General features: G+C 50.3%; 1 protein-coding gene and 1 long non-coding RNA gene across 2 annotated transcripts; one reads left to right on the forward strand and one right to left on the reverse strand.

Moving 5' to 3' along the window:
• Window positions 1-4,284: 4,284 nt before the first annotated feature.
• On the forward strand, window positions 4,285-110,420 carry Kcnb1 (potassium voltage-gated channel subfamily B member 1). The gene is made up of 2 exons (XM_004858074.3): window positions 4,285-5,175; window positions 99,965-110,420. The coding sequence occupies exons 1-2, from the start codon at window positions 4,609-4,611 to the stop codon at window positions 101,972-101,974; spliced, it is 2,577 nt and encodes an 858-aa protein (XP_004858131.1). The 5' UTR covers window positions 4,285-4,608; the 3' UTR covers window positions 101,975-110,420.
• Window positions 56,073-67,946, reverse strand: LOC147822190 (uncharacterized). The gene is made up of 3 exons (XR_015446042.1): window positions 67,837-67,946; window positions 57,550-63,747; window positions 56,073-57,032 (listed from the first exon to the last, which is right to left on the reverse strand). It is a non-coding gene; the product is annotated as an uncharacterized LOC147822190 (long non-coding RNA).
• Window positions 110,421-142,604: the final 32,184 nt, after the last annotated feature.

The following is a 142,604-nucleotide window of genomic DNA, read 5'->3' on the forward strand; positions in this document are numbered from 1 at the left end:
AAGTAAAAAGATAAAAAGATAAAATTAATTAATAAGGGAGCACTACTGAAACAAAACTGTCAAAGCACAAACCACACAGCCAAAACAAATTGTTCTGGACACACTCAAAGAGTTTTGCTTTAACAAAGGACACCAAGAACAAAGTTAATAGACAGGTGATAGAATGGAAGAAGACTTTTGCAATATATGAAGTCAACAGGATCTTAAAATCTAGATTATACATAGAAGTCCTGCAAGCCATCTAAAAATAAAAACAGGAGCCCCGATAGAAAAGTGGACCATGACATGCACAGGCAATTTATAGACTTGTTTTGTGCAAGAGGAGCCTAGGAAGACAAACTCAGCCTCAGTAGTAATCAGAGGAGCGCAGAGTAAATCCACTGAGCTGTCGCTGTGTGCCTGTTAGATATCAGAACCTAGACTTCTGCACCTTGAGCTGCAGGGACTCCCAAGCAGTGGGGTGAGATGTAGCCCAGGCAGACCTGTGAAAGAGGCCTGGGTGCCTTAGTTACATCCATCCTTACCCACCCAATGTCCCATCAAGCCCAAGCCTGCAGGAATATCGCCCACCCTAGTCCGGGAGTCACTGTGTGGGAAGTTGCTGTTGGGTGCATTCGCCTCATTATGGTGGGGGAGCTGGAGGCCATCTGAGTGACACGGGGCGGTGGGGGGGGCGGAATGTGAAGAGGGGACACACATCCTTACAGACAATGGTGCAGCTGCCAGGAGCTGCAGACTGGTGTTCTCATGGTGACACAGATGGAACTTAGAGAAAAAGAAGAAACACCATGAGATCTATAACACAAGCCATGTATGTGGGTTGGAACATGCACAGAAAATATGAGACACACCGAGCTCAGACAAGCGTTTGCACAGCCCATTGGTTTGGGAGTTGGACAGAGAGGTTTCTATCCTGTTGTAGGGGACATTTTCCAGCACGACACTGTCACCACTCCCCCTTTCTGAGCCTCGGTGTCCATATCTGTAATCCTGACAGCTGGGAACCTCTGGGGCTCTTTGTAGTAGGTGCTCTGTAAACTTGGCTGGGCAGAGTGGAGAAGGAAGGCACCTCTGGCTATCATTTTAGATATACCAGGATGACTGTGTTCTGCAGTGATGCCTGGAAGTTTCACCATTATAGAGTCATTCTTTCCTCTAGTCAGGAATGCTTTATTGCTTTCTGCAACCTCCTGTGGACAAACCCAGATCTCTAGGAAGAAGTCGCCTTCAGCCATCTAGCTCAGTGGAGGGATCAGCTGGGAGCCACGTCGGACACAGGGAATGCCATCATGAAGCGGGAGGGAAACTGACCCTGCCCTGTCTGTCACCTGCCAGGTACAAACCATCGGACGCTGCTGACTGCATGACCTGGGAAAAAAGACTCTGAGTCCAGCCACTTCTCTGGCCTCCTCCCTCCCAGCACTACCCTCTGCCTTGCTCCCATCTACTTTACTCAGGGTGAAAGCCAAGTCAGAGTCCACATGAGCTGGCCTGGTCCCCATTACAGCACCTGGTTCCTCTGTCCGAGCCACTCTGGTTGTCTTGCTGCTCCCTAAACTCAGCCCATGCCGCTCCTCCCCGGTCATCCACACCACTGTTCCCTCTCCCTTGTGGTCCTTTTCAATCTTTCCTTTTCTCCTCCCCGACCCCCTGGGGGGGTGATCAGCCGGTCTCTCTCCACCACACCATACTGCTCCTTTCCTTTATCACACTCAATGTAGTTTGAGATTCTCTCTGAAAAATTTGCTTTTAGTTGCTTGTTTTCCTCCACTGGTCTACAAACAGAGAGGAGAACAGGGTCAAATCAGAGCCTCGGGTCAGGAGTTTAGGAGTCAGCCTGAAGCGAGGGGAAGTCCTGGGAAGGTTTGAAGCGATTCAGCGATTCAGCGTATGAATAGTTGTGATAGTTGTGGTGGCGGGGACCATGCAGGAACTGTAGGAGGCAAAGGTGGGAGCAGAGAGAACAGGGAGGAGGTGGTAGGGAGGGAAGTGATGGTGGGGGACCACAGCACGGCAGCGACGGGACATGGGCAGGTTAGAAAGGTGCAATAAGCTGGCTATATGAACCGTGATGGAAACAAAGCACTTCATTTTAGAAATGAAGAAAGGAGCCAGAGAGGGGAAACAGGGTGGCGGCTTACGGAGGCCTTGCCCACCTCCCAGAGGAAGCCTCGGGGGTATTAATTGCAGCGGTTATTGGATGGCTTCTCTCCCCCACCCTGCACAGGGAGGAAATCAGCGCGTTCAGGAGCCTGGTACTTGGGAGCTCTCAAGACCCAGCTGTCCAACTTGACATGAATGAGCCGGTGAATCACCAGGCCGTGAACTGCTTCCTCTTCCTCCGCATCCTCCTCGTCCTCCTCCTCCCCTCACCTTTCTGCGTCTCCTCCTAGCGGTTCTCACCAACAGCCACCAATTGCATATTGATTTTTACTGTCCTTTTCCCTCCTAGATCCCTAGGGTCTAGAATTCCTTTCTAGACTTAGATTTGAGAGTCTAGAATGCGGAGCTCAAGAACACCCGGGCCACTCAAATCCCCCTCGGCTCTCCAGTCCTCCCAATCCCCCCCGCGCCCCGGCCATAGCCCTGTCTGACACATCCTTTCACTTCTGCTGACTGTCCCTGTCTCCAGGCAGCTGCACGAGGGCCGGATGTGTTTGATCCGCAGCTGTATCTCAGGCGCCTGTCGTAGCGCCTTACACACACAGCAGTCGCTCGCTCACGCACGGAGCGGCGGGCCGGGCGGCGGGCTGCGGAGGCAGCGGCGCAGGCGGGAGGCGGGTTGGTGGGTGCCGCTGCCCGCTCTGCCCGCCCTGCCCGCCCGAGCCGCCCCCCCCGCCCCCCCGCCCGAGCCGCCCCCCCCCCCGCTCCCGGCGGGCCCGCCGGGGCAGGGAGGAGTTAAGCGGCTCGCGCGCTTCCGACCGGCAGGTGGCGCCGTCCCGCCTCGGTGCCGACTCCCAGCGCTCCGAAGTGCGGGACAGAATCGCAGGAGCGCGGAGCCGAAGCTCAGCCCCGACTTGTTGATCTCGCCCAGGCAGCCGCCGCCGAGCAGGAGGAGGAAGAGGAGGAGGCGCCCCGCCCGCGGTCCTGCCCCTCGCGCCCCCGCGCCCCCCGCTCGGAGAGCGCGCCCCGGCCCCGCGGCGCCTGCAGCCCGGCGCGTCGCCCGCCCGGCCGGTGTAGGCCCGGCCCAGCCCGGCCCCGGGAGCGCCGCTGCCCGCGGGCGGGGGCGCCCGGGCGGGCGGCCGCAGCGATGCGCGGTCCCCAGCCCCAGGAGGTGGCCGCCCCGGGGGTGAGTGTGGGCGCGCAGCCCGGGGCGCGGGGGCGGGCGGGGGTCGCCGCCCGCTCGGCCTGTCGGTCTGCCCGAGCTCCGCGGCTCCGAGCTGGGGGCAGGGACTGTGGCCCGCGGAGGCGCGCGGTGCTCATTAGGGGGCGAGGGGCGGGGGCGCGCGCCCCCATCCTGTGGGCTCAGGGGACCCTCGAAATCGCCAGTGCGCGGCAGAAGGAGGGCACGTTTTGAAAGGCCAGAAAATTCAGCTCGTTTCCCCGCCTCCCACCTCCCCCACCCCTTCCCTTCCAAACCCGGGGAAGGCGCAGAACCCGGAGTTATAAAAAGCCAGCGCTGGAGAGGAGCGAGGGGGGCGGGGGAGGACGGCCCCCGAGGACCGGGGTCTCCGCGCCCCTCCGGCGGCAGGATAGGGGCGCGGGGGAGGGAGGGAGGGAGGGAGGGGCGGGACCCGGGACCCGGGACCCGGGACCCGGGACCCGCGCCCGGCTCGGCTCTGCGCCTTCGTGGCTCGGCCGGCGCCGCCGCCGCCGCGGCAGGGGCTCCGGAGGTTTGGGGAGAGGGGGTCGCCCCAGGTCAGAGGGACTGCCTTGGGCACCCCGTCCGTGGTGGCCGGTGACAGGTGGGCATCTGAAGTCCCAGAACCCCACCCGGCTTTTAAGATCTAGGAAAAGCACACCCACTGCCATCCCCCTGCCCCTCCACCCTGATTATCTCGAGTGGGGGTGGTGGTGGAAGATGAGAACTCATTTTAAAAAGAAAGAAAAAGTTTTTCTCGCCGCTGCCCTCTCTCCCCGTGGCGGGGCCAGCTTCGGGACAGCGGGGAGACCCACAGAGTAGGGAGTTTCAGCACTCGAAGAGGCGGACAGCGCCCGGGCAGCTGGGTCGCGCCTGGGCCGCAGAAGCCCGGGTGGGGCTGCCCGGGCCGGGCTCCTCGGGGCCTCTCCCCTCCCCAGGCGGCCCCCTCCCTCCCCCCGCTGGGTGGGGCCGGCTTCAGCACCGGTGGGAGGACAGCGCCTGTCCGTCCCGGCCCCTTGAGCCCGCTTAAGCGCGCGCGCGGAAGGTCAAGGCGGCGGGGACCCGGGTAGGGAGCCGAGGAGGGGCCGTGCCCAGCTCCCGGCCTGCTGACCCGCGTCTGCTTTCGCTTTCTGCCTCGCAGCCTTCGGGATGGAGGTGAGAAGGGGGCCGTGACGCACGTCCGCGCGAACCCCTGCACCCCAGCGGCCCACGGCGCTCCCTGCCCCCCTCCCCGGGCGGCAGCCGGCCTCGCCATCGAGTGAGAGCGGCCTGGGGGGGCAGGGGGGGCGAGGGCGGCCGGACCAGCGATGCCGGCGGGCATGACGAAGCATGGCTCCCGCTCCACCAGCTCGCTGCCGCCCGAGCCCATGGAGATCGTCCGCAGCAAGGCGTGCTCAAGGCGCGTGCGCCTCAACGTTGGGGGCCTGGCGCACGAGGTGCTGTGGCGCACCCTGGACCGCCTGCCCCGCACGCGGCTGGGCAAGCTCCGCGACTGCAACACGCACGACTCCCTGCTGGAAGTGTGCGATGACTACAGCCTCGACGACAATGAGTACTTCTTCGACCGCCACCCGGGCGCCTTCACCTCCATCCTCAACTTCTACCGCACGGGGCGGCTGCACATGATGGAGGAGATGTGCGCGCTCAGCTTTAGCCAAGAGCTCGACTACTGGGGCATCGACGAGATCTACCTGGAGTCCTGCTGCCAGGCCCGTTACCACCAGAAGAAGGAGCAGATGAACGAGGAGCTCAAGCGCGAGGCCGAGACGCTGCGGGAGCGCGAGGGTGAGGAGTTCGACAACACGTGCTGCGCGGAGAAGAGGAAGAAGCTCTGGGACCTGCTGGAGAAGCCCAATTCCTCCGTGGCCGCCAAGGTGAGTGGGGGCCGGCGCTGTGGGGTGCAGGGCTGAGCCTGCGTCCCCAGATCGAGGGCTGCTGCTGGGGATCTCGGGATCCATAACCTTAGACTTCCCACCGGCCATCCGTCACCCCTCCTCTGATTCGATACTGTGTACCCCAACTTGGTTGGAGAAAACGATTTACAGATCCTCATGAAAAGCTACCGCCCTGGCAAGAGAGAACCCAGAAATAGAGCATGGCTGGGATGGGGTGAAGTTGGGTCTGGCTCCCTGGGAAGCCCCAGGCCCAGGCTAGAGTGGGTGGCTTTCAACTTTGGTTCTGATCCCTGTGCTTATAACCCCACTTTGCCCCAGGAAAGAATAAGATCGGCCTAGACATGCCTGGAGGCCACTGAGATGCTGTCAGGTAGTTTTTAAAGAAATAAGAAAAAACGAAGGGAAGAGATACAGAGGGTGGCATGAAAGGGTCCAACACGTGGCATGGGCTGTGAATGCCTGCGAGGAGGGGGTCACCTGGCTATTTATTTACCTATTTGATGAGTTTCTCCCAAGAGTGGTTTGATGCAGCTTCTAAAGGAGCTTTGGCTATTGAAGGAGGATGTACATCTTAAAACCGGAGAGAATAATGACGCAATTTGACAAGTAAGGGAGCAGAGACAGGACCAAGTGTGACCCCCAGCCAGGGTGGGTGCCAGGGGGAAGCAGAGGCCTCTCAATGGGAGCTTGGTGGCTCAGTCGACCCCTCACTGCTGTCCAGCTGGAAGGGGACTCTGGCATCCTCTCCCCGGCTTTGGCTGCTCAGAGAGAAGCCCCCAGAGTAGAGGCACAGGAGGGGCAGCTGGTGGAGGTGGAAGGAGGCCACATACTTTTCTGGCCTGTGGATGCTAAGGAGGACATGGAGGTCCTGGGCCCAGTCTCCTCCCGGGAGGCTGTGGGCTGCCCCGGGCCATAATCCTGCCCGATTTCCTGTCCAGAGAGGCCCCACCTTAAGACTGAGTTGCTCACCCTTAACCAGCTTAGGATCAACAGACTTACTTCGCTATTTCCAGGTCTGAGACGGGTTCCCCCACTGCCCATCCCGTTTAGGCTCAAACTGCCTCTTCCTCCTTCCTGTCCTGTCCCTGAGGAGGAGATCACAGGGCAGGACGTGGGGGCTCTGCCTTCTCTGCCAAGAAGCAGAGGGCTGTGTGTGAGTTGGAGCTGGCGGCAAGACGAAGGTGCTCGGGTGTGCAGGAGGTGCTCTGTGGGTATAAACAGCCTCTCCTCTCCCACGGGTTAATCCGCCCACAGGCCAGAGCTTTGGAGCTTCCTGACCTCTCTGTGATCCCAGGCTGGGCTGTCAGTTTGCATTCCTGGCAGATGGACCATCTAGGATTTTTCTGCAGCTGGAGCTGAAACAGGCAGGCAGGCGGGCCCATTGGAAATCCTGACTGCCATTGAACAAATACCTAACAAATAGTGCTGCTCAGAGAGGTGAAGCACCTATCCCAGGTCACACAGCAGGCAGACAGGAGTGGCCATAATTCAAACCCAAGTGTGATTGTGAACACTCTGTTCCTTCCGTAATGATTAAGTGCCACAGCTTCCTCCTGTCTCCCTGCTTCCACTTTTGCCCCTTACAATCCATTCCCCACACAGCAGCCAAAGTGAGCTTTTCAAAATGTAAATTGGATCACATTATTCATCTGCTTAAAATCCTCTGGAGATTTCCTATCACACTCAGAATAAAATCCAGACTCCATTGTGGCATATGAGGCCTACAGGATCTGGTGCCTAGACTCTTGAGCTCATCTCTTCTGCTCTCCGGCTCACTGGGTTCTGCCCTACTGGCCTCCTTGCCATCTCCAGAAGGCCAGGATATACTCTACCCCAGGACCTTTGCACTTGCTGCTCCTGCTGCCTGCCATGCTCTTCCCAATTGTTCTGCTGCCAGCCCTTTATCCTCATTCCCCATTCAAGCAGCTCTGTATCCCCCACTCTGTTGCATCCCACAATGTCCTTCCCACGTAGGCCTGAAGCCCCATTTCATATTGTATTTGCCTTGTGTTTCTTTGCATCACACCCACAAGAATATGAACTCCTTAAATTGTATTCACTGGTCTGTGCCCCCCCCCCCATCTGGGTACCTGACACAGAGGAGCTCTGATAACCACATGGGGAAGGAGTGAATGAGGGAATGAGCGAAGAAAGCCGTCAGCCAGCTGTCACTTTTTCCTCACCGTCGGCAGGTACCTCAGCCCCCCAAGCTCAGCCTTCTTTCAGGCGTCTGCTCTCGGCCATCCCAGTTCCCCAGCCCAGACACCTTGCTGGGCAGAACAGCAGGCCCCATGGGAATTTCTCCAAGCCCACGGATGAGAGAGCACGAGTAGAGCACGACAGGGGCTGGTGAGGTACAAACATGGCCATGTCCCATTTGCCTAAGAACAAGGAGAGATCAGGGTTCAGGCTCAGCTCCTCCATCTCCCTGGTCCCAGGCAATTTCTTCACCTCTCCAAGCCCAGCCTCACACTGAGACATGGAGACCAAGGCCCTGTCTTGCCAGGTAGTCATGAAATCGCGTTTTTCATGAAGTGGTTTGGAGCCTTACACATAGTCAGTGGGCATTGCTGTCCTCCAGGATGAAGGGCAGAGTCCTTTCCGGGTGGGGTGGGCTGAGCTGCAGCAAGCCCTTCTCTCCTGTGGAGGCTGAGCGACGCTGTTAATAATTGATGGGCCGTGCTGGCAGCTCAGAGACAAACCACAGCACAGGCCCTGGGCTTCTCCACCAGGGAGCGAAAATCAAAATCCATTAGGCAGAAGACAGCAAGAGTGATTCTTCTTTGGAAGATGGGGTGGGCCCTGTTGGGCTGATGGTGTCTCAGTTCTGGGGACACTGCAGGCTTCTGCTTTCTGGGAAAACCCAACAGGCATTTCTCAGTAGGAGTGGACAGATCTGGCTTGCCAGGCCTTCCTCAGGATTAAAGCCCAGAGATAATTCTCATTTCCAGAGTAGCTGCTGTTTATTGTGCCAAGCACTGATTAGTGGTATTTCATAGGTGCTATCTCATTGAAATCCTTCCAACAATCCAATTAGGTAGTGAGCCTGGTAGGCCTGCTTTGGGCTGTAAGTAACAGAATAGAAAACTCAAAGCAGCTTCAAAAAGGTAGAAGATGCGTCATCTCACATATCCTGAAGTTCCAAGATAGCTGGTTTCCAGTTGAGTTTAAAGCTCAGTGATGCCATCAGGATTTCAGATTCTTCCCATCTCTCTACTCCTCCAACCTCTGCAAGTGACTTGGTCCTCACGCTTGATGCCTCATATCACAACATGGATGCCCCGTTCCAGCCCTGTGATGTCCACCCTACACCTGAAGAGAAGCATTCTTTCTATGGTCTATTTTTTTTTTTCCTTCAGGGAAAAACTTTCCCAGGAACATCTTAGCAGACTTTTTGACAGTCCCATTGCCCAGGATCAGGTCATACACATGCCCTAGCCATGGGGAAAACTGGGGAAGCAAGTATCTAGCATTTTCAGATGAGAGAGGGAATGGATTTTCCGAGTGACACTAAGGCTTGTACATGGAAGAGGAAATGGAAGCCCTGAGGGGTGACATCCCTTGCCTGAGCTCACACAGCTAAATTATCAGTAACTATTTGCCAAAGGGGTGAAAGTGGCAGAGCCGGGCCGGGGATTTAGCTCAGTGGTTTCGCCGCCTGTTGCGCAAGTGCAAGGACCTGAGTTGGATCCCCGGTACCAAAAAAAAAAAAGAAAAAAGAAAGAAAGTGACAGAGCCAAGGTTTGGACCCTGGTTCACCTAGTTCCCAGCCTGAGTTTCTGAGTCCCGGAGACCCAGGCAGGTCCCTCGAGCTGTGACCTCCAGCAGCTGACCTACCGAATGGTGGTAATAGCTGTGGCCAGCTCTCAGGGCTGTATGGATGGTTTGGTGAGATTTAGATGTGAGTGCAATTTGCAGATACGGGGTGCTTCATAATTTTATTATTATGTACTCTATCCCAGAATAGGAGTGGTATTTGGTCGGGGACCTTGGTCGGGGACCCTGGTCGAGATCTTGCCCACCACATATTTGACTGATATTCAGCTCTAGGGTACGACTCATATGGGTTCATCCCTCTCCTCGTTGTTTCCCAGGAACATGATTTGGGCACAGTCCTGTCCTCTTCTGAGTCTTGGCTCCCCATCTAGAAGTGGGAGTTAGGTCGGAGGCCCCGGTGCAGGTAACCTGGATAACCCTGCCCTGGCGCCGGGCATGCTGGGAGCACCTGGTGAGTGACCACAGTGATTGTGTCATCGCCATCACAGTGCTGACTGCAGGGTCACCACCTATGGTTCTTTGGGATTTCTGTGCGTCATCGAGGCCTTTCTTTTTTCTTTTTTTTTTTTGGTACCAGGGATTGAACTCGGGTCCTTGTGCTTGCAAGGCAGGCGGTGGAACCACTGAGCTAAATCCCAGCCCAAGGCTTTTCGTTTGTGTGTTATCACCAAGCAAAATAGGGGACCAATTCGGAAGCCCTGGGCCCCTCTGTGCTCTCAGGGGTCTGGCTGAGCATCTGCCCGGCCCCAGGGCAGGCATCTCAGGTCCCCGTCTTAGGTCAGGGACAAAGTGCCAGGGATTGAGTCTTGGCTGTGAACCAGGAAAACCAAGACCTGGGTTGGAGGCCCAGCCCTGCCTTCTCCAAGCTGTGGACTTTGGAAAAGCCACGCCAGAGCTTTCATTTCCGGTCTTTGAAGAGAGTGTGAATCAAACCTGCCTCACAGGATTGTTCAAAGGATTAATATGATAGTGCATGAAAAACACTGAAGCATGGTAAATCCATTGTCTCTATTTGACATAGGGAAATGGGGAAGCACAGGGTGCTTCTGTGACTGCCTGAGGCACGCGGTGGTCAGGGAAAGGTCACAGCCATTTGCGGCCTTTCTGCCCCACCACCGCCATCCCGTCTGGGCCGGGGATCTTTCTGCCCCTCCAGGATGCCTGGCCAGCCTCATGTATTGGCAACCGTCTCTCGGGGGTTTTGAAAAGCTGTGATGGGATGGCAAAGTGAAAATGCTTAGGAAGGAAAAGCGCTGGCCAAATAAGCAGTTTGGCCAAAGCTTAATTAACTGGGGGAACAAACATGCATTAGGCACCAACTCTATACCCAGCACTTTGTGTACTTCTCGTACTGGATAGTGTCATGGAAGGGAGCTTGATTTTAGAGCCAGATCACCCAGGCCCAGGGACTGGCTCCTCGCTTCACCAACCAGGTGAGGTGGGGCAAACGGTGCCCTGCTTCCTCCAGGTGACGACAGCCTGCAGGGCAGTAGCAGCACCTGCCACCTGCCTCACTGACTCACACCAGAATTAAATGCATTGATGTGTGTAAAGTCCTTAGACCAGGGCCTGGCATATAGAAAGCCTTCCATGACTATTAGGTCTTTGGTTTTAGTTAGAATTTATTTAACATTCCTGATGGATAAATAAGTTCCTTTTCAAAAAATTATTCTTCTTATAAAATGTGCATGCTTGTTGCAAGCCCCGTGGCTTTGTCAGGCCGCTGGGGTCCAGTAAGGGCAGGAAGCCAGCACTGTTGGGGACAGCCTGGGACGAGTGTCACAGATCTGGGCCTCCACGCTGGTGCCCAGGGTTCCCGGCTGCTCTGGCAGGGAGGCCTCCAACCTCTGCTCCCTCCGGGATCATCTTCAAAGTGGGAATTCTTGGGCTGGCTGGGTGCGGTCAAGCTCATCTCCAGCTCTTGGATAAAATAGAAACAATAGCGGTGACAGCAGAGACAGCTCTACTCAGGGCTCGCCACACGCCAAGCACTGAAGGCAGTTGGACCTGAGTCCCACACTCACTCTGTTAGAGAAGGCTCGGGGTTCTCGTCTTACAGCTGTGCAAACCGAGGAGAAGAGGTTAGGAGGCAGGACCCGGTCAGACAGTGAATGTCGGTGACCTTCAGCAAGTGAGAAGCAAGCTCTAGGGATGCATCCCTGTGCTCCCTTTCCATGCTGGGAAATGCTGAGATTTGGGACATTTGTCCAGCGTCTCCCACTGACTTGGGAGTGTTCCCAGGTCCTGATCTGGAAGGACCTTGTCCCCAGAGGTCACTGGATATCACTATTGGAGACAGAGGTTTGGCACTGAGCATTATTTAATCAATGATCTAAATAATAGTACGATGGAATACTCATGATTTTGGTGCCTCTAATAGGAGTAGGTGTGATACGTGGAGGGGGGGGGGACTGGAGGAGCACCCCAGCTGCCATACTGGGGTTACAGGGGGGGTGTGGGGAGAGCCAGAATTCACTTGTTAATGTGCAGGACGCCAATTCTTAAATTTTTCAACTGGTGGTGTAGATAACAAAGAAGACACAGTATTGTCGTGTGAGGCACGATCTTAAGAGCTGGGGTAAAACTCCCTGGAACCCATGGCTGTGTGAGGCCCAAGGCACGTCACCTCTGTGGGAGTGGGCAGCGGGGACACCACAGAATGGCACTCCTCATGCTGCCTGCACATTGGGGGTCCCTTGGGCCTTGAAATCAGCCACACCCCAGGCCTGTGAGTGAAACACATCCCTAGGTGATTTTTTAAAAAACTGGTAAAATACACGTAATGTGAGTTCGCCATCTTAACTCTAAGTGTAGACTTCCACTGTGCTGAGTACATTCACACTGCGTGTGGGCAGTCTCCAGGCCTTCTCTTCTTGCTAGACTGAAACTCTGTACCCATTGAACAAGTCCTGTCAGCCCCTCAGCCCCTAACATGCCCCCTCCTACTTTCTGTCTCTATGAACTTGACTACTTCAGGAAGCTCATGTAAGTGGACTCATGTATTATTTGTCTGTGATTGGCTTCTTTTACGTAGCACGATGTCCTTAAGGTTTATCAATGCTGTAGTGTGTGTCAGAACTTGTTACTTTTTTTTTGGTACCAGGGATCGAACTCGGGAGCTTGAGCTTTCCAGACAGGCAGGCACCACTGAGCTAAATCCCCAGCCCAAGAACTTGTTACTTTTTAAGACTGGCTAATATTCCATTGTATGTCTGTGCTACATTTTGTTTACATCAATGCACTCTTGCTTGCTTTGATGGCTGTTGTGAGGGGCGCTGCCGTGGGGGAGGGTTTGTGGGGACTCCAGCGTTAATCTTTTGAGGGCCTGCTGTGCTGCTTTCCATAGCAGCTGTACCATTTTCCATTCCTACCAGCCCTGCACAAGAGTTCCACATCCTTGGCAATATTTGCTATTTTCTGTTTTGTTTTGTTTTAGTAATAGCCATCCAAAAGGATGTGAGGTCTCTTTTCATTGTGGTTTTGATTTGCATATAATAGTGATGTTGAACATCTTTTCATGTGCCATTTGCGTACTGTACCTTCTTTGGAGAAATGTCTACTCAAGTCATTGTTAATGTTCTTTATAGTCAGAATATTATTTCTTTATCAGATATATGATATACAAATATTCTCTCTCTGGTTTTTTGTTTTTGTTTTCCGGTACCAAGAATTGAACTCAGAACCTTGCTCTTGCCAGGCAGATGCAGTGCCACTGAGCTACGTCCCCAGCCCCTGTTTTTGTTTTTTTGATACATGGTTTTGCTGTATAATCCAGACTAGCCTTGGATTTACTGCATAGCTCACAGTGGTCTCAAATTTGAGATCCTCCTGCCTCAGCCTCCTGAGTGCTGGGATTACAGGTGTGCACCACCGCACCCAGTTTATTCTCTTATTTGTAGGTCGTTTTTTCACTCTGTGGATTGTGGCCTTTGATGTGCAGCTGTTTTAAGTTTAGATGATGTCCAGTTTGTTTTATTTTTTCCTTTTGTTTCCTGTGTTTTTGGTGACGTTGCCAAGAAATCATTGCCAGATTCCGTGTTGCACACCTTTCCCCACAGGGTTCCTCCTATGAGTTCTAGAGTTTTCCTTCTGATGTTTGGCCTCTGCATGTGGGTTAGGGCACCTGGTTCATTCTTGCATATGGCTGTCCTGTTTTCCCATACCAGCTGTGACCCCATGCTAGTCCCAGGCATAGGAATGCAGTGAAAGCCAGCCTCGGAGGGCAGCTGGGTGTGGCACGGATGGAGCTGGCCAGTGCCGGAGCGAGGGGATGCAGCTGAGGGGATGGAATGTGGGGTGAGCAGCACGCAGACTGTGGCCATTCCCACCCTCAGCCTGGGCCCTCAAGATCCTCCTCCCTCCATGGCTTCCTCCACTCCCGGCAGCTCATCCTCCCCGGTCAGAACCCTCATGGCCCCATCTCATTGGGTAGAAAAGCCGAAGTCATCAACCCCACCTGCAGGCCCACAACCTGGCATCTCCCCTCTCTCCCCGCAGCCTCCCTCCTCCTTCCTGCCCAGTCTGCCCTCCTTCACGCCTTCCCTCCTCTGCAGGCCTTGCTGTTCCTCACCTGCACCTTCCACCGCAGGGCCTTTCCTCCCTAGCCATGCTGTGCAGGACTCAGCCCTAATGCCATCTCAGGGAGGCCGTGCTCGGGGTCCACGCCACCTGGGTGGGTGCCCGTGGCGCTGTCCCTTCCCCTCAGTGGCTGCATGTCTCTCTACCCCTGACCCAGCACAAGATTACTTAACTGTTCCGTTTCTTTCTTGTTTGTGCCCTCCCCTTGGATAGAAGTTTCACAGGGCAGGGTTTTGTCCAGTTCATTCCCAGCTGCATCTTGAGTGACTAGAACAGTGCCAGCCAAAACCTCCATGCCTCCCCCTGCCCCAGGACCAAGTTCAAACTCAGCCTGGGCTTCGGGCTCAGCCGCCCCACTACCTTTCTCTCTTCCACATCCTCTTGGCTACCACCACACCCACTTGTCTGCATCCCCTACATTTTCCACTCCGTTCTCCCCAGTCCTGCACCCTACTTTGGCCTTGCACCCCTTTCTGCTTCTTCTCTGCCTGTGGCCCCTCTCTCTCAACCTCGAGGCCTGGTTCTCCAGCACTTCCTCTGCGGTCCCTTCTTGTACCGCCCCCGCCATCCCACACCCCTCCGGGTGCTCTGGAAACCTGGCATTCCTGTTTTCCTGGAACAGAACTCTGGGAAGATTGGCTTGTGGGCTGTTCTGTGGATGCCTGGCCTGGACCACAGATGGACAGGAAGGCTTAAAAGACAGGCTCTGCAGCCTGACTGCCTGGGTTCAAATCCCAGCTCACCCCCCCGCCCCCACTTTGGTGGTACCCTGGGATTGAATCCAGGGCCTTTGCATTGATCTCCATCTGCAGCCCTTTTTACTTTTTATCCCGGAAAAGAGTCTTGCTAAGTTTCCCAGGCTGGGCTCAGAACTTGAGATCTTCCTGCTTCGGCCACCCAGAGTGGCAGAGTTAACCGAGGCTGTCCCCACACTGGGCCTGGCTCAGCCACGTTTAAACTGTGTGGCCTTTGGGAAATGACTTACTTTCTCTGGGCTTCAATTTCGTGATCCATAATTTAGGGAGCCTCACAGCAACCAGGGTTGTTGTGCCAGTTCTTCATGAAGCACTCAGAGCAAGCCTGGCACTCAGCAAAAGTCCGCAATAACTGTTATTGCTGGTGCAATTAAATGCTGGCAGACGTTCACTGCGTGAATAGAGGAGGAAATGTGTGTGATCTTGTGATGAGTGATTGGAAGGGTCTCTTACAAAGCAAGGGTCTCCCAGGTATAATCTTTCCTTCCTTGTCTCTAGCAACCGGTTCCCTGTGCCCATACTTCCTGGGCAGGGAGAAGTCGCTTTCCCCCTCACTCACAGTTAAATTAGAGGGCTGAAGTGTTCCCCACACCTTCAGTGCCCCACTTTTGCCCTGCATTGAGACTGGTCTCTACCGTCACTGCGCACTGCAGCCTGGCAGGCAGACGCTGTCTGAGAGCATGACGTTGCATTTGTCAGTTCCACACCGTCACTTGCATCTTCCAGGTAACGGACCTGGAGCCAAACAGCTTCTAAAAATACACCGCCATAGTCCACTCATTGCTACGTAGGGCCCAGCCCTGAGGTGTTCCAAGGCTGGTGTGATCCTTGAGGCCCTCGACCTTGGGCAGCCCTGGCCCTCAGAGCCTTTGTGGACTGTGTTGGACCAAAGAGGCGGCCTGGTGGTGCCCTGCAGAGCACATGAGGAGCAGAAGTCAAGGTGAGGTGATATCGAGCTCCCTCCTCTTTGCTTGTCACCTGTCTGGAATCCCCACTGTCACTTTGAGTGGATCGGTTTACTCTTCTCCCTGTGGTTAGGTTTGCACATCCTGTATTATTCCTGAAATAGTGACTGTAATTTGATTCAGCCCTCTCCCTATCGTCAGGAAAATCCTTTCCGTTTCCAACGTGGCTCCCTTTCTGGCTTCTCTGCCACTTCTGACTTAATGTGGGTATCCATACTGCTTTGAGAACCTGTTCCAGTGACACCATTGTTTGTGTGACAGTCACATAGTGCATGTTACTATCTCCCACACACCGAACTGGATGCTCGAGAAGCACTTGGATAGCGAGGCTTGGTGGCAAACACCTGTAATTCTGACAGGAGGATTGTGAGTTCAAGGCCAGCCTGTACTATGTAACAAGACCCTTTTTCAAAAAAAAAAGCAAAACTCATAGTACTTGTGTATTTATTAGTTGGGATTGGTCTGGTTACAGGTTACAGAAATGCAGCTCAAATGCACTTAAGGAAGAAGGTGATTGGAAAGTCCTGAGTTAGGTAAGGGTTCAGGCATGGTTGGATCCAGGGGCTTAAATAAGTCACCAGGGCACGGTCTCCTGTGTTTCTAAGCTCTGTTCTTCTTTGTTGGCTTCCCAGCACCAACGGGCCTGGAAAGATGACCTCCAGGCTTCCTTTCTGGGAAAAGGGCAAGGTTCTTTCTGTTGTCCCAGCAAATCCCGGGGCTGTTTTTCATTGATCACTCCCTGAGCCGGTCACTTGGCCAGATCCCACAGCTGGGATGGGACCTAGAAGGGGAGAGGTGATTTTCCAGAGGAAAACAGAGGCTCAGCGACCGAGAGCAGGGAGAACAAGTGTGAGTTGGTAAAAGTGGTCCACAGCCATCACAGAGTTTATAAGCTCTTGGAGGGAGACAGGCATTAAACAAATAAAAATGAAATAGAAGAATAATCACACAAAGTGTAATAGGAAGGCAGTGTTGTGATGGAGAATGACAAGGTGTGGTCAGAGGCCTGGCCTTCCCTGGGAGCCCGAGCCTGACCTCTGACCTCCAAGCTGCAGACAGGAGCTCTCCTTCGTGGTCTCTGCTCCTCCTCTCCTCTGTTTTGTGAGCTTCTGCTTGCATTCTGTTTTCTCCTCAACTCGGGCCACCTCCCTGAGTAAAACAGGATGTGCTCAAAGTCCAGGACCGTCTTGTCACCCATTTCCGTGTTCTCAAGCACGGTGAGTGAGTGGGCTGCCCAATCTGTAAGTGAAGTTCGGTGGGCCCACAGCCAAGCCCGCTCATGCACCTGCAGTGCACATCCGCTTTCAGAGGAGTGGCCACAAAGCCAGGTGTATTATCTACCCAACTGGACACTTTGCCAAACTGTGTTCTCCAGTCACCTCGGGGCCTGCTACAGAGGAGGAGCTCGGTGGGTGTTTGTGGGAGGGAGGAGAGAGCGCAGCAGCCAGCTGTGTGACCTTGTGCGAACCACTTCACCTCTCTGGGCCTCTGGCTCCATATCTTGCAGTGCCAGCTGGTCCCTTCCGATCCTTCAGATCTCAGCTCACATACCACCTCTTTGGAGAGGCCCTCCCTGACCTTGAATGACCGGTTTGGGCAAAGTAGTGTTGAGGCTTTCCTGTAATAAAATGCCCCTCTGCTATGCATGCATGTACCTTTCCCTCTTCCCTGACGCTGTCTTGCCTCTCATGCCATCACCCTAGTGGGCTGCTTGGGAGGAGGTCTGGCTTCGGGTTCACAGTCCCCAAGCTGCCACAGTGAGACCCTGTGGGAAGACCTTTGTTTCTCTGGGCCTCAGTTTCCCCAGGTGGGAAGTGGGTGTTGTAACTTTACCAAGCTGCCTGTGCTGGAGGACTGGCATCGTGCCAGGCTGAGCATGGAAGGTTCTTCGTTCCTGTGGAGTTTTTCTCCTTCCCCCTTCCTTTCCCAAGTCAGTACAGGAACCTCGATGATCCCTGAGGGTAGGGAACAATTCCCCACGGTGCCAAGGCGTGGTGGGCCTGGAGCGAATGCACCCCCTCACCCCATCTGCATGATGCTCTCTGACTTTCTGACGGGCGCGTGGCACAGCCTCTGTATTCCCTAAAGTTCCCTCTGTGCAGATGCTACCCAAGAAAAGCCCTTGGTCCCGAACCTGGTCCCTCCAGGTTCCTGCCCCAAGTCCTTCCTGTTTGGTCATTTGGGATCCCTGCTGGCACCTTGGCTAGGAGAATTGGCCAATCCAAGGGGCAGGTTTCCCAGACAGACTCCATCAGTGCCGGGTAGGCTGTGTGGAGGCTGAGTGGCCCCCTGTTATTGAGTGACTCATTAGCAGGGCCAGCTACAGAATTCGTGGGGAGCGGTGTACGATCAGAATAGGGTTCTTGTTCAGAACTTTGTAAAGATGATGCCAGCAGTGTGCAAAACCAAGGGCAGAACCCTTCTGGACATTGGGCCCTGCGCAGCTGTGCAGGCCACCCACTCTGAAGCCAGCCCTGGACAGAAGGTCCTAGAGAGTCTGTCACAGGAAAGTCATCTCCTCCAACTCTGCCTGGTGACCTGGAGGCCAGAGCCAGGCCCAGAGGCAGAGTGAACAGTGAAACAGGTGGGTGGAAGAGCTGCAGGGCCAGGCCAGGGAGGACCCCACTGCAGCCTGAGCACGGGGAGGGGCATCAGTGGTAAACGGGAGCGCACAAGCTGCTCATGTCAGGGGAGGGGAGCTGCCCTTCACCTCCAGGCTGGGCCTGAGCCAGCCAGACACTTATGTTTTTGTGTGAGATATCCCAATTTCCCAATGTTGGGAAGTCATTTTTAACTCTTAGAAACACTTGGGTGGGCCAGCCGGAGCCTGTCTGGGTACCACATGCAGTCTTTGGCACTGGTTTTAGACCCCAGTAGCATAGGGACTTTGTTTCTTTCTTTTTTTTTTTTTTTGGTACCAGGGATCAAACTCAGGACCTTATGCTTTCACAGCAGGTGGCAAAACCACTGAGCTAAATCCCTGGCCCTGCATAGGGACTTTGGATGGCTAGAAATGAGAAGGAGACCATTTCCTGGAAGGGGAGCAGAGAGTATGGGTGACAGAAGCAGCAGGTCCCCTGTATTAAGGCTTTCCAGGGAAACACAGCCAGTAAGATATATATGGAGAGATTTATTGTGAGGAGCTACGGAGGCTGAGAAGGCCTAATCTGAAGGCCCATGAAAGCTGGTGGTGTAATTCAGTCTGCATCCTAAGATGGAACCCAGAGGAGTCTTTGGTGTAAATCCCAATCCAAGGGCAGAAAAGCCATGTCCCAGCTCAAGTAAGCAGATGGGAAGGGAAAGAGACAAATTCCTTCTTCTTTCACTTTTTTCCCCTTTTTCATTGCTAGTGATTGAACCTAGGGCCCTCACACTGAGCATCATCCCCAGCCCTTATTTTGTTTTGTTTTTTATTTTGAGACAGGGTCTCATTGAGGCTGAGTTCCCCAGGCTGAGCTCGAACTCATGATCCTCCAGCTTGAGCCTCCCAGAGTGCTGGAACTGCAGGCACATGTTACTGTGCCAAGCTCCTTCCTCTACTTTTTGTTCTGTTCAGGCCCTCAGTGGATTGGAAGACATCCACCCACTTGGGGCAGGGCTGTCTGCTTTACTGAGTCCACATGGGAACCTCGCCCACAAATGCCCCCACAGACACACCAGGAGTGTTGGCTCTGACCGCCTGTGGCACCGTCAAATTAACCATCATACCCCTCCGCTTTCTCCTGACATGGAGCACAGCCCAGGGTGACAAGTACTTGTGCAATGTGTGACTGCCCCACAAGGCAGCTCGAGCCTTCGGGATGCCAACACACATCAGGCAAGTCCACAGGTAGCTCCTGAATGGATTAGCTCAGAGTTCCACCGCTGGTCCCTGCCCAACTCCAACCTGAGCAAGAAGAGGGAGCTGCTGTGGGGGCCAGAAGAAGCACTAGATGTGGAGTCAGCAAATCAGACTGTGTCTGAGCTTTGGAGTCCTCATGTATAAAATGGGAATAATAACCACCCTGGGGTGGTCCAGAGGATCAAGCATGTGAAATGCCAAGCAAAATGCCTGATGTGCACAAATATAAGCCAGGATTAATTGTGTTGTTCTTCCGTCATTGTCGTCGTTCTCCTCCTCCTCCTCCTCCTCCTCCTCCTCCTCCTCCTCCTCCTCCTCCTCCTCCTCCTGATGGAGGAATGTCAGCTCTACTATCTCCAGCTGGAAAGCTTGGATCTTCAGAGATGCTCAGGAGAGATTAGGGTGCCTAGGATTCTGTTTTTCAGGATTGGAATCCTGGTATTCATGGTTAGAATTCTGAAACTCCAGACCATGGCCGTGATGTTCCGCATTTAAATGTGGCCATTTGTGGTCACAATTCTGGGGTTCAAGGTTAAGATTGCCATCTTCAGACAGAATCCTCAAATCTGTAATGGGACCCAAGGAATGTGTGACCAAGGTGTCATTATTCAGGACAGAAACGGTAGCAGGCAAGGTCAGAATGCTGATGTTCCAGGTTGGAACTCAGGTTCAGAGTAGGAATTTGGAGGTCCAAGGTCAGAATGTTTTGGTGTTGCTCATGCTCAGAATTCCGCCAGGCAGATTCAGAGCACTGGCTGGGCATTGGAGCTCTTGTTCTCTGCTCCTTCAATTGTGAGTCTTGTCCTTTCCTCGTGTGATCAGACTGCCTCCCGCCCCCTCTTGGCAGCAGTTCTGAAGCAGTTGCAAACTGTGGAAGGTCCTCAAGCTTCCATCCAGCCACCAGGGCTGTTATTGCTGCCTCTTTGCCTTACTATTTCTGATTCCCAACCACGAGGGCCATGCCAACAGAGGTGACGGGGTCCTCCGTAAGATGGGGAAGTGTGGCTCCCTGCCCCAGCCTCTCCACAGATCCTTAAGCCTCCATATTGATCCTACTGTCCACTTGCTGGGCTCCCTGGAATGGGCCACGGAAGCAGCCCCGCTCCTGCTTGGGGCCCCGGATGATCACACTTCCCTATCATCCAGAGAAGGGAAAGCAGTGTGGGGCCAGGGTCAGACAGTGCCAAGGGCTTGCGGCTACCCCACCTTGGGGTTGTGTGGCTGTGAGAGGCTCACAGGGCAGTGGAAGTTTTCTGGTCACTGCGGTTACAACAGATGCACTATCAGTGCCAACTGGAGGGGAGTGCCATTGATTGTGGGCTGAAACTCATCTCTAAACTCTATTTACAATGGTTCAAATAATAGAAACTCGACGGAAAATGGGTTGGCAGGAACAGCCAGCAGGGGCAGTCCCCTGGTACAGGGTCTGAACCTGCCCGTCCCTGCCCTTCAGTCCACTTACTTCCTCTTCACATTGCCACTCTTTACCTTCCTGTTTTTCTCATAGCCCTTCCATCACCTGGCACATGATATCTTGTCTGTATCATCCCACTGTGTCACCAGCTCCACGACAGAGGGATGTGGTCAGGTGTGCCCCGCGTACAGTAGGGACAAAGTAAATGTTGGTTGAAAGAATGGATTAGTGACTGGTTCCCCTTCAGAGATGGCCTCAGCCATTCGGCACCAAGCCCACCTCCCGTCCTCCTCTCTGCACTGATGTTTCGGGTGGGGGGAGGGGGAGGAGGCAGTACGGAGAGGTAGTAACGGCTCCTTCTCTTCCAGTCCCCCCTTTCTTCCTCCTTGTGGTGCTGGGGATGGAACCCAAATCCTGGCGCATGCTAGGCAAGTGCTCTACCACTGAGCCACACCCAGCCTACTGCATGGTTCCTTCTTCCTCTCAGGATAACTTCAAGACCTTCTATGGCCACAAAGGCCCTAGCAGAGCTACCACCTCACCTTTATTTACACACACACTGCATCACTCTCTCTTGTCCTCTCAGCCACCCTGGGCATCCCGTCTGTGTCAGTCAGCTTTTTGCTGCTGAGACAAAATACTTGACATATACAAATTAAAGGAGAAAGGGTTATTTTGGCTCACAGTTTCAAAGGTTTCCGTCCATGGTTGGGTGGCTCCAAGGCAGAAGCATCATGGCAGAAGGGCATGACAGAGTGAAGCTGCTCACCTCAGCCAGGGAGCTGGGGCCAGGGGAGGCCTGAGAGGAGCCATCCCCTTCAAAGGCACGCCCCTGCTAACCTACCTCCTCCAGTTGGGCCTACCACCTAACAGCCTGAGTTATGAGCTCATCAGTGAGGCTGCTGTCCCTAGGCTCCACTCATCTCTCTAGGCCCCACCTCTGAATTTTGCTGTATTGGGAATCAAGCCCTCAGTGGATGGGTCTTTGTGGGACATTTCATATTCACACTACAATTTTTTCTCAGATCCTTGGCTACTGTGCTAGGGTGCACCTCAGGGCCTTTGGAAATGCTGACCTGTCTGACGAGAACATCTTGCAGCTTCCACCTTGGCCCCTTTGACCTCTCTAACTCCTCCTTTGGGGCTCTGCCTAACCACCTCTTCCCTGACTTCCCAACTTGATGCCATTTCCCTCCATGATGGGCCCTGGCGTTTCTCCCAGAATTCTATCACTCGATCCCATTGGTCACCACGTGAGCATTCCTAGGTCTATCACTGTGGGATAATCTTCCCTGACCTGGAGGGTCCTTCTGAAGGGAGGAGGAGGAGGAGGCCTCTGTAACTCAAACTCCCAGTTATAAGCAACCCAATCGGATGGATGGTTTATATTCTTGAAACTGCAGAATTCTTAAGGACGGTGGTATAAGGGAGGGGAAGGTGGCAGTTTTCCATTTGATTGGACAGTGATCAAAGTGGCATGAAAAACACCCTGAGGCCAGGCTCTCCACCTCTCTGACTCCATCTCCCACCACCATCTCCTGGCCCCCTGGGCCCAGCCACATTGGTCTCATTCTTACTAAATACCTTCCTGCCCTGGGCTTGTGGACATGCTGGGGTTTTGGGGGACGTTTTTTTGGTATCAGGGATTGAATTTAGGACCTTGTGCTTGCAAGGCAGGCACTGGCACCACTGAGCTACATCCCTAGCCCCTGCACATGCTGTTCTGTCTTCCTGGAGTACTTTTCATCTCCTCTTCGCCCAGATATTTGCCTCCTCATCCTGAAATTTCCAGGTCAAATGCCACCTTCTCCGGCAGCCTTCCTCAGTCTCTGAAGAGGTCAGCCCCCGTTTATGGGTCTTCCAAGCTCTGTGTGCCTCTCTCAGAGGGCTGTTGTTTCCCTTGTCATTTCACATCCATTCGAGGGACCCCCTGATTCCCACCTGGCTCCTGGTCTGGCCTGTGAGTGTTCAGTAGGAATTGGTCTGCTGTGGCTGCCTGTCTTTCCTGCTCCGCGCACTCTGCCAGCTCCATGGCAATCGTCCCTTGAAGACGGTCGAATGGATGGACGGATGCATTCAAAGTGTAGTCAGCGTTGAAAGTGAACGTCACACTCCTGTGAGTGGCAGGTATGGGAGTTGATCCAAAATGCCCAGCTGAGACCCCATCCTGAAGGTTCTTAGTGTCCTCTGAAAGGACCAGGGCATTAGATTCTTTTTTGTGTGTGTGTGGTACCGGGGATCGAACTTGGGTCCTTGCGCTTGCACAGTAGGCGGCGAAACCACTGAGCTAAATCCCCGGCCCAGCATTAGATTCTTTATGTGCAACCAAATATCTTCTCCAGACTCAGACCGAGTTGAGTGGTAAGTACAGACCCTCCTAGTAGCTTTGTAAAGGTCCCACTTGGGTGATATTTGGTGGGGTGCTGTTGAATTTGACTTAAGCAAATCCCACCGATGAGGACTCTAAATGGGAGGTTTTAGTGTATGTGGCCTGTGACGGGACATTTTCCCCTCTGAGACCTTTCCTCAAACTGCACCCTCCTGCATGAAGGCCAGCAGATGGAGGCCATGTTTCTCAGCTCTTTAGCCAAAGCCAAGTTGTCAGCATGGTCAGGTCATGTGATCGCTTCTCTGCTATCCCTGTGGCCAGGGGAGGCCAAGAGGAGAGGACCAGCTGGAGTCACAGTCCACCTGGAGGTCCAGGAAGTAACTAATACAGAACTTGTTTAATGGTCACTCATCTTAATGAAGTCAGGCTGTTTTACAAGGGAAGTTGATATCATGAAGAATTGGTACCATTTGCCATAAGTCATGGTACGAAATTCCAGCCAGAAGCCGGAGCCTGACACCTACTGTCTTTGGGTTGCCAGAGGCACCCATGTGTGTTAGAGAAGTGTTAAAGTCCCGTGAGTCTCACACTGGGTCTTTTCCCTGGAGGGAGTCGGAAGGTTTGAAGAGAATTGGAAAGGACGACACCTTCCTGCTCTGTGAGTCAATGTGAAGAGGATGTCTTGTCCCTAGACAATTAACCCAGTCCTGGCTGCACACGAGAATCACCTGGGGCTCCCTGGAAAATCCCGATGCTCATTGAGTCAGAATCTTGGGGGTTTGGGGGGAGGCGGGTTTGGTATTTTTTTATTTTATTTTATTTTATTTTTAAAAATATATATAGTTATTGGTACATTTTAGGTATAAAATACATTTACATTTTCGTTAGGTGTTTGTACCAGAACATGATGTATCTTAGTTCTTATTTTTTCTCCCATTACCTGTGCACCCTTCACCCCCTCCACCCTTCCCTATTTACACAGAGTTTGATTCCATTTCTTTTTCTTTTTCATAATTTTTCTTTTCCCTTCTTCCCTTTCCCCTTCCCCTCCCACCATCCCCAAACCATTGGACCTTTTCTTATTTCAAATTATCAATTATTCATTTTAATCATTTTCATCCTTATTTACACTTTCAATTTCTCACACTAGAGAAACTATTCTGTATTTACACACGTGTGTCCTATTTATTTCCCTCAAGAGTATGGCCTCAGCATGCATCCATTTAGCTATAAATTTCTCTAGTTTCTCATTCTTTATGGCTGAGTAGTACTCCATTTTATAAAAAAGCCACATCTTCTTTATCCAATTTCCAGTCGATGGGTACTTGGGCTGTTTCCCAGATTTAGCTATTACAAACTGTGCCGCTATAAACATGGGTGCACATATATCACTGTGGTATGATTCTTTTAATTCTTTGGGGAAGATTCCCAGTAGGGGAATAGCTGGGTCAAATGGGACCTGTAGTCCTAGTTCTTTGAGGTATCTCCATATGGATTTCCACAGTGGTTGCACCAGTCTGCACTCCCACCAACAATGGAGAAGGGTTCCTTTCTCTCCACACCCCCACCAGCATTTGTTATTGGTTGATTTCTTGATAGCAGCCATTCTTTGTGAGGTGAGATGGAATCTCAGTGTTGTTTTCATCTGCATCTCTCGAATGACCAGTGATGTTGAACATTTTTTCATATGCTTATTTGCTGTTTTCACTTCTTTGTCTGAGAAATGTCTGTTCACTTCAGATGCCCATTTTTGAATTGGGTCTTTGAATTTGGGAGGTCTGATTTTTTTCAGTTCTTTATATATTCTTGATAGTAGACCTTTGAGGTACAGCTGCTAAATATTTCTTCCCACATTGTAGGTTGTCTCTTAGCTCTGTTGGTGGTTTCTCTTGCAGTGCAGAAGCTTTTTAATAAGGTGAGATCCCAGTTGTTGATTCTTTGTGCTAGCTCTCGGGCTACTGAAGATTTGTTCATAAAGTCTTTTCCTATGCCAATGTCATTGAGAGTTCTACCTAATTTATCTTCAAGCAAGTTTAGTGTTTCTGACTTAATATTTAGATCTTTAATCCACTTTGATCTTAGTTTAGTGCGCAGTGATAGGTATGGGTCTAGTTTTAATCTTTGGCAGGTTGAAATCCAGTTTTTCCAACACCATTTATTAAAAAGGCTATCTTTCCTCCAATGAGGGTGGTTGACTCCTTTGTCAAAGATGAGGTGGCTGAGTATGTCTGGAGTTGTTTCTGCATCTTCTAATCTATTCCACTGATCTTTGGGGTTTTTTTTTTTTTTGCCAGTACCATGCTGTTTTTATCACAGTAGCTTTGTAGTAGAGTTTCAAGTTGGGGATTGTGATACCCCCAGCCATGTCTCTGTTGTCTAGAATTGCTTTTGTTATTCTAGGTTTCTTCTGCTTCCAAATGAATTTTTGGATTGTTTTCTCTAGTTCTGTGAAATACATTGTTGGAATTTCATTCAGCATTGCATTGAATCTATATAGTAGTTTTGGAAGTATGGCCATTTTCACTATATTGGTTCTTCCTACCCAGGAACAAGGGAAATCTTTCCATTTTCTTATATCCTCTTTGATCTCCTTTTTCAGAGAGCTGTAGTTTTCAGTGTAGAGGTCTTTTGCTTCCTTTGTTAGGTTGATTCCTAGATATTTCATTTTTTTAGATGCTATTGTAAAAGGAATTATTTCCTGAATTTCTCTCTCAATGGGTCTGCTATTTGTGTATAAGAAGGCCATTGTTTTTTGAGTGTTGACCTTGTATCCAGCTACTCTACTGAATCTGTCAATTAGGTCTAGAAGACTTTTGACTGAGTTCTTTGGATCTTCTATGTAAAGTATCATATCATCAGCAAATAATGACAGTTTCACTTCTTCCTTTCCTATCTTTATTCCTTTTATTTCTTTCTCTTTTCTAATTGCTATGGCTAATGTTTCCAGAACAATATTGAACAGAAGTGGTGATAGTGGGCATTCTTGTCTTGTTCCTGATTTTAGCACGAAAGTTTTCAGTTTTTGACCATTTAGTATGATGTTGGCTGTTGGTTTTTCATAGATAGCCTTAATCAGGTTGAGATAAAGACCTTCTATTCCAATTTTCTGTAGCATTTTTATCACGAATGGGTGTTGGATTTTGTCAAATGCTTTTTCTGCATCTATTGAGATGAACTTGTGGTTTTTGTCCTTGACCCTGTTAATATAGTGTATTACATTTATTGATTTACAGATATTGAACCATCCTTGCATCCCTGGGATAAATCCGACTTGGTCAGGGTGTATGATCTTCTTGATGACACTCTATATTCTGTTTGCCAATATCTTGTTGAGGATTTTTGCATCTATGGTCATTAGGGAGATTGGTCTGTAGTTCTCTTTTTGGGTTGGGTCTTTCCCTGGTTTTGGGATCAAAGTAACACTTGCTTACAGGAATGAATTTGGAAGCCTTGCTTCCTTTTCAATTTCCTTGATGAGTTTAAAGAGTAATGGTAGTAGTTCTTCTTTAAATGTCTTGTAGAATTCAGCAGTGAAACCATCAGGACCTGGGCTTTTCTTTGTTGGTAAGTTTTTTATTACATTTTCAATTTCACTCTTTGTTATTGGGGTATTTAGAATTTCTATATCTTCATTTAATTTTGGCAATTCATATGTATCTAGGAATCTGTCCATTTCTTCTGTGTTTTCCATTTTATTAGAGTACAGGTTCTCAAAGTAGGTATTGATGATTCTCTGGATTTCTGCTGGATTTGTTGTGGCTTCAACTTTTTCATTCTTAATTGCATGAATTTGAGCCTTTGCGTTCCTTTTTTTGATAAAGTTGGCTAAAGGTTTATAGATTTTATTTATTCTTTCAAAAAACCAACTCTTTGACTCATTGATTTTTTGTATTGTGCTCTTAGTCTCCATTGCATTGGTTTCTGCTCAGATCTTTGTAATTTCCTTTCTTGTACGAGCTTTGGGTTTATTATGCTCTTCTTTTTCTAGGAGCTTGAGGTTCTGCATTAGGTTATTTAACTGAGTTCTCTCTGCTGTCCTAATATGGGCATTCACTGCTATGAATTTCCCACGTAGAACTGCTTTGATTATATTCCACAGATTCCTGTATGTTGTACTGGCATTATCATTTACTTGTAGAAACTCTCTAATTTCTTTTTTAATTTCCTCTGTGACCCATTAGTTGTTCAGGAGGGTTTTTTTCAATTTCCATGTGTTTGTGGGAGTTTTGCAGGTTCTTATGTTATTGATCCCCAATTGTATTGCACTATGGTCTGATAATATACAGGGGATAACTTCGATTCTTTTACAATTACTTAGCTATGTCCTATGAGCTAGCATGTGATCTATTTTGGAGAATGACCCGTGGGCAGCTGAAAAGAATGTGTATTCTGATTTTGTGGTGTCGAACACTCTGTAAACATCTATTAAGTCCATTTATTCAATATCTTGGTGCAGTTCTAGAATTTCATTGTTAATTTTTTTCTAGTTGATCTGTCTATTTGTGATAGAGGGGTGTTGAGGTCCCCCACTACAATTGTATTAGTGCTTATTTGGTTTTTCATGTCCGTTAATATTTGTTTTGTATAGTTGGTGGCATTTGTATTTGGTACATATATATTTAGGATTGTCATCTCTTCCTCTTGGATTGTTCCCTTCACAAGGATGTAGTGACCATCTTTGTCTCTTTTAATTAGTTTTGGTTTGAAATCTACTTTGTCTGCCAATAAGATTGCTACGCCTGCTTTTTTCTGGGTTCCTGTCACGTGGAGAACTGTTTTCTATCCTTTTACTTTCAGTCTATGGATTTCCTTTTGAGTTAGGTGTGTTTCTTGTATACAGCATGTTGCTGGGTTTTGCTTCTTAATCCATTCTGTCAGTCTATTTCTTTTGATTGGTGAATTGAGGCCATTAACATTGATAGTTATAACTGAGAGATATTGACTCATCCTTGTCATGATGTTTTATTGTTGTTGGCTCTTTTATTTCTTATTTTCCCCCCTTTCGCTTTAGTGTCTTACCTTGCATGGTGCCTTCTCTCTGCTGGGCCTCATGGAGTTGTGACCTTCAATGTCTTTTTCTAGGATATAGTTTAAAATTGTTTGGAGAGCTGGTTTGGTGTTCACGAAATTTCTCAGGTGTTCTTTGTCGTGAAAGTATCTAATTTCCCCATCGATTTTGAAAGATAATTTTGCCGGATACAACAGTCTAGGTTGGAAATTATTTTCTTTTGGGGCTTGAAATACTTCACTCCAAGCTCTCCTTGATTTGAGGGTTTGTGTTGAGAAATCTGCCATGATTCTGATGGGCTTTCCTTTGAAGGTGATTTGTTTCTTTTCTCTAACTGCCTATAGAATTTTGTTCTTCTGTTGGGTTTCTGAGATCTTGACTATTATATGTCTAGGTGTAAATTTTTTTTTGGTCATGGCTAGTTGGAGTTCTATATGCCTCACTTATCTGTACGTCCAATTCTCTACCTCTGTCTGGGAAGTTTTCTACTATTACTTCTGTGAACAATTTTTTTTATGTCAGTTGTACTTTCTCCTGTTTTTTCGTGGACTTCTATGAGTCTTATGTTATTCTTCTTTGCATCATCTAGCAGCTGTTGGATTGATTTCTCATGGTCCTTTACTATGTTTAAGAAATCTCTGTTTTCATGGTCCTTAACCACAATCCTGTCTTCTGTATCTGATATTCTGTCTTCAGATTCTCTTAGTCTGCTCTGCATGCTTTCAATGGAGTTTTTAATCTCCTGAATATCTGTTTGAATCTGTTTCATGGATTCCATTTCTTTCTTATATTGGGCGATCATGTTTTCCATTTCTTTCTTATGCTGGGCATTCATGGCTTCCAGCATGTTTATGATCTCATCTATTTTCTTATCTGTTTCTGCTCTAGAGCTTCTAATCATGTCTTTCACCCTGCTCACCATGCCTGTCTTTATCTGGGAGATTATTTCTGTTTTGAATTTTTCTAGAGCCTCATGCATCTGCTTTGTTACTTCCTGTGCTATCAGTTCAAGGTGTCCAAGTGGTTGCTTATCAGACTTTTCCCCCTCATTTCCCCCAGAATTTCCTTTTTGTGGCTTGGAAGCCTGCATTTGTGCCTTGCTTAAGTGTCTTCTCATTTTTGTTTTTGGTTCTGTCCTCGGTTTAATTCCTGGGTTGATATTTCAGAATTGCTTAATGTAGGTATCTTTGTTGCTTGTGTTTAAAACCCTTGTGGAATGACTGCTTTTCAGAGGTGTCTTCCAGATATAGCTTGTGTTTGGGTTTTGAGACTCTAATGACTCTGAGGCTATTTTATTTTCCTTTTACCAAGAAGGAAAACTAATTAGATCAATCACAACATGTTAGCCCAAATGACATAGTCAGCAATACCATAGCATCAAGCACAGCTTAGAAAATGACAGTTTGTGGTAGTTATTAATCTATCACTTTTAACTATGTGAGTTAAATTAAAACCGAGGACCAACCCAACATAAGTTTATAATGAATAAACTCTTCAATATAGGATCTTTCCCTTTTGGGGTGGGGAGTTACAAGGAGTTGAGGAGGGAGGGACAGGTAGAAAGAACAGGTAAGATTAGCAGTGAGTCCAGAAGACACAGAAAGATCACACAAACTCTAAGAAGTTGTTAAAGGCAAGAGAAAAAGGCAGAATGAAAGAACAAAGATGTGAATAGAATCACCTAACAGCAACAGGGAGGCTAGATACTGAGTTTACTTTCCTTTAAACCTAATGATAATCAAGAGAAGGAAAAAGAGAAGAAAAGAAAAATAAGGGAGAAATCCAAATTCGGTGCAGAAAGGAACAAATGGGGAGATGAGGAGCAATGTGGGACAGCGAGAGAATGAGTGTGTGAGAGAGAGAAAAGATAAAAGAAAGAAAAGTAAAACTTTGAAGAGTAGAAATAAAGTAAAAATTGATAATTAAAAATAAGAGAAAAAAATTTTTTTTTCTTTTTTGCAAATAGCAATAGAAATTATGGGCCTCCTTCAGGGTGTGTCTCTGCTGTCACAGTAGGCAACGTAGGAATCCTTGTGCATATACGAATCAGTGAGTCTCAGCAAGCCAGCAGCTTGTCTGATGTGCCTTTATTGTAGAGATTCTCTTTAGTTTTCCACTGAGCTTCAGTTTTCATTGAGGAGCCTGAGAAGCCCTCTTTCTGTTACTAACTTCTGCTCTATCTTGTGGCGCTCAGGACAAGGGTCTTCATAATCTCCTGTGCCTCTGTAGTGTGGGAACAGGTAGCAGAAAAGCCAGAAGGCCAGAGGCGTAAGGAGGGCCAGGCGGCACTGGACCTTGGAGGCGCCCACGCAGCTCAGCGACTGTGGCATGGGCGGAGCCGGGGACGGCCGCAGAGCTTCAAGCTGCTTGTCTCACCTAGCTGGTCCAGCTTAGAGCCGAGTTTGGTATTTTTCAGAGCTCCTGAAGGTGACTCCATTGTGCAGCGGAAGTTGAGAAGTGCAGCTTTCGGTGCATCTGACACCGGAGGTGCGTGTCCCACACCGGCACACACAGGGGCCCATGAAGTCCACTGGGCTGCAGGAAGGGCCTTGTAGGGGGCTGGGTGCCCTGGTTGGTCAGCAATGTCACAGAGAGCAGGTGTCTGTTTCTCCAAGGAATTAACTGAGCAGGTTCTGGGGAGAGTCATTTAACAGTCTCGAATGGGAAGGAAGCACGGGTCTGTGTCCAAAGCCCAGAAAGATTAGAATCCTGGGATGAAATTCAACTCTTACCCCAGTCCTGCCTTCCTCATCTGGATCTAACTGCTTGTTACCTGAGGCAGCTGTTGACTCCCCATCTGTCCAGCAGCCACTTCAGCAGCTTGGCAGCTGTGTGGCCTCAGGCAAGTCACTTGGCTTCTCTGGTCTTCAGGCACGTTGCTGGGTTGTATGATCTTTAAGGCGATCTCCACTCTGGGGACCAACGAGTTTTCATTCAGGGAGGCAGCCACAGGCTCCTTAATATACCACCCCAGTCCTAGGTCAGGGCTGCTCAAACCTCAGGCAGCTCGGGTGCCCAGGTCCCTCCCCAGGACCACAGGGACAAGTCTCTGGGAGCAGGCCTGGATCTACGTTCCTCACAAGGACCAGGTCCATTCTGACACCTGGGGTTCACCAAAAAGCTGGTCCAGAGATCCAGCTGCAGGGCCCTCACCCCTCCAAGCAACTGCCATTGCACAGGGGTGGAAACTGAGGCCCCGGAGCAAGGCCTTCACCCCAGACTCTGCAGTGAGTCCTGGCGAAGCTCCGATGAGGCGCCAGTGAACTCAGCCGTGCTCCTCCATCTACCTGTGCGACACTCCAGTTCAGGGTGCCCAAAGCCCAGCCCCGGTCCCCCTGGAACCTGCGATTTCCTATGTCAGTACCTCCTGCCTGGAGCAGAGGCCAAAACCTGGGTGCCTCCTCCCTCCTGCCACTCTGGGCCCGATTTCCGGGGCTATCCAGGCTGTGACCTCTTTCTCTACTCGGTTAACACTTCCAACCAGGAGTCACCAGCCTTTTCTTAACAGGCCAGAGAGTAAACAGTTCAGGCCTGGGGGCAGGCCAAGAGGCAGAATCAAGGCTATTGCATCCCTACTTACATAAGTGCTTAAATTGGACCCTTCAAAACTGTAAAATCAGGGCAGGGGATTTAGCTCAGTGGTTCCACCACCTGCCCCACAAGCTCAAAGACCTGAGTTCAATTCCTGATACCAAAAACCAAAAAAAAAGTAACATCTGTTCTGGGCTTTGAATTTTTGCAAACAGGAGGAAGGCTGCCTTGGCCTGAGAGCCCTGGTTGGCTGAACCCTGCTCCAGGCCAGAAATTCTCAGTTGGGGGTTATTTGCCCCCAGAGCAGAGCTAGTGGGCCTGGAGACAGCTGGAGTTATTGCCCAGCGGTGAAGAGTCCTGGCCTTTAGTGGGTAGAGGCAGGGAGGCACCACAGTGTCCAGCAGCACAGGGGCAGCTGCATCCCTGAGAATGTCCTGGCCTCTGTGTCCATAGTGCTGAGGTTGAGAAATGACTTTAGACTAGGCCACCGTCATCTGTCACCTGCACTGTCAGTCACTTTCCACTGGGCACTGCTTTCACACTCACCTGCTCCATGTCGGACATTCTCCTCACAGCAGCGGGGGTCCTAGGAGAGCGCACATCATGTGCCCCTTGCTCATGGCCCTCCCCTGGCTCCCATCCACTCAGTGTGAAAGCAGACTCTTATGTTGCCCACAAAGCCCCGCAGGATGGGCCTCCCAGCCCTGGCCCCCTCTGTATCACCCCCCACCTAACACGGGAACCCCCCCAGGGCCTTGGCACAGGCTGTTCTTGCCATTATCTGTGTAGCTTCCTCTCTCACCTCCAAGTTTTCATCAGGTGTCTCCTTTTTGGACAGTGACACTTTCCCCGACCATCTGTTTTCAAATGGAAACATCCATTTTATCCTCCTTCCTGTTCTCTACCCACTGCCCACGCAGGTTACGACGCCTCCCACATTCACTCCTGGCCCAAGGATCAAGGTTTCTGATTTGTTTTACTGAAGTACCCTAGCTTGGCATTGATCCCTAGCACAGTCGGTGCTGAGTCCTCATTTGCTAACAAAGAAGGTCAGTGCACCTCACCAAGCTCCTGTGTCCCTAGGTGTAGGGATTAGGCCCCAGCTCACCCAGCCTAAATGCTGAACTAATTAGTCGTTTGCTCGCTGCAGAGTGCTGTGCCTGGGGCAGAGGTGGGAGACCAGGGTGAAGCCAAAGTGTGGCCTTCCCTTGGCACTGCCCAGGGCTCAGAGTGCAGTGCCTTTTGCAGGTGGTGTGGGGGCTGCAGGCCAGGGCCTGGCCTCCCCCAAGGACCCTCTGGCTGTGTCTAGTCCCTGTCTGTCACACCACCTTCTGCTGAGATGCAATCCCATCATCCTCCGGGCCTGGCTCCCATGAGGCCTGGCCAGGCCGCCTTGTCTTTCTTCACCTTGTAACTTTATCCACCCAGCCTGGTCCGTGAGCTGGGCCTCATCCTGTCCCCCAGCAGGCTTGTCAGCTCTGAGAGCCTGAAAGCGGTGATCCTGAGGTTCTACCCTCAGGGTCTTGCAGATTTTCGAGTCCTGTGGATCTGACAGGCTCAATGTGCACAGAGCTGTGAGGAGTGCCATTTGCCTCTGGACGTGGATTCGCTGGGCTGCAGTGGGGGCCAGTGGAACCTCCACCTCAGCTCGGTTCAACCTTCCCCTTCTCATGAGGGTGGCCCCACGCCTAGGAGGTCGTGAGGAATTCGTGGCACCAGAGGGCAGCCAGTGTGGAGGCGACACACAACTGCCCCTCGCAGCCACCTTCTCACAACTGCCTCTCACGGCTGCCCGCTCACAAGTGCTCATGACCAGTGGGAGCTGCCAGGGGGTTGTAGCCCTCCGAAGCCGTCCTCTCCCGAGCCAGTGTTCGGAAGCTCAGCCCCCATTCCAGGTGGGGTCCACTCTGCTCCGCTGCCCACCCAGACCTCCCCAGGGATCCTGTGCCACCCATCCTGCTTGCCTCTGCCTGTCTCCTACAGGCCCTTCCTCAGTGAGTTGCCCGCATCTGAGCCCCTCCCTGCCCAATCCACCCTGACAGTCCTGTGTGTTTGAAACTGATAATCTGTGTCCAGTGCTGAGGCTGGACGCGGGTAAGTCTGGGCTGGGACAGGCTGCTGCCCCCTCCACCCTGCCCCGCCATCTCCACCTCCCTCCATCCTCAGGGTGGGTGCTGGACTGGTCTGCACGACACCGATCCTGGGCCTCTCCCCGTTGTCCCTGCTCAGCTGAAAGACTTTGCTTCTTCTGCTGACGTGGCGGGGACACTGGCCAGATAGGGCTGCAGTCCAAGGGCTCTTAAAGGCTGGCCGGGCCTCCCTGCCAGCCTTGTCTGCCGGGAACCTCCCTCCCCAGCCCCAGCAAGAAAGCTCTGGCAAGTCGGGCCTTGTTTCCCTTTGGCCAGCATTTTCAGAGGTTTAGCTTGGCAGCCTTCTGCGCCGACCTTGCGTAGCTTAATGAAGTTGGGGGAGGCTCCAGGCCACCTCCCACTAACATGGCACTGAGAATGTCTCATGGGCTGCTGAATCTTTTGGCCTGCTCAGGTCAGGAAGTAGAGAAGGTGAGTCAGGCAGGGAAGGAAATGAGAGTCAGTGGTGGCAAATGCTGTGACCTTGGACAAGGCAGACAGGTGAAAGATCCCCCGGTGGTAAAGGGCGGGCATTGGGCTGGGTGAGTCCTCCACGCTCCTTGCTGTGCCTTTCATTGGAAAGGCATTTACTGAGTACCAAGGGCATGCCAGGCACTCTTCTAGGTTCTGGGGACAGGACAATCACAAGAGACAAAGTTGCGGTCTCTGGAATAGAATGCCCCTAGTGAGGGGATGGAAAGAGGGTGGGGTTAGGAATCAGACATCTGGATTGTTGCCATAGGTATAGGGTAGAGTGTGATGTTCTGATACACGCCGACGTGTAATAATCACATTGCAGCAACGAGCATATCCATCACCGCAAAACTCATCACTTCTCTGATGAAAACATTCAAAATCCTCCCTTCTTGCAGTTTTGAAATATATAAAACACTGTTGTTAACTATAGTCACCCTGCTGTGCGATAGAACCAGAAGTTCTTCCCCTGACTGTATCTGCATCTGTGGACCAGGTTCTCCCATCACAGTCCCCCCACCCCACCCCCAGTCTCTGGAAACTGTTCTGTTCTCTACTTCCATGAGAACAACTTTTTTATATTCCACATATGAATGAGGTTATTCAGTATTTTTCTTTCTGTGCCTGGCTTATTTCATTTAATATGTCTTCCAGGTACATCCCCTTTGTTACATGTGACAGGAGTCCCTTCCTTTTTATGGCCGTGTAATATTCCATCCATTCATGTATCTACACCACATTTTCTTTATTCCTTTGCCGATGGGCACATAGGTTGATTCCTTGTCCTAGCTATTATGAATAGTGTTGCAGTAAACATGCACACACAAAGTCTCTTGGTCATATTGATTTCATTTCCTGTGGGTATATACCCAGCAGTGGGCTTGCTGGATATGTTAGATCTATTTCTCATTTTTTGAGGACCCTCCATGCTCTTTCCCATAAAGGCTGTGCTAATTTACATTCCCCCAACAGTGTGCAAGGATCCCTTTTCTGCACACCCTTGCCTGCACTGGTCATCCTTTGTCTATTTAATAATCAATGTTGTAACCAGAGTGAGGTGCTTGCTGACTTTACTGAGCTTTAGTCTCTTCATCTGTAAAATGGGGTTATCCTGAGGTTGTAGATATAAATGCTCTTGGAGGTAGCCGCTTCTAACACTTATGAAATCAAGCACCTACCCATAAGCCACACTGGGTTCAAATCCTAGCTCTGCTACTTTCTTTGTGACCTTGGACACATAGCTAGACTTCTGTGCCTTGGATCCTTACCCAGAACAGGGTGTTAACTGTACCTGGATTGCACGGCTGCTGGGAGGATCCATACAGCTCTTAAAACAGCACCTACCTCATGGTAAGTGCGTGGTGTGAGGGGCTTCTGAGAAGGCCGTTGGTTCATCAGGTTTTGCAGAAAGTGGAGACTTAAGCACTTGCCTGAGGTCACCCAGTGAGAGGAGCCAAGCGAGGGTGAAGGAGCCTCCAGTGCCGGGGCTCCCCAACCTCTCTTAGCCACCTGGCCCTGGATGGCCAAGCTGAGGAACTTACAGCTCAGAAAAGCCCTGTGTGCCCCGTGCAGGTGTGGCTGGATGTGCTGTGCACGCATGTGAGATGCAGCGAGTCCTGTCGAGGACATACTGTGCACCTCCACACCCAAGGGGTTCAAGGAGAGGCCAGATCCCACGATAGTGGCAGGAATCAGAACAGTGGTGGCCTTTGGAGATAGTGCCTGGGGGAAGACCTGAGGGGACTTTCTGAGTGATAGACATGCTCTGTACCTTAATTGGGATGGTGGTTACACAGGTGTATTCATTTATTAAAAGGCATTGCACTTAATGCACTTGAAACTCCTGCATTTTGTTATGTGTAAATCATACCGCTGTAAATAAAAAAGCATGGGGGAAATCATCCATATGAGATCTCACTTATTGAGGGCTAATGAGGCATGTGGGAGGTACTGCTCCAGGTGCCTTCCAGATCCCTGTCATTTAATCCCCGCAGCAACCCCATGCAGTGCACCAGTATGCCTGTGCATATTATCTGGGGCTGCTCCAAGCAGGCTTAGAGAGCACGTGCTGTCATGTACTCAGATTCGATCTTGCGCCTGGGAACTGAGGCAGGCAGATGTCAGGGAGTACACATGTCCACAGACACTGGACAGATGTGCACCAGCACCTCTGGGCTCTGCCAGGGAGCACTAATCACCCGCCCCGCCCGCACTGTGCTGGCTGGCAGTTAGATGCTAACAGCATGCATGTGAGGGCCCTGGTTTATGTAGACCGATCAAGCACTGTTATCAGGAAATAATGGCAGGGGACCAGCAGCCAGCTGCTGCCTGTGCCAGGGAGGGCTGGGGATCCCTGGGCACCGGGCAGTTAGCATCTCTAAAGGGTGTCTTGGCTGAATGGCAGCTACTGTGCAGACGTGGCCCCGTCAGCCAAGCACAGCAGATGCAAAGAGGGGAATGACAGGCCTCCCCAAGGATTTGTACATCAGTGCTGCTGTTGGCTCCAGGCTTTGCCCTATGAGGAGCCCACACTTTCAAGAGAGGTTGCTCTCCCTGAGGGCCTGAACTGAGTCGGCCTGCCCCCACCAGCCCTGCTTCTGGCGTCTCTGTCCCCTCTGAGGATGGTTGCCTCGTGAGCTGGGGATGACATGGAGATTCAGGCTCACACAGCCAGTCATCCACAAGTCAGGCACTGGGCTTGGGTTTCCTGACCCACAGGCTTTGTGTATACCCCAACTCACACGCAGCTTTCATGGTTTATTTCACCAAGGGTAGATACTATTGTCTTCCTGGTATTTTTCCCTTCAGTGACTCTTTTTTAATGTAAATGTTTATTTTATAAGGAATCTACCATTATGAAAGCCAGTGTCTGATACTCATGAACTGAAGGAGGGTGACCAACCAACCCATTTGCAGGGGACTCAGGCAGTTCTTGATGTGGAACATCCATTTACAATTAGGATGATCTTGAAAGACCAGGTTGAGATGGCCACCTTGAAGACAAGTTTAAAGCTGAATAATAGCTGTCTGAAGTGGCTGGCAAGGGCTCTGAAACTGCAGCCTGTTCTTCACTTGGATTATAAGATGCGATCAAAAACTACGATGTGTGTTTAAACAACAACAAAACACCACAGTAAAAGACACTGCCGTTAATCGCCCTGACATGCTCCCCCACACTTAGAACACACCTAGCTCATTCTTGCTGCTTCCTGAATCAGTTCTGAATGACCTCTTTTGTAAGTGTCTTTTGTTGCTCCATTGTGGCTGCTTCAGTGGCCTGAGTTGATTCAAAATGTTTACTTTTCATGGCCATTTTGACATTGGGGAAGAGCCAGAATTTTCATGGTGCCGGATCCCGTGAATAAGATGCATGAGGACACAGCATAATGTTTTTATTTGATAGAAATTGCTGTAAATATTTTGAATTGATAAAGGACATCAAGGTACCCATGAAAGTGCAACAAAAGACACTTATGAAAGAGGACTTCTAGAATTGCTGCAGAAAGTGGCAAGAAAGATGGGATAAGTGTGTTTGACACAAGGAGCAGTATTTTGAGGGGGATGAATGTCAGTGTATCTTTTACTATGATGCACATTTTGAATTCCAACATTGACTGTATATTTTGACCACAGTACATAAACACAAAGCTCGGTTAAGGTTGGAGCATCCCTCCCGGGTTCACTCTGATTGACTTGATCTGGGTCACGTGCCCAAACCAAGCCAATTGTTATTTTTTTTTCTCCTTAAGTTCTTTTATTGGTACATTTTAGGTATACACTTCGTTTACATTTATCATTGGGTGCTTGGACCCGTACATGATGTATCTCGGTTTTTATTTTTTTTCCCCATTACCTGTGCACCCTTCACCCCCTCCACCCTTCCCTATTTACATAGACTTCATTTCTGTTTTTTTTCTTTTCTCATAATTTTCCCTTTCCCTTCTTTCCTTTCCTCTTACCCTCCCACCACCCCTACCCCTTTGGATCTTTTCCTATTTCAAAGTATCAGTTATTCGTTATTAATCCTTTTAGTCCTTATTTACACTTTCAGTTTCTCACACTAGAGAAACTATTCGGTATTTACACATGTGTGTCCTATTTATTTCACTGAAGAGTATGGCCTCAATGTGCATCCATTTAGCTATAAATGTCTCTAGCTTCTCGTTCTTTATGGCTGAGTAGTACTCCATTTTATTAAAAAAAACCACATCTTCTTTATCCAGTGAGCCAATCATTATTGCCAGGGGGCTGCACAATCCTGATTGCTCAGGCCTGGAGATGGCCTCATCCGTGCCTCACCTGAGAATGGAGAAGGCGCCGTTTCCCACAAGGTTGTGAGGTCTGTTGCCAGGAGGAGGCCCCTCGGGCACGACAGGGCAGCAGACAACTCCTTCACCTTCTGGCGCCATTTCGTCTCGCCCAGGCAGGCAGGGCTCCCATGCCTCCTGCTCTCTGGGTCCCTTTCTCTTCTCCCCTCAGTTTCCCCACCCATGCAATGCTGGGTTGCGCTGAATGCTCTCTAAGCATCTCCTAGGCTTTGACATTTTGGGTGTGGTCTTCCCTGGGACGATGGTTACTGGAGTTTGATGTTGGTGGTGACTGGTTTTCTCCCTCTCACTTGCCCAGAGATGGATGTCATATAGCATGATGGAAAGGGTGTAAGACATTTCCAGGTTGAAATTCCAGTGCTGATACTTTCTGATTTTGGACAAGTCGTCTCACTTCTCTGAGCCACAATTTTCTCATCTCTGAATGGGAAGAAAAGCATTACCTATTTACAAGGGTCATGACGAGGATTAGAACTGGGGAAGTCTTTGGTAATGGAGGTAGGGCTGTTGGGGTGTATTGGGAGTGCACAAGACAGAGAGGCCAGCCAGGCTGCCATACTTCTGGGGTGGTGTAATTGAAAAGTCCAGGCGGAGTTTGGTCCAGAGCTGGGGGTAGGGTTGGGGAGATGTCATCACAGCATTAATGACTTACTGTGCTTTGTCCTCCACGACTAGCTCCCCGGGTGGAACCCCAAAGGCTGCAGCACGTCCAGGGTTCACACTTGCACACCATCCAGAAGCAGGGGTGCTATCTGCATCCCAGCCAGACTCTCAGAGGGGAGACGTCGCCTAGCTTAGTCACATGCCCACTCTGAGCAGCTTTGTGGCTGGGGTGTGCCATGTGTGGATCGCTTGTGCCCGGGGCAGGGGTGAGGTCACCTTCCTCAGAGCCCCCAGGAGCCCAGGAGAGCAGGGAGGTTGGGAGGGAGGTAACCAGATGTTTAAGATCACTGGGACTTGCACTGTCGCTCTCAGACATCTCTCCTCTTCGGAACTGTCATTTTATACCAGGGACACTGAAGCTCAGAGACAGAGTCTGATTTCAGGGCGTGTCACCCAGAAAATCAAGACTGAGAGCTGTGTTTGGCTAGGTTGCTGTATGGCCCCAGTGAGGAGGGTGATGCTTTGAGAAGGAAGAAAGGAAAAGGGGAAGCACTAAAATGCGTTGCACACTACTGCACACTGGATTCTGTTTTGCCTGTGCATTGTCTAATCCCACAGCCACCCTGGGAAGCAGGTTGTGTTGTTGTTCCCGTTTTTACAGATACAAATGTGGGGCCAAGAGAGTTGAGGCGACCTGTCCAGGGTCACATGCTAGGAAGGAGCACATCAGGAGTGTAAGACTGGATTCTTGTCAGGACACTGGCACGGAGTATGCAGCTACTGTGCGCTTAGGTGATTCCTGGCCCTATCTCCTACTTGTGTGGTCTGTGGATCTGCCCGTGGCATGGGGAGTGGATTCTCGGAGAAGTTCCACATTCAAGAACCGCCTGACTCCCCTGCAAACAGCAGCAGGGATGGTTGGTCACCCTCCTTCAGTTCATGAGTATCAGACACTGGCTTTCATAATGGTAGGTTCCTTATAAAATTAACATTTACGTTAAAAAAGAGTCACTGAAGGGAAAAATACCAGGAAGACAATAGTACCTACCCTTGGTGAAACAAATCATGAAAGCTGCATGTGAGCTGGGGTATGTGCAAGGCCTGCAGGTCAGAAACCCAAGCCCAGTGCCTGACTTGGTGGGTGACGGGCTGTGCGAGCCTGGACAAAGTGTTGACCCTCTCTGAATCTCCATGTTGTCCCCAGCTCACGAGGCAACCATCCTCAGAGGGGACGGAGACGCCAGAAGCAGGGCTGGTGGGGGCAGGCAGACCATCAGAAATGGTCTGTTTTTAAGGTTGTCTCTGCTGGCAGAGCCTCTGAATTTTTTTCCCTTGTTCTTTCTTTGGTAACCTACCCCTTCTCCTTTACCTTGAACTTTTTCTGGCCTGGCAGCCCCACACTGGGGGCCTTGAATCTTTCAGCCTCCTAGAACTGGATGAGGAGGTTTTGCTGCAGATGCCAGGGCTTTGTCTCTCTGGGCCCAGGGCTCTGTCCCAGCCCCAGCTGCCCCTTCTTAGGTCCCTCCCCAGCACTGGTTTTGTGCCAATGTTCGGGCTGCTGCAGGCCTGGCCAGGCTCGAAAAAGGAATTATTTCTGTCTCCTGCATAGTTCTTAGCCTAATTCCCAAAATGGGAAATAGGCCTGGGCGGACCTCCCAGCCCCCACTCCGGTAGAGGGAGGAAGGCAGACGTCTGCACAGCTGGGAGGAAGGAGGGGCCCAGAAAATGATGCCGCCCCCAAGACGGGCGGGCACCCACACTTGCGGGCACACAGTCACCCCACGGCCTCTTCTCTGGCCCTGCAGCCTGCACAGGGAGGGTGGGCACTGCAGGAGAAGGGGGTGACTCCTGGGTGGGGGTGCTGGTGAGGATAAAGAGGTTGGGCGCCTGTGTGGACACCACCCCTGGCTGAGAAGGGAAGAAGAGACTGCTCCTGCCTGGGGCCAGGCAGCTGCCACCCTAACTGCTTTCTCTGTCAAGGCAGCATCTCCTCCTCTTCTTCCAGGAAGTATTCCCTGACTGCTTAGGGACGGAGTCGGGGTCTAGAAAGTGGTGTTGAGAACCCCAGGTTTTCTCTGAGCTCAGCTCCATGTGTCTCATTTCCTAACACCCCTCTCGGCCTCCAGTTCCCAGTTCTGTCCTGCCTGGGCCAGGGGGCAGATAGGGCCTGACTGACACTGGCTGTGTGGCTCGTCCACCACAAGGCTCAGTGTCTGACTGACTGGGTAGCTGTCTGTCTCCACGTCTGAGTACTGGCCATCTGCCCAGTGGACGCATAACACATTGCCTTTCTGCCCATCTCCTGTTCAAATGCCTTTCTTGGTGTCTGTCTGACGGGCTGTCTCTCTGTGTGTCTGACTAAATGGATGAGTGATGTTTGCCTGTCTCCCTGTCTGTCTGTCTGGCTGACAGTCTGTCGATCTTTTTGTCTTTGGCGTGTTTGGCTGCTTGTAATTAGATTAGTGGTGAAGCCTATTTTTCACTCTCCCCCTGACTGACTCTCACTGTCTCTATAGCTGACTGACAAGATGACTGACTGCCTGTTTGCCTGTGAGCGTCTCTCATATCTCCTTGGACTAACTGACCAACCTTCTGTCTGTCTGCCTCGTTGTCTGACCATGTGCCTGATCAAATGCTGGGTGACCTTCAACCATTTGCCTGCTCTGTGTCTGAATGACAAGATGGCTGACAGGCTGGCCGGTTGCGTTCCACCTGTCTGGCTGACTAACTCAATAGATATTAGGCCTTTGACTCCCTGAACTGGGACACAGGCTGTCAGGGGGTCGGTAGGGCCTGGGTGATATGCACCTGAAGCAACCACCTAGCCTCTCCTCCCCAGAGTCCCCTGGTCCAGAGCAGCTCGCCTTTCTCTTTAGGGCAGGGAGTGTGCTGGGTGGAACCTTCACCTGCTGTTCTCTGTGGTTTCACACATTTGCCCCTCATGAGGGTTGGGGGAAGCTGTGTGTTCCCTGTCTTATCCCCCACCTCTGTCTTCTGGGGCCCTAAAGAGAAACATCAGTCCTCAGGGAGGCCACAGGATGGTCTCTGCATGTGGCAGGCCCTGCTCAGCTATCCATCCTTGGAAGTGCCGTGGAGAACTGTTTCAAAATTTCCACAGGACACTGGGGCAAATTCCCAGGTCAGGGGCAGGTCTGGGGGCAGCCAGCTGTTGCCAGAGGACAGGCCCCCTTTGTCATCAGCAGCAGCCTCCACAGCCCCTCCAAGGGAGCCAGCTGAGGGATAGTGAGTAATGCTTTCTGGAGCGGGGGAGGTACAGTCCTCGCCTGCCGGCGGCACTTCCTCCTGGTAATAGAATTCTGCCCAGCTGCTTCATGCCTCCTCTGACCTCCCTTCCTTAAAGACACAACTTTGCAGATGAATCTTATTTCAGGAGAAATATGTGCAACCAGCAGAGAAGAAGCGATGGGCAGAAAGATAGGAGGTGTTTAGAAGCCTCTGGGTGGAAAGGGGCCTCCCAAGAGCTCAGCTCTGTCCAAGCCATGCCCTCCCCGTCTTTCTTAGGGTGCCCAGCCTCTCCACTGGCCCCGAAGGGTGGCAGACTGGCATGCCCTGCACAGGCCAGCGGAGTGACTGAGCCAGGCTCTGGGGTGAGGCGGGCAGGGGACATCTGGGGGCTCTCTGCAGCCTACAGTGGACAGCAGCACTCAGAGATGGCAGAGCAGCATCTGAGGCCAAGGGGAAGCCCAGTGTGTGCTCGGGGTCAGGACTCAGTTAGTCACCAGTCACAGGCCATTATTGACCAAGGTCACAGCTCCCTCTAAGACCCAGGTTATGGTTGATTCTTTGGCCAGGATCAGGGATCAATCAGTGATGCTGATCTGGATTCAGGGTGTGCCCAGGATCACGGCTCAGTCTAAGCTTAGAGTCAGGGCTCACCTAGGCCCAGGGTCAGGGGCTGGAGTGCATCCAGGGTCAGGGCCTATTGTTGACGAGGATCAAGGGTCAGTGACCCAAGACTGTGACTTGGTTTGCAACCAGCATCAGGCATCAGTGTGTGACCAGGGTCAGGGCTTAGCCTAAGACCAAGGCTGAGGAATCTGTGGCCAGGGTCAAGTTCAAAGAAACCAGGGAGAAGACTCAGTTTGTGTAGGCAGACCAGACTCGAGGCTGGAGGTAGACCAGACTGAGGGGCCACTGCATACCTGGCTGGCTCCTGCTCACCTGCTCCCCTTCGCTCTGAGGACGTGGACAAAGCCAGAGCCCCGGTGAGCCCTGGAAGAGTGAAGATGTGCATGCTCTGCTGGAGGTGGGGCCAGAGGGCCATGGGGCGGATGGAGGCCGAGGGCTGTCCCTGATGAGGGAGAAGAGGAGGAGGAGAAGACAGTCATAAAAGGCGGTGGTCACAGTGTGGGATGGACGCAGAGTACCTGGGTGGGAATTCAGGCTCTGCTACTTACTTGCTGTGTGACCTGGGACAAGTTACTCATCTTCTCTGTGCCTCGACTTTCTTATCTATGGAGCAGGAATGAAAATGGTAGAGACTAAAGAAGTGAGTAAGTGTAAATGCTTGCAGTGAGCCTGGCCCAGTCCACTTCAGCTGTTCTTGTGCATTCCAGAGAGGTCACACCTTGTGAACAGCCCACGCTGGCAGTCAGATGAGGGAGAGAAGGCTGGAGCCTCACTCCTGGCCCCAGGCCAATCCCCAGACCTGCAGGCTGCCCCTCTGTTAGGCTCTGGGCATCTAATGATGCTTGTAGTTACCTCTCCATTGTCCATGTGTCCCTTTTATCTTTCTCCATCACCACTGTGTCCTCAGCACCCTGGAATGTAATAGGTGCTCAATAAACAGTTAACAACACAGGATAGTAATAATAAAGCTTTCACTGGTTTCCCTCTTATTTTTTGATCAGGCCTTTGGAAGACTGATGCTTATGATAAATGTGCATGCACAGTAAGACTGATTCAAGCAGCACCGAAGGGGAGACAAAGGGAAGCTAGACACCTCTCCCACATCTGCAGGCTCAGGAGAAATCATCTTTTTGCTCATCTTTGCAGAACCTTCGTGTATTTGTATATCCATATTCATGTCCCAGCAGCTCCATGGAAATAGGTATTTTTGTTTGTTTGATCCATTGCTTTGTTCCCACTGCTTGGACAGTGCCTAGAAAGTCATAGCCACTATGTAGGGCTTATGTCCTGCATACTGTTCTGTGCCTTGTCAACTATTAATGAGTCGATAACTCTTAGAGATCCTTCCATGTCATTTTAATGGCTACATCATCTTCCATGCCGTGGATGGACCACAGTAACTAACTTAACTCTCCATCAAGGTAGTTTCCAGTTGTGTTTTCCTTCAACCCTGCTGATAATACCTTACTTAAGCTTCACATCTCAATTCTGCCAGGGTCATCTCTCTTCACGGCTGAGGAGGCTGCACCTTAGAGAGGGTAAGGCACTTGCCCAAGGTCACACAGCCAGCCTCCCTTCCCACTCTCCCACCCAAGCCTTTCCTTAGCTGTCAGCTGGTGCCCCTTGCTGAGTTATCCTATTGCCAGTCTCAGGGAAGGCTGCCCTGTGATATTTCTGTTACCCGCCCCGGTCAGGGCCCTCTGGCAGGGTTCTAGACATTGGTCAGAGTCTTCAGCAGCCTGAGCCAGGTTCGGGAGCATCTCCAGAGGGACCCAGAATCCATTTCTCCAGAGCTGTGTTGAAACACTGATTCTCGGCTGGGACCTTGGCAACCTTGGAGACACTTAGTTGTCACCCCCAAGCAGTGTCTAGCTGGTGGAGGCCAGGGAAGCTGCTGAGCATCCTGCAGTATGCAGGACAGTCCATCCCTGAGCACAGGGCCCTGGCTGTCTAGAGCACTGGGTCTGGGACACTGCATAAGGGGCACAGATACTGGCCCTGGGCTTTCTGTGGCCAACTAGTAGCTGAGTGACCTTGGGCAAGTTGTTTAACCTCTCTGTGTTTCTGTTTCCATATCTGGGAAATGGGGAAGGAATCATGCCTTTCTGCTCTACGGAGCCCCTTGGAAAGTGCTCAGTAGGGGAAGCTGTGCTGGAGTCTTTGCCTGGGAGACGAGCTCTGCAGAGAAAGCAGAACCGTGGCCGTCCAGGCTCCCATAGCTGCCTTCCCCAGGGAGTGTGACCTCGGTCCACAGATAAAAATAGAACCCCCACACACGGTGGCCTCTGATTGGTCAGAAATGGAGGAAAATTCTCTCAGGAGATTGTTTCCATTCTGGGGTCTGAAAAGCAGCTTCCAGGAGCCCCTCAGATATGGGGATTTCCAAGAAGTTGAGCATTGAAGGATCTTAGAGACCAGCAACTCCAAGCCCTTTGTTTAACAGATGGGGAAACTGAGGCCCTGCGATGAGGCAAGGGGCAGGACTCACTCACCCGGCAAGTCAGGGGCAGATCTGAGCAGGGAAACAGCCTGGGACCGAGCCAGGCCTTTCTCGGGCTCAGCCCAGCATCGGCTTACGCTCACTCTTCCCCCCTTGCTGAGGGCGCTGGAAGGCAGCCCGCTAGGCAGGCAGTGCCCAGGCTGTGTTCACAGGCATAGCTCCGACAGCAGACAGCCAGGCCCTGGTTCACACCCCCGTTCCCCTGGCAGTAACTCAGGCAGGCCGCGTCCAGTGCCCTGATTCCCAGAGTGTCAGTGAAGCGGACAGGTGCATCATGGTCAGAGAGAAGGTGTGGGTTTGTCCACACATTGCTGCAGGATGCAGGTCACCCAGATCCTTTGTGAAGAAACTTGACAACATCTAAGAACACATAGAAGGCATCTGTCCTTCGCTCAGCAAACCTCCTTCTGTAGATACAGACAAGGCCTCTGATGCATGGTTGAGTTTTCAGTAGCTCTGTGTGAGCTGCTTTCCAGCAACCTCCAAGATACATCATTAAGTGAACGTGTAAGATCCTGAGGGTGGGTGTGGGAGATGCCACCATTTCTGTGGGAAATAAAGAATATGGATAAATATAAATGCATAGATACTCATACACATCTGTTAAGGAGGCACGCAGCTGCAAGGACCAGGGAGCCAAACAAATGGCTCAAATGATCACAAGTCCAGAGCTGGGCAGCCCAGCACCAACACGGCTGGTCAGGAGCTTGGGCAGCATCCCTCTTCCTGCTCTCCCATTCTGAGTATATGCCTTTGATCCTCATGGTCTCAAGATGACTGCTTCACCTCCAGGTACCAAGTCCACAGTCCATGAAGGAAGGAATAAAAAAGAGGACAAAGGGTAAAAGGAAAATACAAAGACAAAGATCTTCTCTTTGGAGCACTTTGACTCTTCAGGAGAGCAGAAAGGAATGCCCTCCCCAGGACTTCCAGATGCATCTTGTTGGACAGAACCAAGTCACATGGCCATTCTTAGCTGCAAGAGAGTCTGAGAACATGAATGTTTTTATCTGGGCACTTTGCCACCTGCACAAAACTGAGGGTGGATGTTAGGCTGCCCCCTAGCTGAGTCTGCCATTCATAGCCCATTGCTGGGAGGGTCCACAAGACACTTGAAGCCATGGTTATCCCTTGGCTAGGGTGGTGGAAGCAGGAAAGGAATCCCTGTTTTAACTGTGTGCCCTTTTGTGCTTTTTGATTTTTCAAATTATATGGATATATTACAAATAACACAACTTACAAAAATACGCAATTTTTAAAGGAGCAATGCATGCAAAGTGCTCGGAACCTAACAGGCACTCATAAAGCAGGTTTTCCTTCCTTTGTCACATGAGGATTGAGCTTTCCTCTGCCATCTGAGTCCCATCACCTCAAGCACGTTTCTTGGTCTTTCCATGTTTCCTTTTCTCCTGAGGGTGATGGGGCGCAGTAAGGCATGTCTCTCAGCAGCTGCCGGCAGAGTTTCTCCCAAGCCCCCTGGGTTGATAAACAGATGGCTTCTCAAGGGCTCTTGAAATGAGAGCTCTTGAAACAAGTGGGGTGGGTGGGTGGGGCCAATGCTTTCCAGGAAGGGAATGAGCTCCATTGGAGGTCCCTGACCGCTAAGGACGCTGTGGCAGCCTCTCGATAAGAGCCAGCCCTGTTCCAGGGCTTCTGCAAACATCAGTTCATGAGCCCCAGGGAGGCCCTGAAAGATCGTCCACCAGCGTCATCCCCATTTTGCAGATGAAGAAAGCACAGCCAGAACCACTCATCGGGTGGGGCTGAGTTTCTCACGGCAGTTGGTGGTGGAGGCCAGATGGGCCAGGACGGCTAGGCGCAGACAGAGACGGCGAGGACCCTGAGTCTGTGGATCCATGGGGCTTTGCTGGGTTCTGGCGAAGGGCTGTGGATCTGGCATTGATCCTGTAGATTGTGAGGGTTCGAAGGTTGGGGGTGGAAAGTGCCCAGTTTCGGCTGGCATCTGGGTCAGTGGCATAAAGACCCTGCACACCTCAGGGCTGTGGGAAGTTGCAGTGAGATGGTGGACGGGTTGTTCAGCACACAGCAGCGTCTGACCACATCTCTCACCAATGCCTCCCCCCCCAGATCGGGCCCTCCTCGTCTCTCGCCTGGCCTATTTCCGTAACCTCGTCCTTGGTCTCCAGGCTGCCATCCTGCCCACCTCCACCCTCTAGGCATTCTCCACTTGCAGCCGCGGGGATCCTGTGAAAACCTAAGGCAGAGCATATTCCTCCTCTGCTCAGAGCCCTCCCACGGCTCTCACTTCACTCAGAAGAAAGCCACAGTTCTCACCAGGTCCTGCCTGGCTCTCTGTGGTCCAGTCCCATCAGTTCCCAGACCTTCTGTCACACTCCCTCTGGCTCCTTTGATTTCAGCTCCCCGGCTTACTGCTCCTGCCCCAGGGCCTTTGCACTTGCTCTTTTTCCTACTGTTCCTCCAGGTATCTATGGCTCTCTCTCTCCTCCGGTCTCTCTTCAAATGTCATGTCCTTAGAGTGACCTTCCTGGGCCACAAGGCCTCTGTCAGGACATCAAAAGCAGCTCCATCCCTATCCATTACTCTTCCCTGCCTGCTTTATTTTTCTTGTCACCACAAATCAAATTACACTTTCATTTGTTCCTTTGTATCTTCCTTATTAGTTTCTTTAGACAACAGAGATTTTGTGTTGCTCAGCCATCTCAGAGCAGTTGCTCTATAAATAGATTTTATTTATATTTTTATGTAAAATATACATTTATAGAAGGGCTTTGTGGAGTTTTTTTGAGGTGTATACTCAGCCATTTAAAGTGTGCAATTTAGTGGTTTTTAGTAAATATGCAATTGTCACCATATTTGATTTTTTTTGTTTTGTTTTATTTTGTTTTGGTACTGGGGATCGAACTCAGGTCCTTTTGCCTGCAAGGCAGGTGGCGGAACCACTCAGCTAAATCCCCGGTCCACCACCATATTTGATTAAAGAACATTTCCACCACCCCTGAAAGAGACTCATTCCCCCAACAGTCATCCCATCACAGCGACCCCCTCATAGTCCCTGGCAACACTGACCTCCCTTCTGTCTTTATGAACTCGCCTGTCTGGACACTTGTGTAAATAGAATCAAATGATATGTGGTCTTTGGTGTCTGGCTTTTTTCACTGTTGTTCTCGAGGTGCATCCGTGCTGTAGCATGTCAGTGCTTGTCTCCTTTTATGGTTAAATAATATTCCACAGTGCAGACACATCGCATTTTGTTATCCATCTGTCCAATGGGGAGGTGGGTTATTTTCGCTTTTGCTTCTTGTGAATAATGCAGCTTTGTGTACAAAGCTGTGTGTGCACCTATATTTTCATTCCTCTCGGTGGACACCTGGGAGTGGAGCTGCTGGTCACGTGGTAACTCTGTGTTTGACCTCTACAGCAGTGGCGGCGAACCTGTGGCACCTGTACTGCAGCGGGCTGTGTCTATCATTGGCAGCTCTAAAAGGTTCGCCATCACTGCTTTAGAGGAACTGCCGGCCTGTGCTCCAGAGTGACCTCACCGACTTCCACCGTCCTCGGCCTCCTGGCCAGCACTTGCTACTGTCTGCTGCTCGGGTTCTGGCCATCCCAGTGGTGTGAAGCAGTGTTCCTGTGATGTTTCCCTGACGGCTTGTTGTGACTCTTTCTGGAAAGGGTGAGTTGAGTGGTGTGCTGTAGGCCAAGGGTGCTGGGGTCTTCATAGCTGAGCCCCCTCAGCCGGCTCCAGGCCAGGATAAGGCTCCAGATACTCTGCAAGGCTAGGAAGCTCCTGGGCAGCCAGATGGCCAGGCCAGCTCTTTCAGCTGACTCAGGCTGCTGATGGGTGCCGACTCCGCGTGCCTTCAGCCCAGCCCAGGCTGCTGACCCCAGCTCTAGAGGCCACCGCCTCCTGCCCCTGCTTGCCAGCCTTGCATTGCCTCCGCAGGTCAGGTGTCCCCTCCTTCTGTGCACTCCTTGGCCTTTGTAGGGGCTGCTGTTCTCTCCCTTGCACACTCAGGGCTCAGAGAGGTGACTCACTGGCCCCAGGATGCAGCGGCACGAGACCCGGGTGCTCCTCCTGCATATACTGTGGAGAGCCCTGGGTAACTCTGGGGTCATCATGACTGAATCAAGGCTGCCCGCTTGGAGCTCGCCCTCCATGGCAAAAGAAACAGAGTCTTAGGAAGCCAGCCGAGCGGTGATAATAGTCACAGCCCTAGACACTTCTATAGTGTTTCCTGAGTATCATGTGCCACTTGAAGCACTTTATGAGCATCAGCAGGTGGGGCAATCTAAGAAGGCTGCTCTCTCTCAGAAAGGTGAATCACACATTGTTTGATCTTTGGATTTAAACCAGAAAAATAAGAAGCCATGTAAGTAGTGGCAGGGATTGTGTCCCAGAAGTGAGAGCAGCAAGTGCAAAGGTCCTGGGGTAGAACCCCATTGGTAGCATCTAGGAAGTGTGAAGTGTCTGCACTGATGGGGTGGGGGCAGGGCAAATGCCCTCTCCCGGTTGGCATAGGCAGTGTAGAGCCTAGATTCTAACACAGGTCTTGGGTCTCCAGCCCAGCGTGTAATCTCAGGGCCTACATGCTCTCTTCTGTTCCCTCTGGCCCAGTCTCAGGGACCCTTTAGGGTCTGTGGGCTTCTTGCTCAGAAGCTGAGCCAGGGATCCCCCCAGCCCCCTTTCCCTGCTCTGATCCAACACCAGCTGCACTGAGTCCCAATTCTGCCCACTTCCTGTTGTGTGGCCCTGGGCAAATGATTTTACTACTCTGTGCCTCAATTTCCTTGTCTGCAGTAGAGCTAATAATAGGATTCACCTCAGAAGCTGTTGTGGCCCAAGACAGATACAGTGCTTAGAACAGCATTAGTGCTTAATCCATTTTCTTTTGCCTCCTGGCCAATGATTTTTTGAAATATGCCAAGTTACAGCATAACTTGGAGGGAGGGATCATTGTGTCTGAGGAAAACTGGAGGAGGGAGAGGCCTAGAGCAGAGCCTACCCTGGGGATGATGCCACCTTCCATCTGCCTGCCAACAGCAGGCCTGGTCACCGGGTGTGACCTATGCAGTTTCACCAGTCCCCACACTCGGGGAGGCCCGAGTTCTGTCTGAGTTGCTTCTGTCACTGTCTTGAAATCTGTGATGACTTAACAAGGGGCCCGCACTCTTACTGTGACCGAGATCTGCAAACTGTGTGTCCAGTCCGGGCTGGCAAGGAGTGAGGAGGTCCCACTTGGTAGAGCCGGTCACAATGGCTGCTTCCTTCCTGTTGGAATTTAGAGGCATTGTTTGATCTATGCAGCTTAATCAAGCTCCTCTTAAGTTTTCCCAGAGGGTCAAGAAGAATGTTTACCCCTTTGAGGAACAGGAGCGTCGGAGGTAGGGAGATAAGAGGTTCAGAATGGTTTATTTAGCTGGGGAGGCAGGGGACACATCATCCAGGACTCTGCCCAAGGAGATTTTCACGTAAACCACAGCTCTGTCTCCCAGGATCCCAGAGCCTCCTGGAAAGGAAAGGAAGTAACTAATTGAACACTACTGTGGTGGAAGCGTTCCCTGATGTTATTTCACTTAGTCCTGATTGGGGAGCGATCGCCATTATTATTAGCTGTTTTGCAGAGAAATGTAGCTTTTGTCAGGCAGTGCTAATTACTAATGGTGCCCTAGTTGGCAGGGGGAAGGGAGAAAATAAAAAAGGAGATGTGGGCCAGAAACAGGGCAGTGGATGGATTGTGTGGGCCTTGGGCCCTGTTGTCTTCCTCCATTAAAAATATTAAACATGATATTTTATGGCTGCATTATATAAAGATGAATACAGCAATATTACATATTAAAACATTTTTGTGAGCCTAAAAGTTCTAATATAGAGAAAAAATTAAAGCCAGGTGTGGTGGCACATGCCTGTAGTCCCCAGTCCTCCGGGAGGCTGAAGCAGAAGGATCACAAGTTCAAGCCCAGCCTGAACAACTTAACAATTTAGCAACTTAACAACCACCTCAAAATTTAACAATGTGAAAAAGAAAGGAGCTGGGCATGTAGTTCTGTGCAAAGGTCTTGGGTTCAGTCTCCACTACTGCAAAAAAGAAAGAAGGAAGGAAGGAAAGGAAGAAAAGGAAGGAAGAAGGAAAGGGGAAAAAAAGAAAAATTAAAACACCAGGGCTGGGCATGGTGGTGCATGCCTGTAAAGCCAGCACTCCAGAAGCTGAGGCAAGAGCATCACTACAAGTTCAAGGCCCGCCTGGGCTACCTAGTGAATTTAAGGCCAACCTGAACCAAATAATGAGACCCTGTCTCAAAAAAAAACAAAATCAGGAAGCCGCCCCTGCAAGTGTTATGAGCTCCCAGACCTTGTGTCTACTGTAAGGAATGGAGAAGTTTCCCTGGCAGGAGGAGGGAGGGACCGAGGAGAGGAAAAATAGCAGGGCAGGGCAGTGTCCCGCACCGCACCGAAGGCATCAGGAGAGGCTTGGTGGCATACACCTGTAATCCCATCACGTGGGAAGGCAAGGGGAGAAAGACTATGGGTTCAAACCCATCACAGGCAACTTAGCAAGACCCTGTCTCAAGACAATCAAATAGAGAAATGAGGCATCAAGGTCTGCCATTAGACATGCCCCAGAAAGCAGCTCCAACCCCACCCCTCCTGTGCCCTTAACCCGAGGGCTCCAACTCCTGGTGCCACCTCCCCGAGACGCCCTCTCCCTGCCCGCCCAGCCCCACCCCTCCACTCCTCCCTGTGCCTGAGGACCTTGGCAGCTTCCCTGTCCCCAGATGACCTCCCCGGCTAAAGCGAGTCACTGTCAGATCTGCTCTTGGGCCTCACCCCCGCCCTCTCCCCGCTCCCTCTCCCCCAACCTCCTGGATCCACTGCCCCGCTTCCCACACTGGGCCTGTCCTTTCTGATTGATGCCATTCCTCCTTGGCAGGCCACACCTGGCGTGCAGCCAGCGGCCCTGTTACCTTTTGCTGCCATTAACGTGGCTATTTACTCCAAGGAAAATGACCTTAATTTACAAGGCATTATAACTAATACTAGATGATTGCAGTCATTAATATTTATGGGTTGACACTCCCAGGAGGGGATGGGGTGCTAATTGGCATTCCTCTCTGTGCCTCTTTTCTCAATGAGGCTTCTGATCTCTGTTGCCGGTCCTGGTTTCAGCCGCTTAGTTTCAAAGGGAAATGTCGCACCAGGTCTTCCCTCATTTCTGGCTGATTTCATTCTTTTCTTTCCTTCAGAGTCTGAAAGCAGCCTGGAAAGACACTGGATGCATTGGGGGCTGCAGGGTTTGGGAAAAGGCTGGGGTCCTAGCTGAGGGGAGTCAGGAGGTGCGGAGTCACAGGAGGGTTTGTCTGGGTTTCTGCCTGAGGAAGAAAGGGAAGGAAGGCATCAGGAGATGTGTATGTTTGCCCAAAAAATGAGAGCCCTGTCTCAGACACCCACGCCTTCCTCCGTCTCTAGTCAAAAATGTTCTGGTCTTTTTATGTAAGATAGAATCTACATCAACCCCTCCCAACACCCCAGCTCTGGGTTGGTTGAATAAATGGGGGTGTTTGGGGCATCTGTATTCAGGCCCAAATTGGAGAAGACAGATCACACTCCCCCTTCTCGCTCCTAGGGTTTGGGGGTGCCAGCAGCTGATGTCGCCCAGGCTGAGAAAAAACGACGTACTTGTCATCTCCTCTCCAGTGCAGGTGGAAGATGTGTTACAAACGCCGCCCGGTGTGTTGCCATGGCAACCAAGGTGCTTCCTTCCCGGAGAAGAGAGGGGCCCTGCCTACCATCCCTGTCCCCGAGGAGCCTCGGCCACGCCTGCCTGGGTTGCGATCTCAGCTGTCTCTTGGGGCCAGGCAGAGTGAGGGATGGGGCCAGGAAGGCCCTAGAGTAAATGGGTCCTTGTGACCGGACGAAAGCGGCAGCCACTGCCCAGCGCCAGTAAACGCCATGCAGAGAAGGGGGCACAGAGTTGCCAAACCTGTTTATCTGAGAGAAGTGGGAACCGTGGATGATGGGCACGATTGTGCAGATTATTTTGATTGTTGGCAAAGAATGCAAATAATACTTTTTTAAAGAAGGGAATGAGCCAAACAAAACATGTCCGTGGGCCAGCCATCCGGGTCTGTCCTGTGGACGTTGCGGAGTCTGTGGAGAGTGTGTCACTCACAGAGCGGCAGCCCACCTCTGCATCCTCCTGGGGTCTAGAGGTAAGTGGCTCCAGGAAGACATCTCTGAAAGGAGATGCAAGTGGAAAGGGCTCACTTTCCCAACAGACCTGGATTCAGGAACTAGAAGCTGTGTTCAGCTGGATCCCGCATCTCCTTGTCAGTGTTGATAGAGTTCGGAAAGGGGCAGGGGGATTCTATCCTGCATCTGCCCGTACCTTGTTGAGTGGCCAAGGACTCATCTCTCCTCCTTTCTGTGCCTCAGTCTCCCTGTTCATTCAACGGTAGGACTGAGCCAGGTATTTTTCTGGGGGCTTTCTCTTGTCTGCCACCCTCCTGTGCTTATTCCAGAATCATTATCCCCAACATGCACTCCGTGTGACTCCTCAGAATTTTCAGAGTCAGGGTTTCACTGCCAAGAGAGAGTTTCCTTTCCCATTCCAGTCACTTCTTTAACAATAATGTGTTGAGCAACTTCGGTGATGGGCAGTGAGTGGGAAAGGGGATAAAGAAGCAAACAGGACAGGCGAAGTCCTTGCCCTGGAGGGCTCACCTCCACTGGAAGAGCAGGAGAGATAAGGGGGGTTGTCCACACTTCTGCTCCTCCACGTGGCCAGGGGGTAGGCGTGACTCGTGACCAGCACAGGTGCCGAGCATGTCCCCAGCCTTCCACCTGGCACCTCATGACACAGGATTTGCTCATGATCAGTCAAGGCAGTTTCTCAACCTTGGTGCTCTTGACATCTGTGTAGTTCTGTGCTACAGAGGGCTGCTGTGTGCATTGTAGGATGTGAAGCACTATCCCAGCCTCTTCCCACTGCAGGCAAAGCACCTTCCCCACACTAACATGCAATTATAACCACCCAAGAACGTTTCCAGATGTCCTCTGGAGGGAAAAATCACCCCCGCTTGATGTCTGCTGGTCTGAGACAATCATGGCGGCTCCATTTCTTTGGCCAGGGAAGACGTAGGCAAAGACACGTGATGCCACCATCAAGTCTGTGGGGAGTTTCTGGAGAGGTTTCCTGCCTCTTAGAAGATGGTAGTAGGAGGAGGGGATCTTTTTTTTTCCTTCCCTTGAATGTGGCCATGTTTTCACACGATGGCAGAGGCAGCCATCTTGGGTCCATGAGGTGAGCCAGCTTGGGAACAGAGCCAGGTGTCTACGGATGACAGAGTGGGTGCTAGAGAGCTGGGAGACAGGACTTTCTGTTATGTGAGATAATAAATTCCCTGATTGTCTGAGCCTCTTTTAGTCAGCATTTTCTACTTCTTGAACCAAGAACCTTCCTAATTGATAAGTCATAAATCATACTTAAGATTTTTATCTTAAATGTCAAGTTCCTCAGAGAGCTCTGCCCTCCTCCACAATGGGAATTATCTCCCTCTTATTATTCTGAACTTTTCTGATATACTCCATGTCTTCTAAGGCCCATTTTCATCTCCTAGACTGTGAGTTCCATGACGACAAAGACTTTGTTTTATCTTTTCTTCTGTGGTGGTTAATTCACATTGGCACTGAGTAGGCTTTCAACACATATTTGTTGCATTAACAAATGAAGGAAATAAATGGGGAAATGAATGAATGGATGGAAGATTGAGTGATATAGTTGAATGGAGGGATGTAAAGATGAAGGATAATGGGTGGGTGGATAGGTAATGAATGAATAGGTGGATGGATGGGTGATGGGGGGTGGATGGATGGATGGAGACATAAAGTGTGTTTGCCACTCTGCTGGTACACTCTGATGGGAAATTCTTTGCAGGCTGAATTTAAGGCTTCAGAATTAAAGGGAGCGTCTCATTTAGTGCTGAGGAAGAAAGCCTGCAAAATCACATCATCTGCCTCCTCCATCCCATTGCAGGCAACACAGGTTATTTGAGAAGTGCTGCATATCAGGCACTGGAAGGACGGAGTTGAGAAAAGCAGCACACATCTGGACTGGGGTCCCTGAGCAGGTGATGCCCAAAGAAAACATGTTTGGCTTTGTTCCAAAGAAATCTGATAAGATGAGGAGCATGATTTTATCAGAGGCTGGTGGGGATGCTCTGGCGGAAGCCCCCACCAGGACAGTAAAGGGATAAGCTGGGATTTCACGGTACACATGAGGAAACCAAGGCTCGCAGAGGCCAAGGAACTTGCCTAGGGTCCCTCAGAGAGTGGCCCCATGCACCGGTCTGGGGAATTCCCATGTATTGTAGTGTAGCGAACACAGCCAAGAGCTGTGGGTCTCAGACAAAAGTCATTTGACCTCTCTGAGGCTCCACTTCCTGGCCAATAGAGTGACGCTGCTGCCTAACATTGAGCAAGACGGCTGCCTGGCTTCTTGGATGACACAGCAGAGCACCTGGGCCCTGGCTGGGACCCGGTCAACATGCGGGCTCCTGGATGTGAGGGGGGAGCTGGCCGGGAAGGTCTGCTGCAGGTGCTCAGCATGGAGGAGCTGGCCCTCTGGCGGATCTTCGAGCCTGGGGTTTGAAATCTTTTCTTGAAATCCTTCTGAGACAACCAGGAAAACAGTTGGGGGCTATCCGCTGGGGACCCTTCCTTGTTTCTGTGTTCTCCCTTCTAAAATTCCATTGCCATGGAAATGCTTCACTTGGTCTTTTTAAAAAAATGGTTTGATTGGAATAAAATTCACACATTTAAAATGTATAATGCAATAGTTAGCATATATGCATAAGGTAGCAGCCATCCTCATAATTTAATTCTTTTCAGTACTGGGAGTTGAACCCAGTGCCTTTGCAATGAGCTACATCTCCACCCCTTTTTACTTTTTATTTGGAGACAGGATCTCTCTAAGTCACTAAGTCACTAAGGCTGGGCTCAAACTTAAGATCCTCCAGCCTCAGCCTCCCAGAGTGCTGGGATGATAGGCACAATCTAGTTTTTAATCATGTTCATCAGCCCAAAAAGAGACCCCCTACCCATGACAGTTGCTGTCCACTCTCCCCTTCCCTCAGCCCCGGGCCACCACTATTCTACTTTACTTCTCTGGATTTTGCCATTCTGGACATTTTTCATAAGTGGAGTCATACAGTGGGGCACCTTAGTTGTCTGATTCTTTTGCTTGGCTTAATGTTTTCAAGATTCACCCAGACAGAGCACGTATCAGTTCATGGTTCCTTTTTCCGGAAAAGTAGCATTTGATAGTGTGACGGTACCCCATTTTATTTACTCTTCGTGGGCTGATGAATATTGAATCATTTCCACTCTTTGGTCATTAATAAATAAGGCTGCTGTGAGTCTCGGTCCACAAATGTTTGGGTGGACATCGTCTTTGGTTCTCTTGGGGACAGACTTAGAAGTGGATTGCTGGGCTGTTTAACATTGTGAGGATCTACATTTTTTTGGTCTCTCCCAGCCCCCCAATTTTGTAGTCTAATTAAATCCAAAGTTGGCCTTGTGAGTCAAGACTTCCACCCCTCAAATGGGCATCTCCAGGGTCTCTTCCTCTACCTGAAGATTCTAAAGGATGCCCCAGCCTGCAGCAGGATGTCATGGGTTCACGTCCTGCTTCTGCCACTTCCAGGCTGTGTGATTCCAGGCAGGAAATTAAACTTCTCTGAGTTGCCACTTCCTCATCTGCAAAAAGAGGGCAAGAGCAATTCCTGGCTAGAAAGACAATCTTGACAATTAAAACATGAATTCTTTGAAAAAGCTAAAAATGGCTGTAGGATGTTATTTGTACCTCTCACTTATGTTCCTCAAGGGCGTGTTATTTGCCAGGTACTGTGTTATGTGATAGGGCATGACAGTGACTAAAGCAGGCAAGGTAAATGCCCTCTGAGATTTTATATTCTGGGCTTTTAAGTAGACTGTGGGAAGTTCCCTGTAACTGAGCAAACCTCGCTTTCTCTTTGGGCCTCTGTTTTACCACCTGTAGAATGGGTGGGTAGGATCCAGCTAGGAGCAGAAAGTCCCTACTTCTCCTTAGCCTGTGAGAAAAATGGGCACAAGCGTCAAATACAATTCAGATTTCTAAATTCCAGGCAGGCCCCTGGGGGGACCCAGAGGGTGGGCTCTTCCTACTTGCTCAAAATAGTGCAAAGGACAAATCTAGGGGGCGGTCAGTCTGGGATGGACACTTGGACTCCCCTACCTCCTCGTCATCCAGAATGTTTTGATAACCTCGTCCCCGTGCAGCTCCTGGCCGGATCGACAGGAATCATGGCAGCTCCTGGTTCCTTCCCACTGTGGATCCTGGCCTGCTGGTCCAGACTTGGCTGCTGGGCCACAGCAGGGAAAGGCCCCCTGGGGAGTGTGTGTTCCTCCTGAAGAACAAAGATGTAGGCAGAGTCTAAAATAGACATGGAAAAACACTGCTTTTTGTTTTCTCCCTGGAAGGATGGCTGAGTGATCCACCCGAGGGGACCCAGAATGTCTGTATTGAGGACACTGTTATTATCAGACAACCAGAGGAGAGAGCCGAGAGTATGGGGGAACACACTACCCCTCTCACTCCTGAATGCACCCAACAGAACCCTAGCCAGACTTAATAGCAAACATGATTTTCTCTCCCAATTCCCCCGCACTACCGCCAACTCTGATCACGTCCCTTTCCTTCCTCTAGAGTCTTCTGTGGCTCCCTAGTACCCAGGATAAAGTTGAAGTGACCTAGCAAGGCATTCAAGGCTTCCAGCCCCCGAAGACTGTTCTGGTGCCTTCTCAGTTCAGTCTGCTTATTAGCAGTCCCAGGACTTGACCTACATGTTCATGCCTCTGGGCCTAGAATGCCTAGCTTAATTCAGAAACTCAGTTGTAACTGATTGAAGCAAAAAAGAGAGGGGTAAGCCACTGATTGGCTCATGTAACCGAAACTATCCAGGCATGGCTGAGTCCAGGGGCTCACACTGTGTTCCGAGGTTTCCATTCATTCCTCATCTTCTGCCCCTTTTCTCCTTTGTGTGGCTTTCTCTCGGTGATGGCAAAGGTGGCTCTCAGCAGCCCCAGCTGGCATCTGACACACACAGCCTCAGAGGGTCCCAGTGGTTCTGTAGGAGCCCGAGGTTGCCATGCATGGCCTGGGTTGTGCCCTGCGACCGGCCCTGCGGCAGCCGGGGTGGTCAGGAGTGGGGGCTGTGACCGGGCAGGCCCGGGCCACTTCCTAAGACTCCTCATGGGGGAAAGCCAGGGGGCAGCCGGGACAAGGGCTGAGCCGAGTGGGAAGTTAGAGACAGGGAGCGGGAAGTTAGAGACAGCGTAAGATGCCCACAGGCCATGCCAGCACTCAGCCGATGCTCACGCTAAGCCAGTGCCCCTGGAATGCAGAGGAAGGATGGTTGCAAACTCGTCTCGACAGGGACCGTTCTCTGGGCTTCGCTGGCTCCCGTGAGAAACGGAAACTGTGCTCAGAGCCTGGTCAGAGGGCTTCCTGCCTGACATGAGCCGGGTTCCACAAACTGGCGCTTCTTGTCTTCTTCCGGTTTCCGAGCGAAGAGTCTTCCGGTGGACCGAAAGCCCCGAGAACGCGTTTCTTCCTTGGTTCTCCTTTACTGTGTCCTATTTGGGAGGCTGTGTGCAGCACTTGACCGGGACATAATTTTGTTCAATTTGCACATCGACTCTCAGATTCCACAGCACGTGTGGGAAACGGATGCTGTGAGCAGGGAAGCGAGCAAGGACTGCAACCCCATCTGCTCGACTCATCACCTTCCCTCTTCCCTCCATCTCAAGCCCAAGACCCTCAGAGACCTCAGGTGGGGCCCTGGGTCGAAAGCACTGAGACCCCCCCAGAGCCTGGCTGTGGCCACAGAAATACATGGTGAGGGCGCCTGGGGCCTGTAGAAGACAGGATGTTGGCATCCTGGCCAGGTACTGTTGCATATGTGGGAATGTTTACCTTGCTCTTCCAGATTTTTAAGATGAGTTGAAAATTAAGATTTCAAAATGAAATCTCCAATATTTATTTATTTTCCCCAGTACCAGGAATTGAACTCTTCCTTCTTCCAATTTCATAAATATCAGCAGATAATTCAAGTTTTTGAAACATTGCTTACACCAGACAAGAGATATCTGTAGGCTTGACTCAACTTCCAGGCAATTGCCTCTCCTTGCTGCAGATAGAGGAGACTAAGTCACAGGTATACATTATAGGTAATGCATGTATTTGGCCTTATCTCTGAGACTGGTTGTGTGCTTCCTCCTACAATGGTCTTGATAGTATCTCTCTGAGAAGGTGACACTTGAGCAGTGACCTAAAAAGGGAGTAAGAGAGTCAGGCTGTGTCTACCCGAGGCAAGAGTTTTCCAGCCAGCTAGAAGGGCAAATGCAAAGGTCCCATGGCAGAACAGTGTCTGTGTGTTTGAGAAAGAGCAACAGGGCTAATGGGCTGGAGTACAGTAAGAGAAGGGGAAAGAGATGAGGATAGAGAAATGACCAAGTCTAGTTCTATATAGGGCTCACTAAGACCCTGATTTTTATGCAAAATGAACAACTGAGAGGATCATTGGTGAATGAATGAATGAATGTATGAGTGAATGAATGAATGAACTCCAAACGGTCTTCATTGGTGTATTCATATTTGATGTGAATGTGTGGGCATGGCCGCCTTGTCCTAGGTTCTAGACTCTTCTAAATTATTCTGGAAGGTGATCCAGGGTCAACATTCCCAGGGGGCTGTAGTTTCAGGTGCTGTAATGTAATGGTGTTTGGCTCCAGCTGTCAGATGGGAAGAGGCTTTGTGAGAGTGAGTGTGGACGAGAGGACATGCCAAGGGGATCAAAGGTGGAAAGAAATGGTGCTTGTCAAATATGCATCATGCCAAGGGTGCTCAGCCCAACCAACCAGGGACCCCAGGCCTCTGGCCTGGATGGTGGCCCAGGAGAATTCCTTCTTCCCAAGTCCTCACAGCCGTCTCTCAGCTCCTCTTTACTCAGCAGCAACCCAGGCTGCAGGCTGCTCCTGTCCATGGCCAGACTCAGCCTAGGAGACTATTTCTGCCTTGGTTTAGGCACTGACATCCTAGCTGCTGGCAGGCGACTTGGGTGGGGTTGCCATGGCGACCCTCGGGCATGGATTCCCAGAGATGCTCCCTGCATCCTTGATTGCTGGGGAGAGCGTGACTCACCGTTAAATATATCGCAGTCGTCCCAAATTGGCTGCTCAGCCCCAGCAGCCGGATGTGGGGACAGGCAGCCTCTGAGGGTGCGTAGGCCTGGGAGGCTGAGAGGCATGACCTTCTGTGTACTGCTGGGGCCTTTAGCTCCTGCCATTCTTAGCTGTTTCCTGCAGCCATCCCTGCTTACATCGCCTCCCTTCCCCAATCCATCTGGGTTTCGACCCTAACTCGTCATTTCCCAGTATGTGATCCTGGACAGGAAGCTTCCATTCTCTAGATCAGTATCCTCATCTGTAAGACGGGGATAATCTGTGTGCCGACTGTCAAGAACAGGGATCGGGCTGAGATTTTGCGTTGCTCGAAGCTAATGCATGAGCCTGCTTTGGTCTCCTCATGCTGGCAGGCAGAGGACTTGGTAAACAGCCCAGCAGGCAGCATGAACTTCATGTTCGCATCCAGTCTCTCTGCCTCCAGGTTCCATGAGAGCAATGCAAAGTGACCCAAGGGGACACTACACTGGACTTGTGTCACAGCTGAGGATCCCAGAGTTTAGGAAGCCCCAGTTTTATACAGAGGCTACAGCAATCTGCCTGGCCTTTGGGACTAAGGGAGACACTATCTTTATAATCCTGGCTGGGAAGGGACTCTGCCCTCTGCCCTCGGCCCCAATGGGAGACGCTTTCTCTGCCTCTCGGGCTGTTTGCTAACCAGACTTCCCGCCGCAGTAGCCTCAAAGATGCGCAGACGCTGAGGGAGCCATGTGGAACCATCGCCCAGTCCCGCTGTCGTGGGCTCTGGGAGGAGCAGGTGGGTTCTTAGACACGAGATGCTCTGCACAGAGCCTGGTGTGGAATCTGCACTCCACCAGTGCTCGTGGTTGCCATTGTTACTCTCGGCTTTTATCTCTTTGTGACTAGGAAGAGGTCAGAGGCCTCCTGCTCTGGGATTTACCCAGTTAGGTGACTGAGAACATCACTGGGTCCGACAGCTTTGTACCCACTCACCCCTCATGCCTCACAGTGTTTCACAGCCCAGCCTTGACCCCTGGCTCCCTTGATGTCCCACAATTCCTTTTTAAACCTCTTATGGGGTATAGTTTATGTGCCACAAAGTTAATTCATTTTAGCTATCACAACAACCCAGTTTCAGGACATTTCCCCAAGTAACCTCACATCAGCACACCTTCATCCCCATCCTGTGTCCCCAGGCCCAGGCCCCCGTCATCTGTGTTCTGTCTACAGCTTTGCCCCTTCTGGACATTTCGTGTAAGTGAAATCATAGGTTATGTGCCCTTTTGTGTCTGGCTGCTTTTGATGAGCTCATGTGTTTGTTTTTGGTACTGGGAATTGAACCCAGAGGTTCCTGCTCACCAAGCAAGCGCTCTGGCACTGAACTACATCCCTAGCCCTTCTGTAAGATAGGGTCTCACTAAGTGGCCCAGGCTGGGCTTAAACTTGTGATTCTTCTGCACCAGCCTAGCTGGGATCCACAGGCATGCACCACTGCAGGATGTCACAGAGTTATCCGTAGCGTAGCACGCATCAGACCTGGAGTGCATTTGAGTGGGGAGAGCACACTTATTCCCTGGTGGGATTTATCCAGCCGCCTTCTCCGGTCTGTGTGCCGAAAGCCTTGCACACAGTCAGGTGCAGAGGGGGCATCGACTGTTGCTGTTGTCAGGCACGGCCCTTTGAGGAGTCCCTGCTGACTCACAATAAGAGTGGGATAGTGGCAGGCAGTTTTAGAGACTTAAAATCACACAGCAAAGATGTTCGAGGGTGAACTTCCCACCTCTTTCCCCCTGATGGCCACAGCAAGGAGACGCCCTGGGGCAGGGCATCTGAAGCTTTCCCACGCAGCGGCCTGTCTGCTTTAATAGTCCCAACCACGGCCACTGGACCATTCCGTGTTCTGTGAAAAGCACAGAAGACCCTGAATGAAGAGGAAACGTGTGTCCTCTGCCTTTGTCTCTCCGCCTTGACCCTGCAGGAGCCCAAGGTACTTCTGATGAATTTTGTGGAGACCAAGCCTGTTCTCAGTACTGTAGGGAAAGGGATGGGGAGACCCGAGGATGTGAGCAGAGGAAGCTTTCTGACTTGATGTCCTAGCCCCCTTCTGTCACCCCCGGGCCTCTCTATTAGTGTGAAAGGCCTTCATCTGGATTGTGGGGTCCTGTAAGGCCCGGAAAATCCCTTCCAAGTTGGGCAAGTATTCGTTATCTATTGCTATATAACCTGATCACCCCCCAATCTAGTGATTTATCTATCATTCACTCAGGAATCTGCAGGGTGGGCAGGGCAGGATTTGGGGCTGCCTTGTTCTCACTCTGTACTTGACGTCACCCAAGTGTCTCCCCTGGGGCTCACAAAGGCTAGAAAGTGGCTGCTGTCCATCACTTTCTCTCTGCGGTGGTGTGAGCTTCCTCTCAACATGGTACCTGGGTTCCGAGCATGATCAGGACGAGAAGCAGGAAGTGCCAGGTGCCATTTCTTCTAGATCTGGGCCCCTAAGCTGGCACTGTGTCATTTCTGCCATGTCTCAAAGAACAAGCAATCACAGAGCCCAAAGTCAAGGGAAAGACACAAACCTCGCCTCAGAGGATGTGGGAATGACGTTGTAGCCACTGTTGTAGGCAAGTCCCCAGTGTGACAGGACTCAAAGGGTCAGGAGAACAACTCAGGGACTGTCCCAGAACATGACATTCCCTAGAACTTCATGGCAGACAGGCTTGGTTTGGGCCACGTTAAGCTGTCCCCTGCCTTGGGCCAGTGTCCCCGCCCTGCCTGATGAGGGGCTGAGTACACGGAAACCCAGCCATCATAGCAGCCTTCTCAGACCAAGGCAACAGCAGGACAATGCATGGGCTGCTCCGGGGCCCTGGACTCCTGCTTTAACGGAAGCTGGCGAAGGTTTCCAAACTCCTCTCCCTTCCTCTCAGGTGCTCTTAGCAGCAGATGGCCAGCACTCCGTGGATGTCTTCCAGAAACACACAATAGGAGGCCTGGCCCCACTGGAATCTGGGTTGTCTGGGTGCCTGGAACCCTGCTGTCTAGGCCCTGGCCAGGGGGCTGTGTGTATCCGCAGGGCTGTTTGAGCAGCAGTCTGCCAGTGTCCTCTGAGGATCTGCTCCTAGATTTGGGCTGAGAAGGCCAGAGAGAGGACTGACCTCACCGCTGAGTGGCTATTGGACATCAGGCAAGGCGCTTCACTTCTCTGAGCTTCAGTGTCCTTTTCTGGCACCTGGGAAATTATTCAGAGATACCATGAGGATTAAATAAGACAATGCACACGATGTACTCAGCATAGTACCTGGCACATCGTAGCTGCCCAGTTAACAGTAACTGTCATTATTATTAACGATTTTTTTCTGCATACTTTTTTGAAATGAGAGCCAACTCCAGAGAAAGCCAACTTGACATGTGATGTTATTTGCTTTTTACAGTGAAGTAATATCTTGTTTTCTTCTGCTTCCCTCTATACCATGCATTTGGAGCAAGATTTTACTCTACAAATTTCCCTTTGGAGCTCCAGAAGTTCTTACTCTGTTTGTTTGATTTCCTTGATGAAACAAAGTGTACTTTGCCTCCAACCACAAAAAAATATACTGACAAATGGGCATTGTCACTGCAGTCATCTGGACCCACAGCCAGTGGATAAACTGTCCCCTCGAAGTGGGGTGTTGGCTTTGTATTGTTTTGAGACAGATCCATCAGACATTTTAGACCCCAGAGTCCTGAGGAGCCTGGCTGAGCCATGGAATAATCTGTTTGTTCGTTCAACAAATCTTTTAGTATCTGCTGTTCACCAGACCCTTGTGCGGCTTTGAGGATACAGCAACCACAAGAAAGGACAAAGTAGGTGGCATGTTACAGTAGGGGCCAGGACAGAAGCAGGAAGACAGTGAAGAGGCAGCTGAGACAGCCCAGGCAGCAATGGTCTGCAGCTGGGGCCAGCGCGTATCTGTGTGGCGGTGAGAGGCGGCATGTTCCAGAGACCTCTCAAAGCCCAATCTGCTGGTCTTGCTGACTCATTCAGTATTCTGAGTTCCCCATCAGCAGACCCGAAGGACACTTGTCAGCCCTCTGCTCAGTGCTCTGTCCACCCCACTTCTGGGAGAAGGAGCCTCTCCTGTCTGGGCCCAGCAAGGCCACGAAGCTTCCCCAGGGGGCATCTCAAGGAATGCTCTGGATTGGAAACTTTATCCCCGGCTAGTGACTAAGGACATTCCCGGCTTTGTGAACTTCAAGTCCCTTCCTACCCAGAATACCAGCTTTCCTGTCTGCAAAATGGGAAAGGAAATTAGGAAGCCAGCCCTGCTACCTCTTCGTGTGGCCATGAGAATCCCATGAGATGCAGGCTGGCAGGAGCTTTGGGGACAGAGGAGGTGATGCTCACGAATGGGTTAAATGCGGATGTGTTATTAATAATTCCATTCTGTCTTCTCTCCCATCATTCAGGCTGTGGGGAAATTTTGATCTTGATTCAGGTTAGAGCACGTCCATGGCCTGGTCAACAGCTCTCACCGTGAGATTATGGCTAAAAAGCCTGGGCTCTGGAGTCAGACAGGACTGGGGCGAGCTCCCTGCTGGGCCCTGGAGGTGGCCTTTGCCAAAGAGGCAGCTGGACAGCGGACCAGCGTATGGGCTGATCAGCGGGAGCCAGGCCTAGTCCTGCCTCTGTGCCCTGCTGAACTTGTCACCGTCCCCTGGGAGCTGCTAAATGTGGGATTGCAGGCTGCCACCCTCCTGAGAACTCGGCTTTGCTGTCCCTGTTCTCCAAGCTCCCCAACCTCCACCCCACTGAGGACAAAGCCGCTCAGGCCAGAGAAGCCTGGGAAACTTCTACTTCCTGACAGCCCTGGAATATTAATCAATTCAGAAACAACAACAAAAACAGAAGGAAGACATCCCCAAGGTTGTGTCACATTTAAAATGCCAAATGGAATGAGCAGTGCAGAATCAGAGGGTGACAGGCATGAGGCTCCGAGGAGGGGCTGGGGTCGACTCTGTTTATCTGCGTGTTTGTGTCTGCAGCCCACGGCCGAGGTGGCGGGAGGGCATCCGGCAGGGACACTGCCGCAGCCCCCTGGGATGAACGGATCTTTCTCCATCACTGTCACTCTGTCCCTGTTTGTGTACGTAACCCATTTAGAGATAAGGTCAAAATTCTAAAAATACCAGAATGTCAGGTTTTTGAATAGGTAATATATCTTCCTAGTATGAGAACCAAAGTGTTCCAAAAGGCAGGCAGTGAAAAGTCCTCTCTCACCCTGCACCCCAGCCACCTGACCTGCATCCCCAGGGGCAGACCCTGTCACCAACCTATTGTGACCCCCTTCTAGAATAGTATGTCCACAGGTAAGGAGATCCACACACGTGCATATTCTTTTTTCTTTATTTTAGGAAAATGGGAGCTTGTCACACATACTGTCCTTCCTTGCTTTGTTTGCTGACAGTACACCTCAGGCCTGTCCGTTAATGCATATTCAGCCATATCCCTTCTTTTTTATAGCTGCATAGTACTCCATTGCACAGATAGTCACTTTTGATTTAATTTTTCCCCTGGTGGTGAATGCTAAGGGGATTTCTAAACTTTTTGAGCTAATGAATAATACCACAGTGAACAATCTTATTCCTATGAAAACTTGCTTAAGGTCCTTAGAGGTTTCTGAGGTTTAGACAGCATCATGGCCCTCTTTGTCCACTATCAGGCCCTTCCTGGAAGCTGAGGCTTGATCTGGATGGCCCTGGGGAGGAAATTCGAGGCACAGGGCCCACAGTGCAAAGGTCCTAGGGGTAGACTCGAGTTCGGTGTATTGGGAGAACAGCAAGAAGACCTCTGGCGGCTACAGTGAAACCTGAAAACGTAGTGGGGGATGAGGTTGGAGAGGCCTGGGCGGGACAGGTGGGCCTCAGGGGGAGGAGGGAACGAATGAAGCCACTCGTGTGGCAAGTGCCAGGATGTGTTCCGAGAGATGCGCACGGCCTTCCCCTCATTTCTGGTTGCTGGGAGGACTGACCTTTCCCCAGGGCCACCACAGAGAGGAGGGCCTCCCCCCCGCCCCCCCCCGTCAGAGCTGGGGCTCACCCGCCCCGCCCCTTAGTGTGCTTGTCGCCGCCCCCGCCCAATCACAGCCATGAAGGCGGAACTCACAGGGCAGCCGGAATCTGCTTCCGCCCTGCCTGCCCGGCCTGGCCTCCTCGCCGCGCTTTCCTGCCAGGGGTACCTGGTGCTCCCTCCTGGTCTCCACCTCTGCGGGGCCGGCCCTCTGGGCCAACTCAAAGGTCACCTTCTCAGGCCCCCACAGAGCAAGTAGCCTGGCCGCAGCTCCTGCCCCGCCCCGTCTCCTCACCCTCTGGGGCCACATCCAGCCTGGTGGTCAACAGCCTGCATTCCGGAGCCAGCCTGGCAGGCGAAGGGGAGAGCAGCCCCCACGCTCAGCCCAAGCAAGTTGCGTGAGCGGTTGGGTGGCACCATCGGGACAGCGCCTGGCACAGAGGGTCCAAAACCTTGGGGCGGCTTTCCACTTGGCCCCAGCTCTGTCTTTAATGAACTGCCCTTTCTTTTATGCATTTATTTGGGAGTCTTTGCCTTCCCCAACTATGAGCCCAGGGAGGGTACTGCCAGTTGGGTTCAGCCCTGGGCCCCCAAATCATATTTAACCAGGGTGCAGGTGAGGAGGAGGTTATAGAGAGGTGGTGATAGCAGGAGGCAGATCCTTCAGGGCCTTCAGGTTTCAGTGAGGAGTTTGTACCTATCCTGAAGGCACTGGGGAGCCTTAGGAGGCTCTATAACAGAGGAGTGGTGAAATTAGACCTGTACAAAGATCCCTGAGATTCTCTGGCAGGAGAGGTTATAGGAGGCAAGAGTGAGAGCAAAGCCAAACTGAGCAGTCCTGCCAGCTGGGCGTGGTTGGTGCATGCCTGCAATCCCAGCACTCTGGGAGGCTGAAGCAGGAGGACTGCAAGTTGGAGCCCAGCCTGGACAATTTAACTTAGTGACACCCTGCCTCAAAAAGAGCAAGGCAAGAAGTAGCTCAGTGTGAAGGCCGTGGGTTTTATCCCAGTACCACAAAAACAACCGGTATCGCCTTTCTGAAGTCAGACTCCATCTCCTCTTTCTCATCATCCCCTTTCCCGTCCTTCCTTTCTTTCTCTCCCCTCCTCCTCCTCCCTTCCCTGTCACATCCTCTCTCACCCCCTGGCTCCCTCCCTCCCGCCTCTGTTCCCCAACCTTGGAATTCGTCTCCCGCCTCGCTCTGCTGGCCCTGGCGCCCTTCCTCTGGCACAGCTCGTTATTTTAATTAAACTCCGGATCTGTTTGACTAACCTGACATCTTGCTTTGGGAAGCCAAAGGAGGAATAGCCTGGGCCAAGGAAGGGTGGTGGAAAGGTCCCATCTGGCCCGGAAGGGGCCCTGCCCAGGGGACAAGGGGGGAGGGGTCCACACCCACCCGGAAGTGACTCCGCCCTTGTGCGGTGGGCGTGGAAGAGTTCTTGGGAGGTTTTTATGAGGATTGAATGAATCGACACAGTGCTTTTCAGACTGAGGGTCATAAAATCAATTTAGTGGGTCACAGCCACCAGTGAACAATGCGCCTTTGCTTGCCCGGCTGTTCGGAAATGTGTTTCTCACCCTGGTCCCTGGTCCAGCAGGCTTAAAAGCACTTAGGAAAACATGCACAGGAGATGCTCAGACTGTGACTGCTGGTAGTTTCCTGCTGTAGCAAGAAAAGATTTCCTGTTTATGTTCTGGCAATTGCAGTGGTTTTCACCCCATTTTACGCTTTGGGAGTCAGAGGCTCAGAGAGCGAAGAGGCCATCCCCAGGCCAAGGGACAGTACTAGGTCCCTAACCTGCCTAAGGACTGTGTCACCTGGCTGCCAGGGCTGTGACACAGGTCCAAGCTGCCAGGTCAGGCAGGGTGCAGGGCCAAAGCAGCACAAACCCCAGCCAGGTGACCCTGCCTCGCGCCCCTGCACTTACGGAGGAAACCTCGGAGGCTGGGTCTTTTCTGCTTCTTCTAGCTGCTGAGAGCCGAGGGGTTTAGAGATGTCCCCAGGGATGGCAGGAGCAGGTCCCTGAGAAGGTGTCTGCAGTCTGTGGGGCCGCAGAGGACTCTGTAAGGCTGTGGCCAAGAGCGAGTGCCTGGCTGAGAGACAGGGGCCTGGGTCCCAGTCTTCGCTTTGCTTGGCAGGGCTGTGTGTGTGGCTGGGCCAGTTCCTTCCCCTCTCCCGTCCTCAGCTGCCACGTCTGTGCAATAGGTGTGGTGGCTCTGAGCACCTTTAGGGTCCACACCACTCAGGTGGCTTGAAGAGGCTCCCATGAGTCTGTTTCTGCTCCTCCCATTCCTCTTCACCGTCTCCGCTGGGAAGGCCTTGAGTATTCATTCACTCAGCAAACATGTATTGAGCACCTACTATGTACCAGGTCACTGGAGATGCTAATGGATCAGGACAGATGGTCCCTGCCACCCCCTCAGGAAACCTACATTCAAGTAGAAAAGGCAATGAACATGTCAAGAAAGAAATGACTGAGTGCTTTGAAAACACTAAAAGAAGGTCATAAGTGAAAGTAAAGTGGTGATTTTACCAGGGTGTCCAGGAGGTCTCCTGGGGGTGACATCTGGGCTGAAACCTGAGGATGGGAAGGAAGGCGAGGAGCCTTCTGGCAGAGAGAACTGCAAGTGCAAAGGCCCTGAGGCTGGCACCCACACAGGTGTGGGAGGAGCTGCAAGGAGCCAGTGTGATGGAAACAGCATGAGCCAGAGTGGAGGGGAGGCGGGAGAGGTCGCGGGAACAGATTGGGCAGGGCCTTGAAGGTCGTGGTGAGGCCTCCAGCTCTTACTGCACCACCTTGGGAAGCAACAAGGACCAGGTATATTTTTAAAAGATCCTTGAGTAGAGAGAGTGGGCTGTAGAGGTGGCGGGGGCACCAGGACACCAGGGGGACCACTGCAGTAGTCCTTGGGGGACATTCGGGTGTCCTGGGCTAGACAGTGGTGGAGTGGGGAGAAGTGGTCAAATTCTGAGTCCAGCTTGAATGGTGGGGCCCACAGGATGCACTGAGAGGAGTCAAACAGGAATCTGGGGTGAAGACCCTAGAGAATGGAGGTACCATTTGCCAAAACAGGAAAAACCCAGGCAGGAGCAGGGAGCAGGAGGCTTGGAGCTCCATTTGGCCTTGATAGGTCAAGAAGCCCATGACATACCCAAGTGTTGGTCAAGCCTTGAGCCTTCTCCCACCCAGAGCACCCACACTGTGAGTGCAGGGGGTGAGCGGTGGGGGTCTGTGGCAGGGATTCATCCCTGTGGCCCACTTCTATTTGTCTGTGGATGTTAGGTCCCCACCCCTCTGAGCCCATCATCTCCCACCCTCATGACTGATCCCTGTCCTTTTCAGTCTTCTGGAAGGAAAAGAAATGTGAGAGGTTCAAAAGAACAAATTTCCAGCTGGGGAAAAAGAGGGAAAGGGCAAGGACTATGTCCTTCTCTTTAAGGAGAGACCAATCTGCCTGTTCTCTTCTACCCACATCCCATTGGCCAGGACATAGTCACATGGCTGTTCCTAGCTGCAAGGGAGGCTGGGAAACAGTCTTCACTCTGGGCAGCCATATTGCCACTAAGCACCAGCAAATCTGTAACTATCAGAAGAGGATCGAATGGATGACAAGAACCACGCTCCATCCCGCTGCTATCCCATCTTAGCATTTTTTCCCTCACAGCACCGATCACAATCTGATAGTATCTCATTTGTTTGTAGTCTGTCTCCTGCACTAGAAAGTAAGCTCTGTGAGGGAAGAAATCTTGGCTGGTGTGTTCACACTGTATCTCAGCAGAACAAATGAATGAAAATGAGCAAATGCATACATGAAAGCAACCTGAGCATTTTTCCCTTCCACACCAAATATTTTTAAGGATTTTTTGTCCACATCTGAGCATACCTTTGAGGAAATGACAAGCATGTGTCTGGTATAGAGGATGCAGTGAGAAGGTCAAAAGTCCCTATTCTAGGAAAATACAGGTTAGCTGAATGTCATTTAGGAAAGGTCACGATCCTAATGTTATGAATATGTTGCAAAAATCCCAAACATGAACGAGACAGAGAAGAGCTCTGGGGTTCTAAGGGAGTGGAGTCCTCAGCGACCTGGCAGTCAGGCCTGAGTACTCAGCCGTGCTCACGTGGGCTAGGTGGGTCCAGGCTGCAGCCTAGGTAGCTGATGGGCCCCAGAGGCCCCTCGCTCCCTGGGCTCAGAACCCATCTCCCACGTGCCCAACCTGCCTTTCCCATGTGGAGGCAAAAGAATTCAAGCTTTAGGAGATGAGGCTACTGGTTCTTGAAATGTGGTGAGAGTCAGCCCTTTGTACCTGTGAGTTCTGAATTCCCAGATTTAGTCAACCATGGATCAGAGATACTTGAAAAAAATCGTGTCTGTACTGACCATGTACAGACTTTTCTTTCTTGTCATTGTTCACAACCCAATACAGTACGCAATCATGACATAGCAGTTCCGTCATATCAGGAATTAAGTCATTTAGAGATGATTTAAAGCACATAGGAGGCTATGTGTGGATTCTATGCAAATGCTACCTCATCTTATTTAAGGGACTTAAACATCCATGCATTTTGGTATCTACGGGGGTCCTGGCACCAAGCCCCTGTGGATACTGAGGAATAACTTCGTACATCTGGGGTACGTGTCACTTCTGGCTTAACGCAGGCTCTGCCTGAGTTCTGCTCTTGAGGCTGCCTCTTGCAACAGAACTTTGCATGGTCCCCAAAGATTGGACATTTACTGTCACTGTAGTGGGACCTTGTACAAGGATTTAGTTTCTGCGGCTCCATCTCCTCACCCGAAAGTGGGGCTGTAATTACAGGCCCATTTCTTCAGGGAGAAGACATCCCCTAGAGTTCTATATGCAAAGCATCTAAAGCAAACCCAGGCCAAATCTAGCCCCTACCTGTGTTTGTACTTCCCACCAGCTAAGAGTGGTTTTTATATTTTTGAGTGTTTGAGAACATCAGAAGGAAATATTATTTCACGACCAGTGAAAAGGGCATGAAATTTGAATTCTGGGTCCCATAAAGGCTTTTTGGAGCACAGCCAGGCCTGTTCAATTCTCGTTGTCTGAGGCTGACCCTCCACCTCTGGTTTTGACAGAGACTGTATGGCGCACGAAGTCTGAAATAGTTACTGTGTGGCTTTTTACAAGAGTCATTTGCTGACTCCCGGCCCAGTGGGCATCGCCTGGAGTGTAGCAGTTCTCCTCCCTCAGCCCTGGGGAGGCAGCTGCATTTATTAAGCACCGATGTGGGGGTCTCCCCCAGGCTGGAAGCATTGTGTTTGTGGTCTCCATCGCAACACTCTGAGGTAAGTGTGACTCTGTGCATTTTATAGATGAGGAAATTGAGGCTCTGAAAGGTGTTCGACTTGCCCAAGATCCCACAGCTGGGGAAGAGCTGATATTGGGACCCTGGGCCTTCTGGGCCGTGGGCCACAGACAGCCTCTCTCCCTGTCACACTCAGAGGGAGGGCTGTGTCTCCCCAAGGCCGGGCAGAGGGATGGCTTGGAAGAATTGCTGCAAATATGCGTTCTCAGGTCCTACTGCCGGTTCTCCGAATCGTTCTTTCTGGGGAGGCTCAGGAGTGGATGCTCCCAGGAAACTGGCCCAGTGGATTTGGGGGTGGGGAACCCCTGGGCCAAAGTGTCCGGGATAGGACGGCTGTCTAGGGAAGGGGGCGCAGGAGAGGCCACACAGGTAGGGGAGGGAGAGAAGGTGTTCAGGCTGGAGCCACTCAGGGCCTCTCTTGCCTCGGAGCAGGCTGGGGTGACCATCAAACTCTCCTGCACACCCTGGCGCTCCAGAGATGAAGCGATTCTTCTTACTGGGGCCCAGAGCCTTCTCTTTCTTGGGTGCCTAAAACAAATGGGAAGTCTCTCACCCTGGCCTCAAAGCCCTACCTACACTGCCTCCCATCCGCGTCTGTCACCCGCTCTGCACTCCTCCCTCACTTCTTCCATACCAGTCACACTGGCCTCCTTTCTTTTTCACTCAGTTTCTTAAGTTAGTAATTGTTTCTCATGCATGATGATTACATTCCTCATGGGGAACTGGTACAGGCACATGACACATCTTTGTTCCGCCTTTCCACGCCTTCCCCTCCCCCAACCACCTTCCTTCATCTCTCGTTCCCCTTCACATATAAAAAAGAACTCTCTCCCTACTTCTTATCCATCCTTTGTTTTGCTCTTTATATTTTGGGTATCTCATGCAAGAGAAACCATGCGATATTTAAGCTTGTGTGTCTTGTGGATTTCACTTAACATTGGGGTATCAAGGTGCTTCCATTTTCTCACAAATGACCTAAGTTTATCCTTCCTTATGGCAGGCTAGTACTCCATTGTGTGTAACTACCACATCTTCTTACTCCATTCATCTGTTGATGGCCATATAGGCTGGTTCCAAGGTTGAACTATTATGAATAGTGCTGTTATAAACGTGTGCCACTGTAATACTGTGATCCTGATTCTTTCGGGAAGATACCTAGAAGGGAAATAGCTGGATCAAATGGAATTTCTAATTTTAGTATTTTGAGGATTTCCATACTGATTTCTATAGCGGTTGTACTAGTTTACATTCCCACCAACAATGTAGAAGGGTTCCCTTTTCCCCCCACAGACTCGTCAGCATTTGATAATTATTTGATTTCTTGATCATGGCCATTCTTTCTGGAGTAAGATAGAATCTCAATGTGGTTTTAATTTGTATTTCTCTAATGGCCAGAAATGATGAATATTTTTTTCACGTGTTTATTTGTCGTTTGTACTTCTTCTGAGAAGTGTCTATTTGTTTTAGTTGTCTTTTTTTTTTCAATTGGGTCTTTTATTTTGGTGAGTCTAATTTTCTTTATGTTCTAGATATTGGTTCTCTTTCTGAGGAATAGCTGGCAGAATTTTTTCCCATTGTGCAGGTTGTTTCTTCACTTTGTTGGTTGTTTCTTTTGCTATGCAAAAGCTTTTTAATTCAATGTGATCTCATTTGTTGATTTGTGGTACTATTTCTTGCACACTGGGGCTCTGTTCAGAAAGTCTCTGCCTACACCTGTGACTTCTAGAGTTTTACCTATTTTACCTTCCCGCCGATTGCTTCTGTTTTAACGTTTAGATCTTTGATCCATTTTGATTTTAGTTTAGTGCGTGGTGAGAGACATGAGTCCAGAGTCAATCTTCTGCATGTGGATAGCCAGTCTTCCCAGAACCATTTGTTAAAAAGGCCATCTCTCCTCCAGTGTGCATTTTTGGCCTTTTGGTCAAAGAGCATATGAATGTGCTTGGGGTTGTTTCTGCATCCTCTATTCCGTTCCATTGATACACCTGGCTTTCTGCTGTTTTTTGTCTGTTTTTATGCTATTACCATGCTGTTTTTTCACTATTGTTTTGTCATTTTTGACTTCAAATCAAGATAGTGATGCCGCCTCCTTTGCTCTTATTACCCAGGACTGCTTTTGCTATTCTGGGTCTCTTCTGGTTCCCTATGGATTTTAGGGTTGTTTTCTCTTGTTCTGTGGGAACATTGCTGGTCCTTTGATTGGGATTGCATTAAATCTGTATATATATCAGTTTTGGAAGTCTGACTGGCCTTCTTTCTGACCCTCAAGATACCTCGTTGCTACCACAGAGCCTTTGCGCTTGCTGCTTCCTTTGCCCTGTTCTTTTCATCCTCAGACCTCGGCTTGGCAGATGTCTTCAAAGGGGCCTTTTTTGGACAGTTGCCTCACTCTCAAAGCACTCTGTCCCCAGCGCCCTGTAATACCCTCCTGGGCATTTTGATCTGTAGTTTGGCTCCTCTATCCTGGGGACAGTGACTTCCTACCTTATCTACAGTTCTGCCCCCAGAGCCCAGCACAGTGCTTGACAAACAGAAAACATTCCAGCCATGGCAACTGAATGGACATGAACAGTGGAAGGGGTCCAAGCCAGAGGAGGGCTGAACAGAGACTCTGGCTCTGTCCTGGTTAACACCCAGTGCCTGGGACTGCTGGGTAGATCAGGATGGCATGAAACTCTGTGGGATGAAGGTGGGTAGAGGTGCACTGGGGAGGATTCTACAAAAAGAAAACAAGGCAGTCAGAGGGACTGTGCCCTCTGGAGAGAAGAACACACTGTCAGAATCTAGAATCTTCTAGAATCTTCCTTCTAAAATCTTCCAGAGCATCCCCCTGCTTCTGCAGCCTGGAAGCTAATGGCTGCTCCAGTACCTCTCACAGAACAGGCCTGGGCCAGCCCTCCTGTTACTTGTTCTCATCACTCCTCGCAACTCAGATTAAGGAAGGATCACTGCCCCAATTTCACAGACAAGAAAGGCGAGGCTCGGCAGAGTGAAGGAATTGGTCCTAGGTATAGTGAGAGAAAATCAATTCTGACTCCAGAGCCTGTTTTTGGCCTCCTTGGTCCCTCCCATTCATGCCACTCTTCCACCCCACGCAACATGCCGTGGTCAGGAAGTCTCCTGGGATCTCGTGCAAAGACTCAGCAGCTCACCAAGGCAGAGGCTCTCAGAGACAGGTTGTTTCTACTTCCACAGAACTCTGGGGTTTGGTTTTAACCAGAGAGACACTGGTGGGTGAGAAGGAAGGCTGTTCTCAGCAGTGACTCCATGGACAATGGACAGGGATTAGGGGATCTGGATTCAAATCCCAGCCCTAGCTGTGTGACTTCAGTCAAGCTGGTGACACTCTGCACTTCTGTGTGCCCTTGTGGAAACCAGGGGTCTTAGCAGAGAGGAACAGAGGTCTGGAAGCCTTGAGGTTTATACTATGGAGGTCAGAGTGTGAGCTGGGCAGCTGCAAACCACCAGAGAGCCAAGGCCTGGGGCAGAGAAAGGACAGCAACAAAATAGAGAACAATCCCGGACATCAGGAGACAGGGTCCTGAGTGCCTTCACAGGAGCTAGTGTGCCCCAAAAGATGTCAGCAGGCATGGTCCCATCATCTGGAGATGGGGTTAAAGCAAATGCTACGAATAACTAAGTCAGGTGTTCAAGACCAGGCATAGGAGTCAAAGCCCCTCAGAGGGCTTCGAGGGCCAAGGAGGTGCCAGAGTCCACAACGCAGCAAGACGCACTCCCCGCTCAGCCCCGCACTCTGCTCCTACCCCCATCCCTATGTACATGCATAACTTCCAGATAATTCATATAATCCCCTAACTTTAGTGGAGCAGAGAATTACAAGCAAATATATGTGAAATTCATATATATTTCCATGTGCAAATTCCTGGTCACGACAATGACACCAGAAAACGCCATCAAGTTGTCAGGTGCTTGCACTATACATAGAAGCAACGTGAATGTGACAGCGACAAAAACAGAGAGGTACAGGTGTGTTGGCAACACCAAAACAGCGAGTGGCGTTGCCATCTGCTCTGTGATTTCTCCGACATGGTGAGTTGCTCTCGGACAAGTTCTGAACAAAAGAAAGTACAGTTCTGCTCTGGACTTCTCCACCGGTTGCTTTTCTGGGAAATTTAGGCTAGATTAAAAACTTGGCACAAGGTATTTGGTATAACCCTGGGCATAATGGTACACACCGATAATCCCAGCTGCCCGAAAGGCTAAACCGGGAGGGTCACAAATTTGAACCTGACCTGGGCAACTTAGTAACTTAGCAAGAACTTGCTCCAGAAAGGACTGGGATATATTCTAGGGCAAAAGGCCTGGGCTCAGTCACCAGTACCAAAAAAAAAAAAGAGAGATATTCGGTGTGAAGGCTGGCATGGTGGCTCACACCTATAATCCCAGCACTGGGGGCAGGGGGTGAGGCAGGAGGGTGCTGAGTTCAAGGTCAGCCTGCGCTCTATAGTTGAGTTCAAAGCTATTCTGGACTACCTAGCAAGACCACATCTAAAAAAGCAGTTGGTGTGTTTGCATGTCAAGTGCGGCTAGAATCTGGGGTGGGAAGACGTAAACAGGTGTTCGCCTGCCTGAATATCCACTGAGGTGGTCCAGCCCTGAGCAGGATGAGTCTCCTAGGACTAAGGCTGTCTCAGGCTTCACAGACTACCTGTATCCCAGCCTCGGCTCCCCATTGCCTCTGACACCTCTCCCATCCTTATGACTCCCTCAGAAATTTCCAGAACAGGTCCCCAAGAGCAGCCCCACCCCACTGGGATCCCTGAGTCCAACCCCAGTGGCCTCCAGCCTTGCTCAGATGACTCGGCTGCTCACTGCTGGCAGTCCTTTCCGCCCAACCTCAGGGTTTGTTTATTTACATGGCCAGTAGCAGGGTCCCTCCCCACCAAGAGGGCTGTGTCTCCTTCTCCAATCCGTGCACATCCTTGGCAATTAGCCTTTGAAGTCGAGGAGACCCTGGAAGCACCACTTGCCCAGGAAGCCCGCAGGCCCCGGCGGTCTGCTGGGCACTCTGAGGGTGTCAGCTGGCTAGCAGAGACCTGTGGCTGCCGTGCTCGATGACAGCTGGGAAGAGGCGACCAGTGAGGTCTGGAGCCCCTGCTATTCGTTTCTGAGACCCCGAGCCCTGCTGAGCACGTCCATGAGACAGTTTCTTATCCAAGCATCTGCTTTATGAGAACTGCACTCCTCTTGCCTGAGAAGGAAGACAGTGGGAGTAAAATGTCTTCACTTTCTCCTTCATCCTTTCCTTTTCCTTGGCCACACCCACACCCACCTCCTGCAGTAGCCATTACCTTCCGGCCTCAAAGAGGGGGCTGCATCTGAGAGGAAGTACATGACTTTCAGGTTCAGGTCCTCACAACTTAAAGCGAGGGGCTTCTCAAAGTAAATGGCAAATATTTCTCTTATGTGGTTATGCGCAGAATCAAAGCCATGAGGATGTGCCTCCACTATACATGATTCCTAACCTTCTCTGCCCCTGCCGGGGAGGTGTTCTCATCCCCACCGCAGACAAGGAAACTGAGGCTGCAGTTGGGGCGGGGGCTGACTTGCCCAAAGGGCCACTGAGGTCAGGGCTGGGACTTGGCCTAGGTCGGCTGCCCCCAGAGCACACCCTGCTACGGTCACCCTGATGCGAAGTTGTCCTTCTCTCTGGGTAGAAATAGCTGTTTTGCCTATTTTCTGTGAATAGGTTTCCAGAAAGAGTGTGATCATGCCAGTGAATTGGAAATTACAGTGCTTATTACAGAGCTCGGTATGGTGGAACTTAGTATTAGCCAGCCACCCACCCGCCTGGCGCTAATGAGAGGCTGTCTGTCATCTGCTTTACAAATCCTGGTTCTCTGGGACCTGTACTTTAACCAGTTGTGTTCAAGCCCTGGTGAGCCAGGGGTGGCAGACAGACACCCCACATTTTATTGAGGCTGGCGAGATAGACGCAGGGTACCATTAGTACAGCTTTGAGTTCGAACACTGACTCTGCTGCTCCGGGCTTGCACAGCCAGGGGAAGCAAGCAAGGCACAAAAATCCAAGATCAGTATTAATTTTCTCTTCACTCAGACTCCGATATGGTACAGCGTGTCTCTGTTTTCTTAAAATTTAGGTATTTTGTTCATCATGGATATACCTGCATCTACTTTTTATATAGAGATATTATCTGTACATAATGGTGCTGGGGGTCAAACCCATGGACTCACACACGCTAGGTGAGCACTCTACCTCTGAGGTGCAGTAGGAGAAATCCTTGCCCCATTAAGGATTTTTTTTTTTGCATTAAGTTTGATTTTTTAAAAAACTCGCATTAAGATATCATACACAGTTCTTAGGATGATTTAACTTACTATTTCTTACATTTATGATAATGTGAAAGTGATCTCTATTCAGAGTAAACCATCCTTCGAATTTTGACTTCTGATTTTTTCTGGGCTCGAGCTATGTGGCATGGTTGGATCCTGTCACATGCCTGGGCGGGGGCAGCAACCACAGGGGAGACATGTGATGCTCTGCAGTGTACTGTGCTGCTAAACTAGGGTGCTCAGCAGGTTAGGGGATTCCATCCATTTTGGACCTAGGATACTGTCAGTTTATCAGGACACAAGTTCATTGTAAATCGAAGAGGACCTGTATCTTATCTTGATCACCAAGCTTTTTAGAGCTCCTTAAATTTTGCACCCTGGGGATTGGGGATTTAGCTCAGTGGTTCTGCCGCCTGACTCGAAAGTGCAAGGACCTCAGTTTGATCCCTGGTTCTAAAAAAAAAAGAAAAGAAAAGAAAAGAAAAATTTTGCACCCTGGAATTTTTTTTCACTCTAGTCCCAGCCTTGCTGCCATTGTGATGGACACATCACTCCCCTCTTTGAGTGCAGTTTTCCCATCTGTTAAACTGGGGATAGTAATAGTACCCACCTCATCAGCCTGCTGGATCTAAAGCCCCTGGCATACAGCTGGGACTCAACAATGGCTGCCCACCGTGGGGGAAGAGAAAACACCGGGGCACCACTGGTACCAGGGACAGGACGAGATTTCATGACGCAGGTCTATTTGTGCACAACAGGGCATCTCGTATTCCTGGCTCACACCCACTGGAAACCAGTGTGATCCAGACGTCATCACCATGACAACCAGAAATGCCTGCCCTCCCCCACATTTCCAGAATGCCTCCCAAGGGACAGTGCCATCACCACCGGGCTGGATTACAGTCTTTTGAGTCATGCAAGCCTGGGCTCAAATCCAAGTTGTCACTTAGCTTTGTGACCTTGGGCAACTCCCTTAACCTCTCTGAGCCCCATGCTTTCTTCAGTTGGAAAAGGACAGTAATGTCCCATGGGGTGATTTCAGTATTTGGATGTTCAGTTTGTGGTATCAGCTACTGTTATGATTATGTTGTTGGTATTCAAGAGCAACAATCTCTTCTTGGAGCCAAGCTGTCTTGTGGCAGTTTGGGGAGAGGAGGGAACCAGCTATCCACTGGAAGAGATTGTGAAGAGGGGAGAGGTGGCTCTACCCTATGAATGTTTTCTTTAATTGAACTGTATTAACATATTTTAATTAGTTGCCAATGTTAAAAAATTGAGTGTATAACACACACACATACACGCGCGCGCAAAATCCTAGATCAGTGACAGCAAACCTCTTAGAGCTTTCAACAACACAGTGCAGCGTGTGGGCCATAAGTTTGCTACCACCACTGCCCTAAATGGGTTTGTTCCTATTGAGAAGTTAGGAAATCTTGTCACCCTGAGGCCAGTGCTGTACCCTTCAGGACCTGGCAGAGGTACCCACTGAGAGGTGGCCGATGCACCTTCCTGGAGTTTGACAGCAGCCCACTCAGCCTTTGCATTTCCTGTCGGCACTGGAGACTGCTGAAGTTTCCACCCTTGGCTGGCAGAAGCAAGAGAGGGTGGTGCCCACTATTCAGAACACCGGAAGGAAGAGTTCTCCTGGAAGCCACCTGGGACTGAGTTGTCCGGGAAGAGAAGAAATCCTTGGCGGGAAATAAGGGCCAGGAAGAGTGGCAGAGAGATTCAGGCTTTCTGTCTGTTTAGTCTTGCAAGCTCCTTGCAAACTGTCATAAACCTCAAATGTTAGCATCCTAGAGAAAGAGGCTGCTCTGAAGCCCAGCAGGAGCAAAAACCTGGAGGCTGGAAGCTTCTTTGTCCAAGGACCCAGGGCTGGGCCCTGAGACAGTCCAGTCAGAGACAGGGCATCAGGTCCAGGGGCCCCAAGTCCAGTCCTTGCTCCACCACAGACTAGCTGGGCCACTTGTTGGTCCTTCCTCTCCTGGGCCATGTCCCAGCCTCTTCCCCAGTATGAGGAAAAGGAGCAAGTTGAACCAGGAAGTAGCTCTGAGGCTCAGAAAGTTGAAGTTCTCTTTTTCGCTATGTCCCCCAGCCTCCAGTACACAGTAGACGCTCAAGCAGGATGGGTGTGTCATCCTGGAGCTCTGTGGCACTTCGGCCAAGGCCAGGACTGTGTCCCTGGATGTCAGGCAGCTCCAAGAGCCCAGGAGAAAGCAGTGGTGCTGATAGTCTGTCACTGCCTGGGGGACATACAAACACAGGCCAGAAAAAAACATGGCTGAAGAGCTCCATCTTCTGGGACGAGAGCCGGGACCCCTTGAGGGCTTCATGACAGATTAGAGGACAGGAAAGGGGGTCCTGGGCCTGAGCAGCCACAGGATTGGTTCAAACGTGCTCTCTCTGATGTAAGGATCAAGTTGTGGTCACTGTATCCACAGCAGCTGACAAGAGGCCTCGTGTGCTAGCGGGGTCAATAAATAATTGATGGGAAAAAATAAATACAAGAAAGGGAGGGAGGGAGGAGTGGATGGACAGATGGATGATGAAAGACACAGGGACAGTGGATGGTGGATAAGCGGATGGAAGATGGACAAATAGAAGAATGGAGGATGAATAAAAGGAGGAAGGATGGCCGGGGAGGAGAGAAGGAAAGAAGGGAGGGAGGGAGGATATGGATGGGTGGAAAGGTGAGTGAACAGATGAATGGATGGATGGAAGGAAGGAAGACAGACAGATGGAAAGAAGAAAGAAAGGAAGTAAATGGATGGTTGCAAGGCTCAGAGGCTGAGTCTGTTGCCCAAGGTGCTCAAGGAAGAGGTAAAAAAAGAGCCTGGAAAGGATGACCCTGGCCAGGCTTCCAGTAGGCCTATGAGGAATTCTCCTTGGAGTGTTCCAGCCCGCCCAGCCGGCAGCTCAGTGAGGCAGGAGCCATGTCTACATTTACTGCTGTACCCCAGCAGTCATCATATAGAAGGTGCTCGGTGCTGTCTCTTTGGCACATGCAGGAGTGGGGGACTAAGTGTGAGCAGTGCTGGCTGTGGCGGTGGGTGGTGGCCTCACCTTTGCAAGCCTCAGGTTCCTGACAACACCCACCTTGTCTCCCTCCTTAGGAAACAAGATCGGATGGTGAAAGCGCTTTGTAAAGTAGGGCACGGTGCACAAATGGAAAGCGTGACATTAATAGCAGTGACTCTTCATAATGGCATCAGTGACAGTAGCAATAATGGCCCCATGATCACTGTATTAATTGCATCAATGACAGCATCATTCCTGACAGTGGGAGTAGAAGGATTAATGAAAGCCGTGACTGCTGGCCATGGCAGTGATGGTCACATCAGTGTGGTAGTAAGACTAATATTCTTGGGAGCAGGAGAGCGAAGGGAAGGAACAATGTTCTCATCTTAGTTATAAGTGACAGAAATTCAATTCCAATTGGTTTAAGCTCGATGAACAATGAAGAGGTGATTTAAGGGCTCATTCACTGGCAGGTCCACAAGTAACTCTGGCTTCTGGCCCAGACACATAGGCCCTCAAAAACATCATCAGGATTTGTCACTCCGACACGGTCCACTGTCTTTTGTCTCTGCCTTCCCCTGGGTGGGCTTCCTCTGATAACTGGTCCCAGCTCTTAGGCTTCTGACCTCCCAAATAGATGATCCCTTCAAAAAAGCACTTTTCTCCAGTAGTTGCAGCCAGAGTCCCAGGACTCACTCTCATTGGCTCATCTTGGGTCACATGCCCATTCCTCAGCCAATCACCATGAATAAGAAGGTTGACCTATGCTAATTGGACCAGGATGGTCACATGACCACTCTTGGGGCTGAAGGGTGGGGTTATCAGCAGAGGAGGAATGATAGGTAAGGACAGAAGACCTTTGGGTAGCCTTCAGGATACATCCAGATAAAGATAAAGCACCAGGTAAAGGTGCTTGATAGATTCTCAACAATTATTTTTTTTCCTCCTTGCGCTCTGAGAATAAGGAACAACCCATCAATGGAAGGATAGAGTAGCTAGGTTCAAATCCTAGCTGTGCTACTTGTTAGGTTTATGGCCTTGGACAAGGTCCTTAGAATCCCTGTGGCTCAATATCCCTAGCTATGAAATGAGATGATGAAATGGATTATTTTGCATATTAAGTGGTTGTTACATATAAAATGCTTAGAACAGGGCCTGGCACATAGTGGGTAGTCAATAAATCTTACTACTTTTATTACCTATAAAATGGAAGCAATTGTGCCAACTCATATGAGTCATGAGGATTAAAGTTTCTTTCCTCTGCCTGGATGCTCCTCTTCCAGATCTTCATACCGGTCCATCCTTTGGGTCACAGCTCAGATGTCACCTCCTGCATTGTCAGCTTTTTTTGTAACTATAACAAAATTCCTGAGGCTGAGTACTTATAGAGAAAAGAGGTTTATGTAGCTCACTGTTTTGGAGGCACCAGCTCTGGCGTGGGCCTCCTTGTCTGCATCACCTGGTAGATGACATCACAACGACAGAAGCCAGCACAAGAGCTCACAGAGAGGCTAGAGAGTGGCCAGGCTGGTCCTCTGTAACAACCCCAGGGAACTAACAGACCCCACAAGAACAGAACCACCTTAATCCCTTCCAAGGGCAGTGCCCCACCTCTTATATGCCCCACTGCCTCAACACATTGAGCACCAAGCTTCCAGCATATGACAAACTATGTCCACACTGTGGCACCTCCTTGGGAAGCCCTCCCTGATCACCGTAGTTGACCCTGCCCTCTACACCTGGTCACCCCTGCAGCAGCCTGTCTTGTCTTTGACCTCAAAGTGGCTTTTCTCATTTCCTTCTTTCTTCATTGCATGTCTGCTTCCCCGGCCAGATGTCTGGTCTTGTCTTGATCATTGCTGTGTCCTTGGATCTGGAACAGTGCCTGGCACATGGTTTGGGTTCCACTGATGGTTCCTGCATGAATGAATGAGTAAATGAGTGAATGTCCTGACCTTCTTCTCTCCTGGCAGGTTTTTGTATGCCCTCACCCCATCAAGAGGATGCTGGGCCAGAGGCACAGGGAAGGGGAGGCCTGCCAGTGTGCTGCCCCAGTTGCCATGGGAGAGACCTCAGGGAACCTGCACCCCCTGCCTCGAAGAAGGGCTCCTTTTGGTCTCTGGCCCTAGCTATGTGGAGGACCTCAGCTCTGGGTGGCCTTGGGGAGCAAGGCATCCATCTTGCCTTGGGTCATCCAGCCAAGGTCAGGCTAAAGCCAGCAGGACAGGATGCTCAGGCCTCGGATCTCACATCCTCCCACATCTGGCTGCTTAGCCAGGATTAGTGCAGGCACCATGCCCAGCAGCCCAGTCCCAGAACCTCTCAGACCCTTCCTGCCCTGGGGAGGCCTCAGGACCCACCAGAGACTGGGCCTGGGGCTGCGACAGAGGGACTGTCTTTTCTATTTTCATGTATTTATCATTAAAATTCAGTTCCTCTGTAGTTATTGAGCAAACACTATGTGCCGGACATAGGCAGAGGCTTGGGGGATACAGAAGTATGAAGATGGTCCCTCCTTTCTTGGAACTTTTAGGAGGGAAGACAGGCAATAAACGAATTTTTTTTTTTTTATGGCACCAGGGATCAAACTCAGGTTCTTGCACTGGTGAGGCAGGCGTGGTGCCACTGAGCTAAATCCCCTGGCCCATGAATAAATATTTTTAAAATGCATTTCAGCTCCTAAAAAAGGGATGAAGAAGGAGAAGAGAGAGCATGGATGGGCAGGCAGAATCCCTTGGTTCCCTTCCTGGTCCCAGCAAGGAGGCTTGTGCCTGTACATGGCTTGTGGGGAAAAGCGTCATGGGAGAGCAGAATTGGGTCCATCTCTCCACACTTCCTCCCTAGCTCCAGGACCACCATTCACCTCTCTCTTTCTCTTGCACATCAACCTCTTCTCTGCCTCAGGGCCTTTGCACTTGCTGTTACCTCTGCTGGAGCACCTTTCCCTAGATCTTTGCATTCCTGGGCCCTTTGCATTTCTCAGACTCTCCTCACACATCATCTCCTCAGAAAGGCCTTTCCAGGCTGTGTGAGCTCAAGTACTCACCTCTCTTCTTCCCTCCCTGTCCCGCCCCCCCTATTCTGTTTGGCTGAGGTGTGGTAGGATGGGTGGCAGAAATGGGAGTGGTCCTCAAAGCCCTCTAAAAGGAGCACCAGTCAAGGAAGGGTAAAGAATGTTGCTGGGGCTCTAAGAAAGAGAACACATTTCCCTGCAGAGCAGGCAGGGCCAGCCACATGGACAGGTGAGGGGCTGGGCAGGCAGGGACTCTGGCCCTGCATCCCTGGCCCCTGACTTGGAGCCCTGCAGGGCCCAGCGTTCCTAGGAGCCCGTGACTGCTTCCTTGGCACTGTTTTATGTTCTTCCTCATCGCTGGCCATGCCTCTGATGATTTATTCCCAGGCCCACACCCCAGCTCCCTGCAGAGGCCCCCATGGGCCTCACAACATGTGCAGGGGCCACTCATACGACTGTCCCAGCACAGCCTGGACTCCTTGTCATTTGGGGCCACCATGGAGGAACATGGACCTAGAGGAGCCATAGCATCAGATCTTTCTGGACAAGCTGGAGTCTGAATTCATAGGGAAAAGAAATGCTGGCTGCTAATTCACTGTGTGGACCAAACCTTGCTGCCCATGGGGTGAGGGGTGGCCTCAGTTCACACTGTCACCCCACTCGCCCTTCCTTGGCACCAAGAGGCAGGCACTTGGAGGCGTTCACGTGGCTGCACAATCCTTGGTGGCACGGATCCCTGTCCAAGATCCTACTAAGGGTCAGTGTCTGAGAAGCCCTCGGGCTGCAGCCAGGACCCTCGGATGACATTTTATGGAATGGAATCTTCAGGAATTTTGTTCAAACGCTGACATCCTGGCAGCTGGTTTGTTTATTTACAATCCCTGAGCCTCAATCCTGCTCCCTCCAGACGCAGTACTTCCTGAGAGATGGAAAGTTTGGACAACTCCGGATGGAATCCAGACTCTGATCAGCAGCGTGGAGCTCAGGGAGATTCCACCAACTGGTGGGTCTCTTCTGGCCCTCCATGCCCCCATTCCTAGGTCTGTGGATAAAGGGCATGGCATTTGTCAAGGACCTACTACGTGTCAGGTTCCTTCTGTGTGGTATCTTTGTGTGATTTGGTCACTTCCTGACTGTGTGATCCTTAGCAAGTCACTTTACCTCTACGAACTTTAGCCATCTCCCCTGTAAAATTAAGGTGCAGGGTTTTTTTATTTTTTATTTTTTATTTTTTATTTATTTATTTATTTATTTTTGGTGCCAGGGATTGAACTCGGGTTCTTGCACTTTCGAGGCAAGTGACAGAACCACTGAGATAAATCCCCAGCCCTAAGGTGCAGTTTGGTTAGCCAGCCTCACGTTTTATTTGCATCAGAAACCCAAACCATGTTGGCCTAATCAAAACAAGACATTCGTTAGTTCTTGATATTGGAAAGTTCCCATTCAGGAATGGCTGGATTCAGACGCTCAAATAGTGTCGTCAGAAACCTGCCATTAACTCTCAGCACAGAGCCTCTGCACCAACTACACTCTTGGGTAGATTATTTCCAGAGAGCCAGAGGTGACCGCAAGTCCCTGCAGATTAATATCCTGTCAGCTCCACAGCCTCCGATAAAAGCTGGTGCCCCTTTCCCAGTAATTTCAGGAAAGTCCCAGGATGAATCCTGATTGGCCATTTTGAGTCACTCCCACCTTGCTGAACCAATCACATTGACCTAGCACACCCACCCCACAGCTGGCTGGCCCAAGCTCAAGTCCTAACTCAGCTGGGTGAATCAGGGCAAGGTATTTAACTGCCAAAAGCGCCAGACTCATCCTGGGCTGGATGGAGGTCATAGAGAAGCTCCCTGCCTGTGGTGCTGAATAAGCGCTCTAGGACCTACACCCACTGACTGAGGAGGCTGTCACCCCCACTCCATGCCTGAGCACACTCAGTGACTTCCGCTGAGAGCCCCCACCTCACAGCTCTCCCCTCTAGAATCCACCTCCAGCCTCCATGGCCCCTAGAACCCTCCTCTTTCCCCTGAAGCCTCACCCTCTGTGCTTGGTTTTCCCAGCTGCCAAACAGGAATTATGAATCTATCTTTTGGATTCATGTAAGGAGTAAAGGAGATTGGTCGTGCAATGCAGTTGGCACAGTGCCCACATAGTGAGAAATCGATATATATTAGCTGTTGATTATATCATGATTACCAGGCATGCAGCTGTTAACCCAAGCCTGCATTTCCCCATGGTGCCTTGTATAGGAGAGGTACTTGATAAACATTGCATTTGGGTTGTCCACTTGAGGGCATAGCTTCTAAACCCATCTATCCACCCACCCACCATCCATTCCACCCATTCACTCACTACCTGTCCACCCACCCACACATCCACCCATCCGTCCATCCATCCACTCACCCGCCCATCCACCTACCCATCTACCCACCTGCCCATCCATCCACCCATCCACTCACCACCTGTCCACCCACCCACACATCCACCCATCCACTCACCCACCCATCCACCTATCCACCTGCTCACCCATCCACCCACCCACTCATCCATCCATCCACCCATTCACCCACCTGCGCACCCATCCAGCCAGCCACTCATCCATCCCTCCAGAAAATGAACCAAGCATTTGTTCATTTTTTAAATGCACCAGTATCTGTTGAGTGCCAGCCCCTCACCAGTCTCTGTGCTGAGCTCTGGGGATCCACAGTCCCTGCCCTCATAATGCTAACTGGGGGTGGGGGTGGGGCAGAAAAGAAATGCATGAGTAAACAAGATGACTGCAGATTAGGATAGATCACCTAGGAGGAAAAATGGTGTAGGAAGGAGATTATTTTGAATCAGGTGGTCAGATATCCTCCCTACAGAGAGAATGAAAGGGATAAGAAGGAACCAGTCATAGAAAAGCTGGGAAGAAGACATTGGAGGCAGGGAAACACATGCAAAGGTCCTGAAGTGGAAATGAGTATGGCCTGAGGAGGAGCAGATGGATAGCCAGTGTGGCTGGGGGTGACATGTGGAGGGGAGCAGAGGAAAGAGGTCTTCGAGGTCGGCCAAGGCTATGTCAGGTGGGGTTACATGGGCCTCCATGTGCATCCGGACTTTATTCTGAGAGAGGCAGGAAGCCATGGGTGGGCTTAAGAAAGAGAGCAACAAGACCGAGTTTCTGTCTTTAAAAGGCCGCTATGACGGGGCAATAAATGGACTGAGTAACGCATGGGAAGAGCATTTCATTCGGTGTGTCAAAAGTGGGTCAGGCTTTTCTGAGGAGGTAACATTTCTGCTGGGTCCTGAAGTAGGAAAGCGATCTGTGCTGGGCAGGGGGAGATGTGGCAGGCAAAGGTCTCTCCAGGAGACCTGTGGCTGGCTATATGGCAGAGAGAGATCTTGAGAGAGGTGCATTTCTTTCATGGGTCCAGGTGTAAACAGTCTAGGACAGGTATGGTGGCTCTGCAAAGTCGTCATCAGCTAGTCTCATCCCACCTTTCTTTTCTGCCTTTCTCAGAATGTGACTTTCAGCGTCATGGCTCCAAATGGCTGCTATAGTTCCAGCCATCACAGTTTCATCCCTGACAACAGGAATGAAACAGGAGAAAGATCTAGAAAGAGGATGTAGCCTTTCCTGCTTTAAAGACATTTCTGGAAGTTCATGCAACCCTTCCACTTCATCTTATGACCATATCCATCACTCGACCTGCATCTACCTGCAGAGAAGGCTGGAAAATGTGATCTTTAAGCTGATGAGCCATGTTAGCTAGTCGAAAGTCAGGAATCTGTAAGTGTGAAAGAGTAGGAATTGGGCACTTGCTGTCTGTCATGCATGGCTTTCCTCAAAGTGGCCCCAGGCCTGTGGGGAATTGGCTGTTTTCCAAAGCAGGTCCTTAGGGGGGGCAGGGAGAAGGGCAATGGACGGAGACTGTTACTGCTAAGATTAATGCTAATCCCAGTGCGCTCTGCGCTTAGTGTGTGTGGCTGGAGCCCCTCTAACATCTGCCCCTCACCTTTCCTCTTCCTTGCTTCTTCTCTCGCCCAAGTTCATTCATGCTTGTCAACAGGGTCCTGTTGCAGGACCTTTGCACTTGCTGCTCTCTCTGGCTGGAATGCTTTCCCCACTGATGTTCACAGGGCCAGCTCCCCCTCATCATTCAGATCTCAGCCCACAGCTCACCTCCACAGAGAGGCCCCCTGGACCACCCAGCTAGAGTAAACCATCTCCTGTTCATTCTCTTTCCCCCCGGCTTATTTCATTTTTCCATAGAAATGATCATAACTCAAAATTATCCTGTTGACTTGTTACTGTTCACTGGGTCGCTCCCCTCTGCAAGAACATGAGCTTCCCCAAATCTGATGCTTTTGCCTGGGTTGTTCCCTACCATACCCCTCCCACCCCGGCACATCACTGAATGAAGCCTTCATAAAAGCCTGACATTGTTACACATGGTCATTTTTACAGATGAGGAAACAGAGGCTCAGAGAGATGGAGCTCTTGGTGTAAAATAAACAGCCAGTAAATCTCAGGGCAAGATTTGAACTCAGGTCTGGCTGATTCCCTTGTTTTCTACTTGACCTCCCTCCAGTGCATAAAAGGAGCTCATCCAGACAGCTCCCACTGCCATTCTAAGGTCTTCCTTGGACCCAGGTATAGCTTCTTGGCTTTAAAGGAACACCTAGCAGTCTCAGCGCGCTTACTGTGCCAGACACTGCAGGCAGCCTCACCCAGCCTCACATGCTCAGCTCGGTACAGGGAGCCCCGGTGACCCCGCTGCACAGATGAGCAGCTGAAGCTCAGAGAGATTAAGAAACTTGTCTGTTGGGCCAGGGATTTAGCTCAGTGGTTTCGCCGCCTGCTGCGCAAGCGCAAGGACCTGAGTTCGATCCCTGGTACCAAAAACAACTTGTCTGTGGTCTCTCAGCTGGAAAAGTGGGGAACTGGGACTGCAATGCAGATAAAAGCGAAATAAGAAAAGTAAAATGCAAGTTAGGTTCTTGACCAGCATGTTTTCCCACCTCCCTTCCACTAGATCCAGCTCATTCATTTACTTTTAAATCTCGCTTATCGTGCATTATTTCCTTGTTTGATGAATGAATGAAGACCGTTGATTGTAAGGAGAGTGAAGGAACATTCACATTTCACAGAGATCATCCCAGTTTTTAACGTCAAGCTCTCGCTGCCCGAGGGTTGGGCCTGAGGAGAAGCAGCTGCGGGCCCAGGCCTCACCGCTCGCCTGCCCTTGCCCTTGCGCTACTGCTGCGCCCTATGAATCTCTAAGCCCAACCCTGTCCCTGAGGCCCACTCGGGCTGACCCCGGCGAACGGCGGCCCTGGTCTGACTGCCCCCGACCGTGCTACAGTGAGGAGCAAAGCCCGTGTGCTACCCCGACTCTACCCGCCAAGTCGGGGTGGGTGGGGCCTCAGCCAAGCGGTACTGTGCACATCCCCGGGCCCCGGGAGTAGTACAGCGCCGTCTGATAGGTGCAGAAAATCGAGTCCCCAGCGCGCAGGCAGAAGGTGACAGGAACGTACCACGGGTGCGCACTGGAAGCCTCTTCCGCCCGGCCACCCGCTGCTATTGAAGATGGGGCGCCCCTTGCCAGTCCCACTGAGCGGAGACGTCCCCTCTTCCCTCAGCTTTCTCCCGAAGGCTCTGGCACTAATGTAAAGTAACCCAGAACTCCAGTGCTGAAACCCCAGCAATTTCTCCCGCACCCCAGCGCCCGTACTGTGGCTCACAAGCCTGACTGTCAAGGGAGGGGTTAATATGCATCACTTCTGGGCTCAGGCCTTCCCCTGCCGTGGAGGCCGCCACACCTGTAATCGCAGCACTCTGGGAGGCTGAGGCAGGAGGACTGCAAGTTTGAGCCCAACCTGGGCAACGTAGTGATCTAGTGACGTTCTGTCTCAAAATTTAAAGAAAAGAGTTTTAAATGACTGGGGTTGTAACTCAGTGCAGTTTCCCGGTTCAGTTCCCAGTACTCCCCCCAAAAAAAGAAAAACAGAAAATAGGAGCCCGTGTGTTAAGAGAGCAGTCACCAGATCCTGAGTCACCCCTGGGAAAGGACGTGTGCAGGAGACCACCACACTCTTAGTGTTTGGTGCCTGGGGAAGGCCAGTGATGGGAAGCCACTTGCTTGAGGGTGCTGGGGCAGAAGCAGGCAGCGGATCTCCCAATGATGCACCTGCCTGTCACTACCCTTGTGAAGCCACCACTTATGTGCCCCTCACCATTTGCTGGACACGGACCAGCAAATCCGGCTCCTGTCAGGAATGCCCACTCTCAGAGCCATCGTCCACTGCAGGCATGGGGACCACCCATAGAAGCCACCCACCGCACTCCCCGTCCTGCAGACTCAGGGAAGGGGACTGTAGCTCAGCGGACCCTGTGGGCACTGACCTTTCCCGATGCACTGTGGCTCCCCATTGCACCCCGATGCACCCCGGCTCCATGTGCGGCAGGTGTAGGCCAGTGCCATTCATCACTGTTAAGCCTGGCGGTACTTGCTCAGCTGCTCCAGGCCTCAGCAAATGCAGGGAGTGGCGCTCACCCAGGCAGGAAGGACATTGTCCCTTCAGGAACCAGCCCCTCATCACCTCCTCCCTCTGCAGGGACCAGGGTCAGTTCCTCCTCATCCCCCCTGGAGGTCACTGTCCTCAGTGGGCAGGAGGCTATGATGTCACCAGCTCTCCAAACTCCTGCCTGGGGCAAGGCCTGGTGGAAAGAGATTCCCCAGCCAGGCTTGTTGGGAAGAGCGAGGTCACCTCCGGAAGATGGCTCAAGTGAAGGCAGAAGGGGAAACCATCTCCTGACCCCAGGTCGCTGGGAGGAGAAAGATCCCAGGGGTTTAAAAGGCAAAAGCGAAAACTTGAAGCCTAGTGGACACAGGTTTAAACTCTGCCTCTCCCACTTTCTCATCGGTCACCTTGGACATTTGTTCTCCCAGCCTCAGTTTACCCGGTTATAATGGGGGGAGGCACAGCACAACCTGCTGGATTCTTACCAAGAGGAAATGAGATCCTTCATTTCTGAGCATCTACCGTAAAGTCTGAGGGTTCAAGATTTAGAAATCTCAGGGGCCGGGGATTTAGCTCAGCAGTTTCACCACCTGCTGTGCAAGCACAAGGACCCAAGTTTGATCCCCGGTACCAAAAAAATAAAAATAAAATAATGTCAAGATTTAGAAATCTCAGACCAGCCCTCGCTCTCAAGTTGCTCAGTCTACAGAGGTGGACATCACTGCAAGGTGACTTGGACAGTGCTGTGAAGGGGAGAGAGTGACACTGTGACATTCTGGGACTGGGGATTTAACTCGTCAGGAAGGTCAGGGCTGGCTTCCCTGGGGAGATGAGGGAAGAAGAGTGGGAGCCCACCAGGCAAAGTAAAGGAAAATGCATTCCGGGCAGAAGGAACATGGGCAAAGGTCCTGTGGCAGGAAGGACGGTGGAGATCAGAGCGGCCAAAGGAAAGCTAAAGTGCCAAAGGCGAGAGAACAGAGGGGATGCGGAACAAATGGGACTGGAGAGCCAGGCAGGGTATAGACCAAGCTGCAGTAAAATGAAATCCCAGGGAGGCCAGGAACTGGTCTTTTCTGTGAAGAGTGGGTGAGTCTAGAGCTGGGATTGGCTCCATCTCAGACCCAAGAGAGCTGCTCCAGCTCTGCCCACCACATTGGTCTCCCAGCCAATGAGAAAGAGAAAAGGATTTGAATGAATTCTGCCCACCTTTCCCTGGCAAAACTTGATTACACAGTCACATCTAACATGAGGGGAGCTGGGAAATGTAGTCTTTACTCTGGGGAGTCCTGTGTCCAGCTGAAACTACAACAATGGGAGAAGGGAAGGACAGATATTGCTGAGACCTACAGATAAGCAAAGGCACGGGGTCTGGGGCACAGGGAGCCTGTGTTCCTTTGCCCCAGCCAGTGGTGGCTCCTGGGAACGCAGGCCAGGTAGAGAGTGACTCTCCAAAGAAATCTGAACATCTGGATTTTTAGGCGAAATCTCCCAATTTTGAAATTTAGGCAACTAAGAAAAATTAAATGTCTCAGCCCCAAGGCCTGTAGATCATAGTGACCCTGCACCCCTTTCCCTCTTTGTGACTGCTTTTCCAGTTGAAGGCCTCAGCCTTCAGTGTTCGCTATCCAAACCTAGGAGCCCCAGATTTCTGTCCCTGTGTGCTCACCAGCGCCCCCTGCAGGCTACTGACTCCAGTGTTTCTCACCAACCCCCAGTAGTCACCCCACCTATGAAGAGGGCAAAACCCTCAGCCTGCCCCCAATCCCCTTAATCGGATCTGTGCCAGTGACCCTTCTAATTAAAACTCTCTGCTGTAATCCCCCCATAAAGCTAGCGGAAGCGGATGTACCATAAAAGGAGTGAAAGGTCTGATGGTCCAGGAGCCGCCTCTTCCTACGTCCTTGAAAATGTCTTGGGGACCTGAAATCTTGTCCCAGATTCACTGCTTGCAAGTTGAATGGCCCTGGAAAAGTGACTTCACTCTCTCAGCTTCGATTTCATTCATCTGCTTGTTCATTCATTTATCAGGATGATTTTCTTTTTTCTTACTTTGTAGTTCAAACTAGCCCTGAACTTACTACATATCCCAACCTGGCCTTGAACTCATGGCAATCCTCCTGCCTCAGCCTCCTGAGTGCTGGGATTACAGGCATATGCAACCATGTTGCCTTGTTCATTTATCAAGTGTTTAAGAAGCACACACTGTGCCTGACACTCTTTCAGGAGTGGGGACACAGTAATAAATAAGGCAGACCCCCTGGGTCCTTCTGGGGACAGAGAGGAGAAAGCAATTCAGCCCAGCATGACTAGCATGGTGACAGGAGATGCTTGGGACTATGGGAGCCTGAGGACAGAAAACCCCATCTAGCCCTGGGGGTAGAAAGAGCTCTGAGCTGGGCCTCTGATGGGCAGCAGAAATCAGACAGGAGGAAGGGGCTGTGGGCCGGAGGGAAGGGCACTCCAGGCAGAAGGAACAGCATGGCAGAGGATCTGGACCTGTGCACAGCCTCCTGGAGTGTTCCAATCTTCAGCTGCACACCATCCTCAGCCCTAAGTGTGAGCAACCAGGCACCTCCTGAAACAGTCCTGCTCAACTGTCGTACCTCATGTGACATTCCCAGTGCTTTTCTCCCAGTCCCCCGTGTGTTTTCTCAGTGGCACGGAGCATGGAACACTGGCTGACATCACTTTGCTCCTTCACTAGTTTACGAACTGTTCTGTCTGCCTCTCCCTATCAGCTCCATGAGGTTGAGGAAACTGTCTTTTTATTTTTATTATTAATGCTGCATCCCCAGCAAGCAGCATAGCACATAGGAAGTGCTCAGTAAATATATGCCAACTAAATGCGAAGGAACTGGAACTTTGCCCAAGAGCCAGAAGCCATGGCAGGGTTTGCAGCAGGGCCGTGCCTTGCCCTACTCTGCTTCGGCCCTGTGACCTATCACTGTGGCTGTGGGGATTAAAAGCAATGGTGTGCCCTTTATGGAAAGTGACTTTCTATATAATTTTATTGAGGCTTATTTTACATAGCATCTAATCATCCATTTCCACTCTATAGTTCAATAATTTTTAGTAAATTTACCAAGTTGTGCAACCATAACCCTAAATCAGTTTGAGGACATTTTCGTTATCCCAGTGAGATCCCCATGCCCATTAACTGCTAATCCCTATCCCCATCCTGGCAACCACTAACCTACCTTCTGTCTCCATAGACTTGCCCTATCTGGACATTTCATGTAAATGCCATCAGATTATGTGTGGCATCTTGTGACTGGCTTCCTTCACTTAGTTAATATTTTTATGGCTCATCCCTGATGTCACATGAACCATCAGGACATAGTTCCTTTTTTTAGGATGAAGACTATTCCATTGTATGAATAGACCACATCTTGTTCGTCCATTTGCATTGTTTCCACTTTGTGGCTGTTAGGGATGCAGATGCTATGAACATGTGCATAAAAACAACTTGCAAGTCCAAAACACTGTGGCAGCTCACAGCTTGCCAAAGCTCCTGTGACCTATGGTGGGCTTGTGACCATGGGCACGTCCACTCCCTTCTCAGCTGGAGTTTCTTCATCTCTCCAGGAGGAGCTTGAGCCCTCTTTCGCTTGGACAGTTGCTGCCTGCTCCACATTCCTGGAATCGCAGGGAGGCGTGCACGGGGCCAATGATGAACAGTCTGTGGGCGTTCCTGTCTCAACACCAGAGCTGACAGCTGGGACTAGGATGGCCTCACTCCAGCAGCCTGCATCCCACACACAGGACCTCCACCTTCCCAGCTCCCCTCGCAGGGGACCAAAGTCCCCTCTCCTTTTTGTGCAGACAGGTGGGCTCCAGGATCCAGAACCTCCTTACAGGGAGAGAATTTGGGGACAACCTCCCAGTCCCTGGTGCTGGCTCCTGCCTCTCTTTCCCGGGTGCTTGGAGTCCTGCCCAAACCAGACTGGGCTCAGGTCCCAGGAAAGAAGAGGCCCTGTCAAGGCCTGAGCCGAGGCAGGAGGACTCCCAGGTGGCGGCTGGTCCCCCAGCCAGGGACCCATCCAGAGAGCAGATTCATAATGTCCTTCTGGTTTTAAGAGCTGTATAGAAGACACCTGCCACCTTAGCCAAGATCTGAGGGTCCACAAACCTAGGGCTGGCCTTCCAGGAGCAGCCAGTCCAGGGGGTGGAGGTAGGGGGTCAGTAATAATTTATCGAAATAATGATTGGGGGGGGTACCAGGGATCGAACTCAGATCCTTGTGCTTGCACAGCAGGCAGCGAAACCACTGAGCTAAATCCCCAGCTCCCAAATAATGATTTAATAATGATATATCTTAAGAGGCAGTTATGTAGTAAGTGCTCAGTAACTTTCGCCTACACTTAAATTAAGAGGTAAGAAATGAAAGCTCAGAGACGGGAAGTGACTTGTCCAAGGCCACACAGCTGTGAAATAAAAGCACGGGGCCCAAACCAGCTTACAAATAAATGTAAAGCTGTGGAGTAATAAAAACAAGAAAGTTAAAAGTTACTGTGGCACCAGCTGATTTAAAAGCCTCATAAACTCATTGGATTCTCATTGCAATCTTTCAGTGATCTTCTGCCTTGCAGATGGGGAAACTGAGGCACAGGGTACTTAACTCAAATTTGGAAGTTCCTCTGGCAGGAAGAGTGGGCCTGACACTAAGGGTTTCAGTGAGTCTCAAAGAGGAGAAAATAAAAATCTTGGTATGCACCCAGGAGAGCTGGGAATGCATGTTCTCAGGTACAGCTGTTTGATGCAATGCACACAGAGACGGAGGCTTGATGCGCACCCACCCTCCCAACCCCACCCTGAGCAGCAGGCAGCCCCCCAGGACCCAGCAGGGTCCCCTTCTCTTCTAGGTATCCTTGGGCTGAGAGAAGGGTAAGGTACAAAGTGGTGCCTTAGGCTCAAGGATTGTATAATAGCTGGGTGCATAATTCATGTGTTGTCAGCAGAACATCAATATGTGGGCCTTCCCTGGAGTTGTCTGGGGGTTAGAAACTGGAGCAGGCTTCCCCTGCCAGCCTCTGGGGGAAGCAGGACCTAGCAGCTCTTAAAGGTACAGGCTCCCCAGGAATCTATTCTCTCTGTGCAGGCGTCCTTCTATCAGGATGCAGAGATGGGAGCAGCTTCCTGCAGGAGTCAGCCTGAGGCCCACTGGCTGCCCCATAAAATCAGACCCACTCTTTGCCCAGCACTGTGCTGACAGCTGCACGTGCCCTGCTGCATCACAGCTTGTGAGGGGCTGACTATCGTCATATCTGGGAGTTCCTCAGCCTCAGCACTGTTGGCATTCCAGGTTGGGTAATTCTGCACTTTCAAGGTGTCCTGTGCATTGTAGGGTGCCAAGCAACCCTGACCTCCACCCACAAGATGTAACCAGCACCCTCCCCTTCCTCCAGTTGTGACAACCAAATTGCTAAGCCTTCCTGGGCGTCAAAATCATCCCTAGATGAGAACGACCAGTATATATCCTCCTTTCACAGATAAGGAAACTCAGGCCAGGCGAGTGCCAATGCTCAAGGCCACTCTACCAAGAAACTGTGGAGCTCAGATTCAAGGACTAGAGCCCATGACCCTGACCTCAAGACAGGGGTCCCGAGGAGGGTGCTGCGGGCATGTTCAGCTGTGCCACTGCAGTAATCACAGATTTATTTTGATGGATATTAATGCGTACGTCGGTAGTGCAAAAAAAGTCAATGTTGCCTATTATATTTTAGGATAAGGCTAAAATAAAATGAAGAAAGTAAATTTTCTCTCTCTTTTACTATTAACCAAAAAAGTAGTACAAGTAACAAAAGAATACGTACAGTAAGACATCAAAACGGAGACAGTTTGTTTAGGGATGCACATTTGTATGAGAACTATGCAGAAAAGATAAGGGATGAGAAGGAAAATGTGCTCAGAGGTCTTCTCTAGGGTGGAGGAGGACCCCAGAAAGTATCGGTGTTACTGCTCCCTGCCCTGTGGGTTCACAGGTGTCTGTTCAATTATGGTTCATAAAGTACATGTAAATTAGGTCTGCTTTCCTATTTATCAAATATCTCACTTTATAACATGACTATAGAATGTTTCTCTTGCAGTGAGTGCAAATCAAGACGCTGAGACTCAAAAGCTAATTGTTTTTAAAGCACAGGATATGTTGAGCAGAAGTGGAGCAAAAGTATAAAGAAGTTGGTACAACTGAGGCTGAGGAGGCAGCATCGGGCAAGGTTCTCTCACCTTCTGAGCTGCCCCTTACAGGCACCAGAGCTCTCTGGACACCTGTCACCCCCAGGGGCGAGCAAGGAGCCTCACACATGCAGTAAATGATCTGTAAATGCTTGCCAAGTTGACAACTGAGTTCTGAGCTGGGCCCTTCCGCTCACAGCTCTGCAAACTTGAGCAACCGCCAGCAAATACTTTGGAGCATCTGCCGGTGTCACTTCCGATCTGGGTGCTGGGGGTGCAGAAATACAGCTCAGAACTGGTCCCTCACTCACTCATTCTGGGCAGCAGTGAGGTGTGCACGTGCACGCACACACCACAGAGGCATGTGCATGTTATGGCAAAATGATATGGGGACCCGAGGGTGGAGCGGCCACCTTGCTGGGGAAAAGCAGGACCACTTCAGAGGGGAGGAGCCTGAGGGTGCTTTTGAAAGTTGGGCTGGAATTCACCAGAGAGAGCAAGAAGCTCAGGTGTGCAAAACTGACCTACAATACTGTGTGTCCAGAAAAGTGTGACATTTTGGGGACGAGAGAGATGGTCAGAGGCGAGTGGAAGGGACTTGACAGCCACATGTCCTTACTGGGGATTCCTCACAGGAGCCAGAAGCCACCCTCACACCCAAGCAGCAGCTGGGTTCACTTACGGGATATAGCAGGCGGGTCAGGACGTGGTCAGGAAGCGAAGACCTGAGGGCAGCTCAGAGGCAGGGTGGTCTAGGCTGCTGGTGAGCTGTGGGCTGAACCGTTGCCCCTGGGCTGAGCCATGGTCTGTCAGAGCCACAGGAGGCCACCCGAGCGTGGCACACTGTGAACACGCCTAACCACCTGGCGGCTCTCCACTGTCAGTACTGCTGTTATCATCCTGTTTTGCAGAGGGGGAAACAGGTTTAGAGAGTTCAAATAACTTGCTCAGAGTAAAGAAGTAGCAGGGCTGGGGCTTGGGAATCCAAAATGAGCTGACCTGAGCCCAACTTCTTAGCTCCTGCCTTCCACGTCCGCTTAGGATGCTCCTGGGTCCTCACTGACCCTACCCTCTGCCTCTTGCCTTCCTTCTCTGGCTTCTCTAAGAAGTTTGGCTTTTTCTAGTTTTTTGGTATGGTCTGTCTATCCCCTACAGCTTGGGAGATGCTTGCCTGGGCTTTGGGCTTGTCACGGGACCTCCATAACTCACTCACCTCCTGGACCCCGGAGCACAAACTCTCCGAGGCTGGGTGGCTGAGCCCAGTGTACCGATTGGCTCAGCCCGGATCCCCTTCTGTGCACCTTGGACCAATCAGCAACAGCCAACGTTAAATGGTGCAAATGTGGTGACCAGGGGTTTAGGTATTTCCCTCGTTAGTCCTGAAGACTTACTGACAGAGAAGTTACATGACTGGGTTTATATTTGGGGGGGAAAAGACCCTGCAAGCAATTTATTACATCTAGATTTCATTAACTTCAAAAAACACAGTCCTTTCTCTGGCCAAGCACTCTTCTGGATACCAGGGACTCGAAGGTAATGGAGCCAAGGTCTTTATACCCAAAAGTCGGTAGTTCCAACCAGGACTTGGTGTGAGTCCAAAACATCTCTGCCTCCCTGGAAATTAGCTGCAAAATCTTGCGGGTCTGAGCATTTTTCTAGTGAAGGGGTCCTTAGATTTCATCTGTTTTTGTTTGGTTTTGGGTTTTGGTTTTTTAAGACAGCCTTTTTGGCCAACCTGGCCTTGAACTCGCAATCTTCCCATCTCAGCTTGTGTAGCTGGGATCACAGGCATGCACTACCACACCCGGCGTCATCTAATTTTTAACACAGACTTCAAAGCTCATGCTCTGGGGTCAGATTGACCTGGGTTAAAATCCTGGCTCCACCTCTTGCTAGCTGCACAAGTCCAAGTTTCCTCCTCTGGTCGATGGGGCTAATAATACTTAACAGGGTAGCTGTAAGAACAAGATAAGGTATTGCATGGAGAGTGTTTAGCACACACACTCAGCAAATGGTAGTGCTTATTATTATCACAGGCATCTGGCATAATTGTTGTGAAAGCAATGCCCAACCCTGTAATCATGTGAACCATGGTCAGCTCAGGAGTCACCAATTATGGGCTGCAAGTGAAATTCAGCCTGCTGCCTATTTTTGTAAATAAAGTTTTATTGAAACATAGTTATCCCCATTCATTCATGTGATATCCAAGCTGCTTCTATGCTGCAAATGCGGAGTTGAGGCACTGCAACAGAGAATGTATAGGCTTCAAAGCCTGTGGCCCTTTATAGGAAGAGTTTGCCCACCCCTGGGCTTGCTGATTAGCTGTGAATCATTTCAATTCCCTGGGCCTTAGTTTTCACATTTGTGCAATAAATGGATTTGAATAAATGATTTGTACCTCAAATGGTCATTAAGTGACTAGTGAAGTGTGAAAATGGCCTTGTAATAGCTAAAACTTGGAAGCAGCCCAATTGCCCATCAACTGGAGACTGGATAAAGAAAATGTGTGTTTTTAAATAAAATGGAGTACTACTCAGCCATAAAAAATGATAAATTAGAGACATTTATAGCTAAATGGATGCACATCAAGGTGCTACTCTTACATGAAATAAATAGGACACACGTGTAAATACCAAACAGTTTCTCTAGTGTGAGAAACTGAAAGTGTAACTAAGGACTAAAGGGTATACTAGATAATGTGAAATAGGAAGAAAAGGGGCAAAGGGGAAGGGGAAGTGGGAGGGGTAGGGGAAAAGAAAGAAGGGAATGGAATTAATATGAGAAAAAGAAAAAATGGAAACAAAGTCTTTGTAAATAGGGAGGGATGGAGGGGTTGAAGGGAGGGCAGGGGAATGGGGAAAAATAAGAACAAAGAGAGATTATGTAAAGGTGCAAATTTCCAATAATGAATGTCGTTATATTGTATACCTAAAATGTACCAATAAAATTAATTTTTTTTAAAAAAGAAAATGGTCTTGAATGTGGAAGTAGTATGATGATCATTGTTGGAGGTTGCTAACTAAATCTTCCTCTCTTATCACAGATCCTGGCCATAATTTCCATTATGTTCATCGTCCTCTCCACCATCGCCCTGTCACTCAATACGTTGCCCGAGCTGCAGAGCCTTGATGAGTTTGGCCAGAACACAGACAACCCTCAGCTGGCCCACGTGGAGGCCGTGTGCATCGCGTGGTTCACCATGGAGTACCTGCTGCGATTCCTCTCCTCGCCCAAGAAATGGAAGTTCTTCAAGGGCCCGCTCAACGCTATTGACTTGCTGGCCATCTTGCCGTACTACGTCACCATCTTCCTCACCGAATCCAACAAGAGCGTGCTGCAGTTCCAAAATGTCCGTCGCGTGGTCCAGATCTTCCGCATCATGCGCATCCTGCGCATCCTCAAGCTTGCACGCCACTCCACTGGTCTTCAGTCCTTGGGCTTCACTCTGCGCAGAAGCTACAATGAGCTGGGCTTGCTCATCCTTTTCCTTGCCATGGGCATCATGATCTTCTCTAGCCTTGTCTTTTTTGCGGAGAAGGATGAGGATGACACCAAGTTCAAAAGCATCCCAGCCTCTTTCTGGTGGGCCACCATCACCATGACAACTGTTGGGTATGGAGACATCTACCCCAAAACTCTTCTGGGGAAAATTGTTGGTGGTCTCTGCTGCATTGCGGGAGTCCTGGTGATTGCTCTTCCCATCCCCATCATCGTCAATAACTTCTCTGAGTTCTATAAGGAGCAGAAGAGGCAGGAGAAAGCAATTAAGCGAAGAGAAGCTCTAGAGAGAGCCAAGAGGAATGGCAGCATTGTCTCCATGAACATGAAGGATGCTTTTGCCCGGAGCATTGAGATGATGGACGTCGTGGTTGAAAAAAATGGGGAGAATATGGGTAAGAAGGATAAAGTACAAGATAACCATTTATCTCCCAACAAATGGAAATGGACAAAGAGGACACTGTCTGAAACCAGCTCGAGTAAGTCCTTTGAAACCAAGGAGCAGGGATCTCCTGAAAAGGCCAGATCATCTTCTAGTCCTCAGCACCTGAATGTCCAGCAGTTGGAAGACATGTACAATAAAATGGCCAAGACCCAGTCCCAGCCCATCCTCACTACCAAGGATTCAGCACCACAGAGCAAACCAAAGGAAGAACTTGAAATGGAAAGCATCCCCAGCCCCATAGCCCCTCTGCCGACTCGTACAGAAGGGGTCATTGACATGCGAAGTATGTCGAGCATCGATAGCTTCATTAGCTGTGCCACAGACTTCCCCGAAGCCACCAAATTTTCCCACAGCCCTTTGGCATCACTCCCCAGCAAGACTGGGGGCAGCACTGCTCCAGAGGTGGGCTGGCGGGGGGCTCTGGGTGCCAGTGGTGGTAGGCTTGTGGAGGCCAACCCCACCCCTGATGCCAGCCATCACTCCAGTTTCTTCATTGAGAGCCCAAAGAGCTCCATGAAGACCAACAACCCTTTGAAGCTCCGAGCACTCAAAGTCAACTTCATGGAGGGCGATCCTAGTCCGCTCCTCCCCGTTCTGGGAATGTATCATGACCCTCTTAGGAACAGAGGGAGCGCTGCAACTGCTGTCACTGGACTGGAGTGTGCCACGCTCTTGGACAAGCCTGTGCTGAGCCCAGAGTCCTCCATCTACACCACAGCAAGTGCTAGGACACCGCCTCGCTCGCCCGAGAAACACACAGCAATAGCATTCAACTTCGAGGCGGGTGTCCACCAGTACATCGATGCTGACACGGACGACGAGGGCCAGCTGCTCTACAGTGTGGACTCCAGCCCTCCCAAGAGCATCCGAGGGAGCACCAGCCCCAAGTACAGCCTTGGTACTAGATCAGAGAAGAACCACTTCGAAAGCTCCCCCTTACCCACCTCCCCTAAGTACTTAAAGCAGAACTGTATTTACTCCACCGAGGCATTGACTGGAAAAGGCCCCAGTGGTCAGGAAAAGTGCAAACTCGAGAATCACATCTCTCCCGATGTCCGCGTGTTGCCCGGGAGAGGAGCCCATGGGAGCACTCGGGATCAGAGCATCTGAACTCCCCACCTCGAAGGGGAGACTTGTGGGCAAGGTCCAAGGAGGGTGGCTGTTCGGCTTACCTGCCACAGAGCTTTTCTTCATGAACTCAGAAACAGAAAAGCTCTGCAAAACTCCCAGGGAGAAGAGAGACTCACGGAAGTCCCCTAAGACCTGGAGAGCCATGACAGGTCCATCAGCATGAAATTGGCCAAGCCACGGGGACAGTGCCTCCTTGTTATAATTCTACTGCCCTCTTTGGGAGATGACACGAGCAGAGCTCACAGCCACCACTACCACCATTCTAGACCTAACTGAAGCCACCTACCCCCCATCCTTCTCTGGTGGCTCTGTCACGGCCTCTGAGGGCAGCCTTTCCATCCCCCCTGGCTTCAGCTGGAGAAGGATGCTGGAACAAGTGGCTGGTGTTGAAAGAGTACATTGACCACGTTGGTATTGTCACCTAGGAAAATCTGTCCATCACCTCCTGGATCCCACTGTTGGAAGGCCCCAGGGAACATTTGTGTCTTGGGGAAATCGCGCCATAAGCCACGATCCCAGAGCAAAACCCTTACCCAAATGACTTCATTAACTTCAGTATTCCATAGTACCTGAGATTTTATTTTCAGATACCATCAGGGTGAGTTGCACCATTTGTACTCAATTCTAATTGCCCCCTGGCAATCTGGGAAGGGTTCAGAAGGCAGGCATGCTGCCAGCGAGATGAACTCTGCATTGCTTTAGGGTTATAGAAAGAAAATGATTTTTGTACTCCACTAGTGTAGACTCAAAAGATATCCAAGTGTCAAATATGCAAAAGAAATAGCTTATTCAAAGAGACTCTGTGTTACTGAAGAACAGCATAAAAATCTGATTTCCTTTTTTACCTGCAAAAATGAAAGGAAAAAAAAACCCCACCCCTCCTTAAATGCCCCATCCAGACTTTTGAATACTTCCTGCTGCGGCAGGGAAAGCACCTACTATACTAGAAATTCTTTTTTGTTTCCTGTGGCATTCAAGCTAAAAGAAATTTAATAAAAAGCACTTTATGTTTTTCAAATATAGGTTCTACCAGGGACAGTGTCACCATCTTGCACTTTAAAACAAGCACTATTTCCTGTGGGCCACCTCTTGGCGCTGTAGTTGGGTTGTTGCTACAGGCCCATTTCCAGCCACGGTGGGCGTCATCCAAGTCGTTGGCTCCTTCCCTGCCCCTCTGGAGCTTCCCCTCACCCTCATGGGCCAGGAGGGGGTTTTGGCCCTTGGTTAGGGCCTCTCCTAAAGTCACCTGCACAGGAGACATGCACATCTCAGAAGGTCCCAGCGACGGTTGGGCATTGGGTATTTGTTCTTTCTTGTCAACCAGCCATTGGTGTGTTTTCAGTGTTAGTCTGACCTACAAGCTCAGCTCTCCTTCCTGCAGCCATCAATGCAGACAGTACAGACAAAAGCAATAAGTATTTGTGCGCATCCTGAGCAGTTCTGGTGTATTTCTTGGTGTTGGTCTTCCTGTTCTAGTTTGATGACCTGCTATCATCCCGCCTGCTTTTACTCCAACAGCATGGTATTGGTGGCCATTCCTCCTATGGTGACATTGGGTTGAGCCACTGGTTAATACAATGTTATTGTATCCGTTCAGGTGTCAGTAAAGATAACTTATTTTTTTGGTCTGCCTGTCTATAGTACAATGGAGCACTGTTGTTCTTTTGGTATACTGTTGATGGATGATGTCCCAAGTATAATAGTGTAGTTCTGCCTGGCTTCAATACAGTGACAGGCATCTGTCTTCCTGGTGGAACAAAGATATTGTGCTGGGTCGCTTATCCTTCGTGTAATCATTGCTGGCCTGGCCATTAGTACAATGGCCCGATCCACCTGTCCATACACAAATGTCACATTGTTGTGGCATTACCCTTAAAAATGTGCACTCTCTGCTACATATGGACCCAGTTTATGGCACTTCTCAGCCTCTCCAGGGATTGTGGATCCTCTCAAAAGGGTGCGGTACTGTTATTTGCCGTGTAAAAAAAGAAAATGCAAACCTGACTCTTCCTAGGTGTCTTCAGAGTACTTGCAAGGAGACACAAAGGGACTGAGGGGCAGGGGCAGTGAGTGTGGCACAGGGTAGCACCCCAGAGAGGAAGCACAGCGCTTCCAATCCCCTTCGCTGGGTGCGCAGTCGGGCTGGGCCTCCGGGGAATGACTGAGACAGTCCTCCGCTGGCCATCTTCTGTGTCTCTTTGTTTTCATTACCATTGCTGTCCATCAGCACAAATGTGAAAATTCAGGGAAAACAAATGCTTTTTGATAAAAGTAAATAGTTGTGATTTCCGATTCAGATATTTTTAGAGCTGATGCTATCTGTAAAAAATTAATAATAATAATAATATAGTCTATTTTACATATCAGGAAAGTGAACATGTTTAAATATAGCCATATATAGTGAGAAGGAACTTACCACCCCTTCTTCAAATCAAGGCATTTCGTTGTTAGTCAAAGCAGATGAGAAGTATACAGATTGGAAATGATTTCTTCTTTCTTTCTTTCTATCTTTTTTTAAAAACCAATTGGTGCAACTCTCCTGGTAACCAAAGGCCTTTTATGCCTTGTGTCATTTAGGACCCAGCCCTTCCTTCCTTGTGTGTTTTGTCTGACCTTGAAGTAGCATTTTATTGAGTCACTTTTGAAGGATGAATTCAGAAGTATCATTAAGAACCTACCTTTTCAGGCTTAATAGCCAGAGTCCTATAGAGTTCTTATAGAAACAGAATCATTGAAAATCAGCATATACTATGCTTAGAAAGTATTCCGTTTGGGTTTGGTTTTTTCTTTTTTTTTCTTTTACTTTTATGTGTACGTATTGCAGGAATACAGCTTTTTGCCCTGCACTCAACTCAAAATAGCATATTGTACATTTTCCCAGCAGCCCCCATACCCACCAAAAAGGAACATACCCAGATTTGTAATGTGCATAGCCCAACCTGTACCTAGTACAGGTCTGTAATGCACTGGGAAATCTACCTAAGGTCTCAACTGAGAAGCTGAACTTCATAGCCGATCTTGGTAGAGAAGAAGAAAGCTGTGGTTTGGAGGCAAAGACTGCTTTAGCTCCATCATTTCCATACGTTGCCGGACCGGCCAGAGCAAAAAGAAACAGGTCGATCCACGTAAACAAAATGAGGGGTTGGGGTGGGTGGATGCCTGGTCCCTTTGGCAAATTCACTGAGACTCATCAAGAACTTGAGTTCCAACTTCCACCGCTTTCAGAAAAGGCTAGGGACCAGATGGCTACGTGTCTCGATCACACGGGAGCATCTGGCCAGCGGGACGAGAAGTGGCCACCGTGCGGAGGAGCTGGTTCATTCACCATCTTATCTTTGGCTAAAAGAAAACAACTGGTCTTCAGTGCAGTAGATTTCTCGGTGCCTTCTTTAGGAATTCTATCTTAAGCACACTTTAAGGGCAAGAAAAAAGGAGAGAACATTTGTTCCTGTGAGGCTCCTTTCTCTAAAAAGATCAGGAATCAAGAAGAAGAAGAGAAAACAACAAAATCCTAGGTGGCTGTTTCCTTTCCACCCACTCAGTTTGCCCGGATAATTGCTGAGGATACAAACTTTTCAAACTGATTCCTGAACCTCTCTACAAGTCTTGGTAATTGTAGCCTCATCTCTGCCCTTTATCCAAATTAAGACCGTGTTTCTAAGGGGGGAAAAAACAGTATTCTCTTCTGTTAAACTGTAATGTGTTGTTGATATTTGTAACTATTGTATATTTCTGTCTTGCTCCAGTCATGGCTGGAATATCTAGTCCATGAGCAAAAGGATATTGAAATTCACCATGGACAAGGGTCACTAAAGCCAGGTGTCTCCTCTCTCTCTCTCTCTCTCTCTCTCTTTTCTTTATTTCTCTGCCAACTTGTCTCAGATAAGATAATCCCAGGCATTTCAGCATCAAGTAAATTCGAATCAAAGAAGGACACAATAAAAAGCCTCCAGGACATGGGCCTTTGGGGACATTTTTTTCTGTAGCCTCAAAGTTGGCAGGAGAAGACAGGACGATGGAAAGCTTCCAGCCCCGAGAGGGCTTTTCCTCGCCTACTGCTATTTCTGTGACAGCACCCAAATGCTTTCATGTCACCCAACCAAGGCCACCCAAACCAGCCCTGGCTGCACACAGAAATAAGTGTTACCTCTGCATTTTTTGTTGTCATTTTCCTGGCTCTAAAAGTATCTGATGTGTGGCTACATCCTAGAATGTGCACATATCTCAGAGTAGTCTATTTTTCTGTTCAGGTAAAAAAAAATATATATATATATATATATGTATTTTTAGCAAATTTGTAATAGGGCAATTGAGTCTAATTTCTTCTTTTATGATACAGAGTAATATCTTAAGAGTTTTATTGTTGGTCAGTATCGTAGCTGATATTTTCTGGTCTTTTTCATTTCTTCCTGTGTCCTTTGGCTGTTTTTTCATTTCTTCCTTTGAAATCTGATTCTCGGGAGGTAGGGTGGACTTTGGGGCTTGACTTCTGATGTAGGGATTCCCTGGCACTAGGAAATGTCTGCTCTTTCCTCATCTGGTCTATATTCCTCTTCCCCATAGTTCCTTTTTTTTGTACCAGGGATCGAACTCGGGTCCTCGCGCTTCTGGGGCAAGCGGTGGAACCACTGAGCTAAATCCCCAGCCCTTCCTCATTGTTCTTAAGAGTCTAGGGCACAAGCACAGGAGTGAGACAGGAAAGCTGGCTAGAACTGGCCTCAGAATCAGGATGGCACACAGGCTGCTTGAGCTCCTGCCCCACACCTTCCAGAGATCTGAAGGGACTGAGTTTTCTCATCCCCCAGACCCCTTCCAAGTCCTCACTGGCCCAAATGTTCTCACATCCCCTGCCCTACGCTCCTCTCCCACCAGTTGGACCTGAAGGCCAGAGCATGTTCAGGTTCTTGCATACCTCAGAAGAACATGCTGGACCTCAGATCTCAACTTTTTTCAGTTCCTCATTTCAGTCCATTTCTAACCACCTCACTGAAAGAGTGGCCAGACACCCCATAGCCTACACAGAAGGGATGCTCCCAGAATCGGCTGTCTCATCCCCCTTCCCTTTCCAGCTGCTGGCTCCATGAGAGTCCTTGCAAAGATCATGGTACTTTTCCAGTTTCCACCTCTCCAAGGCTTGGAGAGTTCTTGGATCATCCTGATAATTAATTCCTTGTCAGATAGGCAGACGACATCTCACTGAGCAGGATCTTTAAGGGAAAGTGATCTCCATCCATCCACTCTTGCAGGATGATAAAGAAGGGCCAGGGAATCTCCAGTCTGCATTCATCCCGGCTTTGATCTACCACTTGCCTCCCTATCAGCCGTGGGGCTCTGGGCTCTGCCCAGTAGCAGAGATTTGACCCAAACCAGGACCCCCAGAAAGCAGTGAACCATCCTCACCAGCTCAATCCCAAGAGGAAGCCAACCCAAGTTCATTGTTATTATTCTGGACCATGACCCTAAGCAGTTTCCCACCCCCAAAAGTCCTGCTGATCTGATTCAAACCAGAGACAAATAGAACAGACAAGATTAAAAACAAAAACAAAAAACTTTTGCATAAGAAGAACAAAACCAAAAAATTACCTCCCAATAGTTTCCCAGGTTCAGTGCCCAGATAAGCAAACACGCCTGCCTGTGGTTGTCCTCATTACGAAAAAGGTTGGTTGTATAGCCTGGGTTTCCATCCACAGTCCCTGATGCTATCTTAACCTGGGTTTTCTGCTGAACTTTCCAAGAAACTGAGCTCCTGAAGAATCCATTTTGGAAGGGGCTATTATTAGAGCAAACTCATCTAGCTCTTCACTTCTAACCCTAACTTTATTTTTCCCAGCAAGGGTGCTGAAAAGATCCCCTAAAGCCTGGCCAGGATGGGGTAGAGTAGAGCAGTTGAGCTGAAGAAGAAGCCCCCCATCTTCCAGATGGCTGCACCCACGCAGGTCCCTGTCATTTTCTCTTGCATGAGAGGGACAGGGAAGTCAATTTCAGCTCAAATTAAGGAAGTCCGTCTAACAGGTTGGGGTGTCTACCCATGAAGCCCATTGCATGGCGGGTAATGAGCTTTCATCCCTTCCCCACAAGTATTTAAAGGGAGCCTGCTTCGTGTACAAAGTGGTATTGCAAAGTATTCTTAGCCTTGCATGGAAACTGGACTGAAAAATGAGGGAAATTCTCTCTGCTTCCTGGTTGTGTGTGTGTGTGTGTGTGTGTGTGTGTGTGTTGTACATTCTGGGCACAGCCTTAAGGCAAGGATGGAGCATAGTTAGCAGGAGCTCAGGTTCTAGGACTTGGAGCCCTCACGGGGGATGCCAAAGCAGGAAGGTAGCAGGGCACCCTGGTTCCATCCCACTCCCTGCCTCGCACTCTGTCAACACCCTGCCAGCCCAACCCCAGGGACCTAATAGGGACCACACTGGGATGGGACACATGCGACCCTTCCCCCGGCCAGCCAAGGAGCAATCCACAAAGTCCCCATCTCTGGCCAACTGCCTCATGGTGCTTCAGCCCTTCTGCCCAGATCCTGTGCCCTCAAAGAGATGATGCAGTGGTCTTTTAGCACTAGCAGCCAGCCACTGCCCAGGCAATCACAAATGGCACCTTCCAAAGGGCTTCCTTACCACTACCCTAAATAAAACAGGATATCCCATGCAAGACCTTCAGAAATCTCCACCCATGATATGATTTAAAAAGGCAAAAAGACAGGCAGCCATAATCAGCCTTACAACAAAACAAAGCTTGGGCTGTCTGTAAGAAGAGTGCCTGTACCCCCAACCCCATATCCCTTCCCTCCAGGCCTGGCTCCTGCTTAATCTGCCCAGAGCCTTTGGCCTGGGGCCTCAGTTGCCTACAGTAGCTTTGGAGGAGGTGGGACTTCAACACCAGGTTGAGCCCGGGTCCAGGTGGTCTTAGGTTTATATAAGGTGAGACGGGCCAATGCGTTTGGATGGGCAGAATGAGCATCTGCCTTCCTCCAAAACCAAACCAAACAAAACCCAGTTTCTAAGGTCTCATGTCATGGAGGCTGTGCCCTGCAGAAATTGCTCAAGATGTAAGACTACTGTATCAGGACAATTTGTGAAGATGTAGGAAACTCCCAATTCCGTCCCATTTGCATGCACTCCAGCCGCCTAGGGATCGCCTGTCACTTCCTGCCCCCTGAGCTAAGCGGGGCTGGGATGAGTGGGCCAAAGGTTTGAATCCGTCCTCTGCATAGCCCTGTCTGGGGCTTGGGGCTCAACAGCCACGAGCTGGGTGTGGCAGTAAGTGAGCTGGAAACTGGCTTCTTTCTCTCCAGGTTTACCTTGACGTCAGTCTAAGGTTGAGGGCTGGGAGCCCCACTTTTTCTATCAGGAACTCAGGATTTCCTGCCAACATGTCCACTTGGCACACAGTGGTCATCCCACCTGTGTTGTGTTGCGTTTCGTGAGTGGATGTGGGAACGATTGATGGATGAGTGTGTGGGGAAGAGGGGAGTTAGTTGAGTTCTTTTCTGGCTGTTTGTGTTGCTAATTGGGGAGAAAGGAAAAATGGGAGCCCCCCCCCGCCACTGAAGACCATAGATGATGCCCCACCAATGGCATCTGTTCTTGGACACGATCTGGCACCATAGCGACGTCCAAATTTGACCTTTGTAGGCCCCAGCCAGAAAAGGGTTACAGCCCTCTCTCCAAGCCTCACCTCCAGGGGGCTGCAGGGGCAGCCAGCCCTGTCCCTCCTTTCCTGCCTGGCAGTTAGCTCATGCAGCCCATGGGAGATCACAGAGTGGATTTCTAGTGGGCTGAGCCAAGGGTCAAGAGTAGGGGTTTCCCTTGGTCTGGGATTTGCTGGTGCAGGAATGGGCACAAACATCTAGAACTGGAGCACATTCCCTGAGCCTCGGAGTCCAGCTGCATGAGAGGGCTTGCCTGTCCTCCTGCTGTTAGAGCCAATGCTCTCCTTTTATCTGAGCCCTGAAGCCCTCCATGACAGCATATGCCCCAATGACATCAGCTAATATCCTCTGTCCCTCCCAGGAACCTGCAGTGTGAGGTTGGGGCTTTTCTGCCAGCAAAGCCATTCTGATCACCCCACCCATGATGGGGACCAAGCCAATTACATTAGCCATAAACAACCAATGTCCTCAACCACTCTTCTCGGGTTGCGTTTGTGGGTCCTGTTCATTTTTCAGCAGTTGACTTCTCTAGTCCTTCCTGTAATGGTGAAAATAAGCATTGAGCATGCTCATGCTCACACACACACACACACATGGAAACGAAACAACAAAAATCCCGGCGTCTTTTTATGCATGTAGTGAGATGAAATTGTGATCCTTGTGTGACCTCCAGCTCCGTCCTGTCTTGTAAAATATGTCCAAATGTTTAAGAATTTGCAAGAAAATGGTCCCTTAATGAAGTCTGCAGAGTTCAATAAAAGGTATGGAGAAAACAAGCGTCCTGGTGTTTGTTTTATTTTCTGGGAGATGCAGGAAAGTACAGGTGGGAATATCTATAAGAAGGGCTGCATCTAGAAGCCTAGGGGACTAAAGGGGTAACATGGACTTTTTCTCTTCCCCCTAAACAATGAGAGCATGAAAATGATGGCTTCTTGGCCCAGATGTGAAAGCCAAGTAACACATCCCATACAGCATTAATGGATCAAAACCCCAACTCAGGTCATTTGTCAACTGTCCCTGGGTACCCCACTCATAAGAATGTCTCACAAAAGAATGCAGACGCTCTGATGCCTGCAGGGATGAGGCAGGTAACATAAGAAGTAAAGCAACCTGGCTATGAGGCATAAGGGGATGGTGGTGTGTGCAGCAAACTAAAGGACATGCACCTGTCTAAAGGAACAGTCAGTGTTCGTCTCTGCCTGGCTGTTGCCACATGGGGCTGTGACCTAGCAAGGCCAGATCTTTTAAAACATAAATCCAAAATCAGAATTTTATGGGAAATAAATACCAACAATGAATTCCAATTTCTCTGGTCCTGTGCTGGCCAGATGAAGCGTGCCCAGGGGCAGACTATAGCCAAGGTTTTTGTGATCCCTGCCATGACCAAGAAGGCTTGAAGATCCTGGTATTCACTTTCTTTTCCTGTGTAATAAATACCCCCAATGCCTAGCTAGCTTGAAGTATTTGTGGTCTCATGGCTTTCATGGGGCAAAGAGTTCAGGACGACCCTAGAAAAGTGGCTCTGGATGAGGATTTTCCCAGTGGTCTCAATCTAGATACTAGTTCCCATCATTTGCTCTACTGGGCTGGAAGAGCTGCTGCTCCTGCTCAGGTGACCTAGGAGCTTCTGCTCCGTGCAGGAGGCCTCTGTCACTCACACTGTGGCTCTGCACAGGGCTCTTGAATGTCCCTATGGCATGGTGCTGGCTTCCCTGGAGTGCACAGTTCAAGCAAGAAAGCCAGGAGGGAACCACAATGACCTAGTGTCAGAAGCCAGACTCCACCACTTCCACCAGCCTATGTGAGTCAGTAAATCCAGCTCACACTCCAGAAGATGGGAATTCTGTATCCTTAAAGAAAGGATCAAAGATCTGGGGACATGTTTTATTTTTATTTTATTTTTGGGAGTGCTGGAGATGGAACCCAGGGCCTCATGCATGCTAGCCAAGTGCTCCACTGCTGAGCTGCATCCCCGACCCTGGTACTGTATTTTAAAACCACTATATCCCAAAGCCCATGTAGTGGAAAGAGCAGTTTTCGAACTTTAGAATATATTATGTACATTCACCATCACCTAGTGAAATAAAGGCTAATTTGAGCCCCCAAAGCATATCATCTCAGAATAAAAGACCATCTTTTACTATTTAGGAGGCTGAGACAGAACTGCAAGTTCAAGGCCACCCTGGGCAATTTAACAAGACCCTGTCTCAGAATTTTTAAAGGGGGAGGGTTGGGGCTGGGGCTGTAGCTGAGTGATAGAGTACTTACTTACCAAGTGTGAGGCACTGGCTTTAATCCCCCAGCACTGAAAAGACAGAGAGGAAGGAAGGCCATCATTTAAACACAAAATCATATTTGATTTTTTGTAGATCTCAGCACCTAGGGGCCAGCTCATTCTGTGGGGTGTTCAGCAGCACCTCTGGCCTTCACCCATGGGATGCAAGCATCCACCTCAGTTGCAACAACCAAAAATGCTTCCAGACGTCCTCAGCTGTCCCTCGGGGACCTGCAGTTGAGAACCACCGGTGTCCACAATCCAAAGGTCCAATGAAATGCACAATTTCCCTGGTACCACTGGACCGCAGTCCTCCCATCCCCAGAGGCAATTCCTGCTACCAGCTTCTCCCTTTTCCTTCCAGAGGTGATTTTTGCAAACACACAGAGGCATGTGTGTATGTGTGTGTGTATGTGTGTGTGTTTCGTAGTGCTTTGTTTTATTTTTCCACACATAAATAGTAACATACTATAGACACTGCTCTGCACCTTGTTTTTTCTGCTTAATATATCTTGGAAATCAGGCTGCATTCACACCCCAAGAGCTTCCTCATTCTTTTGTGAGCCAGCCTTGTGTCCTATTTTACATGGTAATTGCTGGCCTCCTACTGCTGAGTGTTCAGGCAGCTTCTAAACTTTGGTGCTTGCCCTCAGTGCTGAAATGAGTGGCCTGTTGGAAGCTCCCCTGGGCTCTGCTGCAAAACAGACCAGGAATCTGCATTCTCACCCCGCTCTGCCACAGCCACCACTGTCCATTCCCTGAGCATAGCAGCAGCCACCAGACTGGGCTCCTTGTTTCTTTCTCTCCTTGGTCTCTTTCAGGCTCTTCTCGATGCAGCAGCCAGAGGGGACCTGTCAAACTGTCGGTCTCATCATGTCACCTCATCGTCAACCTTTCCCAAGCCTGCCCATCACATGATGAGTAAAATCTGAAGTCCTTGGGGGTCTGCAAGGCCACCGTCCCCTGGGCCCTGCTGTTACCATTCTGGCCCAACGTCATCACCTCCTCCCTGGTCTTCAAACATGCTCGCCCTGGGCCCTAATGATGCTGCCCACTTCCCACCTCCCCCAGCACCTCTGTGGTCCTGGATTGCCTGTCTTACAACTCATCTTCTCCCCCCCCGACCAGCAGACACACTACCTCCTTGTCAGTTTTCTAATATACAAAGCACATAGCTGTTCCTTCTAGTCAGAACATCTTTCCCGGGCCAGTCACATGACTCTCAGCCTCACTTCTTTGGTCATTCCAACAACCCTTTTATCTGTGACCCTATTTAAAATAGCAATCACACACACACACAGAGGTTTATTCATTTTGTTTATTGTTTCTCTCCCTCCAATAGAATATAATTCCACAAGCACAAGGATTTTTGTTAGTTTTGTTCGCTGTTGTGCTTCCAGGGAATAGAAATGTGCCTGGCATATAGCACGTGCTCAATAAATAATTTGTTGACTATTGAGCCAAAAACTCCAAATGTCTGTTTAAATGGGACTCGTTTCATATTGTGTGTAGATTTTTCTTAATATCCTTGAAAGTCAAGCTGTTGGTCAAAGGGTTTGCAAGCTTCCTGCAAGTCTTTTTTTTTTTCCCCTTCAGTACTGGGGATCGAATGCAGGGCCTTCCCACTTAGCTAGGCCCCGCCCCTTTTCTATCTTTTTGTTGTTGTTGTTCTTCAGATAAGGTCTCATGATATAATTCAAGTTGTCCGTGAATTCACTATGTATTCCAGGCTGGCCTCAAACTCACAGTGATCCTCTGTCTCAGCCTCCCAAGTCCAGGTATCACAGGCACGCACCACCACTTCCAGCTGCTTTTTTTGTTCTTTAATTTTGAGACAGGGTCTTGCTAAGCTGCCCAGCCAAGACTTGACCTTGCCAATCCTCCCACCTCAGCCTCCAGAGCACTGGACTTATAGGACTGCAGTTCTGAGTGCAGTCACACCAATGTTACTTGTCACAGATCAGTCCTTACAGCCAGATTTATTTTCTTCCATGAAAACCTGCTTGCCTTGCCCTTATTTTTCTCTTTCTCCAACATGAACTGGAGAAACCTTCATCAGAGGATAACAGATGACTTGGGCCAGCGCCTCAGAGTCTCCAGGGCACATACCTGATTCTCACAACACCCAGAAAGCAGTGTGGTGCCATTACACAGATCAGCACACTGAGATCCAGGTTTGTGCAACTTGCTAAAGGCCCTACCACACATTGGCAGCTCAGCAGGAGCCAGAACCACATCCCTGGTCTCTCATCATGCCAGCAACTCCAGGGCACCAGAGGCCATCTGGGAATCTTCAGGCTTGGGAGAATTCCAGGTCTCCTAGCAACACCCTCCATCCATCTGTAGGTCACTAAGCAAACTGGTCCTGGCACCTTCTGCTTCTCAGCCGTGTATAAGTATGTGATTCTGTGATCAATTAGGACACTTTTCTTGCTTCCTCTTCCTTCCCTCCTTCATTTACCTCCCTCCTTCTCGTCTCTTTGCCTTCCCTGTACATTTATTGAGCATTTACTGTGTATCAGGCCCTCTGCTTGGTGCTGGGGTTAACCGTTGAAACAGTCATGTCTAGGGTAGTGACGGCGAACCTTGTGGAGCTTTCAATGATGCAAACAGCCTGCTGCGGCAAGAGTGCCATAGGTTTGCCACCACTGGTCTGGGAGGATACCATACTCACTCAGATTCAGGCAGGGGTTTCAGAGAGGCCCTACCCACATACACAGATTGTATCCCAGATGTGTCCCAGATGCTTTGCTGGACCCTCACTATGTGTTCTTTTCCCCCCTCCTCACAAAACACTGCCAGGAAGATGTTGCATCTATATTCTGAGACTGAGGGAACCAAAACAGAGCACTGCGATGACTTGTCCAAGATCCTCATGCTCTTTTTTCATAAGCCAGCCTCATGTCTTATTTTACATGTATTTTAACCCAAATCTGTCTGATTTCGCGAGATGACACTCTGCCAAAAGGATCAAGCATGGTTATTTATTCATCAGGCTGGAAAGCATGGAGTTTAAGAGGACTGGTCAGGAGCTAGCACACCTGCAGTCAAGATGCCGAGTCCTCTACTTGCCAGTTAGCAGCCAGAAGGCCTCTCCTCGATGCCTCAGGGCCTCATCTGCAGAGTGCTGAGAATGCCCTTAAGCAACAGCTCTGAAAGGGCCAGGAAAGGTGTACAGTGCAAGGCTAGATACTGTCTTTATTTGAAATTTTGATTGCCTTAGTCCTGTTCTTCATCACCAGGACAAAATACCAGACACCACAACTTAATGCAGAAGTTTATTTTGGCTCCCATTTTAGATGTTTCAGTCCTTGCATGGTGGGAAGCATGGTGGAAAGGCCTGGGCAGAGGAAAGCTCCTCATCAATGGCAGACAGGAAGCAGAGAGTCAAGGGAGGAGCAGGGGAAAGGGAAGGGAGATAGAACCCTCTGGGTCTCACCAGTGACCCGCCTCTTCTGACCAGTCCCCTCCTCCTAACAGGAAGTCAGCTCTAAACTCCTATAATCCAATCACCTTCCAAAGGGCCGGGGATTTAGCTCATTGTTTCCATCGCCTGCCTCACAAGTGCAAGGACCCGAGTTCGATCCCCGGTACCAAAAGAAAAAGCATCAGCTAGGTTTTGGGCTGGGGATTTGGCTCAGTGGTTTGGGAGCCTGCCTTCCAATCACCTTCCAAAGGTCCTACTTATGATCGATCGCATGAGGCTTTGGCTGGACATCTACATATAAAGCATAACATTGACATTTTGTTCACCATGGGGTTTTGGCATCACTTTTCAGTTTTTTAATAGTGCAGTAAAATATTCTTCATCATAATGTAAAGATTTTGGCACCCCCTGGAATCTTGCATATTTCGATATCTGGGGGTTGCCATCCTGAGGAAAACCAACCCTTGCCTTCCTTCAAGAGACACCTCCTCGTGGAAGGAGCTGCCAATACACAGATTAAAAGATACAGTACTTCTGCTGCTAAGAAGAAAAAATAAAGATGGTAAAGAGACTGAGAGAGACAAGAGATATGGGACTAAAAACAGTCCGCATCTCTCATAAGTTGGTGTAAAGATGAAACAAAATGACCCATGCCAAGGAGCTGGTACAGAGGCTGCCACTGTAAATGCTCCAGAAATATTGGCCATGAGCGAGATTTCCATGTGGGGCTGGCACAGGGGCAGGGATTCTGCTCCCCCAAGAGCTCCCAGCATGGAACAGAGCTTCCTGAACTGTGCTGGGACCCAGAGGAGGCGGAGTTCTCCAAACTCTGTGAGCCATGGACACCAGAAAAGTCTGATGAAACCCCCAGGCTCCTCAGACTAATACTTTTAGGTAAAATAAAATACATACATTTGCAAAGGAAACCTACTCTGTTGAAATGCCGTTATCAAAATATTTTAAATGTGTGATGCAGTAACATATATGCCTCTTTTTAATAAATTAAGTAACAATCTAGCAGTGGGTCTAATAACTACAACAATTTTAAGGTAATTAAGAGCATAAATGCTATTTCCAGACATCTGTAACAGCCATAAGGAAATACCACATGATCTGTGATTTGTGTGTGTGTGTGTGATAATGTCACTGGAACTGCTAATATTACTATGATTTGTTGTCTATTATTAATAACTAAAAGAAGTGCTATATTGCAGCTACAGATCAATGAAAATATAGTTTTGTCCTACTGTATCCAAGTTCATCAAACCAGATTATGAGCTTCTGCATTAGAGAGCCCTTTAAAATCTATTTCATGAGTCGTAACTAGCACTTTTTTTTTTCATTACTGGGGCTTGAATACAGAATCTTTGCACTGAGCTACATCCCCATCCCTTTTTATTTTTCACTTTGAGATAGAGTCTTGATAAGTCACTAAGTTGCCCAGGCTGGGCTTGAATTTTCCATCCTCCTGCTTCAGCCTCCTAGCATGCTAGGATTACAGGCATGCACCACCATGCCCAGCTCTGACTAGCACTTTTTGAATGAAAGAAGAAAATGAGTGGAACAGAATAGAAATCAGCATGCATGGCTCGTAATAAGGTACAAAGAGATTCACAAAACTGTCATTACAACTGTGTGTTGGTGCATGCACACACTTGTGTATTGTACATCATGATGCAAAATACACTTATTCCTGAAACTCATGGTCAAAAATATCTGAGAAACAGGGCCAGGGATATAGCTCAGTGGCACCGTGCCTGACTCACAAGCACAAGGTCCTGAGTTCAATCTGAGGTACCAAAAACAAGAGAAAAAAAATATCTGAGAAACAATAGCTGAGCCCAGCTCAGCCCCCAACACATCACAGACATCTGCGAACATCTCTGTTCCCCTCTGACTGCCATCAGCCCACCCTCTCGCCCTAACACAAGTCTCACATAAGACGAAGGCTTAAAAAAGGCTATGTTGTCAGTGTCTGCCCAGCCGGCCCTGTCCTCCCCACTTGGGAGAAGAGCAGGTGTGGCGATGCCGGTGGCCTGAGCTCATGGCCTGTTTGGGGATCTGCCTCTACTGCTGACCACATGGCCCTACAGCAAATATTAGGAGAGCTGTTCGTGCACAGCCAACTGACAGAATGTCTGGAGGTGCCAGGCTGCAAAGGTTTGGGCTAATGAAACCACCTCTCGTGAGCCACTGAAGGGCTCTAAGGCCAGGCAGCTCTATTCTGAGCTTTTTCTGTCTGCAAGTGTGCTCTGATTCCATCGCAAGCTCTTGGAGTGGATCGTTGTGAGACAAGATTGGAGAGACAAAAACCAAAAGGTCTCCCAGATGGAAAAGACTTTGGTGCTGCAGGTGCAAGGTGAAGAGCCAACGATTCCCTTGTCAGCTGTGTGGGCAATTAACCCCCCGCTAATACACAAGACATTGCTAAGAGGAGAAGATGGGCTTCAGGGGGAATCTGAACTTGCAGCTCAGCTGCGTGGCTTGGGACAGGAAATTTGAAATCTCAAACATCTGAGTTCAAAATCGGACTACATCACTTCCTTGCCATGTGACCTAAGAGAGTTGTTTTCCCTCTCTGAATCTTGGTTTTTCCTCTTCATAAAAGGGGAAAACAATAGCATCTATCTCAAGGCACTTCTAGGGAGCTGCAAAGATGGGAAGTGTTTAGCCCAAGAATGGGCACACAGTGGTGGCTCTCGTCATTAGCATCATTACTGTTCCCACTGCAGCCAGGAGCACAGCGCAGTCTTCAGGGGGTTCTTATCCTGCCTGAGCGCTTCACAGCGCCTGCGATCACAGAGAACATAAAGTCATGCTTGTTAACATTTACTGAGCATGGACTGTGTGCCAGCCACCACTCCCAGCCCTTCTGATATGTTTGCTAATTAATTCATAGCAACAACCCTATGAAATACAACCTAGGAAGTCATCATCATGAGCTATCAACAGCAGCAGTCCCATGAAATCACCCTCGCCTTTCGTTTACAGATGGGGACCTTGATTAGTTATCTATCCCTGCATAACAAATTACCTCGCCACTCGGCAGCTTGAAATAATAACAAACATTTATTATCTCACACGGTTTCTACCGCTCCGGGATTTGGGAGTGTCTTAGCTGGATGGTTCCAGCAGGATTTGCTGTTTTCTGACTGGCTTATTCCACACTGAGCACAGGGTCTTCCAGGTTCATCCGTGTTGGAACAAGTGTCTGAATTTTCTTCTTTTTAAAGGCTGAATTATATTCCATGGTCTCAATGTCATTTGGAGGTCACACAAACTGTCATTTTCAAAATATCCCATCCGTCACCCAGGTGAGCCCTGTTCCCCATGGAAGGGAACCACAAGCATGAGTGAACATTAGTTGATGAGACTCACCAGGGACTATCCTGGAGACAGGCCACCACCCAATTGAGCCTGCGAGGCTTAGTAACTCACCTAAGGTCACACAGCAGGTAAGTGACAGACCCAGAGCTTGAGCCCAGATCTCATGACTCAGGAGCAGTGTATAACGGGGAACAGCTTTCATTGGTGAGAAGGAGGCACTTTGTGGGGTGGAGATTCTGGACCATAGGTCAGGAGGCCTGGGCTGGGGTTTCTGTCCTGACACTAATTCACTGTGTGCCCTCAGGCAGGACGCCACCCTCAAAATTGCAAGCATGGGCACCTGAAATGAATAGACACTTCTCAGATGAGGAAGAAGGACTGGCAAATAAATACATGAAAAAATACATCACTGGTCATTGGAGAGATGCAAATGAAAACAATGCTGAGATTCCATCTCACTCCAGAAAGAATGGCTGTCATCAAGAAATTAACCAATGACAAATGCTGGTGGGGCTGTGGGGAGAAAGGAACCCTTCTCCATCATTGGTGGGAGTGCAGACTGGTACAACCACTGTGGAAATCAGTGTGGAGATGACTCAAAAAGCTAAAACTAGAGGTTTCATTCGACCCAGCTATTCCCCTTCTTGGTATCTTCCTAGAAAAATTAAAACCATCATACCACAGTGATCTATCCACACTGTGCATCAGCACAGTTTGTAATAGCTAAATCTTGGAAACAGCCCAGATGCCCATCAAACGATGAATGGATAAAGATGTGGTTTTTATGCAGTGGAGTACTACTCTGCCATAGAGAAGAATAAGCTTGAGACATTTCCAGCTAAATGGATGCACCTTGAGACCATACTCTTAAGTGAGAAAAATCGGACACACATGAATACCAAATTGTTTATTTGGTGTGAGAAACAGAAAGTGTAAATAAGAACCGAAATGTATAACAGATATTGGGAAGTGGGAAGAAAATGAGAAGGGGAACAAAGGAGGGGGGAGAGGGAAAGGAAAGAAGGGATAAGGAAAAAAGAGAATAGAAGGGAAAAATGGAAACAAAGCTTTTGTAAATAAGGAGGGAAAGAAGGTTGAAGGGAGGGGTGGGGAAGGGAAAAAAAGAAGCAGCAAGATAGATCATGTACAGGTGAAATTCCCTATGATGAGTGGTATTATGTGTATCTAAAACATACCAATAAGGTACGTTTTATGTACCACAAGCTCTAACTTCCTGTGGCTTTCATGAATTGGTTAACCCAGTAGAAGTTGGGGCCAGATGACTTGGGCTCAGATCCTGGCTTCACTATTTCCTAGCTGTGTGATCTGGGGCAAGTTACTTCACCTCTCTGTGCTTTGTGAACCAGTATGAAGAATGGGGCTGGCGTTAGGATTAAATGGGCTGTCTTTTATAAAATTCTTGTCATGCTCAATAAACGCTGCTTGCTTCAGCTTGACCTCCTCTGCACCAGAGTGAGCTCCACACATGGCCTCCCAAGGGGAAGGCACTCTGTAAGGGTTTGCTGAGTGGATCCAGGCATTTGTTCCACAAATATTTATCTAACGCCTTCTTTGTGCCAGATCCTAGCAACACAAAGGGTGCAGTCTGTGCTCATATGGGGTTTATATTCTCTTGGTGAAGATGGCCAAGAAATAAATAGGGAAATAAGTAAATGAGAGAACCAGTGCCTGCTCAGTGCTAGGAAAATGAAACAGGTGTTGTGACAGAGTAACTGGGAGCAGCGCTGCAGGGAGACAGGCAGGGAAGGCCACTGAGGAGGCGGCTGTGGGACAACTCAGGTGACAGGAAGGAGCTCAGTACTGGAGGAGCTGGAGAGCAGCCTTTCAGGCAGAGGACACAGCACAGGCTCCTGGGGAGGCCAGCGCGGCTGCGGGGGACGAGTGAGGAGAGGGAAGGAGAGGTGGCAGAGGTAGCAGGGGCCACAGGGACCCACCCCTCAGCACCTCACAGCCTGGAGTTTAGGCTGATTGCAGGGAGCCCACAGTCTTGCATCCCCGTGCCCCCACATCCCGAGTCCCAGCCCAAACCACGAAGCATCTGCCCAGCACCAGGTTCCCTGGCAAGTGGCTCAGCCGGGAGTCGCTGTCATCCATCCCTGTCATGACCTCTTCTCTAGTCAGACTCGAGGCCCCATTAATATAAATGAGGTCCTTTGCTGACTTGATTTCCAGATGAGTCCAGTCAAAATCTCTATTCCAAGAAATGTGAAATTTATATAATGAACATTAAAAGAGAAACTGGGGAAGTGGCTGCTTAAGTGCCAGTTTCCTGGCTAAGTGGGCCAGGCCTGTGCGTCTGGCAGAAGACAGATGGAGGTGCCACCAAAGGCTGTGGGAGTCCATGCCCAGCAGGGAGTCAGGGAAACCCCAGATCGCCTTCCTTCCCTCAAAGGAAGAGCCGTGATTCCGTCGCTTGTGTTCACTGCCACCTGCCTCCCCTGTGCCAAGCCCTTCCCTGCAGGGACGATCTCATTTAACCCCTGTGCCCATGCAACAGGGCAGGCCCTGCTCTGCCCATCATTCCCAGAGGGTGAAACTGTGGCCCGTACAGGAGACATGTCCTGACCAATCACGCGGCAAGCCCGTGCCTTCCATGGACACGGGCCCACCTCCCACCCCTCTCACACAGCCTATGGTCCAGATCTCGCACAGTGGAGACTGAAAGCACAAAGGCCCAGGGTTAGGCACACCCGGATCAGACTCAAGCACAGCTACTGACCTGCTGTGATCTTGGGGGAGCCTCTCGCCTCCCTGAGGTCAATTCCCTTATAACCACAGCCCCTTCACCACAGGATTTATCTCAGAGTTAAAGGAGACATTGTACAAAAATGCCAAGCACAGGATCAGCTGGCGTGTGTGTGTGTGTGTGTGTGTGTGTGTGTGTGTGTGTGTGTTCACTGAGCTCCAAAGTCTTCTGATTTCAGGCTTGGCTGGATCCAAGGTTCCCTGAAGAAATCATAAGGGCTCAGTTTTTTCCTCTCTCCCTGAAGTGGACCCTCATTAGTGCTACATCATTCTTCTAGTCAGAAATATTAGTGAAAAGAAATCTCTATTTCCCAACAGGGCAGCAAAAATCCCAGGATTTACTCTGATTGGATCAACATGGGTCACATGTTCATCCCATGACCAATCTTTACAGCCAAGGGATAAACTCTGCTGATTGGGCCACCTGAGTCACAAGAGCACCCTGGGAGCCTGGGGGAGGGGCTCAGAAAGTCTAGGCCTAGCCAGTTGGACTGGGAGGGGAGGGGGGTCAGGTCCCTCAAGGAAAACTGGTGCTGTTATCAGAAAAATAGGGACACTTTGCCAGGCCAGTGTGAATGCCAGATGATGCTCCTGGCTCACACTAGGCCCTACAAAAACATATGTTCATTTGAATGCGCTAATGTCTACCCCAGCGATGATTGTGAGGATCAAAGGAAATAATGTATGCACAGTCCCTGGCACTTAGTCAGCACTGAGTGAATCTTGTCTGAATGGAACAAAATGTGCTCAGATTGGGTTTGGTTTCTGCTCATGGGCTGATGAGCACAGGCTCAGCTGAAGTCAGAGGAGAGACGCCCCGTGCCACAGCCAGGCCTCCACATGCTCCTTCTCCCTCCCAGGCAGGGCCACAGTAGGAGGGAGAGGCACTTGCCTCAGATGCAAGATGTGAAATGGCACCAAAAATCAAGTAATCAAGACCAGTAATATTTTAATGCAATATTGTAAAAACTTAATGGAAAAATCCTTGGCAAACAGAACATCAACATTTTAAAGGCACGCATATAACTCCTAGTTGCGTATCGCTATGTCCAAATGTCCAGACTCGCTTATGTGAATGCACAGATCACTGCACTGTGCAACTCCAGGAGGTCCCATTGCATTAAGCTGCATGAACAGCACTCCCTAAGTGGCTGAACACAGTGGGTCCAGGACATGGACACACATGGACCCACTTCACCACCCGCCTGTCAATGCATCACCACCCATACGCCAGCAAATGTGTGTCACGTAACATCACCCAGGTAGGCACACAAGAGACATAATTGCAGGATACAGTCATATCATGCTGTACTCCTGCCTCAGAGCCTTTGCACTTGCCCCTCCCTCTCCCTGGAATGTTCTTGCCCCCGCCCCCCAAAAAACTATGTAATCCCTTCTTTCACCTTCTTCAAACTGAGCTCAAAAGTCACTTTCTCAGTGAGGCCTTCCCTGACACCCTGGTGTCCCCACCACATTCTAAAATGGCAATATACTGCCACACATACTCACAGTCCATATCTTCCATCCTGCTTCATTTTTCTCATTGCAGTGTGTACCATCTCACCTATGTTCCTTTCCACCTTCTGTAGTGTTTATCCCAGTAGAGCGTCAGCACTCCATGAGCAGGGATTTTGTCTGCTTTGTTTACTGCTGTGTTCCTAGCCTCTAGGACAGTGCCTAACACATAGTAGCTGTTCAATAAACATTTGTTGAATGAATGAAAGAAGCCAGGAAGTGAGGATTCCTGAGAATGAAATCGGCTCCTACCCCAGCAGGAAGGCACCCTAGGGTCGAATGTAAGTTAATTTCAAGAATTAAGAAAAAAATTTTTAAAAACTAAGAAAAAAATGCAAGGTGTATTCTGAGTGCTGTGAAAGTATTACCTCATTTAATCCAACAACACTTGGAGGTACTATTATTCATCTTCATTTTACCTGGGAGGGACCGAAGGTACTAAGAGGTCAACTCACTTGCTCAAGATGACACGGCACACAAGTGGCAAAGCTGAGATTCAAACTCAGGCACCCTGGCTCCACACAGCCCAGACCACCTCACACACACACACACACACACACGCATGCTTACACATATTTGTAAGTAGCGTCACCAGGCCCTTTCGGCCCTCCGGCAACTCAAATGAGTAAGAATTCCCAGCCCAGCAGGGTGACATATGCCTGTAATCCCAGCACTCTGCCGGGCTGAGGCAGGAGGATCACAAGCTCAAGCCCAGCTTGGGCAACTTAGTGAGATCCTGTCTCAAAATTAAAAAGAATAATAAAAATAATGAAGGGTTGGGGGATGCCAGTGTGAAGGCCCTGGATTCAATTCCCAGCGCCTGCATTAAAAAAGAAAAAGAAAAAAAAAAGAGAATTCTCTTTCCCTGGCATGGGTTATGCAGTCCCCTCCCTTCTGCCAGTGCCCTATCCCCTGCCATTGTCCTCAGGCACAAAACAGCGTCCCTACTGACGCAGGAAGCTGTAGGCTGTCCGGTTGTCATGGCGACGGCCGCCAGCCCCTGTAAACATTCTCCTTCCGCTGCCTGGCTGGTTGACTCCTACCGCTCTCAGTAACTGTTACCGGCCTCACTCTGCCCTTGACCCCTTCTGGGTGGCTGCAAGCTGATGGTCTGCCCTGCTTCCCACCTCGGGGAGGGCCAGGGATTTAGCTCAGTGGTGCCGCTGCCTGCCTTGCAGGCGCAAGGTCCTGAGTTCTATCCCCGGTACCAAAAAAAAAAAAAAAAAAGGAAGGCATAGAAGCCCAAAACCTGGGTCCCTACCTCCCTTCCCTCTTGGCTATAAGGCCTCCCCTTCTCCATGCTCAGGGCTCTTGTCCCTGCTTTACAGGGTGGTCCTGAGGCGTTAATGTGCTCCTTCCTTCCTTCCTTCCCTCCTTCTCCTTCTTCATTTAACAAATAATTAAGAGGCAGCTACCATGTGTCAGTCAATAGTCTAGGTGCTGGGGATATAGCAATGACCAAGATGACAGACCAGGTCCTCTGGGAGACAAACGACAAATTCTAGGAAGAAAATAATATATGTGAATGTATATGAACAAGTCATAGGCTACTTTTTTAAAAGTGGGTAGGGAAAGTCTCTCTGAGAGCTGGACCAGAATGCGCAGATAAGCAAAGTTAAAGGGAAAGTAGCCTAGAAAGCAACTACAGCATGTGCAAAGGCCCTGAGGCAGGAACAACTTGGTCTATTCAAAAGAACAAAAGGCCTTTCCCTTATAATTCCAGGAGGTCCTAAGGTGTGAACTCTGGTGGGACAGGTAAAGGCAGAGAACATAAACAATGACCAGAGATGTTGCTCAAGATGGCAGGAGATGGCCTCACAGGTTCCTGCTGGAGGCCCAGCTTGCAGCTCCTGGAGGGTCCGCCCTCAGACTTGGTGTTCGAGCTTCTACACTGGAAGTGAGCAAAAGAATAACAGGAACAAAAAAAATAAAATAAAATAAATTTTTTTTTTTGGTACCAGGGATCGAACTCAGGTCCTTGTGCTTGCAAGGCAGGTGGCAGAACCACTGAGCTAAATCCCCGGTGCTAAAATAAAATTTTTTAAAAAAGTAAATATAGGGGCTGGGGATTTAGCTCAGTGGTTCCGGTGCCTGCCACGCAAGCACAAGGTCCCAAGTTTGATCCCTGGTACCAAAAAAAAAAAGAGAGAGAGAATAACAGGAACAATGCCACATGTTCTAGATGCTTTACATATGGGAGCTAGTTTAATCTTTACAGCACCAAGAGGTTACTATTATCACCGTTTCCATTTCACAGATGGGAAATGATGGCAAACGGCTGCTGGCCTGAGGTCCAGTGACTACTGATAGGCAAGCTGAGCACACCCCTGGCTGCAAAGCCCATGGCCCCAGCCACCATGCTGGGTGCTCTGCAGACGAGCAGAGGGCCCCAGAGCAGAGCCTCTGGGACCGGTGGGGACAGCAGGCACTGGCAATAGCACACAGACTCACAATGGCAAGATGCCCTCATTTTCCAAAACAAGCCAGCTTTTATGTGAACTCTCCTGGTTTAAAATGTGGACTTGTTCTTTTCACTGTCTGGCAGTCACTTAAAACACAGCGTCCTTCCAGACCCTTAGGAGGGACGAGCTGCAAGATTTGCAGGGCAAAACAAAGATCCAGGGCCCCTTGTTCCAAAACTAAGAATTTCAACCTTCACGCCCAACCAAGTGCAGGGCTCTTCTGAGCCTGAGGCCCTTGGCAGCCACACAGGTGGCACATTCATGAGGCCAGCTCTGCATCTAACATGGGCACTGCCTCAGTACTTGTTGAATCCAATAGGAGGGAGAGGAATGGAGGGAAGATGAACATGAACTTGGCACCCAGTCGCATCAGACGTAGCTTTGGAAAATGGCTAATACTGACAGGTGCTACATGCATGGATGCCCTTGAACCACTGCTATTAAGATCCTGGCCTTCCAGAAGCCGGGTGAGCCCTTAGAGATCATCACTGCTCAGGTGGGGAAACAGAGGCTCAGTTTCCCTTTGGACCATCCATCCAGCAGGCTGGTTGGGGACATGGTCTTTGCAGCCGGCAAACTTGGGTTTAGGGAGGTGCGGTGTTTAGGTTATTGTTGTTACTGGAGAACGTTGGCCTGAGGTACCCAGGAGAGGGAGGGAAACGGAGACAACGTGAGCAAGAGAGGCCTCCCTGGGCCTATTTCCCCAGCTGGGCTGCACTCAGGTGTCTGCCAGGACCATGTGGGATTTGGGGAGGCCACCACACCCTGGAGGAAGGGCCCGTGGCATTTCTGAATCACAGTGCCATCCGCCCCAGCTTGGCTCCTCTCTGGGAATCCAATTACTAAATGTAGCCGCATTCTTTAAAAATGTCTTTCCTCTTATGTAATGCAATAGTGACAAACGCCAAACAGATGGTGCTATGACAAGCTTTATAAAAGTTGATTAGGAGCTCATCTTTCAAAATTAATGTATGGGCATTTAAACGAGCTTCAGCGGGCCCCAAATCCAACCACGAATTCAGATGGGCCAAAGCGCTGGAGGGGTTGGCCGGCTCACTGGCTTCCCAGCCAGCCTCTGCCAGAAAGCTTGGGGCATGTTAACAGCACAGGTCAGGCTGACTTGTGAGCAGTGGTCAGAAGATACCTGGTTCGGACCCAGTGGAGAATGCTGGGGGCCTCTCCCGAAGGCCCAAGAAATGCAGCCTCCTCAATCCACTTGGCCAGACATTTTTTCCAATTCTTTACATTGTCTTCAAGAGAATGGACTGTCCCTCTCTGCCTCGAGGGAGGCAGGTTAGTCACAAACTGTGTCAGCTGCCACCAGTGAGCTATTTCACCCCCTAGTCTTTCTTCCTCAGTGTTCAGGGATGAGATCATTTCATTTGAAGCCAATTATAGATGGAGAATGCCCGGGACGTGCGAAGAATCCTCTGAGGAGCCTCCCCTCCCACCGTCATAGGCTGTGCCCTGCCGGGATGGGCTGGAACAGGGGTCTGGATGTGCAGTCCCTGGTTCAGTCCCAGGGCATGTGAAGGCCACATATTCCCAAGCCCCAAGATCTGTCACATGAGGGCACTGGGCTCTTAGCTGGATGCAGTCCATTGACCATGGGAGCTCAGAGCTGGATGTGGCCTTAAAGATCATCACTGTTCAGATGGGGAAACTGAGGCTTAGAGAAGGGAAGTGGCCTACTCAAGACCACACAGCAAACCGGGCATCTTGGCATATGCCTGTAATCCCAGCACTCTGGGAGGCTGAGGCAGAAAGATTGCAAGTTCAAGCCCAGCCTGGGCAATATAGCAAGACTCTGTCTCAAAATAAACACTAACATGGGGGGCTGGCAATGTAGCTCAGTGCAAATACCCTGAATTCAACCCCCTGTATTACTATTAAAAAATCACACAACAGCTGGGCATGGTGGCTCGCGCCTATAATCCTAGCACTCGGGAGGCTGAAGCAGGAGGATCGTTGCAAGTTCAAGGCCATCCTGAACTGCATACATATCAAGACCGTGTCTCAAAAGAAAAAAAATCACACAGCAAGTTGACAGCAAAACCAGATGCACGGATCGTGGCCCTTCAACCCCCCATGAGGAGGCTAACTGCTGTCTGGAACCTGCCCCGCCCCATTCACAGGACCCTGACTTTTCCGTAGTAAGTCATCGCTTCCCGACTCTTGCTCCATGTGGTTGAAGGAGGACAGACCCCTCCTCCCGGTCCTAGGATGCACACCCGACCCCATCCCAGGCAGTCTGAGCAGCCTTTGGCCCACCCTCCGCTGGCTCGGGAATCTGAAGGAGGCATATGAGATGAGCCAGGTGAGAAACAGAAACCCCAAGACTTTCACAGAGGCCGGGCCCACTGGAGGATACGGTCTTCCCGCCAGTCGTGCCGAGCTGGGAGAAGAAGGCCCAGGGCCTCGGGCAGCCACCACACAGGCCTGCCTGAGAACAAAGCCAGCTTAGGGGAGAGCATAGCCGGAGAAAGAGACACAGCCACTTCCTCTTTCCACTCCCTGGACCCAGCTGTACCTGAAGGCTGCCCTTTCCTGGAGATTTTAATTATGTAAATCAGTAAATGTCCCTTTGTATTAAAATTGCTTGTGTTTTGTCACTCAGAGCTCAAAAGGCCTTGACTAATGCAAAGACTTGGGGTCCTCAGGTGTGGGACAGGGCTCTGCCGCCAACCGCAACACATTTCTCATCTTTTCCCTTTTTTTAATTATTAGCTGGGTGTAGACACTTCTCTACCCCCACCCCAGCAGATCCCCTGGCTCCTGTCCCAAGCTCCAGCAACACACCCCAGGGGACACCCGAGGTAAACGTCCATTTTCATGGTGCCCAACAGCTGGCTGCAACCAAGCTGTTCCCATCACAATGTCCTCCTTCCCGTTTGGTTACAAGCACCAGCTTCAGAGTCCGCTTCAAATGCCCACGCCAACATTCCCAGAGAGGTGAGGCACATCACTTGCCTTTTCTGAGCCTCAGTTTCCCTATCTGTAACTGGGGGGAAAGATGACCTACCTTCTAAGGTCCTTGAGGGGATTAAAGCAGAGGGGCAGTGGGGCTGGGAGTAGAGCTCCGTGGTGGAGCACTTGCTCAGCGTGTGCCAGATCCTGTGTTTAATCCCTAGCACTGCAAAGAGTAAAATAAATAAAAAGTAAAACAGAGACTCTTTAGGGGCCGCAAAAATGGTAGCTACAAGAGACTCCAGACAATATCTGCTACAGAGCCTGGGAAATGGTCTGGGACTTAGAGTCCACTTTGTAAACCAGACATACACACCACACACAGGTACATGTACCACACAAGTGCAGGGCTGGAGCAGGGGATGCCGGGCTAGCGGACACGTCCTGGAGGTGAGGCCAGCAGCCCCGTGCTGGCCCCCCGGCTACTCTGTCCCGCCTTGGCCCGCTCCTCCCCCTGACCAACACACACAGGTGCTGATGACATTCGGACCACACCCAGAGCCCTGATTAGGGAAGGAGGGCTGAGTAGCTGCAACATTTGAGCCATTCCTGCCCCAGCTCCAAGGAGAGATGGATGTCCCCTCACCCAGGGATTGAGCCTCAGTTTCCCCCAAGTCCTGGCTTCCTTACAGTGGTGCTCCTGCACTGGGGGTGCCCTGCGAGGTGGCTCCACAGGGGCCCAGGTGGGGACACTAAATACTGAGCCGGTACAGACCATGTCACACAGTGGAGGCCACCATTCTGCTGAGTGAAAAGAGCCCGTTGCAGACCATGTACTGGGTGACTCTGTTTATATGAAATGGCCCAAACAGGCAAATCCATAAAAACAGAAAAAGAGTAGTCATTGCCTAGGGCTGGAGGGGCCAGAGGAATGAGGAGTGCCTGCTAATGGGAACAAGGTTTCCTTGAAGGGGCACACAGATGTTCTCAAATTAGACTCTGGCAAAGACTGTGTGATTCATAGGGTATGCTAAGAAGGACTGACCGGTGTACTTTCAAAGGGTGAACAGTGTGGTATATGAATGTGTCGCAATAACACTGTTAAAAAAACATCATTGACCCTCGTGTGGTGGTGCACACCTGCATTTCCAGCATTCTAGAAAGCTGCGGCAGGAAGATCATAAGCTTGAGCCCATCCTGAGCAACTTTGAGACTTAGCAAAACTGTCTCAAAATAAAAAGGGCTGGGGGTGTAGCTCAGTGTAGAGGTCCAGGGTTTAACCCTCAAAACCACTATACATATACAGACTGCAGGAGGAGAAAATTAACTGGTTTTGACTCCCTTGGAATTTTTTCTAAGTTGTCAAGGAGCAAGTCTCCACTGGACATGAGGAAAACATCATTACCATCTCTCTAGCATGAATTCCATCTTTGAATAAAGGACAGAGCCTTCACTCTCAGCATCTTAGGGGCCAGATTCATTTCCACTGTATTTCTTTTTCTTTCTTTCTTTCTTTTTTTTTTTGGTACCGGGGATCCAACTCAGGACCTTGCACTTGTAAGGCAGGTGCGGCACCACTGAACTAAATCCTTGGCCCTATTTTTCTGATGTTTTTCTAATTATGGCAACTGATTGATCATCTATTCAACAAATATTCAACAAATATTTATTGAACATTATTGTGTGCCAAGCACTGATTTAGGCCCAAGCATGCACAAATCAAAATCTCTGCCCTCGTAGAGCTGACATACTGGTGCAGGGAACCTAAGCCATCACTGTGACTTGTGGGTTCAAATCCCTGCTCTGCCATTCACAAGCTGTGTGACCTCAAGGAAGAGCCTTAACCTCTCTGAGCCTCAATTTCCTCACAACTGCACCTAATTCAGGGTCCACTGAGTCAATATGTGTAAAGGGGCAACAGAGTGCTTGCTGCAGCATCGGTGCTTAATAACATGAGCTATTATTACTTACTGTCACAATTGTAACCAATACTTCCTCTTTAAACACGCATTTAAGTATAAATTTTCTCTTAAAATAAATTTATCGTAGTAAAAAAAAAGGGAAGGGAAGGATGGAAAGAATTTTAAAAATTAAGTTACATGGGCCCAGAGATTTAGCTCAGTGGTTTCGCCGCCTGCTGCGCAAGCGCAAGAACCCGAGTTCAATCCCCAGTACCAAAAAATTAAGCTACAGTAAGGACAAAGAGCGAACAGGTCAGGAGGCGGAGTTTGGGGAGCGCAGGACAGGAGGCATAGACTTCTCTCTACCGGATCGCTGTGCAGGATCCCAGCCCTGGGCTCTCCCACCACCCGTCTAGGAGGCTCTGGGGAGAGGCTCTGGACAGTCAGGAGGACAAAGGTGCCAGAGGAAGACCAGGCTGTGCACGCAGGCCAAGCACAGTCCTGGAACTGGCCAGCCTCTCCCAGGTCCTTTGGCACTGAGGCTGGCCGGCCGCTCACCACAGTAACCACTGGTTCCTGCCAGAGATGGGGACCGGGCTGGCTCGGGGGCACTGGGCATCCCTGAGCTCCATCGAGCTCCTCCCTCCAGGGCTGGGACTACACCCTATCAGGAAGAGCATCATCCAGACTGGATCCATTATTCGATACTCATTATTATGATCTACGTTAGATGTTCATTTTATTACTGATTATTATTATGATACTGATTGTGATTTTCTTCTGGTTTTAAAAGAAATCAAAACATCTCTGGGTGGCCTTGAAGTGTGGGGACTGGGAATGATGGAGAAATCAGCCCCAGGTGGCCACAGAGCCACCGCAAGTTCAAGGCCAGCCTGGGCTACATAGTGAATTCAAGGCCAGCCTGAACTACACAGTGAGACCCTGTCTCAAAAAAAAAAAAAAAATCAAAATAAGGCTAAGGGAGTAGCTTGGAGGTAGAGTGTGTGCTTAGTATGCACAAGGTCCTGGGTGCAATCCTCAGCACCAAATAGTAATAATGATAAATATGCACAATAATAACAATAATAATAAACACAGCATGAGTGCCCAGTATGCACCAAATACTCTTGCAAGCTTCTAAGCACAGAGCCTGGCACACCGTAGGTGCTTCTCACATGACAGCATTCGAGGAAACATTTCTTATTGCCATTGTTGTTTTGTACACCGGAGTTGGTGGCCCTCGTCTCCACAGGGCCTGCCAGGCCAGAGGAAGAAGGTAAAGAACCTACCTGGGCCCGAGCACAGATTAGGTGAAAGATTTGTGTCAGGTTCTCCTGTTTGTCTCGAACTCGGAGACATGCCTCAGGCTCGGTAAACCCTCCCCAAATCCCCCCCTGGGGCTGTGCCTTCCACCCGCCAGCTCCACCAGCTGCCCACAGAAGGAATGTGGCCATCAGCTCATCACTCCTCTCTGATCTGCCTGCGTTGCCTGGTCCTTCCTGGTGAGCTCATGCCCCAGTCCGACCCACTGCCACCTGTTCCTTGAGCCTGGCCTAGGCAGAGAGCATACAGAGAGGCCCCTCCCTGCCACAGCCCCCGCCCCCCTTTCTGCTCCTTCCCATCTCCGGTGGAGACAAAGGTTCCAGTGCCCAAGGCACCCAGTTCTGGATCCTGGGGTATACGCATCCAGAAAGAGAGACTTGGGATTAATCAGAGGTTTAGAGCTAAAAAGGCTTGTCCAAAGATGTATGGATAAACAAAGGCTCTAAGAAGTGGGCATCTGTCCCAAAGAATGAATCTCTAATAGTGGAATCTCAGGTCTAGGGCAGGTAAGTGGGAGAGAGGTTGGAGGGAGACCAGCCATGAAGACCTCTTGCAGTATAATATTCTCCGATATTTACTTACTGGCATCCACTGTGTGCCAGGTTCCTCCCAACCATTATGTCTGATTTTCAGAAAAGAGGTATCAGTATACCTACTGGACAGAAGAGATGTGACAATAGCAGTTCCTGCTACTGAGCACCCACAGGAGTCAGGTGCTATGCAAAGGGCTCCAGACCCTTCCCACCACCCTGAGTAGTGGGGACTGTCAGGGCTGGGTGTCGACTTGCCCAGAGTCATGCAGCTAGTCAGGGCCAGAGGTAGAATCTGAACCCAGGCCTGTACAGTCCGGACGCCTCTCACCTGGACACATCTGCCCCTCATACCCCACCTTTACACAGGGTTCACAGTGAGCACAAATGGTAGCGGGCTCCCTAATAGACCCCAGAGAGACACCTTCGGGCTGTATGCAAATTCCTGCCAGAAACACACTTGGAATGGGAGACAGTCTCAGTGGAACTGTGGAGCTTGGCTCAGGGTCTGGGGGCTTAGATTCAAATCCTATTTCTGCCACCTGCCAGGTATGTGACCCTGGGCACCTCTCTGCATCTCAGTCACCTCAGCTGGAAAGCAGGCATCCAAGTACTCAAAGTTCTCACCACTTTTCCACAGCTGCTATGCATCAAGTACCCTCTCCCTCCTGCTCCCACGGTGAGGGCCTCTCTGTTCCTCAAATACAGCAGGCCTCCACCTCAGGCCTTTGCACGTGCTGTTCGGTTCCCGTGCCTGGAATGCCCTTTCCTTAGCCACATGACTCCCTCCCTCCTTTCCCTTGGGTCTCTGTTCAAATGTCACTTCCTCTGGGTCACTCTCCTGATCTGACTTTAAAAACTAACAACCCCCAAGACTTTCCCCCTCACTCTGCCTTCTTTCCTAAACACTTCTCTTCCATGTAATAGGTGATAGATTGATTTGCCTAAGGCCTGTCTCCTCCCAGCAGAGTGTGGCCTCAAAAGAGAAATGGTCACAGCTGCTTTATTCACTGTCCTCTCCCCAGTGGCCTGAACACTGCCTGGCACATGCTCATGAGGAAGTGCTCAGCAAACACTTACTGGATGGTTGGTTGGATGCATGGATGGACGGATGGATGGATGCATGGATGCATGGATGCATGGATGATGAATCTAAAGAGCTCAGGACAATTCCTGGCTCAAAGGAAGCACTCAATAAATGTCAGCTTTTATCATTAATATGCGAAGTACTTTCCATGACACCCCGCCCTGTGGGAGGCGTCGAGAGGGGCTGACGTAAGCCAAATCTGGGTCAACTCCTGCTGTATGGCCTTGATTAAGACACACTGTCTCTCTGAGTTTGTTTCCCCATCTATAAACTGAGGTTAACCAAATTTGGCTTTTAAGAGATTCCTGAGATCAAGCAGTAATGCCAGCTCCCTTTTCTGGAGTGTTTTCTGAAGGCCAGGCCCTCTGCTCAGTCCTCAACCTGCACAATCTCACCTCCCCCCATGATCTGTATTTTCATATCAGGACTTGGGTTCAGAGGTGTTCTGAGAGGTACCCAAGTTCACATGGCTGGAATTGACTCCTAACTGGCTGATCTCTTCAGACCCAGGCACCAGGACCCTGCTGGACCCACCCTGGTCAGGGAACAGCCTCCTCCTCCTCCCAAATGCTCTGTCCAGCAGCAGGGAAGCCCCATGCCCTACAGTCACACTGCCTTGGCCAGAGTTGAATACTCACCCTTTGACCCCACCACCATCCCCAGAACAGTGCCGGCTCTGGGGCTCCTGGGCAGGCCACTCACACCACACACAGGCCATGTGGCCCTGGCTCAGATATCTTGTCCACTGAGCATGGGAAGCTCTCACCTGCCCACAGCCCCCAGGTATGGACCCCAGCCAGAAGTGGACACAGTACCTGCAGCCACACAGGGAGACAGCCGTGAGCTTTTGTGGAGCACCTACTGTGCACGCAGCCCCACGCCGGCCCAGACTGATACAATCCCCCGTTACAGAAGTTGGGCAACTCAATTCACAGGTGTTACCGTGCACCAGGCAGGCCCTGTTCCAAGCACTTTATCCCAAAGACTAGACATCCGGTCTCCCATTTGTCTCTGCCTTTACTACATCAGCTCCATAAAGGCAGACACTTTTGCTTCTCTACTCTTATGGGATTCCTGAAATACCTCACTCAATCAAACCTGTTGAATAAATAATTTGGTCCAGCGGAACAAGGAACCCTTGCAAGACAGGGTCGCCCCCAATGTACAGTAGAAAATGGAGGAACTGAGGGCGCTTGCCCAAAGTCACGCAACTTGTGAGGGCGCTGCCCACGGGATCCCCAAACCAACACCGGCCACTCGATCCTCTTAAAAGCACTCCTGTACATCCTACAAAAGATCCTATTTTATAGAAAAGATTTACCGTGCCAAATATTTAAAAGGCACGTTCCCCACTCGTGTCTGAACTAAGACCCAATCTGCCAAAATTTTATTTGCTCCCAACTTTCCAAGTACAGAGGCGGTGAACAGCACCCCCGGCTGGAGGTGACGCTTGCCACGAAGGCGGGTGACTGTGTGGGACTGTCGCCCCCTGGTGGCTGCAGCCTCTGGCAGCCTCTGTCGGTCTCCAGACAGCCCAGACGTCCTGGGTCGCCTAAGCTACCCCCCATAACTGCTCAGGAGCCTGTCCCCTCCCAGAAGCTGTGACGCCTGAATCTGTCTTTGCAGCACACTCTCTCTCCCTGCTGCGGTGGCTTATCAGAGGAACGCTGGCCCTAATCCTAGGTCCTGGGACCTAAGGAGGTCTTGGCCCAGCAGTCACTCAGGTGCCTGGTCGTGGCTCCCACACCACCCAAAGGTAGGAGATTACAATTGACCAATCAGAGCTCCCCGTCTTCCTGGCCATGTTGATTGGTTCAAGAATGGACCCGGGGATCCAAGCAGGACCAATCAGAGCCTGCCCTGGAAATAACACGCTGAGACTGTGGGCTGGTCATCTCCGCATTGTCCCCAAGAGGACCATCTTGGTCAATTCAGGGAGAGAGCCTGCTTGAGAATGAAGCCAACCCGAAGAGACAGTGAGAGAGAAAGAATACGGGAATAAGAGCAGTTCCAACAACGTTATAGGCACCGAGCGTATACTTTATTTCAAAACGTTCTTCCCGTGGTATGAACCAATAATTCTCCTTGTTAGACCCAGCGAGAGAGAACCAACCAGAGACCGATATTAAATCCTCACAGAAGTTTATTACCGGCCAGGACCCGAGCTGAGCATCGGACTCAAGCCCCGACTGGGGGAAGACAAACATGTTTTATACACCTTTGAGGCCAACGGTTTTGAGGCTCCCCTATGGGATAGAACGAGTAAAGCAAGCAAAAAGTACAGAAGCAGAAAGTCCTGCTGTTAGAACATTTGTAAAACAATAGTTGATTAATTGTTATTTCTAAAGGGACCTTTTAAGGGGAGGAGGTTTCTAAGCTTCCTCCTTCTGAGTTCATCTAAAGGACAGGCGGGTGGGTCAAGCAGCAATATGGAGTTTGTCTTGCTAACTAGGGTCCTTCACTCCTTGGGCCATCTCAGCTGAGATTCTGTATCTGGTCATCAAAAGAATCCGGCCGTGGTTCTGAGGGCATCGCCACTGCTGGTGGCCTTTTAGACCTGGATCTTCCCCACTGCTATTGTTGGGAGCACTGTGGGCCCAGTGTCATGCTGATCTCATCGCCGTTGTCCCATAACAGGCTGGTCTGTGTCCAGCCCTGCAGCCCACCCTACATGGGGTCACAGGGCCACCACCACTCTGCTCCAAATGACCTTCGCTGATCTCCCTGACTGCCCCCTTGCCTCTCTACAATCCATTCTCCAAACAGCATCCTTGAAAGCCCAAGTTAAATCATGTCCCTCCTCTGCTCAAAACTCCGCCGTGGCTCCCATTGCATGAGAGAAAATGCCCAACTCTGTACCACAGCCCAAACACTTCCCTTATCTTGCTGATCTCATTTCTCCCACTGGCCCAGCATTCCAGTCCTAGTCTTCCTGTGGTCCTTGAACACACCAGGCCTGCCCTGCCTCAGGACCTTTGCACTTACTGATCTCTCTTTTAGACATGCTCTTCTTCTAGATATTAATTCAAATATCACCTTCTTGGTAAAGATATCCGTGGCCTCCCTATCCCTTCCCTGCTTTATTTTTCTCTGCAGTACTTAGCAGTATCTAAGGTGCTTACAGAGTTCCTGACAGCATCAGACATGCTATTTATTCATTTATTGTCTCTCTCCTCCTACTGGAATGTCCACTCATTGAGGAAAAGTATTTCTGTCTTTCTTTATTCCTTTCCGTAGCCTCAAGCCTAACACAGTGCCTGTCACATAGTAGGCACTCAATAAATGTTGAATGAATATGTAAGGGAATGAAGTGGAATAGAGCAATTGATGAGAACTTTGCATACTAGTTAAACCACTATGAAAACTTTATGGAGATTCCTCAGAAAACTAAAAATAGAGATTCCATTTGACCCAGATATACCTCTTTTGGGTATCTTTCCAAAAGAGTTAAAGTCACCAAATCACAGTAATCCATGATACCCATGTTTACAGCAGCACAATTCACAATAGCTAAATCTTGAAAGAAGCCTACATGCCCATCAACAGATGAATGGATAAAGAAAATGTGGTGTTATACACAATGAAGCACTACTCAGCCATAAAGAAGGATTCGTTTGGGCCATTTGTAGAAAAATGGATGCACTTTGTGACCAAATGCTAAGTGAAATAAATCAGACCAGAAGGTTAAATATCATATGGTTTCTCCTCTATGAGAAACCTAAAGCATAAATAATTTAGGAGCAAACCAAAAGATGAGATGTAGGAAACAGGGAGATAGGCTCTGTGGGTATGGGAAAGGGATCCGGACATGGGAGGGAGGGAAGGGGAAAAGGGAACTAAGAAGGCTAAGAATGAATATATTCTGTATCTCACTATGTAGCTCAGGCTGGCCTTGAGCTCACAGCAGTCCTCCTGCTTCAGCCTCCATAGTGCTAGGATAACAGGCAGGTGCTACCACGTGCAGCCTGCCTCCCTGCTTCTGCCACAGGAACCAGACCAAAGCTTTGCTATAACCCAGCCAATCCTCACCCTCCCCTCCTGCTTCCCTTCCAACACATGGTGCTTCTTTTGGTGCAGCCTCAAGCAGTAAGGAAAGCCCCAGTGCAGCCCAAGCTCTCACTCCAGACCCCTCTCACAGCTGAGAGATCTGGACAGACCTCATGCTCTCTGAGCCCCTTCTCTTCACAAGCGGAGTAGGGACAGTGTTAGTCCCTGCATCACGGAGTCACTTTTCAGAGTTAAATCAGGACAGCTACACTGAGCCCCTGGAATGTAGATAAGCACCCAACAGACTGCAGCCCCCTTCCTTTCTTTGCTCCTGGTTGCAGTCACTGAGCCCCTGACCTTTACAACTTAGTGCCTGAGCCTGCAAAACGACCCCACCTGCACCAATCAGTGCCTGTCTTTCCCTCCTGACTCAGGGCAACAACTGCATCCCAGCAGCTTACGAAGGGAAGAAACACCAAGTATGATCTGGTTCCAGACCTGCTACCAGCATCAGCCCAGAGCTTGACCCTTGCCCACCTGCCCCTTCGAGGTCAGCCTGCCCATTCCCTTCCCACAGGAGCGGAAACTTGGCCGGGATCACTTGGCTGGGAAGTAGCCGAGCCAGCTCCCGCTGCAGCAATGTCTTCTTGTCTCCACTATTCATCCCCACAGTCCCCGGGCGCCCATCCCAGACGGGCCTATGAGGAAGTGCGGAGCTGTGTGCTGCAGATATGGTGGCACCCAGTGGGTACTCCCTGGTGGGAGAAAGGACAAGTGTAGGATATAGACTGAGCCCTGCTTGCTAAGACCTCCCATGCTGCAGGCCAGGAAACAAGGCACTGGAACACAAGGTAATGAGCAACACCGTGAGGATAGTGGCAGGAAAGCTGTGGGAGCCCAGTGGCTCCACCCTCGTCCTGGGGGACTGGACTCTACCCTATGCCTGCCTGGCCCTATCTGGACAAGGGATCCAAGCTGGGTGATCTCAGCTGGGACCGAGGGTCCTGGTTCTGCTGTTCATTAGCCATGTGTCTTGGACAAGTTTTGTAGCCTCCCTGACCCTGTTTCCCTGTCTGTAAAATGAGAGTAATGACATCGACCTCTCAGAGTCGAGTCATGGCACATGGACTTGCCTGGAGCATGGCAGGGGCTGGCAGTCAGGACAATCTTCCTGTGACCGACGGACGTCTATGCAGGAAATGATGATGCAGACAAGGCGAGGGGGTGAGGCAGAGAGGAAGCTCTCAGGCCGAGAGAGTGACAGCGCCCTGGGCATCTCCCCATTGCCACACCTCTCCAGCCACCATCGTCTCTTGCCTGTACTGTGGCAGTCATCTCTCTCTGGTACCCTGCTGCCCACTGACCCCTTTCAGTCCGCCACTCCCACAGTAGTCAGAATGGTCTTAGAGAGCTTGCAGGAGCCAAGAGCCAGAGCACCTGGAGCTCAGCTGTCCCAGGAGGAACTGGGCTCCACTTGAGGGCAGGGGGCAGCTCCAAAGGGTTTAAAGCAGGAGTGCAATGCCACAGTGAGATCTGTGTTCGGAGTGATCGCTATAGCATGGGGAGAGTTCGGCAGGGGACAGTTCAGCCCTATTGCTTGCTCTTCTGACCCCTTAGGAAGATTGCTTTCGCTCTTCATTCTGTAAAATGGCCATTACCATTTCTTGTATTGGTACAAAACCACTTTGTCGGAGGGGGCAATGTAGGGAGCATCTGTCATTTTTCCTGCCTTTCATCCATTCTCCCCAACTTTCCTTTGGAAAGCACCCCTCCCCTGCTCTTCTTTGGGTGGGGCTGGGCCACCCCCTCCAGCTTCACAGGGAGCAAGTGCCCAGGCTTGGCCAATCAGAGTAGCCACTTCCCCAGACATTTTGATTGGTCAGCAGAGGGCACATGACCCTGATCAAACACATGAGGCTTTGTTGTAGGGAACTGATGGAAGCTAGGAGGAAAAGGCTTCTTCTTCCAGCAACTGGGCTGGTTGGAGGGAATCTTGGAGCTGTCCAAGACCATCACAGGGGAGAATCTGTCTGTGGAGAATGAGGCCAAGCCAGAGGAAAGAAGAGAGATGGAGAGAAGTTCTAGGTAATATTCCCTGGGCCCCTGGATCCAGCCATGACTGAATGAAGATCTTGGAATTTTAGTTACACAAGCCACACATTTTTACTCAGGTCAGTTTAAGTTGGTTTTCTTTTTTCTTTTTCTTGTACCGGGAATTGAACTCAGGACCTTGCACTTGCCAGGCAGGTGTGGCACTGCTGAGCTAAATCCCTAGCCCAAGTTAGTTTTCTTATCACCTGCATTCAAGCAGTCTTGATTGATTTACACAGGGAGAGGAGTCGAAAGTAGACACAGATTCCCAAAGAAAGTCAGAGCTTCTTACCTCATTCTCCTCATGGTGAAGAGGGGGACTAGGGAAGGAAAGCTAAGTCTCCTCTCCCAGACCGCACCCAGGAGCTCCTAGGGGCCCTGCAGCCCAGCCGCACTATTCCCCTGCACCTGCTGCGACTCACTCTAGGAGAGCTGGTGCTCCACACCCTGGTGGCTCCCATACTCCACTAAGCCAGCCCTGCTCTTCCAGTGGAGGACAGGGGGCACCTCCGTTCCTCAGCTGCTGCAGGACGTCCCTCTGGCAAACACGGTAGGAGACCTGGCAGGGCTTGATGCAGCGACTCAAGCCACTCCATCCTGCCACAGTGCAGGAGATCACTGGAAGAGAAGGTGACATTTCCAAGGACAACTTCTGTGGGTTTGGCAGGCCAGCAGCCTCATCCTCGCCACCATGCTGAGCACGAGGACCCTCAAAGACCTGAGCCTACCTCTTCCCTGAGAGTTGCCCTCCGACTGTTGGTAGATCCACCCAAACTGAGAATTAAATGCCATATTTTCTCTATCTATGATTCTGTTGATGATAGTTTAGGTTGCTTCTCTTGTTCCTCTCTTCACTAAACATTCCCAAAGGAGTTAGGGCAGTGGATTTCACCTTTCTATGCCTCAGTTTCTTCCTCCGTCAGTGGGACTACCAACAGTATCCCAAGGCTGATAGAGCACTTGCCTAGCATATGCAAGGCCCTGGATTCAGTGTCCAGAACAAGAATAAGAGGAGTGGGTGAGGAGGAGGAGCCGGACAGTATCCTCCTGATTGCATGGCCTTAAGCTTTCAATTAGATGTGACATATAAACTGAAAGGGTCTCTGAAGAAGGGGAGCACACACAGACGTTCAAGCAAGCTTTATTGGGGCGGCAGTCTGCAGCCTGCCGGGCTGACTCACAGAATGGAGACCAGCAACTGCATGGGCTGAGCCGGAAGCTTATATAGGGATCTTGCAGGTGGGAGAGCACTGGTCCATTGGTGGGGGTGGGGGATTGGGGCTGGGGTATGTAGCAACAGGTTTCGGTCAGGGGGGATGGAGTCACCGCTTTCGGGAAGCCCCTGTCTGACTGGAACATCTGACCATGAAACCGGTGGGGCAGAAAGACCTTAACTAGGCAGAGAGTCACCAACAAAGGGAGGTCATCCCTTGGTTATGCGGAAGTTCCCTGTTCCCTGTGGCCTCCCGAGTGCTGGGATCACACGCATGTGCCACCATGCCCGGAGACACCTCTTAACACTCTTCTGTAAAATACAAAAAATAGAATCTACCAGGATGAGTTGCTTCGAGGTTTAAGATTATAATCTAGATAAGACATGCGTGCATATTTCCCCTGGGAGCAAAGTTTCAGTATTTATTCATTCAATGTCTGTGGCTATTTTATAGAACACCAGCAAATCACAGAATGTACTGCACGCTACGTTTACATATGCAAGTGCACACAATTGCATAGGAATCCCAAAGGCCCATTCAGCAAAGTAACAACCCCTGGGGAGAGTGACAAGGCAGGGGACTGTGGGAGGGAAGCAGACAGTCCGGTGACGCCACAGTTTGTTTCTGAGCATCTCATGAGGGTTTGCTGTATCATTCTCTCTACACTGGCACATTCGGAAATGTTTCATCAGAAAAGAGGGAAGGGTCTGGGAAGCCCGGTTCTTGAGATGTTCCGTGTGCCTTCCACAGTAGGGACTTTCGGATGATGTGGCCCCTGGGATCTTTCCCTCAGGACTGAGGGACCAAGACAGGGAAAGGCCATCTGGCCGAACTACAGAATCTGGGCTCCCCAGAGAGACAGTTTGTACAGGTGCCCCCTTGAGTCTTGACAGAGGGGTACACACCCACAGACATCATGGTCAGAATTCCTTCACTCAGACCACAAATATTTACCAAGCATCTGCTGCACGCTGGGCACCATCCTGGGTGCTGGAGACACGTCAGGAACAGGAAAGAGGAGGTCTGCCCCCGGGGATCGTGCTGGCCAGCTGTAGACATAGACTGGTTCAGCAATATGGGAACGGGGGCTGCATCTCAAACTGGGGGCTACTGTGTTACAGAACAGCCCTGCTTCTGGCATCTCGGGGAGTCATTTCTTCTTCGCATAAAGCTCAAAGGTTTAACATGTTTTTTCTCAGAGCAGATCGTCCTTCAACCTGACCATCTTGGCAGAACTGAAACATCCAGAGGAAGGAAGGGAAAACTAGACAGGAAAGGGAGGAGAGAGGGAACAAGGGCAGGAAGCAGGCAGGCAGGGCAGAAACAACCTCTCACACCCAAGGGTCATCGAGTGCTTTCATCACTGCCTCGCAAGGCCACCTATTATGTCTTTGGTGCTGGACCAAGAGGCTCACACACATCATTCTGTTCAGTCCAGGAGCTGGGCTGCTACTTGCTTCTGCCCAAATCAAAGGCAGGCGGAGGTGTGGCCATCGTGCTTCCGGCCCCCAGGGCCTGGCTCATCATTTCCTCCCGAACTTCTGCTCCAACCTGTCATTGTCTTTCCTAAATTCATAGATGAGCCCCTCCTCTAACTGAGGCTTGAGAGGGCCCATACAGATGTCAGGCCCAGGATTGGAGTTAGACAAACCTGGATTCAAACAACTGACTCACAAGGTTGTTGCATAACAAGTGCAGAGCACCAGGCAAGTGTACCCTAAGTGCTGGGTACTACAGGGTCTGTCTGTGTGTATTCATGTGACAACTATTTAGGCCCTACTGTGTGCAGAGTACTGTGAGAGGCACTGTGAACACAGAGGAGCAAAGCAGATGAAGTCCCTGCTCTCAGAGAGCTGACATTTGGTGGAGAAAATAGACAGTAAGCAATTGTGTATACTGATACGATTTCCACTAGTGATCTGTGTTTGAGAAAAAAACACAGCAGGTCAAGAGCTAGCATGGCATGGATAATCACACAGGGGCCAGTCCCCGGCACAGGTACATGGTGCTTCCTTACACGGGTACAGGAAGTGTAGGGTGACACCTGCCTATCTTTCTTTTTCCTTTTTTTTTTTTTTTTTTTGGTACTGGAGATCAAACTAGGGACCTTGAGCTTGCAAGGCAGGCGCTGGAACCACTGAGCTAAATC

This window comes from Heterocephalus glaber, unplaced genomic scaffold (assembly GCF_053883595.1).
Source record: "Heterocephalus glaber isolate CG9 unplaced genomic scaffold, H.glaber_assembly_v1.0 deba00001673, whole genome shotgun sequence".
In the NCBI taxonomy this organism is placed as follows: Eukaryota; Metazoa; Chordata; class Mammalia; order Rodentia; family Bathyergidae; genus Heterocephalus; species Heterocephalus glaber.

Coding starts and splice junctions, on each gene's coding strand:
- Kcnb1 (XM_004858074.3), top strand. CDS start 4,609: ATGCCGGCGGGCATGACGAAGCATGGCTCCCGCTCCACCAGCTCGCTG. Junction 5,176..99,964: donor ATTCCTCCGTGGCCGCCAAG/GTGAGTGGGGGC, acceptor CTCTTATCACAG/ATCCTGGCCATAATTTCCAT.